The sequence below is a fragment of the Arvicanthis niloticus genome, chromosome 11 (assembly GCF_011762505.2).
Source record: "Arvicanthis niloticus isolate mArvNil1 chromosome 11, mArvNil1.pat.X, whole genome shotgun sequence".
In the NCBI taxonomy this organism is placed as follows: Eukaryota; Metazoa; Chordata; class Mammalia; order Rodentia; family Muridae; genus Arvicanthis; species Arvicanthis niloticus.
Window position 1 is genome coordinate 63,425,952 of NC_047668.1, and position 144,179 is coordinate 63,570,130.

Genomic DNA, 144,179 nt, shown 5'->3' on the forward strand with positions numbered 1-144,179 from the left:
TTCTAACTCTACTTTGGTGGTAAAAGTCTCTCCTTGAAAGCAATATATCTCCAAAGCTAATCAACTTAGCATTAGCCCCACCTCCAAATCATGAGGGCCTGGGTTCAAGTAAACACTGGTATTAACACATATCATCCTATATTTTTTTTGACCAGTTTCTTAGCTCCAAACTTAATTTTTTTGTTAACACAATATAAATAGCAGTTGTTCTTTTCCAAGAGGCTATGTGGGAAGACTTAATGACTAACCCAAGTGCAATTCCTATTACAGTAAGTACCTATAATCATTACTATAATCAAATTGTTGAAGATAGCAAAGACTTCTAGTAACACCATGTTTGTGAGTCCCCAAATCATGTTCGGCCATATATTTATGGATCTTTGGATTTAGTTACCAGTTCATCTCATGCTGATGGCCTTATTCCAAATCTTAATGGTCTTTTGACTAGGCTTTATTATTTTATTAAAGAATAATGTCTTTATCACTGCTCTTAATTCTTTCACTCTGATTAATGACTTTTCCTTTTTTTTTTTCCTTTTAAAGAAGTTTTTTTTTCCCCCAATCTGCTTTTATACCACTTTAATTACATGCAAGTATTCAGGTTAGTTCTGGGTTGAGAAACTAGCAATAGATAAATGAAAATTATCAAGGAACAAGCAAGACCATAAACATAAACAGTCTAAGAACAAGCAAGGCAATAAACAAAGTCCCATGTTCACTCCCATGGTCACTGTTTCTAAGGGCTTATCAGGATGACCAAAATATCTGAGCCTAATTCCCTGTCCTGGCTCAAAGTCATTTTCATGTCTGAATCTTACTTCTTTGTTCTAGCTTAAGATTTAGATTCCTGCTTGTAATTACTTCTTTTCTAGCCTAAGATTTAGATTCCTGGTTGAAATTACTTCTTTTTTTTCTAGCCTAAGATTCCTGCCTGAGATCACTTCTTTATTCTAGCCTAATATTTAGATTCCTGCCTGAGATTACTTCTTTGTTCTAGCCTAATGTCAGATTTTAGCCTGAAGCCCATTTCCTTGTCCTTGGCCAGTGTCAGATTCCTGCCAAGCAACCTCAAAATGTCTCTACATCTCCCTCATTTTTATTTTATAAACAAGACTGAGCCTGTCTTAGGTCATTCTGACAAGAATGTCTTCCTTACCTATCATGGAATATGCATTATGAAAGGCAATACACTTCTGTCTTAGGTTGGTAAGGCTCTGTGCAGAATCTTACTAGTCCTTGGCTTGCCAGCCTATTAAATTAATAACTATGTCCGGGGGTCAATTGTCAGTTTCAAACCATGTACTTTTGCTACTAACATGTTGATCTTGTTAAAAATAAGCTTTAATATGGTGGGCAAGAATAAAAGTATTCCCAGGACAAAAAGAGCTAGCATGATCCAGCTATATATGCCATTCTTGAAGTTTGAACAAAATGGAAATACTGACCTCAGGCCATGGATAATTTTATCAGCAGTATCTGTAGCATCAAAGCTCAGCAAATCAGCATTCTTTAAATTCATAATCTACTATGCAAAGTTAAAACATCCAGAGAAGTGTTAGAATTATGACAAGTACCCTGCAATCGTCTTTAAACTTTTTCCTAATTACAATGACAATCATTGTAAATATTAGAAGTAACACAGTTCCATGGGTATTTGGCAGGACACTCGAGATAGCTCCTTACTCTTAAACTCTGAGCTTCCTTCCAATAATTTGAATATGATAAAGAGCATCAATCCATTGTTTCAAACCCCTATCTAAATCCTCTTGCATATTCAACACATTAGTAACATTTTTTTTGCTAAATGATTAATAAAAGTAGCTGCCTTAACTTCTTGTGCCAATCAATTGCAGAAGCAGTGGTGCTAGCAATTAATGTAATTAAAGCTGTTGTACTAATAATAATCAACCCACTACCCTCTTGCTTTTGCTTAAAGCCTGACTCACTTCTTTCAGTACTTGCAAGCTTTTTCAGAATACCAAGTTCCTGTAATACTCAGGGCAATAAAAACAAAAGCTGATTGATAGGCCCCCCCACCCCCATAAAAGACATGCCAGGTTTCAACACATTAACACAATTAGAAAGTGTACAATTAATGCAACTTACATTAAATACCATAGAAGAAACAAAAGTAATTTTAACATGACAATTTAAAGAGCCTTAACACATGCACTAACACTTGTTTGAAATCCAGATCCTGCCCCAACTTCATCTCTTGCTAATGTAACATTACAGAGAACTACAGCTAACTTCCAAATATGTCTCTGAAAATGTCCAGAACCAGCCTTCAAATGAAGACTGTTATTTCCAATATTGGTTTGATTTCCCGACCACTCCATGATTGAATCCAAATAACTGGTCACATTTAAGAAAAACACAAGAGTCATCATAACTTCTCTTTTTGATTTTCTGTCCCATAAGGTCTAAAAGCTTGATGCAAGGCAGCTTGTCCCACCTGGGATATAGGCAAGCAATGATGAGTCCGGAACATATGTCCAATACTGCTTCCCAATCACCATTGTCAGGGCACTCAGCAAGCTCACAGGTCAGCATCATTCTTTGTCCCAGCATCAGCGTGTCTCACCAGTCACTCTGGCAGCCACCATGTTACTACAGCATCCTGCAGAAAAAACACAAACATGCCCTTTTCCCCATATTAAAATACCTGATTGGAATCATGTCATATGCCAGTAAGTTGATCCTTCCATTTCACCTAGGCATAAGTATGCCTAGTTGTAGAGTGCCATAGACACTCAGCAGAGATTTCCTTGGCATCCAAATTTTTTAAAAATTAAAATAAAAAGAACATGATTTAAATAAATTTGTAGTGTATTGGGATATAACTCCCCCTTTTTTATGTTATAAAGATATTGTTTTAAAGTTCCATTGTCCGGTTCCACAGTACCTTGTTTTTGATTGTAAGGAATTCCAGTAATGTGGATAATATTAAATTGTTGACAAAAAGTCTCAAATGCTCAACTGCAATAGCCAGTTCCATTATCTGTTTTAATCTGATTTGGAACAGCCAGCATAGAAAAACAATGTAGGCAATAACTAATTACATTTTTAGTTGCTTCTTCTGTTAAAGCAGTTGCAACTAGAAAGCCTGAGAGGGTGTCAGTAGTCACATGTACATATTTTAATTGTCCAAAATAAAAAAAAACTATTAGTAACATTCATTTTCTATAATTGATTAGGTATGAGTTCTTGAGGATTAACACCATAATGTGGTACAGATAGAAACTGAGGACATTCAGGACAAGTCTTTACAACTTGATGTGCACATTCTCTAGAAATACCAAATTGTTGTCTCAAGCTATTACTACTTTGGTGATGTAAATAATGAGATTGTTTGGCTAACTGTTCCTGTATAATCTGCCTGGTATACAAAACTGCTGTGGCATTGCCCTAAGAGGTCGAAGCAATCCAGTATGAGCTCTTAAATGTTATATAAAGTTAAGGAACAGTACACTCTCTTAAATAGGGTTATATTTGCATAAGTAATTGCAAAATTTGAGAATTAGCAGTATCTTTTTAAAGATACTGTTTAGGAACAGTTTCAAATAATTGTAAACCATGAGCTGTACATTGGCTATCAGTATACAAATTAAAGGCTTGATTTTTCAGCATTTCTTTTTTTTTTTTTTTTTTTTTGGATATTTTATTTACTTACATTTCAGATGTTATCCCCTTTCCTCATTTCCCCCTACAGAAACCCCCATCCCATCTCGCCTCCTCCTGCTTCTATGAGAGTGTACCCCACCCACCCACCCACTTCTGCTTTCCTGCCCTCACATTCCCTAACACTAGGGCATCTAGCCTTCATGGAACCAAGGGCCTCCTCTTCAACTGATGCCTGACAAGGCCATCCTCCTCTACTGCTGGAGCCATGAGTCTCTCCATGTGTGTTCCCAGGGTGGCTGTTTAGAGTCTGGGAGCTCTGCTCCTTCATTTCTTTCAGTTTTCTCTAACTCCTCCATTGGGGACCCTGTGATCAGTTCAATGGTTAGCTGTGACCATCCACTTCTCTATATGTCAGGCTCTGGCAGAGCCTCTCAGGAGACAGATATATCAGGCTCCTGTCAGTATGCACTTCCTGGAATCCAGAACAGTGTCTGAATTTGGTGACTGCACGTGGGATGGATCCCCAGGTGGGGCAGTCTCCAGATGGCCCCTCCTCCAATTTCTGCTCCACACTTTGTCTCCATGTTTGCTCCCTTGAGTGTTTTGTTACTCTTTCTAAGGACCAAAGCACCCACACTTTGGTCTACCTTCTTCTTGAACTTCATGTGATCTGTGAGTTGTATTTTGGGTATTGTGAGGTTTTGGGCTAATATTCACTTATCAGTGAGTGAATACTATCTGTATTTTTTTGTGATTGGGTTACCTCACTCAGGATAATATTTTCTAGTTCCATCCATTTGCCTAAAAATTTCATGAATTTATTGTTTTTAAAAGCTGAGTAGTACTCCATTACGTAAATGTACCACATTTTTTTTTTTGTATCCATTCCTCTGTTGAAGGACATCTGAGTTCTTTCCAGCTTCTGGATGTTATAAATAAGACTGCTATGAACATAGTGCCCTTATTATATGTTGGAGCATTTTTTGGGGTATATGCCCAGGATGTATTATGCCAGGGTATAACTGGGTCCTAGGGTAATATTATGTCCAATTTTCTGACGAACCACCAGACTGATTTCCAGAGTGGTTTTACAGGGTTGCAATCCCAGCAACAATGAAGGAGTGTTCCTCTTTCTCCTCATTCTTGCCAGCATCTGCTATCACCTGTGGGTTTTTTTTTTTTTTTTTTTTTTTTTTTTTTTGTCTTAGCCATTCTGACATGTGTAAGGTGGAATATCAGGGTTGTTTTGATTTGAATTTTCCTAATAACTAAGGATGTTGAATATTTCTTTAGGTGCTTTTTGACCATTTGACCATTTGACCATCCAAGAGGAATGGTAGTTGGGAGGTTGGGAGTTTGGTGGGTGATGGGTCCCTAGTGCACTGGGCTCCCAGCTACAGCGTTGGGACTTCGGGCTGTGGGCAAGGGCTCTTACCCACTACTCTGAGTACAGAGGATCCTCTGGGATGGGTCAGAATATGGTGTCTTCTGGAGAACAAACCAGCTAGGAGTCTGCCCCAGCAGAAAGAATTAATGACTTTTCTTCCCTAATCTTTAGTCTGTTTTCCACTGGCACTATTTCTCAGCTTATTAAAACAATTAACTATGGATATGAATATAGCTCAGTTGGCAGAGTTCTCCTCTGTTATACATGAAAACCTGGGTTCAATCCCAGTCCCATATTAAAATGGTGTGGTAGTGGACTCTTATAATCCTAACATTTGGGATGTCTAAGAAGAAGAATTAAAAGCTCCAAGTCATCCTGACTTATATAAAATGTTTGAGTCTACCCTGGGATACAATGGGCTCTGTCTCATAACACAAACAAAAATATGAACTGAGTGTGTACTTTTTAAAAGTTTCCTTCACTCTGAGATCCCACTTAGCAACTATCCTTCTGAGCTCACCCTGTGTAGCAAGGCTTCTTGGAAAGACTAGTCTTATCTTACATATCCAATTAACTCCAGATTGTCATTAAATTTGTAATCCCTAAAATTTTATATATCATTCTAGTTTGCTTTCATATTACTGTTTACAAAATCATAACCAAAAGCAAGTTAGGTAATGAAAGAGGGTTCTGTTGTTTGTTTGTTCATCTGTTGTTTTGTGCTTTTTTATTTATTTTTTTTATTTTACAGGTTATAGTTCATCATGGAAGGAATTCAGATCAGGAACTCAAAACACTAACCTGGACAATAAACCATGAAGGAACACTGCTTTTTGGCTTTATCTCTCTGTCCTGCTTAGTTTGCTTTGTCATAAAGCCCACGACTGCTTTCCTAGGCATATTACTAAGCCTTCTTATTTTAATCGTCAATCAAGACAATTCCCATAGACATAAGCCCATAGACCAATCTGATGGGGTAAATTTGATTCCTCTTCTCAATTGAATCTAATTTATGTTGAGTTAACAATAAAAATGTTTTTGCAACTAGGGTGATATTTTTAAGCATTAGCTGATATTTTAAACATCTGCAGCTTAACTTTGTTAACAATAATATTAATGTATTGAAATAGAAGAAAACATTTTTCTTTAAAATTAAAAATATTGTTTTGCAATTTTTCTTCTCATTGAAATCTTTTCTCACACAATATATCCTGATTACAGGTTCCCCACATTCTGCTCCTCAAAATTCCTCTCCATCTCCACTCTCTTCCTGATCTACCCCTTTTCTGACTCTGATTAAAAAACAAGCAAGCTTCTAAAGGATAATAATAAGATAAAAAGAAAACAGGATGTAATAAAATATAATATAATGTATAACAGAAAATCTCACACATCAGAATTGGACAAACCAGGGGGGCAAAGAGATCAAGAGAATGCACAGGAAACAGACCCACTCATTCGCACACTTAGGAATCCCCGGAAAACACTAAAATGGAAGGCCCTGTGCATGCTACCTCAGTCTTTGAGTTCATATGAACTTAGATTATGTTGATTTAGAGAGCCTTACTTTCTGTTTCCTCCATCCCCTCTGGTTCTTATATTCTTTTTGATTCCTCTTCCACAGGGTTTCCTGAGCTTTGAGGAGAAGGGCTTGTTAGAGATATCAAGTTTAAGATTAAGTATAAGATTAAGTTAGAGATATCCTGTTTAAGATTGAGTATGTCAAGGTCTCTCACTCTCTAAATAATGTAAAGCTGTGGATCTCTGTATTTTTCCCATCTGGCACAGGAGGAATCTTCTCTGATGACAGCTGAACAAGGCACTGATGTATAACTACAGCAAAATGTGGTTAGGAGTCATTTTATTGCTACTTTTTTTTTAAACATCTGTAGTATTTGGTTTGACCCTATATTCCTGGGCTATCTGGTCTCATATTCCCAACAGTGTCAGGAAAGAATTCCATCTCCTGGAGCGGGTCTTAAGTCAAGTCAGATATTGGTTGGTTATTCCCACAAGCTTTATGCCACCATTGCACTAGCATAGCAATTTGATTTACACAGGACACCAGTGTAAATCAAAGAGCTTGTGGCTGGGTTAGAGTTCATGTTTCTATTAGTAGCATACAGAGTACCTTACTGTACCAAAGACACTAGAATTTAGGAGAGAACTTCTATGTAGGCACAGCCTTGAATTCTCCATGTTCAATGAGCTGTATAGATGTTGTCTTCAGTAATGCAGCTTTGCTGAATTAGAGTCTAGGGAGCAGTCTATATTGCAATAGTTGTTTAGGGATTCCCATGTACCTCTTTGGCCAACAACTCAAGTAAATGCAACCCAATCCTGGTCCTAGAAGCTTCATTTGATGATGAGAGATGACCAGTTGGGACTTTGTCTCCACCATTATTTGATAATTTCATATATATATATATATATATATATATATATATATATATATATATATATATATATATAATGTATATTTTTCTCATAATATATAAATTTTTCTCAAATACATATAAATATATATATTTCTCATATATATATATGAGAAAATAGAGAGAGATAAAGAGAGAATTTTACTGTATTATTTTTTCATACTAATGGCCATTAGTTTTAGCTATCTCTCCATGTTTCCTCCCTTCTTCCCTCTATCTCTTCCTACTTAATCCTCCTGCTCTAGCCCCCATTCATCTATCCATTAGTTTCTATTATATTTCCCTTTGCTAGAAATAGCTACCTTTGCTCCCCACCTTAATCCCTTACTCTATGCTTAACCTCTAATACTCTACAGATAAACAAGGTACTTTATTTACTTGTTTATTACTAACTTAAAACAAATATCCACACATAAGCAAATACATGTCATATTTAATATATCTATTTATCTCTCTGGTTCTGGAATACCTCATTCAGAATGATTGTTTATCTAGTTCTAGTTATTTACTTGCTAAGGTCATGATTTTATTTTTTTTAATGGCTGACTAATATCCCATTCTGTAAATATGCCACTTTTTTAAAAATCCATTCATCTATTGATGAATATCTAGACTGTTTCCAATTTCTAGCTGTTATTAATAGAACGGGAATGAACATGATGGAGCAAGTGTCTCTGTGGTACATGAAATGTCCTTTGAGTATATGCCTAAATATGGTAGAGCTGGTTCTTAAGGTAGAGTGATTCCCATTTTCTTGAGGAACTGCCATATTGATTTCCATCATGGCTTGTATAAATTTCTTGTCCCACCAGCAATGGATAAGTGTTGCCCTTACTAAACATTCTCACCAGCATGAGCTGTCATTTGTTTTATTGATCTTAGACATTCTGACAGGTGTAAGATAAAATCTCAAGGTAGCTTTGATTTTGCATTTCCCTATTGACTGTGGATGTTGAACATTTGAGTATTTCTCAGCCATTTGAATGTCCTCTTTTGAAAAGCCTCTGTTTATATCTGTAACTCATTTAAAAAACTTGCTAATTTCTGTGGACAAAAACTAAACAGCATATACTTTGATTATTTTGCTTAAATAAACATCACATAATTTTAAAATTATTGTTTACCACAATAGAAATATGTATGTATGAAAAATTACTTATAAGGACAATAGAGATAATTACTGCAATTTTTCTAGATCCATTTTTATAGTGTTATTGTTAACTGAAAATTTTACTTTTACTTTTATTTTCAATAAAAATAAAGACAAATTTTTTATCTTCAGTATTTGGTATTTTTGTCACAATGGTATTCCTATACTCTTTAAATTATTCATTGGCTATTTGTTAAATTGATAAATAAATAATAAGTCTACTTAGTTACATGAATAGACTTAATGACTATTTGTGACTACTCTTAATGCACTTAATTTTTGTTTATTTGCAATGTTGTTTTATGAATTTATGCATCATTAAACAAAAGAGCACAAAGCTATTCTGAAGATTCATTTCTGTGCAACCATAGAATCATTCTGTTCATTAAAGTAAAACTTCACAAGTATTCAGTTGGCCCAATAAATAAAAAGATTGATTAATTTGCTACCTTTTTAAATAAACTAATGTCACTTTGTAAAGACATCTTTAGAAGAACAGTTTCTGGTGCTTTTACTGGCCTCACACTGCTTGCCATTCTACAGCTTCTAAGCTCTAAGCATAGACTGCTAGAAACCTGATTGGCAGAAAGGGGAATTCTGTGGAGGGGTAGAGAGTGCCAGTCAATTTGTCAGGTGCTTTCTCATTAAGAACCTTTCGAGATAAGGGTCAGGCTTTGTGCTTGAAACAGATTCTAAACAGAAAGATACACTTTCCTATTAAATGGTTTTGCAAAGAGCCAAATTCCAAACTGTTTGGAGCTTTGAAGATAAGAAGAAACACTGCCAAGTTCCTATCAACTGAGTTGCCATTGTTATTAATTATTGTAATAATGGCTCACACACAGGAGGTATTACCCAACATGCATTAACCACAAACAGAGAGACCACAATAATAGCAGATATGGCGAAACACACCATTTCTTTTCAGCAAGTGACTTCTGTGACAAATAACTTTACTTTTCTTTTTACTTTAGTCCAATTAACATAAATTTAAGTTTTCTCTTAACTGAGAAATGACTGTCCAATTTGATAACGTTAATTCAATCAACATTTTATAAAGACTTCAGAGAAAACCAAACAGGAACACAAAGATGAGCACACCATAGTCCCACCCCCAGAGTATTCAGCACCCAATGGGGAGGTTACAGAGTGACTTTGGTTTGTAAGTCAGAGAAAGAGGGACCTTGTCCATCAAGAAAAGGAAAAAGAATTCTTGGATCATGAGTAGAATTTCAGGATGGGTGTTTGGGAAAGCACATATGTGTGTAACTGGAGCATAAGGCCTTTGTATGCATTTGGCAGACAGTGAAAAAAGCAGTTTGCATGGAGGACAGGCTTGTTTAATTGACAAATAAGACCTGAAGGATGATACTGAAATAGACAAAGTTAGAAGAAGACCTATTGAGACTACTTTCTTCTTCTTTTCTTTATTCACTTTACATCCTGCTTATTGTCCCTCCTCCTGGCCACCCCCTCCCACAATCCTTCCCCCTCTTCTCTTCCCTTCTCCTCTGAGAAGATGGATCCTCTGTGGGTAAACCCCCACCCGAGCACATAATGTCTCTGAGGGACTAGGTGCAACCTCTCCCACTGAGGCCAGGAAAGCAGATCCCACAGACAGGCAACAACTTTTGGAATAGCCCCCGTTCCAGTTGTTTAGGACCCACATGAAGACCAAGCTGCACATCTATTACATATGTGTAGTGGGGCCTAGGTCCTGCCCATGTGGTTCAGTCCAGGTCAGTTGAGTCTGTTAGTGACTATTTTCTTGAGGCAGCGAAAGACCTAACTGCATTTTAAATCCTTATCTCTATACCCACAGATAAATGTAGATCTCAACCTTCATCAAAGAAAGTTCTTTTTGCAGCACACAGATCATTACAGAAAATCAAACTAGTCAAAATACAGAGAACAACTGACAATGGATTCCTAATAGATACATCTGCATACAGTACAATTCATGAACCCAAGGCTCAAGGAACATCATGGAAGGGGAAATTGTAAGACCCAGGACCAGGAAGTGTTGAGTGATCTGCTGTGACAGTGTGCCTCTAGCTGTAATAGGGAGGCTACATCCTTGCAATCTCAACAACATGGCTGCCTAAAGAAGATCTGAGCAATTCCAACAACAGATGACAGCCCAAGTAGATGGGAGAAATCTCAGGGTGAGGTACCTCTAAATAAGAAGCAACAGGCAATTCACAACAGCAAGAGTGGGAGAATCAGTCTTCCCCAGGGCTAAGCTTCCTGACTGGTTATCCAATATGGAGGGGTCAACTTTCAAAATATGCATGTTACACATGAAGGCAACATGAATGGACTCAGCAGGCTGTAGATATATGTTGATTCATTAAAATGTATATATAACAGCAATGCTAAAAAGGGGGGCTCTTGAATTTGGGAAATGAGTAATATTAAAGGAGTTGAAGAGAGGGAAGAAAATTTTTTTAAAAAAACTATGACACTCATTTTATTCTATTTTATTTTATTTGGATATCTAGTGTCATATTTTTCAATAATTTATTTTTATTCACTTTGCATTCCAATTGCAGCCCCACTCCCTTCTTTCTACCCAGTCCCTCTGTTACAAATTTCTATGTACATTACCCCATCTCCTTCTCCTCAGAGAAGAAGGCCCCCTTGTGTACCACCATTTCCTAAGATGCCTAGTCCCAGCAGGACTATGCACATCCTCTCAAGCAGAGGCCCAACCAACCAGTCGAGGTAGAGAATAAGATCCATGGCAGGCAACAGAGTCAGAGACACCTTAATACCTCCCGCCCCAAGTGTTAGAATATTACATGAAGAGACTCACATTCGTTATAAATGTGTAGGGGGCCCAGGTCTAGCCTCGCATGCTCTTTAGTTGGTGGTTCAGTCTCTGTGAGCCTTCATGGGCCCAAGTTAGTTGACTCTGACCTTGACCTCTCTGGCTTGCTCACTTCTGTCCTCAAATCTTCCACAAGACTCCCAAGCCCTGCTTGATGTTTGGATGTGGGTCTATGCATCTGTTTCCATCAGCTGCTGGATAAAGCCTCTCAGGAGACAGAATTGCTAGGTTCCTGTCTGATCATTAATAGTGTGAGCAGTTGGCTCTCTCACATAGGATGGGTCTAAAGTTGGGGCAGTCATATGAGCTGTTCCCTCAATCTCTACTCCATCTTTATCCCTGAAGATCTTGTAGGCAAGACAACTTTTAAGTTGAATATATTGTGGGCGAATTAGTGTCCCCCTCACTCTATTGCAGTTCTGTCTGGCTATAGGAGGTGGTAACCTCATAAGTTTCCTGTATCTTCCCCATTCACAGACCTCCAGCTAGTCCCAGAGATGCTCTCCATTGATTTCCATTCTCACTCCTAGTCCTCTCCAGCCACCCCTCCCCATGTCTGATTGCCATCCCCAATAACAGTTCCCCTTCTCAGTTTCTCTTCTACCCAATTTCCTGTCTCCAAACACCTCTGATGACTATTTTGTTTCCTCTTCTGGGTGAGATTCACACATCCTCCCCTATTTTCCGGTTTCTTTGGGTCTATGGATTGTAATATGGTTATCCTACACTTTATAGCTAATGTCCACATATAAGTGAGTACATACCATACTGTGACTTTCTGGCTCTGGGTTGCCTTACTCAGGTTCCATCTGTTTGCCTGAAATTTTCATGATGTCTTTGTTTTTAATAGCTGAATAGTAACTACTTCATTGTGTAGATACATACCAGATTTTCTTTATCCATTCTTTAGTTAAGGGACATCTAGGTTGTTTCTAGTTTCTAGTTATTACTAGTAAAGCTGCTATGAACATAATTGAGCAAGGTGAAACTTATTTTAAACATGATGGAAATGAGATATTAGTAGTAAGTCAAAATGGAGTGACTTCAAACTTCAATGCTATAAAACAACCTCTCTCCTCCCCCTCTTTTTATTCTCTACTCATAAAAGGAAATGACTAATAAGTAATGAAGTAAAATGTTAGAAAAGTATAAAAATAAAATAAAGCAATAAAATTAATGCCCTACACCCGAACACACAATTATTTTCAATCCAAACCTGCATAGACAGGGTTTCGAGAAATGCAATCCTGCTGCCTCATAAGCATGATAAGACATGTGTGGCATCTTCTGCTTCATGTCTCTATCCAAGTCTCTTCTTTGGTGAGGTGATTAATCCTGGCATCTGTTCATTTTTATTGGATTATCTTGTTCAAGTTCAAAGACATTTTTTTATTCTAGAAATACAATCTAGATACTGTTTGTATCTTCAGCTTGTGTGCTTTGGAATTACAACTATATTCTTGGGCTATATGTTCTCCTTGTATGTTGCCATTTTCTTAACAGTCTGTCTTAATGTAATTGTTTTAAGAACTTGGAATTTAATCAGTATTAGACACTATTGTACTAATTTAAGTATGAATTTTCATGTTCTTATATCTTCCAAACTCAATTTTTTTAAGAATTGATGTAGATAGAGTTAGTCTCCCAGTAACACTCCATACTCGGTGTAACTCAAATTCGAGGATCTCAGAGTGTCCTCCATCACAGGAGACCACATCATGTGGTCCCTGACAAAGGTTCCCCTCGCCTTGCTCACACTGTTCAATTGCTGCAAGTGTGTCAAAGAAGAAAGCTTGCCTTTTCTGGGGAAACATTTCAAGCTACAAATTTCTTCAACAAAAAACAAACCAGTAAACTGAAAGGAAAACAGCTTCTATACCATTTTAAATGATTGCTCTAATTTTATGTAGCAGTAAACATCAATTTATTCAGCAGTAGATTTCAATTATGTTTCTAATTTGTGAATGTTGCCCTCCAGTAGATCTCGAATTAGAGGGCTAAGCACTAAGGAAAGGCAATACAATGACATTGCAATTAGAAATTCCTTTAAAATATTCAATTAACTACTGGGAAAAGTAGTTAACAGTTCACCTTTTTACTGATAAAGGGTATATGTGAAATTTTATTTAGATTGAATTCATGACCACTTCTCTGCCTGGTCACCTTCTAATTTCTATTTGGAGGATATCAGTATTTTTGAATTTTCTCTAGAATGGTTGGGGATTTGACCAAGCATGAAGATTACTGTGAAAATAACAATTGGAGTTTCCTAAGAAATACTAACAAAAGTTGTCTAATTTCTATTACAATGTCTAATGGGGGGGGGTAGGAAACAGCCCTGGAAATAAGAAAGCCATTTTATCATTTTCTAAGAATTATAAGAAGACACTTAAAACAGATCCTTATCTTTTTAATCCCCACCCCCACTATGTTTTATAATATTCTAATCTCAAAGAAATGAGAGTGAGAAAGACAAGCACTGGAAATCATGTTGGCTTGGATGTCCTGGGAACCTTTCACGAGGCATCACTTCCTACAGCTGAGACAAAAATGAGGAAACCTCCTTTTATGGTGACTGTGTAGCCTAATGAAAATGTTGAAGATGAAATTTTCAAAGGGCAATGTTAACTTCCCCTTCTTTGAGTGGAGAACATTTTTTCCTTTGAAATATAGTCAACACAAGTTTTTATAGCTAATAGAGATGTCACTCATGAACTAACTGTTCTATTTACTTTCCTAGGTAAAAATACTGAAGCTGGTATACAGGAAATGACTAGCTGCCTGCATGGTCAATGTGCCAAATCTCTCTCTTTAGCCTGGGGCTCTGACCCCAAGAGTCCCACCCCGCCACTGCCTCGCCAGGTGGCTTCAAATGAGAACATTTTACATTCATATATAATTTAAATATTTATTACACTGAAATTAACTGTGTCTTTATACTTCAGCCTACCTAACATCTATAAAGAAAGTTTTCTGAAAATGTTTATAGTGGATAACATGAATGGAAGAGAGAAGGAAAATGAGGAAGGGTGGGGGAAGTTGGAATAGAAGGCATGCAGTTGAAGGCAAAGATGGAGAGCAGTTCACCCCTTTACTCACTTTAGCCTTATCAGTAGAGATTTAGGAAATCTTCAACACGTTGGTGTACAGAATGTTGTGTTTAGAAGTCTTCTAGAAATAAATACCTCCTCCTGGCCTGTCTTATAGTCCCTCTCTGTACTTACAGGAAAATGTGGACAAGATTTTGAAGACTACAGATTTTCTAAGCCTTCAAATTCTGCTGCTTTTTTAATGATTCCAAATCCTCCAGTTTACTTTATGCCCTGTAAATGGTGTGTGGACACTCTTCATGTGTGAGCCTGCAATGAAAGCTAAGCCGTCCCCGCCCCAACTCAGGCAGCTTCTTCAGCCAGATCATTAATATCGTCCTACTAGGTAAAGCTTCAAGGTAAGAGTTTGGAAACTTAAAGACGGGTTAGGAAGCATTTTGAAACCTTCCCATGTCTCTGAGAACTTTTCTCAAGATAGTACTAAAGTTTACTTGTCTTGGAGAATAATGGAAGAGTGGGAACCTCAAAACTGGCCTTTTGTTTCAGAAAGTGCTACTAGACTTTGAAGATGGCTTCTTGGGGTGAGGAGGAGCCACAGCCAGGGCTGGAACATCTTGGGATCATTTAGCTCCACAACATAAAGTTCTTGGAGATAACACCAACTTAAAGTTTCAAAAATCCTTCCCATCTCAGCCAGTCTCTTGTGCATGTGATTTCTGTCTCTTTCAGTGCATAAAGGAATCTGCTATGAGAAAATCCACCTGAATTAAAAAAAAACCATTAATAAAGGTTGCTGGGGTCAGTGGACTGTTAAATTTATAAAAGAGGTCACGAAGGTGAAAGGCTAAAGAGGTGGGGTGAGTATGGCCAGAGATAAGAGGAGAAGTTGGGACTGGATTATAGGAAATTCTCAAAGAATAAAAATACTTAATTTTTAAAAAGTTTTTGGAGTACAGATTGTTCATTAAGAAAGTAGTTTTGAATATTCACTAATACTAGGCACTATGAAAAGTTTTAAAGTATTTTGAGAGAAAAGTTTCATTTTAACAGGAAGGGTGATGTGTAGGAGGAGCTAAGGTAGGAGGAGTACTGAGAGCAAGAAAAGGAGTAAGAAGAGGAGGAGGAGAAGGATAGGAGAAGCTAGGTGATGAAAGAGAGAAAGAGGGGGGAGACAGGGAGGCAGATATTCATGTATCTCCACCAGTCAAAAATAGTTGTTATAGCTAGGTCGGTCAGTGGGTTACACCTCTGATTGAACAATTCCAAACTTATAATGCTTATCATTAACATTATTTAAAAAAATGTATAAATGCGAAAAGGAAAAGGGGGCATGTGATAGGGGTTTTCTAAGGGGGGGGGGAATGGGGAAAGGGGATGGCATCTGAAGTGTAAATAAAGTATCTAATAAAAAAATACATAAAAAAAAAAAGAAAAGTTTTAAAAAAAACAAAACATGATTTCTGTCCTAACATGCTTATAAATGATCTTACAGTTCAGGGAAGTTTTTTTTTCTTTTTGTTTTTTGTTTTGTTTTGTTTTTTCCTGAATTACTTTATTACTCTCTCAGTATAAACACTTCCTATTTCTGGTGTGCTATGATGTATGCGTTGCAGCCAAGCAAGATTTTCTGTTTCCTGGATCTTTAAACCAATTTTTTTTTTTTTTAATTAAAGCTGGTGTAAATGTCATTTCAGTTAAATCACAATCTGCCTGTAGAAAGTAGGACTGTCATGTCAAAGTTGTTATATTAGTTTGGAAGTTAGTAAATACATTCAAAGAAATTTTCGAATAAAATTACAGCAAACTCAGCTTCATTTTATCTTTCTGCTTCTAAGAAAACATACATCTTCCAGCAGAGATCTCTGTTTCTTTCCACTTTCTTTTTCTTACGAGTTCTATGGGCTGCTTTGTTTATTTCTCTCGCCCCCACATACAAACAGAGATATATGTCAAAGACAATTGCTGAAGCCTTGGCTGGATTCAGGAGCAATCCAGTGTAAAGCTTTGCTACTGAAACCTCCTGGTCCAGGACTGTTTTGTCTTCTTCCTGTTTAGCAATGGTAAATGATCTGTAGCGATACGGACTGTCAGGTCCCCGAAACTGGAAAACTCATGAGCAACGTAATAATCACATGTGTATTAGTAGATGAGGTTTTTCTTAACCTAAATTATTTCTAAAATATTGTGACAAGGGAGGAGACTAATAGTAGGCTACACTTTTCTCCAGTATTGATGGACTTCAAATGACTATTGATACAGCTGCAAAACCTACATAATCCTTCTCACTAGAATCCTCTCTAACCCACCGTTTATATATTACAGATTATAGGTTAGTTATGTGGATCTGGTGTGTAAATATAAGAAGCTCTGAAAACAAGCCTCTAATCTGTGAACCTGGATTGTATTTACAATAAAACTTAAAAGTTGAGTTCGCCAGATTGTTACTGAATTGGCTAACACTATCCAAAATAAATATTTTGGATTTTTTTTGTCAAATTTTCAGCAAATTTTCAAAACCAAATAGGATTTGCAGGGAGCTCTATGCTGTGTGCAAATATAGTGTTATTTATTCTCCAAAGAAAACTGCTTCCTGAGGGGAAAAAAAAGGTAAAACCAAGTTATTATTTTGTCAACCCATTTTTCCAAGTTCTCTCAAGGTCTGTAAAATGTTGCAGGGCACATTTTGTTCCTGGAAGGATGATGGCGATTCTTTTCAGCCAATGAGGTGGAAGTAATATAGCCTGATCTATAGAACCACAAGGAAACTTAAAACACTGCTAGACTCTTGCTGGCCACCTCTAACTCAAATCAATATTGCAACTATAACCAAACGTAATCAAATCATTTGGAGTGTTAAGATTTAGAAGACTTCCAAAGGCTCAGCAGGGAACAGAGGGGCTCTTTTGATTCTCTCAGACTGACTGGGGAGCTGCCTCATCTTAATGCCTCTTAATTCAACCTGAAACCTCGACAAAGGGAGAGGAGAGAGACATTAAGAAAGAAGCAGATGACCTTTGAATCCATTTACACCTCACGGCAGAAAACAGCAGTAAGGCTGCGAGCAGGCACACTGACTATTCTTTAATAGAAATCTTGTGCTGCCTGCACCTGCTCAAAAGATGCCAAGAACCACAGGGAGGTTTTTCATAAGGCTGGTCTCCATCATTCAGGCAACCGCTGCCTCCAAAGGAGTAGGAAAGTATTTTATTTTGTTTTGTTCCATTCCATTTCTCAAGAATAAAACCATTCTCTCATCTTAACTCTTTTATTTTCTCCCATAATTAGGCTTAATATCTGGGACCCACAGAAAGCACTCTAAGTCAAGTCACCTTGATTAAATCGATAAATACAGCAGTAAACATAGTTTATGGTTTATTAAAAGTGCAATTGATTACATGCTGAAATATTCAGAGACCTCTGAATAAATCAACTAGTTAGAAAATTCAATATTTTTCAGACAGGAAGAATTTATCCTATGAGTACAATGCAAAAATGAAAGCTGTCTCCTGTAATTTTATTTGTTCAACCTCATGGAATAAAAGTCAAAGGCTGAAAGGGGGATTTCAGAGCATTCTTCATTCATGTGAGACTAATCTGTGCCATCCAAAAGGTCTACATATTTAGTCCTGAAACTCTCCCAAATGAGATTCAAAAAAAAAAACTCTGCTGCTTCTTTTTATGTCTCATAAGAACAATGAAGATAGTTGTCTTATTTATTTAGCTTGACCTTTTTCTCGTGTAACTGTCTTTAAATGTGGGAAATAACAAGACCTTGAGCTGAAGAAAACCTTACTAAAGATTCCATATGTGCATCTAGCCTCCTCTCTCTCTAGAGTTAGCTCTTTTGCCCTTCCATCTGCTCTGTAGGAAAGGCACTTACTAAGGTCACCCTTGATCCATGATGGCCTCTAAGAGTTTTTGTTGTTGGTCCTCATTGAAGAATTTCAGGCCACTCACTGTCCTCTCCCAGGCTCCTCACACCACTCCATTGTAGAGTTTCTGTTTCTTATTAGTTCCCTTTGCTTCTGTTGTCCTCTACTCCAAATGAGCTCAGATATCCTATCTTTCTGTTTTTCTAAGGGGACATCACTTCCTCTAATGGCTTCATCAACTACCTTGACATTAACTCTTAGATTAATGCCTTCGGCTTTAACTTCTTTTAAGTTCCACACATGTATCTCTTGCTGCCTACTGGGAGCACTAAAAACCCAGTAATTATCTAACATCTACCAGTATGTTTTCTCTTCTAAACATGCATGTCTTTTCTTTAATTAATTTTTTATTGAATATTTTAATTACATTTCAGGTGTTATCCCCTTTCCCAATTTTCCCCAGAAACCCCCATCCCATCACCTCTCCTCCTGCTTCTATGAGGATGTGACCACACCCATCCACTCCCACCTCCCCACCTTTGAATTCCCCCACACTGGGGCATCCAGCCTTCACAGAACCAAGGACCTCCTTTCCCTATGTCCTATGTCCTATAAGGCCCCCTTCCCCTACATATACAGCTAGAACCATGGGTCCCTCCCTATGTGCTGCCAGGTGGGTGATTTAGACCCTTGGAGCTCTGGTTGGTTGGTATTGTTGCTCTCCCCATGAGGCCACAAACACCTTCTGCTCCTTCAGTCTTCTAACTCCTCCATTGGGAACCCCTTGATCAGTTCAATGGTTAGCTGTGAGTGAGCATCTCCCTCTGTATATGTCAGGATCTGACAGACCTCTAAGGAGACAGCTATATTAGGCTCCTGTCAGCATGTACTTCCTGGAATTCACATCAATGTCTGCCTTTGGTGACTGACTGCACATGGTATGAATACCCAAGTGGAACAGTTTCCAGACGGCCCCTTCTTCAGTTTCTGTCTCACACTTTGTCTTCATATTTGCTCCCATGAGTATTTTGTGACTCCTTCTAAGAAGGACCGAAGCACCCACACTATGGTCTTCCTTCTTCATGAGCTTCATGTGGTCTGTGAGTTGTATCTTGGGTATTGTGAGCTTTTGGGCTAATATTGAAGACCCCCAAACTCGGGAGACCCTTACTCAAGTCTCAGGAAATCACAGCCAACCAAAAACTCGCAAGACACGGTACCTAGATGCAATCAACAGAGGTTTATTAGGGAAGACAGCTGGTATCCAGCGGTCAAACTGCTCACCCATGTACGAGTAGTTTGACCCCGGCCAGCAAGCTGAGGGGCTTTTTTATAGCACGGGGTGGGGAAAGGGAAGAATTTTCTCACGGTAATACATGATTGGTTGCATTTTCATGTGGTTACACATAATTGGTTGTTTTACAAATTTTGAACATCAGCAGGCGGTAACACTGGGAAGACCTCAAGGGGGAGGAGAGGTAACCAAGAGCAGTGGAAAAAAGCTAGTTCTTGAAACCACCCAGATGACTTGCCTCTTTCTCTGTGGTCAGGAATGTGTCTTCCTGCTTTGGGCCTTCCTCACCCACAGGTGGGTTTTCTTCCCTGAGGCTTGAGGAATGTTGCTTTTCCCCCGAATATATCCTGAGGCAGTGAAGGCCTGAAATCTTACATTCAGTTCTGCTTTCTGGAACCTGCATTCTTTTTGCTCAGGTCTAGGGGTAGAGAAAAAGCCTATATATATTTTATAAAATGGTCTTTATAATTTTTCACTCTACAATATCTACTTATCAGTGACTGCATACCATGTGTGTTCTTTTGTGATTGGGTTACCTCACTGAGGATGATAGAGGGCCAATATCCAATATATACAAAGAACTCAAGAAATTAGACTCCAGACAACCAAATAACCCTATTTAAAAATGGGGTACAGAGCTAAACAAAGAATTTCCAACTAAGGAATATTGAATGGCAGAGAAGCACCTAAAGAAATGTTCAACATCCTTAGTTATCAGAAATGCAAATCAAAACAACCTGAGATTCCACCTCACACCAGTCAGAATGGCTAAGTTAAAAATCGCAGGTGATAACAGATGCCAACAAGGATGTGGAGAAAGAGGAACACTCCTCCATTGTTGCTAGGATTGCAAGCTGATACAACCACTCTGGAAACCAGTCTAGTGGTTCCTCAGAAAATTGGACATATTATAACCTGGTGATCCAGCTATACCACTCCTGGGCATATATCCAAAAAAAAAAATGCTCCATCATATAACAAGGACACATGTTCCACTATGTTCATAGCAGTCTTACTTATAACAGCCAGAAGCTGGAAAGAACTCAGATGTCCTTCAACAGAGGCATGGATACAGAAAATGTGATACATTTACACAATGGAGTATTACTCAGCTATTAAAAACAATAAATTCATAAAATTCTTTGGCAAATGGATGGAACTAAACATGCATGACTTGGCCAGCAATGCCACCTTTCATCTAATTGCCGCAGCCAGAACCTTAGAGTCACCTCCAGCGTCTCCTACTTTCACATCCTACATTGTTTGGTGATCAGACAATACTGGTTATGTTTCTTCATGGCTCCCCATATGTTTGCCACTGTCTTTCCACGGTCATTGGCTTAAATACACTTTCAGAGACTTTCTATTGACTTAGTTCATTGGTCATCTTGTCATTCTTACCTAATCCATTCGTCTGCACTAATGCCTCAGAGATCTTTTACATGCCACTTTGCAAAGCAGATGCAGGTTCTGCATTTTCCTGAACACAGTAGAATCCTCTAATGACCCACTTTCTCCAATAGACAAAGATTCATTGAACACAGTGGACTTACTGATACTGTGGTCCGTCATCTCATATAGAGCATTCAAAGGGCATCTCATTCTACCGTATGTCTATAAATTTCCTTTTCCATCCTAAATTTTACTGTCTGTAAATTAAAATCTTGAATTCAATTACCCATAAAAGGTTTTTCAGCCTCTCATCTATTTTTCAATAGGGCATTGAAATACAAAATAATGCCAAAAGAAAATTTATTTATTCAGTATTAATATAATGTCATAATAATGCCATTAATTTAGTGGTAGGTATATGTGTTTCCATATTATCCTTGAAATTCATTGTAAATACGAAATTATTCTAAAATAAAACATTATTTTTCAAAACATGTATTGTTTTATTCATCATTTAAATGCTCTTATTGTTATATACACTCTGCCATGCACAGAAGAAAAAATATGAATTCTACCCACAAAGTTTACTAGAAATATTTAATTACCAAGTATGATAGTAATTAGGAGGAAGGCAAAGTAAGTCACTTATAGCTGAGAGTTACAGAAGAATGATGGAAAAGACAGAGTTGAGAGTAGGCTGTATCTCCCTTATAATAGATGGCTGCACTTTCCTTATATCTATAAAGATAAATGTTTCTTATATCTATAAAGATAGATGTCAGTAAATGTTGCTTACTGAAAAATTCTACTTATTGCAAAACTATTGCTCTTTAGGATCACTAATAATCATAAGAGAATAAACATAACAAACTCAGTATAGAACAGGTGAGTGAGAAAACAATGTTGAGTATCCTCATACAAATGCCAAGCCATTGGGACAGGACTTGGCTGACAAGTGATGGAGATCACTGTTGGGATCTCAAGACTGTTTCTTTCCTCAGAAGTCATGTGCTAAATATATCACTCTCCATATACTCCCAATGTAACAACATTTGTGTTTAGAACCTTTGAGAAGTTCTTAGGTTTAGATGACAGCATGAAAATGAAGCTCCCAGGATATACTTATATACTTCTAAGAGACCAGATGTCTCCTTCTCTGTGAAAGACAACTGTATAAAGAACAAGAGGCCACCACCAAGAAGCTGATCATTCTGGCACTTTAGGTCTTTCAATTATCTAAACATGTAAGAAAATAATATCTTCTTGTCAAGCCCACTCAGTAGATGGTGTTTAAAAGACTAAGATAGTTGATTATTTACCTACAGTATCAATAAGAAGCCCCTGTGATCTGAGTGATTTGGTTGGAATGTCCATTTGTAGAGCATTGGAAGTGTTATTGCCCCTGCCCCAGTAGAAGCCTTAAAGTGAATAACTCTGTTACATTATCACCTGAATAGTACCACAGACCACAATTATCTTGTAGCTCAGTGATCATTACCTATGAAGGATTTGAAGTAGTTGCAGAGGAGTCTTGATGGCTACTTATAAAAGCCATCCTAAAGGTAGGAAACCCACTATTACAAGTCTACTATCCCTAGTTAGCAAGTATAAAATTGGATAAAACTGAGATGGACTCTACTTTTCTTAACACCACTATACTTTGGATAAATTGATTTCCTGTCTATTCCCATTTCCTTCATTAATATCATTTGATTTGCCAGCGATCCCTTCCCAGACTTTGGGAAAAGATAAAAAAAAAAATGATTTAAGATTTAGTAATGCAACTAGGATGAAGCTGTTCACTATATTGGAATATCAGAGTTCACGAAAGGGTGAAGAGTCGATGTTGTGTGGTTAGCAAGGGTATCTGTGATGAGTCTGTGAAGTGGACTTGATAAAAATTGTCATCAAAATCGAAGCCAGCTCAAGGACTCCACTGAGCTGAAAGGCATAAATGTAGCAGCATTTGCATACAATTGGGATCCCATCCTTGTCATTTCGTTGAGGTCCAAATTGGATGATCCTGGGTACTGCCAAGGCTTCTCAGAAAGAAAACCAACCGAGTCCAAAGACAACCAGAGCTCCAACTCAGCAAATGAGAAGTGACCTGTGCTTTCAGTTCCCACTGGAAGACTTAAATACTAAACTAGAATATGAATGGAAAAAATAAAGAAACAAGGGTTGAGAAATGCTTCCAAAGATACAGCTCTGCGTTTACTCCATCACATTAACAGACTACATGAACATATCAAGTTCTGGGCCCTGTCTATTGATGGTGAAAAAAAAAATCCGCATGTGTTTCATGTGAACCAAAGGCTTTATCTGTGCTGGAATAGGGAAGATGAAAATGTCCTATGACTGTAGCCACTCAAGGGAAGGATAAGCCTCCAAACAGGCGGTGGGGTGAGTTGCTGAAAGAGCAGTGCTTTCAGCAATATAGTCTTTCAAAATGGGGTGCAAAGAAAGAGACGAGACAAATTGAAATCTTTCATTAAGCAAAGGAAACTGCAGATATTGGGAGAGAACACATGGGCATACTTTAATTTTGGCCAAACTGAGCCTAGTTGTTTAGAATACCTGTTTAAAAATTACCCTCAAGGAAAAAAGGACTTTATACAACTATACAGCTAGTATATTGTACCCTGCACTAGAATATCAAATAAAGTCAAACATTCTATGTACTCACTCCTCTCTTTTAAAATCAAGCCAGTCAAACACCATTATGTTTCAGGGTCTCACTGTGATTTATCCAGGAGGAATATTCCCTTGGATGAAAGTAAAATGTTCACCCTGAGTATCTAATTATATTTTCCAATGTACCCAGCAGACAGTGGCCACCACCATGCTGTGAAAGTGAAATTAAGAGTCAGATCATTTTCCATCAGTTGAGAAGTGTATCCAGCCAATGTTGAGAGTACCTTTCTTCCCACAAGTTCTCAACATTTCAGCAGAAAACCTCCATTTTATTTCCTAGAAACAAATTCCATAAATAACAGAGTTATGTGTGATTAGAGAGCTAATGAGTGCCAAGGGAGACTAAAGGTGGGGCAAGGCCAGAGCTGAGTGAGACCTTGTCTCAATGATGCCACTTAGAAAGAACAATTCAGGCTTTTGTCAAATCACATCTATCTGATGGAAAATAGATAGATCACAGTAGGCTCTTCTTTAGAGTCTGTCCCTAAGATGCCATATACCACTTTAGCCTCTCAAGGACTTCATTTTGTTTTTATCATTGTGAATAATGCTTTTGATTGGTTTATTTCAGAGAACAAAGCTGTGGTTAGATCTGAAGATAATGCTGGAGAATCAGGACAACATGTCCCTCCAGTGCCCACTTGCCACCTTCTCCAGTACAAAGCATTTAACCTTTCCAGAAGAACTGTTCACAGGAAATGGAATAGTAGTATAATTTGATGAGGAAGACAAAATAATTCCAGGCACATGGATTCAGAACAAAACATCTGTTCTACAGACCCTCAACACAGTATATATGAATAGAATGCTGGAGAGCTTTGAAAAGAAGGTCAAAAGATCTCAATTTGATCATGAAGACCATGACAGTCAAGCAACTGTAGGTTGGTTGGGTTTAGTTTTCTGCCTCCTAGGGAACTTCGAAGTGAAAAGGAAGGTTAACCTATTCAATAAAAGAAACATTCACCAATCTGTCTACTCCACAAACATGGTTTTCAGCTCTTAAGGTACCTGTGAATGTGATGTATTAATTTTTATTCCCTGTTCTTCGGGTCAAACAGCTTTCTGTAGAGAAAACAGAGCTATTTCTGGTCCTGAGGAATATATGCCAGCTCCCCAAGTAGAAGCTCTAAAAGAACACAGTAAACATTTGCTCATTTACAGCCTACTGCTCAATAATTATTCACTCTTCCAGAAACACAGAACTAAGATGGAGTCATGAGCACACCTTGTGTTTCATAACTTCGTCTTAGGATTCGATGGTCTAGTAAAACCAATTATTATTTCCAAAAGCATATTCAATTTCAATATTCATGTTGGCATAAATAGGAATAATTTATAGTAGATTATGTGTAATATTTATATCTGTAAATTTATATTACAACTTAATTTCCTCTTAAATGTATTTTTATATTCTTGTTTCATTAACAGTTTACCCTAGAGAGATCAATGAGCAAATCCCATCTCCTAAAATTAAATTTAGTTTCCATTTCCTTAAATGGGATGAATAATATAGATATTAATTTTCAAATTTGTTGATCCTATGTAGAATGAAGTACAAAGAGAACTCAATTTTTCACATAATTGACTTTTAAACAACTCATTTCTACAGATAATTCTTGTGGGAAAAATTCATCAAAATTAAATGGAAATAATACTGACTCATCAGCATATAAATAAGAAACATACAATATTTTGTACTCTCAGGTAAGAATTATTCTCTCCAAGACAAAAATCTCACAATAAGTTCCCTACAGGATTGCAGAATCAAGTTACTGTTGATCCCAATGAACATGAGCACAGGGCGTTGGGAGCATCAGGTTACAGATCTCAGTGAGGCTTGCCTCCAAGTCTGAATTATGGAAACAGGATTAGAAAGGAACTATGCTATCTTATATTTTATTTGCTTATTATTATAGCATATGTATGGCAGGGGTCAGGCAGTAGGTGAGTACCTCGTTATGCATGTAAGATCAGATTACATCCATGTGGAGGTCAGAGGATAGCACTGTGGTATTTGTTCTCTCTCCAGCTTCACATGGGTTATAGGGATTCAAATCAGGACATCTATCTGTCCAGCACTTGCTTTACCCACTGAACCAACTCATCAAGCCACAGGGTATCTTCTTGTATGACAAATGGGATGCCCCTTGAATTATCATTTTTTATTCTAAGAGAGGGTTTTGCATTTGTCGATGTGTGACAAAGAAGCAGAAAAGTAGCTCAAACTGGAATTCAGATAAAATAACAATGAGTTAAAGTGAGGGCAATATATATTATCCATTTTGGGATTCTATGGCAATTTTCAGCTTATTATAGCAAACAATTGAATAAATATTACTATTTTCTCCAACACACACACACACGACCTATCAACAAACTTTAAAAATATATGCATTTAATTTTATAAGTGTTGGTGGGAGAATATCTGTGCACAGATTGCTTGGGAAATGTAATATATTTCCCTAAATGCTAGAGGATAAAGAAAGGGGGCTCTAGGAAAGAGACAAAAGTATGACATCTTCTCCTTGATTGCTGCAGGACTCACTTTTCTTTAAAGTCAGAAGGCTCTACGTGTTTCTTAGATACTTGGTAGTGTCTGTTTCAAAATTAATAACATCTAAGCCTGTCACTCTCTGTAGTTCCTCAAACTTGAAAATAGTACCCCTTTCCAATCTACCACTTCCAACACACATACATACAAGGTACTATTGTAGATTTCCAATGTTGCAATTCTGAATCTTTTCCCACTAAGTGCTCTGGATTAGTGTTTCAGTTCCTCAGTGTTGACTAGTCTTTATACATATGTACACGAAGATTTCTCAACAAGTACAAAGAGTGAGGCATACCTGTTAGCGGGTGTCAATCTGTGGGTCACAACCCCTTTGGAGTTGAATTGACACTTTCATGAGGATCACATATCAAATTTTTACATTAAAAATTCATAACAGTAGCAAATTACAGTTATGAAGTAGCAACAAAATTATTTTTTGGTTGGGGGTCACCACAGCATGAGGAACTATAGTAAAGGGTCACAACATCAGAAAGGTTGAGAACCATTGGTCTCTGTGGAATTGACCAAGAAACAAACAAACAAACAAATGGAGTTTCAAGAGAATTGAGTTCCTTTTGATGTTTCTTTTCTACCTCAAATAATAAAATTGTCTAATTCATTTACACCCAATATGAATCCTCAACATCATCCTGCTGAGACCCTGGGACAAAAATGGCCCCAAACTTAACTGTATTTTTATGGCACTCTTATATCAACTGCTAACTATTGATTTCTAAGGCTCATTATTCATGGACAGCTAGCTATGGAAGATACAGGACAGAGTACTGATCTCACCATCTGAATATGAATTGTTTTATTACCAATGTGAAACTCACTAAAATCTCTAAGTTCCAAGATGTCTTCTTGTGAAATTCTTAAAAATAATACCTATCCCATGGGCTATTTGTTATCATAGCACCTTTACAACAGTATGTAACCAGGGACATGGTCAAAAGCAGAGGGGAGAAAAATCAACTTTACTTAAAGAGATATTTTAGTGACTATATATATTACTTAGAAGAACTGTGAGCCTTACCCTTCTTAAACAGAAAGGAGTACTGTGGCTAATGAGTGACATCGGTCATGGGAGCTGAAAACACCGGAGTGGCACTCTTAAGTGGCACATAAATGCCACCCGTTCCATAGGGGGTTCTATTTAACTTTCTAAGGACCATCTGTGGTATCATCTTCCTCCAGCAGCCATGGATGACTGAACCTCATCTGTGTACTCACTTTGGGGGTTCAGAGAAGTCAGAGCTGTAATTGCACTTAATGAGAAAAGCTGCTCAGATAAAAACATCAATAAATGCCAACAGTGCCGTGTCATCATTTTTTCTTCAAACACAAACCGTCTGTTGCTAAACTGCATCACAGCCATCCCATAAAACTCTATACTTAAATCCATAAATCCAAAAAAAATCAAATGAAACTAATTTGATATTTTAATTATGGTTGATACTACTTATGGACAAAGGCACCATTTGATGGTTTTTCTGTAACTGCTTGATCTGAAAATTTTAAGTGCGGGACAATAAAGAGGCTAGAAAAGGAAAGAAGGGTGCTTTGAATTAAGGAATAGTGGAGGGGGGCACTGTGAGGAAGTGCAGATCAAAGTGAGGGGCAAGGCAGGGAAACAAGACAAAAGCAACAGCAGACAGAAGCAGCAAAAGCCAACAGCTGCAGTAGAAGCGGAGGGAAGCGGAAAGAAAATGTGCTTTCACTTACATGACTCCGGAAGGATATTTTAAAATTCCATGATGTCACTTCCATGTCAATATAACAAAAAAGATTTCATAAAGCATGGCCGCATTCCTTTCCTCTATCAGGATAAGGTTACTGCACACTGCGGACTTATTTTCTATTGTATACGTGTGAGAGCGCCATGTTCAGTAGACATTTTACAACAACTATCCTAAAATGATCTAGATTTTTTTTATTTTAAAAATCATGGTTTACCAGAGCACACTTAACAATGTCCCTCCAATGAAGATTAATTTTTTTTCTTTTCTAGTGTATATCCTATGGAGCTATTTTCTTTCATACTTAAAGCCAATCTTGAAAATGTACATGTCACATAAAAAAGTAGAATCAACTTCTAAAAACTGCATTTTTAATTTTAAATGGACACTCAAGCAACAACGACATTCCTGTCAAAAAGGAAAATACCCTTAGAATATTATTTTCCTGCACAAGATCTAAGCATAACATTATGGATCTCATTAGACATTTAAAAGGAGTTCCAGGTACTTTTACCTGTTTCTGTTTTCATTTGATTATCTACAGTTTATGTATAGGAAAGTTATGATAGGTGTTTCCCCTGTACCAAAGTATGGCTACCCGGTTACTTGTGAGAGCACATCCACAGATGAATCCTTTCAGAAGAAAACCTTTAGAACTCCATGCATACCATCAGGTGTCCAGCAGGCAGCTAAGTGTGTGATCTTCTCAGTCACCCAATTGCCTCTCAAGGGATGATCTAAATTATGCATATTTAATTCTAACTCTGAGATTACATAGCAATATATATATATATATATATATATATATATATATATATATATATATATAGAGAGAGAGAGAGAGAGAGAGAGAGAGAGAGAGAAAATACATAGAAAGAAAAGTATAAATGAAAAGTTCAGTCCATGAGAAAATATTGTTTGTACCCAATACCAAAGCTGAGATGTCCATGAATTAAAAAAATATTTGGCTTTCTGTGTATCATTGAGTAGTTGACAATGGCTCTCTCTCCTTGTCTTCTCATTCTGATGTTGCCTAGGCATTATTCAGATGAAACCTGGGCAAGATTGCCCCTACAACCTTTACTCCACCCTCCACAGTCCCTGAACATTTTAACATTTAATTGAGAAGTTTTAAGTGCCAGTGAACCAGGATCAAATGCAGGTGCTCAGACCTCAAAACTCTATGCATTCTAACATATATGCTCAATGTTATCTTTAGAATGTCATACGAACTGAGGAGGTGGCAGGAGGCAGGCAGCAAAGAGTCCTCACTGCCGACTCTCCATCTGGACCATGGTGCACATCACCTGTCCTTCTCTGTCCATCATGATATTGTCCTAGAGCTCAGTAGCTGTGATTCCATCAATACTAAATCAGCTGAAAGTCCCAGCCATTACCTTTGCCAGAGCCAAAGTAATGGTTGGCTTCCTACTGGCATCAAAAACACCACCTACAAATCAAAAAAGAAGGTAAAATGGCAGCTGTGTGCACATATTTCAATAAAGGCTCAGGGCCTCTGCTTTTAAGCAAGGTAATTTCTTTACACAAAATTAGTGTAGATTTCCTAAAGATCGTAGATAAACAGGTTAACAATCAGACTCTCCAATCAGCAATAATATTTTATTCTCTAGGTCCTAACTGAACTAATAAAAAAGATGTTGCCTGTGAAAGGTAAGTTTATAACTAAATTATTAAAATCTGATATAGTTACTAGTTTTTATTGTCCATAACAAGAACTCATGCAAGAAGCCCAACATGGAATTATGCCTTTTAAGAAACTATAAACAGAATACTGTGGAAGAAAGTCTAGGACTCCCAAATTCCAAGTGCCACTTCATCAAAGACTTGTGAATTGTAAGCCAATTCCTGCCTAATATTTACTTTATTTTAATTCCTTACTTGACAGTCCAGTTGCCTAACACAGTTGGAAACTGGATTGCAGATGAAGCGATGCCTGGGTCCACTGCTATTTGATTCGGAGACAATGTTAACAGTGATTATAGCAGATCCTTTGAAGACTACAGCTGGGGAGAATTAACATGCAGAACTCATCCCAGCAAAAGATCTCAAAAAATGCCTATAAGCACAAACATAGAGTTTCCCCCTCCTTAAAGAGGCAGATGAACACTATTGGGACAATTTCTCCACCAGCTTCTAAGTGATAAGTTATGAAGCAAATAAGATACCTAGCTTGCAAACTCACATTTTTGCAGCATTTTTCATAGCTGATAGACATAAAGTTGTTCCATGTGTCATAAGAACATGCCATTTGAGAGTTTAATGATTTCATAAGTGGATGCAAAGGGACAACTATGCACTGGAGACCAGTTGACCAGAAAAGTAAATATGTACCAGACTTCTGATTGTGTTCATGCCATACTACAGTAAGCACTTACAACAAATGACTTGAGTGATTTGAAAAGTGCTTAGATGCTGTAGATACCAGTACTGTCATCACAGAGAAAGGTTTATTACTAAACTCTGCTGGGCTTAAAATTATGCAGAAAAGAATTCAAATATGTATGAGACCCATAAAGATGAATTAAGAAAATACTCCAATGTAAAACTGAATACCAAGCATGACAAATGTTGGGTCCTGGGTGTGCCCAAAAACATAAATCATAATAGACAGAAGAGAATGCAACATTAGGTGGTACAACATAGCCAAAATGCACAAAATACTCTCCACTCTAACCATTCTTAACACCTACTCAACATGGATAATGAATTCAATAAGATTGTATAGGATTATTTAACTCTGCGACAAAAACTCAGAGTTTGTCGAGGGGAACATTCACTTTCTTAAAATATAAATAATGCTAGGGAGAATGGAAGGCAAGACAGGGTAAATGACATTAAATAAAAACAAAGAAGAAATTCTCTTAATAGATGATGCACTTGATATAGTCTAGAAACACAAAGCCTCCCTCCAGACATTTAGTATTTTTTTTTTCATTCTGAAACACCCACCCCAATATTCCAATACATAGTCTGAGCTCTCTTTTTCTCTTATCATCCAGCTATTTTGAAAAAGCATACACTCAGAGTTAAACTGAAGCTCTAAATTACATTTCTCACACACACACACACACACACACACACACACACACACACACACACACACACAAACACACATCTTGTCTCCAGGATCTAAGCTCATCAAAGTGAGAAACTTCACTCTGAGTATGTCATTCCCTCAAAAGGGAGAATGCAATGACAATTTTAGCATCATCTATGGTTTCATGCTTGAAACAGCACCTAAGGTATATTCATGAACCAGAATAGGCCTTATGACTGTTATACAATTCCATTTTGGCATCTAGTCAGCCATGAAAGCAGTTTCATTTTTATGTGAAATATGCCAGATGGCATATGCCCTGCATGGTTAAAGAAACACTCAGAGCTTAATTCTGCAGCAAGCACGTTACTAGAGAGAACATTTGATCACATGGTTATGTGAGCCCCACGTGATGTTTTAAGAGCAGCCCGATGACTGTTCTCATTTAGTACTTTTACATTTTAATTGTTGGGGCAAGGAAGGGGTGTGTCTTGTGTGCATTTATGGGCACTGTTGAACTATCTATTTGTTGTTGATGGCCACTAAGCTTATAAAGAACCCAGGTTTACTGTGAAAGAAAGTAAATCAGTCTGGAGAGATGACCCAGTGAGTTTGAATTCCTAGTACTCAGGTAAAACCAAATGCAGTCTTGCCCATCTGTAAGCCTAGTGCTTCTAAAAAGAAGATGTTTACTCAAAAGCCACCAAGCCTGGCACATACATACTGTAACACTATATGTATATGTATGTTACTGTAAGAAATCCTATGACAGGTAATAAAAAAGAACTAGCTGAGAAAGTTATACATCTGGTCTGACAGTCTCGGAAGAGAGAATGAAGGCTCTCAATCACTGAACTGTAGAATTCAAGAGCAAGAAGAAAAGAAAATTCAATGCTATTTTATTTATATGTGAACTTACTAATTATTGCTCCAAGAAAGAACCAAATTCACAGACTACAAGAGAGGCATACATGTATGTGAGAGACCCTGACACGATAAACTTTAATTAAAGCAATGACTACTTGCCACATGCTACATTCCTAGCATTGTGCAGGGTGATATGAAGATGTCCAACCTCACATCTTGGTTGTATAAAAACAAAGCTTAAATATGTAAGGCAGGGTCTGCAAGGAAACTCACTGTCATCAATGTATGGATAATCTTGGAAGCTTTAATCACATATAAGTAGTTGTGAATCTCTATGGAGATAAGATTTTCAGTGGGGTCTCTGACTACAAGCTTCACTTTGACTATACTTGACATAGAGTAAGAGGGATCTAGTGTTTGCATTTGGGTCAAAGGGCATCCTGCTTCTGAGATGAACTATGACTACTCCTATCCTGCTCACCTGGATCAAATCAGTGACCAAACTGCCCATTGACCGACTAGTTAACACTTACTCGTATCTTTCTAGTTGTTCCTTCTTCATAGAAGATTGTAAATTTCAATTGTCACTAGTCCTTTCTACATAGATTGAAACAGAATTCAGGTCTCTGGATCTGAGGGAAGAAGAGCTGAAAAAGCCACTGGGAACCTTCTTTGGCTCTTTGTTTTCCTGTTCATTTGTTTGTTTTGTCTTATTCAGGTTTTTTTGTTTTTGTTTTGTTTTGTTTTGTTTTGTTTTACTTTACTTCTTTTTCAGATGTCTGTTTGTTTTCTAATGAGAGAGAGCAAGAGAGGATGTGGAAATGAAGAGGTGTGGAAGTGGAGAAGACCTGGAAGGATTTGGGGGAGGAGAACCATAATCAGAATATATTGTAAGACAAAACTGTTTTCAATTTTTAAAAAGTTGAAAAAAATTTGATGGGGGAGGCGAGAGCGAAATAGCACATGTGGAACTTAAAAGAACTGAAACACAAGAGCCTCCAACAGGAATAGTGGGTAAAGCAGGGTAAAGACAGATCAACAAAAGACGAAGTTGCCAGCATGACTGCCCATGGCAGTTCTTTACCCTACCCCAGCAACAAAATAGCCTACTGAGTAATTAGCATTATGGAAGTAGTTATGGAGCTGGAGAAATAGCTCAATGATTAAGAGAACTGATGACTCTTCCAGAGGATCTGGGTTCCTTTCCTAGCACCTACCTTGTAGCCCACAACCATCTATAACTCCAATCCCAGCAAATCTAATGCCACCTTTTGGCCTCACAGGGCATTACATGTATGCAATGCACATCTACTCATTCACACACATAAAATACTGTTTTTAAACTAAGTAATTTATGCACAGAACTAACTGGCTAAAGAGGATCTTCAGGATTCTCTGCAGATACAAACTAGAGAATCAGAATCAGGAGGAATTCAACCAATGATATGAGCTTGAATTCAACACTCTTCCTGCTCCTAGACAATGGCTCTGGGGCAAACCTGTATGTCACCTCTGTGACAACCTTACCATAGTAGGGTCACTATGTGAACCTTACTGTAGTAACCCTACTATGTGACGAAAAGGAGGTCAGGCAGGCAGTTCTACTTAACAACTCTGATACTATTAATGATTATTCTTGATCCTTGATTTACTGCATATAATATGCTACTTGTTTTAATTTTACAGATGGGTATCCCTTAAACCAGCTTATAGCACAGTAGCAATAATGTCAAAGTTGAAGCAATGCTAATGCTTTGCAGGGTTCTTATTCTTACTTATTGAGGAGTCAGCCCTGCATTTCCGCTGGTCAAATACTTGTGACTGGCTCATGGTTTATTTATAATACTGGTCAAAGTAGAAATTGGTGATCCTGTCATTCACATAATTAGGCAATATTGGATGTATATAAAATGCATCTCTAACTGAATTTATCACCCTTTCCTACATCATTATTATAGTAGAAAAACACATAAGAATGGCTCAGACTAAGATATGGAAAAATGCATATCTAACTTGAGCATGTTAAAGGATCCTAAACTCAAAATAATTGCATCTCCAGAAGACTTGTTTTTGAAACTTCCAAAATTCTGTGCCTACCCTGTGGTTTTAAATATAATTTGAAAGTCTATGTGTCATCTCAATTATAGAATGGTGTGATTGCCTTTAAAAGAGTAAAACTCCTCAGTAAGTTTGTCATATGACAAATAGAGGAGAATAGAAAGGTAAGGGGTAACTGGAAGAAAGCGTAAATGCATGTCTCACACATGACCAGTTTCTCAAACATGTCATCTGGGTATTTTAGGAATATGTTAAGACTAGAATTAAGATGAGCATCTGTTTTATATAAACAATGCTGTTTGAATCAGGTATCTAACTCTGGTGGAGGAGAAAGTCTTGATGACTAATAATGTATAACTCATGCAGTCAAATGTAGGCTGGGCTAAGATGGGTAGATCTCATGTTAGCAGAAAGAGGAGCACATCCCACATCACAGACAAGTATTGATCTCTCTAGAGTCTGAATGCATGCAAATGATGGATAAATGAGATCGGAGAGTGAACATGACAAATCAGGATTCATTTTGCTCCAATGTTAGAATCTAAATGCAAGTACAACCCAGTCTAAAGATCCAATGGTTTGCCCAGGGAATGCAAAGTATAGTTGGATCACAAAACAAACAACAACAAAACTACTAACAAAATACAACCATAAAAGTCAAAGTTAACTCATCATTAGCTTCTTCAAGCTGATTATGGGCATTGAGATATTAGAAGAGGAGTGGGGGGGGCGGGGAGAGCAAATTGACAATCCTCTGATGCTGTGTCTTCGCTGCCTCCAGATGGAATTCCCGGACCTCAGAGGTTTGAGCAGGTCTGCCCAGCTTGCTTGTTGAGTAGATACACCAAGGCTGATCATTCTGCAATATACAATTCTCAAAACAAATTTTAGTATCAAGATAGTTTTTTTTTAAAGAGGGCTGACATTTTATTAAGAATGTTGGTTCTAACCACTTTTCTATTTTTTCCCCTCTTTTATTGGATATAATATTTACATTTCAAATTTTATCCCCTTACCATATTTCCCCCACCACCCAGGAACCCCTTATCCCATCCCCCCTCCTCCTGCTTCTATGAAGGTGTTTACCCACCTACCCCCAGCCCCCCTCCCCACTCTCAGATTCCCCCCCCCCTCAGTGCTCAGCCTTCAGGGTACCAATGACCTTGTCTCCCACCTATGCCCAACAAGGCCATCCTCCCCTACATATACAGCTGGAGTCATGTGTCTCTCCATATGTGCTCCTAGGCTGGTGGTTTAGACCCTGGGGAGCTCTGGCTGGTTGGTATTGTTGCTCTCTTCATGAGTCCACCAACTCTTTAGGCTCCTTCAATTTAATCTCTAACTCCTCCATTGGGAACCTTTGATCAGATTAATGGATAGCTGTGGGTATCTGTCTCTGGGTATGTCCGACTCTGGGGGACCTCTATGGAGACAGCCTTATCAGGCTGCTGTCAGCTTTCCCATCCTGACATCCCTATAAGCGTCTATTTTTGGTGACTGCCCATGGAATGAATACCCAGATGGAATGCGGCACCCCTATTCCCTGGGCTTGGGGACTACGGTGGTAAATGTTGGGCTATCTCTCTAGGGAAAAGTAGTGGTTTTGTCGGAATAGAGAGGATTAGCTAGGGTTTATCGCATAGCCATAACCTATTAGTAAAAATCTGTATAATTAATATCAAGATGAAGATATAAATTCTTAAATGGCACCAATTTACTTTGTTTACAAATTTTAAGGTTTTCATTGGCATGAGCTTCTTAGTGATATAAGAGTGAGATGAATATTGTTACTCTCATAGGCATTGTACCTATGTATAACACATTTAGGAATACAAAGCTTAGACCCAGTCCTTCTTTAACTTTTTTTTAACTGATTTGAGATGGTCAGCCTGTGAGTTAAGGGACTATAGCAAATTCATGACTTGGAGTTTATTATAAGGGTGTTCTCTATGTTTTATTTAGAAATAGCTGAGTGGAGTTAACAGGCAACAGTCCAGATTACCTTACATGGATAGCTGGTTTTCAAAACATCAGGAATCCTTAAAATAGACATGACAAACATTTCAGTATTAATGTTCATTTTCATTAGAGACCTGTCTGCTCCGGACATCTTCCTATATTGAATTCTAAGAAGAAATTGAGCATCCTTGGAGTTACCCCAGTTGTGGTGAGACAGCCACTAGGCAAGAATTGTCACTTCCCTTCTACAGACAAATTACTGTCCAGAAAAGGACACACTTGCAGAATAGTCGACTGATTATATCTGCCTAGACAGAGTAATCAGCTCTTAATAATTCTGCAGCACTAAGGTCTGTCAGATGATCCTGGGCCAGAAGGCAGAAGAACAGATACTCCAATGTTTTGAAGTAGAGCGAGTGTCCAGGTGTTCAGAGGTCTCTATAAATTGGCTAAGTTTTAGAAACTATGATTTGTGCTTCCCACAATTATAGTTAACTAAGTCATTCTGGATTTCTGATGGGGTTGAAAACATATAGCTATTGACCTTAAGAGAAAAGATTTGAGTGGATGCTCGTCAGCTGACATTCATCCTAAAGCCAGGTTCAGAACTAAATGTTTTAGTTAGAATAGATGACAGAGGAGCTGGTTAGTCAACAAAAGGATGGACTGGGTATTAGGACTATCCTGTACCTCACTGATACAAATTGGCATAATTATGCTCTAATTGTATTTTGAGAGAAAAGTTTCATTTTAACAGGAAGGGTGATGTGTACGAGGAGCTAAGGTAGGAGGAGTACTGAGAGGAAGAAAAGGAGTAAGAAGAGGAGAAGAAGAAAGAGAGGAGAAGCTAGGTGATGAAAGAGAGAAAGAGGGGGGAGACAGGGAGGCAGATATTCATGTATCTCCACCAGTCAAAGATAGTTGATATATCTAGGTCGGTCAGTGGGTTACACCTCTGATTGAACAATTCCAAACTTATAAAGCCTATGATTAACATTATTTTAAAAAAAAAAAAAAACTGTATAAATGAGAAAAGGAAAAGGGGGCATGGGATAGGGGTTTCCTAAGGGGGGGGGGAATGGGGATAGGGGATGCCATCTGAAGTGTAAATAAAATATCTAATAAAAAAAAAGTCAAAGTTATAGTACAGGGAGGTGGGGGTAGGGTTCAGGAAAATCTGGGGACAGATCATGGCTCACAAATGCCATGAATACTTTTCTTTCTCTTATTCTTTTTCCCTTGGGGTTTGTATTTTATTCATTTAGATTTCTTTATTCTTGGTTTTAGAAAAGTTAGTACAAGAAAATGGTACCCACTGAAACAGTTATATGAAAATTTCAAAAATAAGGAAGAGGGTCATAAAGGGTAGCCAAAAGGACACTCCATAGATGTTCTCCTAGCATTTAACCTCAATGCTACATTATAATAAAGATTGATTTACTCTGCATACAAGAAGACAACGGATATATCAAGAGCAAAACATTTCTTATTCTTTGTCACTTAAGATCTAGAAAAAAGAAAATGAGCACTTTTTAATTTGCTTTAAGGACACAAAAATATTTACCTTTGTCTCTCTTTTCTCCTTTTATGACTATAACATTGTCTTATGAGTTAGGAAAATTAAAGAAAAGGAATGAATGGGACCCTGATATTCTTGTCTAGGTAACAGTTTCAGAAATACAAATGAAGACATATAGCGTAAACCTCACTTCATCACCTCACATAGACAAGCATCAACTATGACTCCAGTGGTATACAGGAAGCATCATTTGAAGCAGTCATACTACTATTTTTAAATTTTGGTTTATTTTGAATAGAGAGCTAAAAAGCCCCATTATTGTAAATCTCAGTGTAATAAAATTATCTAGTACAACGCATAGCAGATATTTCTTCTCTGCTCGGATAGTATTATCTCTCTCATCAGACAAGGTTTGTAACAGTAAGCAGTCTTTGAAAGGATAAAAGAAAAATGTTAACTCTATTTTTCCATCCTAACAATAACAATAATTCTCACCACATAGCAGAATCAGCAATACATATTGTTGCTTTTAAATAAAAATAGCTAATATCCATTGACAGCTTGTATACACATATACTCCTCCAAAAGTTTTATGTGTATGGCTCATCTTTATTTCTTACAAAATAATGAGTATACACTTGGCAAAGAAAGTATATATTCCTAGGGCCCTCAAGATCTATATTTATTAAAGCAAAGATGCATTGGTTAAGTTAGTCAGTCTATTTGTTGCAAAGAGAAGTTTCTTTGATGAGGAGTGATGGATTATGATGTCTCAACATGGCAGCCAAAAGAAGACTTGAACAAAGATGACATCAATAGAGCTAAGGAAACTCAGGGAAGTTTGAGGGAGGAAAACTCATGGGGTCAAAGACCAGACCAAGAACTACAGGCAAAGAAATATAGAAATGGTCTTCCCCAGTTAGTTATCCAAGACTGAGTGGTCAACCCTGAAACCATGTACATGCAGAGAATATACAAGCAAGGAGCCTGTATTTGTTTATTTAGGAACATATGCATATACAAATACATATATAAAAGAAAACAAAAAAAATTATGAATTTGAGAAAGAACTGGGGGATGGATACATGGGAAGGGTTGGAGGGTAGAGACAGAAAGGGCAAAAGATGTATATTCACTTCAGAAATGTTTAATAATTAAAAAAAAAATCTTGTCCACTAAATTAACCCAATATTGAGAGAACAAAAGAATCCTTTAAAATCCAGTAATGAAAAGCTAGAGATTCCAACTCAAGATTTTAGTATCCATAAACTTTGTTATTAAACATTATCAATAGAAAGAATAAACTCATTCTTCTCTGCTTTCTATAGTACCCTGGGAATTTTGCATGTGATCGACTGCTTGAAAACCAAACAGATTCAAAAAGTTCATCATGGGCTAGACCCCCCCAAAATGTAATACTTTGTAAACTAACATTCTACTGATACATACACACATACACACACAGGGTGGGAGGGAGACAGAGAGAGAGAGAGAGATGGACAGAGATAGACAGACAGACACACAGAGAAACAGAGAGACAGAGTTAGTTACATCCTCATAGACACCACTTTCTGAGGCCAGTGTTAGTTTATCCAACTGAGGAAAATGGGTCTGACTTTTTGGACTCCTTATAGACTTAAGAATTTAATTTAACAATATTTATATTGCACCTATAAAGCCACATTCCTTGAATGACTCAAGAAATAAATGTTTCAGTTAAATTTGAATGTGATTTGCCTGTAGCTCTTAAGATACTTTTTTTTTCTTCCTGAATTAATAAAACATATGAAATTGAGATGGAAACATATGGTGGCTTCCATGGGAACATTTTATTTAAATTATTGAGAATTCTCCAATTCGATTGCACTTTAATAAACACATGAAAAGCCCTCTCACATTATAAATGTGTAAGTAGCTATATTGAGTATTTTTACTTGCTTTGCTGTTCTTTCCAATACCTTCGGGAGTTAGAATAAATGTTTTATATTTCATCAAACAGTTTGATGCATGTTACTTGTTGTCTATTAAGAACCTTTTAAACTATTTTGAAAATATCAAGGGAAATGACAATCTGTATACAGCCATAACCAACATCTCAGCTCTGATGGTTCATTCCTGGGCAAGTGCCAAGCACAGAACATATTAATAGATTCATTAAGTGATTATCTCTGAAATTTTAATATTAACACACACATGGGAAATGAAAACATGTAAACTCTTAAAACCTTTTAGGGCATAATTTGAAAATACTCATTACCATCAATAAACTTGTTTTCAATGTTTTGACCTGGAAATCCCACTTCTTTAAATTCATTCTAGAGAAACAAATAAATACTCAAAGTAATGTATGGTTGTGACAGTAGTATTTATACCACTGTGGCAAGCATGGCCCAGCCTGTGATTTACAAAACAGTAATATTTTTAGAACTGAGTTTGTACTTTATCTTTGCCTGACACCATCTGCAAACACACAAGCTTGTTTCCAAAGATGTTCCTTGAACCTTCTTCATTTATAAACAATTTTTATCCTGGGAAGTCTTATCTTCCCTTTATCACCACTTCCTGTGACCCTCAGCTATCGGCAAGCCCAGGTCTAGTTCCATCTTTATCCCATGCCTGTCTCCTCTCATTCCTTCCCTGAAACCCTCACACATAGCCATCTCCATATTCATAGCCTAGGCCCAAATCAATCACATTCAAACTTGCTTTCATCAAAAGCCATCATTGAATGGAGAGATGCCCCTTTCCTCTCCCATTCCTTCATCTACAAGAGCCATCTCAGCATTGACAAAATCAGTTATATACCTCTGGTTTGGGTACCATCTTCTACTGGTTTAGTTAAACAGATCATCCACCAATTTTACCTGGTCTATCTCAGGTCATAAATCTATTCCACTGACCCAATCTAAGTAAGGCCAGATTTTTACATCAGACAAATCAATTAAGTCCACTTGCCAAGTTTAAATTATAAAAACAAAAACAATATGAATCACCAAGACAGAATATTCCCCACTAGTCCTATAGAAGTAGACTCTAATGAGAACTACCTAGATGAACCCTAGGACACAGAATTTCAAAGGACAACCATAAACTCTACCAATAAATTCAGGAATTTAAAGAAGGAGGAAACTAATATTTTCTTGAACTTCAAGAAGATAACAATAAATGCTCAAGCAATAACTAAGGAAATACAAGTACACAACAGAATAAAAGGACAAATGTAATTCAAGATTTGAAAAGTTAATGAAATAAAGAAATAGGAACATTGAAGAGAAAACAAGCTCAGATAAAAAATAAAAGTAACATCTTAATATCCTAATTAGAATACCCACAGGAAGCCTTAAAATAGACTGATTGAAGCAGAAGATACAATATTTCATGTTCAAAGATGAAGTAGAAGATCAAGATGAAATAAAGAATGTGAGTTTTTGTTTTTTTTAAAAAAACAGAAAAGGGCTATACAAGAAATATAAGACACCATCAAATACCAAATCTTTAAATTATATACATAGAGAGAGAAGAATTTCAAGTCAATGTCCTAGGTCAGATCTTACAGAAAATCATAGAAGAAAATGTCTACAAACTAAGGAAAGATTCTCCCATATAGGTAAGAAGCACAGAGAACCCTAGAAAAGTCTAAAAACAAAGAAATATTACACAGCCTATGACAACTAAAACAATAAATACATAGAACAAATAAAATTTATTGAAAGCTGCAAGAGAAAAAAAATGTCACACTAACAAATAAAATCTAATCCAGGTAAAGAAACAACAAAAATCCCAATACTATGGACCAATACTCCTGATCAATATAGATCAAAAAAGTCTTTAATAAAATACTATCAACCCAAATATACACACATATCAAGAAGATCATCTACCAAGAACAACTTGGCTTTATGCAGAAAATGCAGGGTTGGTTCAATATTCATAAGTCAATAATTATAATAAATCACATAAATAGACTTAAAAACAAAAATCACATGCTCATCTCAATTTATACAGAAAAAACTTTTGACAAAAATCCAACATGCTTTCATAATACAAGTCATAGAGAGACTATGGATAAAGAAAGGATACCTCAATATAATCATAGCTATACATGACAACCCCATATATTCTATTTTTTTGTTTTTTTTTTTCCTTTTTTTTCTTTTTTTTAATTGGGTATTATATTTACATTTCAGATTTTATCCCCTTACCCTACTTCCCCACACCACCCAGAAACCTCCTATCCCCCTCCCCCACTCCGCATGCTTCTATGAGGCTGTGCCCCCACCAACTACCCACCTCCACTGCCCCCTCCCCACACTCACATCCCCCCCCCACTCTGTGTTCGTCCTTTATGGGACCAAGAATTTCCTCTGCCACCTATGCCCGAAAAGGCCATCCTCCCCTACATATACAGCTGGAGTCATGGGTCCCTTTCTATGTGCTCCCAGGCTGGTGGTTTAGACCCTGGAGAGCTCTGGTTGGTTGGTATTGTTGCTCTCCTCATGGGGTCACAAACCCTTTCTGCTCCTTCAGTCTTCTCTCTAACTTCTCCATTGGGAAACCCTTGATCATATCAGTGGTTAGCTGTGAGCATCATCCTCTGAATGTGTCAGTTTCTGGCAGACCTCTAAGGAGACAGCTATATCATGCTCTTGTCAGCATGTACTTCCAGCCATCCATATCAGTGTCTAGCTTAGGTGACTGTGCATGGGATGGATACCCAGGTGGAATGGTCTTCAGATGGCCCCTCCTTCAGTTTCTGTCTCACGTTTTGTTTCCATATTTGCTCCCTTGAGTATTTTTGTTACTCCTTCTAAGTAGGACTGAGGCATCCCCACTTGGTCTTCCTTCTTCATGAGCTTCATGTGGTCTGTGAGTTGAGTCTTGGCTATTCCAAGCTTTTGGGCTAACATCCACTTATCAGTGAGTAAATACCATGTGTGTTCTTTTGTGATTGGGTTAACTCACTCAGGATGATAATTTCTAGTTCCATCCATTTACCTAAGGATTTCTCAAATTCATTATTTTTAATAGCTGAGTAATACTCCATTGTGTAAATGTACCACATTTTTTGTATCCATTCCTCTGTTGAGGGACATCTGGGTTCTTTCTGGCTTCTGGCTATTATAAATAAGGCTGCTATGAACATAGTGGAGCATATGTACTTGTTATACGTTGGAGCATCTTCTGGGTATATGCCCAGGAGTGGTATAGCTGGATCCTCAGGTAATGCTATGTCCAGTTTTCTGAGGAACTGCCAGACTGATCAATATTCTAAATGGAGAAAAACATAAAGCAAGCCCATTAAATAGTGCACAAGAAGGGTTGTCCACCATCCTCACTCCCTTCAATATAGTCCTGGAATCACTAGCTGAAACAATAAGGCAAAAGAAAAAAATCAAAGAGATACAAAGAAGATTAGAAATCAAGTTACAGATAATATTATATATGAGAGATCCCAAAAATTCCACCAGAAAACTATTAGAAACAATTTCCCCCAAGTTGCAGAGTATAAGTAACCTTTTTATACACTGGCAACAAGAACACTGAGAAATGGATCATGAGCATTCCCCATTTATGATAGCATCAAAGATAATAAAACATCTTTTAATAAATGCAACCAAGAAGAAGAAAGATCTTTACAATGCAAATTTCAAATGTCTGAAGCAATAAATTGAGAAAGACACTAGAAAATTCAGACATGACATCCTCTAAGATCAGTAGAATTAATATTGTGAAAATGATCATCCTACCAAAAGCAATGAATAAACTCACTAAAATTTTCTTTAAAATACTCACAATATTCTTTACAGAAATAGAAAAAAAAGCTATTTTGAAATTCACATGGAACTAGAAAAGGCCATGACTAACCAAAGAAATCTTTGGCAAAAAGAATAAAAAATTGAAGAGATTACTGTTCCAGACTCCAAGATATATTGAGGTGCCATACTAATAGGAAAATATCATTCTGAAACAAAACTATGCATGTCGATCAGTGCAATAAAGCAGGAAAGCAACATAACTTACACAACTGCAGCCATCTGATATTTGACAAAGGCAATAAATAAATAAATAAATCACTGGAGAAAACAGACTCTTCAACAACCAATGCTGGGAAATTAGACATCCACATGGAGAAAATAAAATCAGACCCATAACTATCTGAACAAAAATTCGATGCAAGTGGATCAAAGGCTTCAATTTGAGACTGGAAATGCTAAATTGCTAGAGGAAGACACAGGTAGTACTATACAAAACAGAGATGTGGGAGAAGATTCTCTGAACAAGACTTGAGTTGCTGATGAATTAAGGCCAAGAGATGACAACTAAAGTTTCTTTCTAGGAATTAATCAGTTGAATGAAGATGAAACCTACACAATGGAAGGGAATATTTGCCAGCCACATGTCTGACACAGCATTTATACCCAGAATCTACAAAGAACTAACAAAAACAGTTACAACAAAACCAAAACAAAACAAATAATCCTCAAAAAAACCCCCAAAAAACAAAAAACAAATGACCCATCTATAAAATGGGCTACAGGTCTAAACAGAATTTAAATAGAAAATATAAAAGAAAAATCTAAGCAAGTTGTCAAAAAATGCTCACTATCCTTAACAACTAAATAAGTAAAAATTAAAACAACTTTGAGAGTTCATCTTACCATCAGAATGGCTAATATCAACGACTGACAATAAATGCTGTTGAGGGTGTGAAGAAGGTGTTCTCTCTCACCGTTTGTTGGACCACAAAGTGTCACAGTGACTCTGGAAACCATCATGAAGAATCCTCAAACAGCTAAAACTAAATTTATTATATCGTTCAGCTATATCAGATCTTGGCATAGACACAAAGCACTCACCATACTCCACAGATAGACGCTTTGCTGTGTTCATTGTCACCCAACATATAATAGGCAAGGCATGGAAACAACATTTATGTACTTCAATAGATGAACGGATAATGGAAATATGTTCATATACATAAATGAATAGTATTCAGCTGTAAACACTGAATTCATGATAAAGGATTATATCAAATGAGATAACCCACATCCAGAAAGATAAACACTGCCATGTTTTCTCTCAACTGTAGTTTTCAGCTACATTTTTTTTTTCAGATAAAAGTATAGGTACTGCCTCCTCATCAAAGAATCATCTCTTATAGCAAATGGAGGCCATCACAGGAAGCACAGTCATCTTGTCACAAATGCAAACTAAGTGTGTATCATTAGCTCATTGAGGTAACACACCAAAATCTGCATATACCATCCTTGTTAGAACAGAAATCTCCACAAAAGACCAATAGAGACCCCCTACCAAAGAAAAATGTTTACTCTTATTGCCAATCAAATAAATACAATTAAACACTAGGACAAGATTCCATCTTACTTCAACCAGAATGGCAATCATCAAATGATAAATCTTAGTAGAGATATGAACAAAAATGGAATTCTTACACACTGTTGGTGGTGATGTAAACTAGTGCAGCCACGGTGGAAATCAGTATGGAGATTCTTTAAAAAATAAAATCCTAAAACCAGATATACCATATGAACAGCTACATCACTCCATAGTATTTACCAAAAAGACTGTAGGTCAACATATCACAAGGATACTTGTACATTAATCTTTATTAGAGAACTGTACAAAATGCTTAAGTTGTGAGAACAGCATAGGTGTCTACCAACAAATATCTGAATAAAGAAATATATACTATACTATATATAAATATAGTTTATATAGTATATACATATTATATATTTTTATAGTATATACATATGCTAATATACTATATACATATATTAATATATGTTATATATATATACTTACCTATAATATAATATGATATCTATAATAGGTTTTTGAGCTGCAAAATGAAGCTATGTCATATGCAGAAAGATGGATGGATCCTGGTGGAACTGATCAGAGTAAGTGAATTATTAAGTCTCTGAGTGTGCTCTCATTTTTGGGCCCCAGATTTTGTGCATTATCTAGGTATGATGGTATCAAAGAAGAATCCAAACACTCTGGGGAGCAGAGGGAATTAATGGGATTGGGAGCAGGTAGAGGGAAGAGTAGGTTAATGAGTGGGAAAGTATTCAAGGTACATGATATTCTTGCATAAAAATAGCCTTGTTAACTGGTATAATAATTTTAAAAACTAATAAATATCACATCTAGGATTCTCTACATTTCATGTTGAAGAGAGCTCGGTCCAGGACAAATATACCTAGCATATTACTCAACATTCTTTTTGTTGTATAGACATATACCATCTCAAAACTAAAACCCACAATGGAATCATATTCAGTTTCTTTCCCATTCAACACCACTTCTGGCAATACTGCTTAAAATTTACATATAGATGAAGAGATGGCAAATGATAGATAGATAAATAGATAGATAGATAGATAGATAGATAGATAGATAGATAGATAGATAGATGATAGATGATAGAAGTTAGATAAAGATATAAATTCTCGTTTACTCATACTTTTAAACTTACCCCAATTATAACATCCATTTTTTTTGCAGATTTGTACATTTGTTTACATTGTTTCAACTACCTTAAATTCTCTACTCCATAAGGATCATATCCACCCACTATATTTTGTGGCTTGCTTTTCCCTGCATCTACATGAGACTTTAATCTAGTTTTACTTATGCTGAAGTCAAGACTAGGGAAGACAATATGGTGCCTCAGTTCTTTCTAAACTTCAATACATGTCTTCCCACTTGCTAGAAAAGTGATTCCTACATAATAATGCTGACACAATCATAATAAAACTTGAACTTGTGCATGTAAATTATGCTATTCAGTCAACAAGATTTCAAGACAGAAAATAAGATTTAAGAAAGAAGAATGGGCAAACAAATTCTTATATCTACTTAATTATAGCACACTCATAAGATTTCCTTTGCCTGACTTCATCAGTAGAGCAATGACTTCCATACTGCTGTGACAGGACAATTTTTTCTCCATGGCAAAGCAAAAGACATAACAGCATCATCAATCCCTCTGATTGCATTTTTTCTCCTTTATTTTCTGCTTATTAGATTGTATGTATTTCTAAGAGCCATTGACATATAACTGGATTAAAAAACATGAAAGCATCAGATGAAGGCAGATCAGGGACTAGTGACATGTGACTTTTATGCCAGGCTATTAAATTTGATTTTGCTCTGTAGGCAAAGAGGGCCCTCACACAGGCATTACAGGTAGAACACCAAATGGATTAGATTTGTTTCTCAGGTGGTGACCTGGTTTGAAATTGGAAGATGGACTATTATTGATAGAGCAGTGATTTGTGCAGAAATATGTTAACAGTAAAGTAATCCATGAATGAAGATATTAGCCCTGGGCAGAAAAGATTTGAGACGAAGATGAGAGATTCAATTGTTTTTAGAAGAAAGCATATTAATTCCTTGACTGCAGGGAATGTTATCTTTATATGTTGTAGAAGACTGGCTTTTAAAGAATCTTTTTAAAAACAAACACTTATTAAGACTTTTAAAGCTGTACATCATTTGTGTGTTCTGTTTTGTATGGAAAAGGGGACATAAAAACCACAGCTAGCTACATTCTAGTGCCAAAAATGAAAGTGAACACTACAGATCGTCCCCTTGACTCTAATCCTCCCATCTGTGAATTTGAAATAACAAAAGGAACCAAAAAAAGTTTGATAAAAACTGGTTTTTCTTATAAAAGCAACATCAGTACAACAAAAGGATGCTCTGGAGAGCACAGGGCCAAGTTCCCAGTTCCCAGCAAATGCTGAATGTTGAATTGCTACCAGACAAGTGTTGCTGGGGAGGGGGAGACTGAAGTGAAGTGTTTAGAGTGCTTGTCAGTTCTCCAAAAAGCAGTTGTTCACAAAATGAGTTGACAGATCACACTTTGTGTTTTGTTTTGTTTTACTGTTGGTTGGTTGGTTGGTTGGTTTCTAAGTATTAGCTTATCCACAGACCCATACTCAGATGCTGCAGTAAGCTCAAAGTCTGTGGGTCTTGGAAACAGGTTCACTGCCCCAGATTTCCTAGCTTTGGAGATGAACCCCCAGGACTTTGATTCATTTTTGAGATGTGGGAAGGAGATGACTTTTGGTTTCTTGGTGAAAGAAACTAAAAGCTATCAGTGGAAAAATGCCTCCACAGTTAAGAGGATTGGTTGCTCTTCCAACATACCCTGGTTCCATTTTCAGCACCCACACAGGAGCTTACAACTATCCATAACTCCAGTCCTAGAGGATCTATTACCTTCTTCTGGTTTCTGCAAGCACAAGGCATACAAGTGCTATGCAGACATACATGCAGGCAAAATGCCTGTATACATAAAAGGATATTTTTTAAGTTGGAAGTTGGGCATTTTAATTTCCTACAGTCTATAATCATATATAAACTATGTTCAAAACAAAAATTAGGCCAAGGTCCTGGGACTTCTGATACGTCATGTCTTATACCATTCTTTTGGACTATGAATCTGGAGAAAATGCGCTACTTGCAACAAGGGTGTATTCAGTTATATGATGCAAAAATACAGTTTAAAAAAAAAACAAGGTCTCACTGCAAACTAAGTACATGATACAAACAGAAGCACAGATTATAATGAAGAGCTACACAGCAATTTTCAAACCAGAATGAGCCATCTTTGAATGCTGGCTGAAAGTAGAGAGATGCTTGGCAAACTAACGGTTCTACAGGAGCTCCTTAGGATCTGCATAGCTGCTATCTGAGACTGTCCAATGAAACCATACTTCAAAGTTATAAATCTAAAATGAGCTCTCAAAATATTTAAAAGTATGTGAAATTTTTATAGGAAAATAAGTCAGTAGACCTATAAATATATAATAAAGTTCAAGTTTGTATGTGTCAACAAGATTAGGAGAAACATAGTCCTACTTAAATGTTTAATAATGAATGAAGCTGGCATTCTGAGTCACACATAAACACGAAAAGTACATACATACATACATACATACATACATACATGCATACATGCATACATACACACAACAGATAATAACTATTCTAGGCTTGAACTGGGACTGTAAAACTACTTGCCTTGTGACATAGTTACAGCAACTATTTAATGAAGACATTTGAAGCACCTGCTGTTCAGTGAACCAGCAAACAGCTGCAGTCGAGTGAATACAGCCTTACACAGCATCAGTGGATTGGAATCTCATCCAGGCGGTAGCAACAGGACTTCACCACTTGTAATTATTTTGATCAACTCTGTAGGCTTTATTGCTAGAGTTGGAAGACACCAGTACAATTCATGACAACACTTACCTCCCTCCTTCATTTTCCCTGTGAAGTCAGGCCTTTCAGTTTTCCAAAGGGATCAATTATGGCAATGGTTGGTCCTGAAGAAGCCAATGTTAGAAGACGCCCTACACATTTCCTTCAGTTCAGTTCATTCAGGCCACTTTAATGTCAGCTTCCTTCTATTTTTGACCATAGAGATGGACCTATGCTTGCACCTGGAATACAAATTTCTCAAGTTGTTCCTATTTCCAGTGCTGACAGTGAAGTCTTACAGATAAGTTGGTTGTATCCGTGTGTCAAACAAGCACAGTGACAACAAACTTCTTCAATCGACTTGATTTTTACCACTTTTGAAATTTTACTTTAAAGGTTTCCTACTCTGACTATGTTTCTAATAAAACAAACTTTTGCTTTCATGAAACAAACCTTTTGCTAGTCCCATAATCCATAATAGTAAGAAAAGCACCTAAATTAATTTCCTGTGGATGCTAGCTCATGAAATAAGCCAGACATGACAGAAATATTGAAGATAACTTGGCAAGACAGACCATTTATATTCTTTAATTTTTACTACACTAAACTATTGTGTCTGATTTTTAAAAAGGAACACACACACTCATACATAACTCGGTAGAAGAACCCCTGCCCGACACCTTTTCTAATATAGTCTCAACCCTTAGAGGGCCTGTGAAATAGATAGACTCAAACTATTCTTACACGTACAGTTCCTTGGGACACCACCAGTGTTTGGACTTCCACTTGTGTAGAAAGAAGAACACAGAATGAAGCCTTTAGCGCAATCTTAGTATCTAAATATTAACAAAGACACAGAACAATGAGTTAATCATCTCTTAGATTAATGCCTGACTAGAGCATCATTAATTACACAAGGTGAGTATGCTTGTACTTTGTTCCAAGATGGCTTTACCACCTACATTTTGAACATGGGCACAGAATCTTGGTCGGGAGCTTTCTATGTGGTGAAAGATGGCTAATCCCCCACCTTTCCCCTCACAGGTGCTGAGACTATAGGCATCCACCACCATACACAGTTTATAGAGTGCCAGGTGATGAGACATGCAGCTTTGCATACGGAAAGCACTCTACCAACTGAACTGTATCTCAAGCCTCAAAATTGAAATTTTACAATAAAAATGTTCTTCATGGGCAGTGAAGAAATACAGGTGAGGGGAAGACAGTAGGAAATGCAACATTCCAGTGCATATAAATGATCAAAAATGTTAGCTATTTGGTCTGTCATAAATACCATGGATAAATATTAGAGGAGTTGGCACATAGAAATAAAATGAATGAAGAAGATAAATAGACAAATATGAGGGAAATTTTTAGAAAAATACATAGAGAAAGGAAAGAAAGCAGCACAGAAATAGTCCATAACTAGGAATATTTCACTTCTCTTTATCACCTAGGTAAACAGAGAACAATGCCATCTATTGTCTTCTACAATAGCCACTGAACACATAAGAAGATATTTCCTTAAGGGACAGAACACAGAAGTTTACAAAGTGTGCAAAGATCCATTCTGCCATTGTAAATGGATCTCTCCCTGTGTCTGTTTCTCATTTCATTCTGGGTTGTGTAGAACATATTTAAGCACAAGACTCCCTCATGTTGACTCATTTTTAAGCATCTGTGGGAACTGTGGACAATGAGAAACAGGGCCTGGGCACTTCTGATTTCTCAACACTATTCCCTTCACTTACGGTCATGAACAGACAGTACCCATTCCTCCCATGCTGTCTTCATGATCCATATCCACTAACATGAACAAGGCTCTGTAGAATCTCTAAGCATAACATTTTTCAGAATCAACTTGGGCTTCATGGAGTTTATTTATAGTTGTCTGTGCTTAGTATTTTTGTACATTTTTCTTAGATTTTTACACCTTTATTTTTGAGACTTTCAGATATGCATACAATGTAATATGATTGTACCTAACCTTATTTCCATCATTGAATTCTGTTTATAATCTTTCAACATGCCCCTCCCAATTTTATCTCTTTATCATTTTTAATAATCTGTAATATCCAGTTAGAGCTGCCTATATACATACGTGGGTGTGGAGCAATCCACTGGATCATGGGGAACCTAGGAGTGCCCATATTCTCAATAAAAAAAGATTCTTGCCCCTCACCATCTACATCATGGCCCCAAGGTCATGAGAGCAGGAGAGCATGTCCTGTCTCTTGCCAGCTGCAGTGTTAGGTGAGGTGGCTGGGGCAGTAATGGAGAGCTCGCCTTGGTGGTGTAGGTTCAGGAAAGATGGCAGGCTGAGTAGCTCAGCTATCACCTAGAGTTAGCCCACCCTAACATCTACCTCATCCATTTACTGCTGGAGTAAGTGAAGGGGCCAGTCCTACAAATCCTAAGCTATAGTGTCTCCATGACACAAGACAACAGCAAGCTATTACAGAGGAGTCAATGTGAATCTAGTATTGATAGTGTAGCAGTAGCCAGAGGTCTTGGACCAGACCAATGATTCATGGTAATGAACAAACATTTGCAAGTAAAGAAGTGTAGACAGAAGTGTATACTGCAGGACATACCCTCATACAGTACAACTTCGACAGAGATTCCCCCCCCCCCCCACCCTTTGGGGAGGTATTGCAAGGGCAAAGGGTGGGTATGAAGGGATGGGGAAATTGGTATGATTGGAAGGATAGGATGTGAAATTCACATCAAAAAATCAATAAAAGGTTAAAAGAAAGAAAGGTACTCCCTCCTCCAGCAACTCTCCACTGACAATAGCTCCTTAGCAACCCATGGTATCTAAAGATCATCTACTCCCTCTAGCTTTATCTTGTACATGTTACCACAACTACTGTAAGTTCATGAGTTCAATGCTCAAGACATGACCCAAAGACAGCATTTCATAGCATTCCTTCTACCCTCTGACACTTGCATTCTTTCCATCTCACCAAACACAAGGAGTCCTCGTAGTGGTAGGCTTAATAGAGCTGTCTGTGTAAGGCTGACACCAAGACTCTTATCCTGAACACTTTGACCAATGACTCATCTTTCCAATGACTGTTGTCCACTTAAAAAAAATGTTTCTCTGGCCAAGGTTGATAGCAGCCCAAGTTTATGGCTATAAATACAGAATGCAATTTGACAGAATGAGGCATTATCAGAGTAACTGGGTCCGCTTGAATTTTATGGCTGTGAGTAAGCATCATGACCAAATGTAAGTCGTGGGGAAAATATTTATTTCATCTTATAGTTCCCCGGTCACAATCCATTATTGGGGGAAGTCAGAGTAGGAACTCAAGGCAGGAACCTGGAGTCAGGAACTGAACCAGAGACCACAGGCAAATGCTGCTTATTGCCTGGCTTCTCTCTGGTTTGCTCTGCTAGATTTCTTACACAGGTCAGGGTTACTTTCTCATTGGTGGGACACACACAATGGGCTGGGCCTCTACACCAATTAGCAATTAAGAAATACCTCACAAACATGGCTTTAGACCCATCTGGTCTATATAATTGTCCAATTGAGGTTCCCTCTTCTCAGTTTTGGGTCAACTGACATCTGATGCTCACTATTGCAATAAGCACACAAGATTCTCTCCTAGGGTCTGTGACTTTCTCAGCCTTTGACCAAGAGTAATAGGTATGTCATGAAAAGCAGATCTCAAATCCAATCAGAAAGCAGTTAATTGCCCATAACAGCTGTGCCATCACTGCATGAGTAGGCATGTCTTATTTAGTATGCTGGTATTATAGTAAATAAGACCCAGTTCTGAGTATGACAATTGATGCCTTTTTTCTACCAGTGGCTGGAACAGAACCTTCCTTTAGCACTATCAAAGTTGTCCAGCAGAGAGGAAGTGTCCTTCTTGGTTTAATATTGATTGTTCTATGTCCTACAAAGTCTGTGGTATCTTCAACAATAAGGTTACCATGAACTTATGGTGGATAACCAAGGGCAATGACAATATTCTGTGTTGTTTTAGAGACTCCTGGGGCCTCCTTGACAAATACCTCATTGATAGGTATCCTACTCCTTGCACTGTGTTTCTGTTCAATAATCCACATAAGAGTCATTGTCTACCCATGCAAAGCAAAGGCGTATTTTGAAAATGGCTAACTTGTGGGTTCTATAGAACATTTTCAGTTTTAGGGAATCCACCTATTACCTCCTTCTTCCCGGACCCCTGCCTCCAGGCCCACTTCATCCTCAAACTCTCAATATACCCACTCTTCTTTCATATTTCATGTATTCTATTATCTATAATTTAAAAAAAAAAAAACCCGGGATGCGAGATTGTAGACTTTACTTTGACTTTTTATAGTCTTTCCTTTGGGTTAGCTCTTTTCCTTACTCCAATTTCTCCCATATACCCATGTATCTCCCAACTTAAGCCTTTCCACCCCCTATTCCTTCCTGTTTTATCGGAATTATTTTCTCTCCTTCAATGAGCTCCCACCTCCAAAAGTTCCTTTAAGTTTCCAAGATTCTACTTGTACCCTACTGTAAATAGGAAAAACAAGAGTTGAAACATTTACCAGAGAAAACATATAAAAAAAAATTTTTCTTCTAGGACTGTGTTACCTCACTTTGTATAATTTTTCCAGCTCAATTTATTTATCTGCAAGCTTCATATTTCTTTACAGCTGGGTAACATTCCACTGTATATGTGTAACTTAGTTTCTCTTATGTTGATTTTATTAATTCCAGTATTAATAAAAATGTGTTTGTAAATGTGATTTTTGAATCGTCATTTTTTTTCATTTGCACAACTATCAGATCAGTCCTGTATTTTCCTCTATCAGATGCATTTCCATGTAGCAGTTAGATTTATATTTGTAGAGGCCAAAATTGTAATACATATTATATAGGTACATCCTTAAATACTGTATAAGCTTGTTCAAGGTGGACTCTGAGAGAGAGAGGAAGACTTCTCTTGACTTCTCTACAATGTCTCTAATCACACCAGTAGATATAGATAGCTCTTTAAGCACAGATGAATAATTCATTCTACCTTAGCTTCAGGACTGCAAAATTATAAATAAAAAGTAGCATTTATTTCAAGTCCAGCATTCAGAGTAATTTGTTATAGTGAAAATAAGTGAAACACATGCCCACATATGATTATAATTTCATATTAGAATGTAAATTATTGACTAGAAGCAAAATGAAGAATTGAAAGTCTTATACAAAAAAATGTAATTTTAACAAAAAAAATCAAGGTAATTGAGAAAAATATATTAACTGTAATTATCTGGGAAGATTCTTAAATTACTTCATTCATTTAAAATATGTAGATATAGCTACCTAACTCCAGTTCTGCTGTCAAAACTGCATACACTATACATTTAAAATTCTCACATTGTTTATAAAAAAGGGTTCTTGATTCCTTTCATTTAATTGTATCTTTCCCCTTATCTCTAGAGCAACTCAGAATTCTGCAGAAGCAACGTGATATGAGATACAAAGATCCCTTTCTTGTGCCTGATTCATCTGTTCAGAGATAAAAGTCAGTCTGGGTTATTAAAAGGATTTGTGTGTGCTTCGTCTCAAGAGTGCTGCATGGGGACACAAAGGCTTCATTATCATAAGCTCCCAGATGAACACAAATACAGAGTGAAATTTAGCAAACTTTTAACTCGCATAAGCAATTGTTAAGTTTTCAGTATTAATGTATCTCTGCATTGGAGCTGTGATGGCATTATATCCTCTTAACCTCATGCTTGGACTCTGCACTGAAAACCCCGCTTTGATCATTAAAATAGATGCACATACCAAATCATTGGATACCTACCCACACTCATCTCCATCTGTTGGGGAGGCATGGTGCCACGCAGGGGTACCTCGCCAGGACTGTTGAGGCATAGCAATCAACTGAAGATGGGATCAGACATAAACCATGCTGATTGCAACAACTGTTCTGCCCAGTTACACTTTCTGTTTAGCTCTGGGCAATGGAAAACATTATGGTTGTCATGTGTGGCCATAATCAATTACAAAGGCTTAGTGTTTGGGTCAGCAAAATGGAAGTTGCATCTAAAGTTTGCAAATCTCTTGCCACTCAGTGTCAACTTTCTTGTTTGCTGTCAGTCCTACCTTGCCACAGACAGCTGAACTATAAAGGCTTTTTCCATAACTAAACTGAAACTCTGCCTTATACTAGCCGCAAATGCTATTAGTTTTCTTAGACTTATTTCTTACATTTCTGCAGAATCTGTGCCGACAGGGCTCACATCCCTCAAATCTCCATTCTGTTTTCCATACCACTCCCTCCTCTAGTCCCTTGGGTCAGCTAGTTTATGGCCAGTCATTTGCCTCCATCAGCGCACACTCAAATGCCCAGACATTTATAGGCTCCCTCAATATGAATGCCTCCCAAAATGAATTTACTCTCTTCAATTCAGTTTCCCATTTCAGTGACGAGGAATATGATCCACCAAGAACCCACAAATTTCATCCCTCACTTTGCACATCAATGAGCCTTCAAGTCCCATCAAGCTTGAGTTCCTCAGAAGTCCTACATTTAGACCTTCCTTAGAATCTCCTTATCACAACTGTAATCCCAATGTCCATCACATTTCCTGATGAACTTTGAGATTATTGAAAAGAGCTCTTTGAAAATTAGGTCATCAAAAATAATAATAATAATTAAAATTAATACTAATACTAATAATAATAATAATAATAAAAGCAATTATTCTGTGACATATTTCAGATACTTCCCAGATTGATACATTTTAATTGTTTTAATAGAATGAAGGGGCTTTTACAATCTCCCATCTTAAAGATGAAGTCATAACAGAACAAACATTGCATTAGTTGCCCAATATTCCAGCTGAATATGACGGGGTCAGAGTGGTAATCTGGCCTTTAGTCCATGATCCAAAGCACTCTGCTCTGTCATCTGATGATGGCTTCCACCTGTTTAAGGTGGTTGCCAATCACTAAAAGACATAAAACCACACTCCCAGGAAAAGATTACAAGCCCACTGCTGACCCTCACTTCCTTTGTGCAGAACAACTGAGGACTCTTCCATTCTTTAACAACAACAACAAAGAAAACCACCACCATTCCATATTCCATATCCGTCTCTCATAATCACTTTCTCCTACTGTCCATCGCCCTTCAGTTTGCCATCGCTTTCCTGTAGAATTCTTTTTTAAACTTGGTTTTTAAGAATCACTAAAACCTTGTGACTAACAAACCACACATATGAAGTAAAATAAGACCCTTTGAGTCAGGCTCAAAACCAGTTATAACTCTGTGAACATGGGAAATTATTCAGCTCCTCGGTGATGTCAAGAATATTCCTTTCCATCAATTCCTTTCTGAAGCTTATCAACTACAGCTATTCTGATGATAAACCCATCTTCATCCCATCTCCCCACATACTTTTATTCTGGTTTTTTTTCAGAGTAAGATACTCATGTATCCCAAGCTAGCTTCAAACTCACCATGTAACTGAGGGTGATGCTGAACTTCTTGCATAGATATCTAATGGATAATTTTTAAAGCTGACTTGATTTGGGAATGGTTTGATGTGCGTGTGTGTGTATGTATGTGTACATAAATGTATATGTATATACCTATCATCTATTATCTATATTTGTCTATATAATGATTATCTATCTGTCTATCAATCATCCATATATCTCCTTGCTAACTGGTGGCTTGGTTTGGGTCTGGGCAGCATGTTTTCAGGTTATTTGTCTACCATTGAAAAGGAAAAAAAAAAAAAACAGAAAATAAGTGCTCACCCAGATATGTAAAAGATGCAAAGTGACTTTATTTGGACCAAAGTGATAATACAGATGGTAGATGGGGATCATTCAAGACTGAAAATATGTTTCATGAGTGAGAGTACTCAAGGGCCCCATGTTACTGTGGTCTTTTTTCACTGAGGTTAAAATAAAGAAGGGCTGGTGATATAGGAATGGACTTTAGATGTTTTTTATTTTATTAATACTTAGTCTTTTCTTCTACTAACCCTGTTGCCTCCCACAATGTATTTGGTTTTAATCACATGTTCACCCAATTATTTCTAGACATAAGATGATAAATAGAGTATTCCCTATTATATAGGATTACTAAAAGAAAGAGTTTTCCTTACTGCACATCCACCCAAAACTGGTTCAACCCAGAACTATTTTCCTATTTTCACACTAGGATATGCAGGTCAAGAAGCAAGGTTATCAAGTGCATTATAACCTAAAAGAAATTGGGATCCCAAACTACCTCCTATGCTTGCTTGACTCAACTTGATATATATTCTTCCACTTAGATATGCCATATACCTAATAAACTCTCTCATTCCAAAAAAACATGGTTATTATTTTCCAGATTGCACATAATAGAAATGGTATATAACTTTGAATCAACTTCAAACTCAGTGAATTTTCTTAAAGGAGCATGTTACTTTTCTGCCTTAATTTTCTCCTAATATGTTAGTAGATGTTTTCTACAAACAAAAACACTGCTTAACATAACAGCAGGACCAACAAAATCCAAGAATTAACATGGATATATTACTAATGTACAATCCTGAGACCCTCTAAGAATCTTCAGATGTCTCTAGAATTTGTTCCATTTAGTTGCCATGTCTTTTTAATCTCCCCTTATTCTGGAACAGTACCTCAGCTTTTCTCCTATTTATATGACACTGATATTTGAAGACTAAAAGACAGTCCTTTTATAAAGGACCCATAAATTGTTCTCTGTTGCTTTATGTGACTAGATCTCAGCTGAGTTTCAATAGAACATTCACAGAAGCGATGTTACATTCTTCTCTTGGGTGGTCCATAATTTGCTCATTGTTACTTGAGATACTAACTCTGATACCAGGTGAAGGAGGTGTGTGCCAACAGACTTTTCCACTGTGAATGTAATACATCTATCATTCATATGTATCCTGTTGGAAACAATCCTTTGTGGAAAAGCATTCTGAAACTAGAACTATTTCTCTTTCTCACAGAGGTTTCACATGATATGTCTGTATAATCTTATCAATTCTTCCCTGTTGTGGCTCATTTATTTTGAGGCTCAAGTAGATCAAGATTTGACCAATAAAAGCCAAACCATCATTTTAATATACTTCATTATAATACAAAAGCTGTTCCAGACTCATGAGACTTTGTCTTGTCCAAGCTTTAAGATCAGCCATTTCTCCAGAGACCTGGGTTCGGTTCTTTAAATGTTTATGTGCAGAATAATATTTGGAAGTCATAGCTGTGGCCTCTAGGACAAGTTTTTGCTAATGTAGAATATCTATTCAAGATCTTGTTACTTTAAAGAGATGAGGCAAACACGTGCACACATAAGTATGGATATCTTGTAAGACAATGTTTGGAGCAAATGAAAGAAGAAATAAGATAAACAGCTAAATGTTTTCTTTGTTTTTGAATAACTTAATGCTAAAGCCACTCAATGGGCAAACCAAGAGAACCACCTTCAGGAGAACTGATTGTCTATATGAACTGGTGAATCAACCTTCATGGACAGGGCATCAATGCATGAAGAAAGTATGAAATACTGTCATAATATTTACTTATCAAGAATAGTATTATACTGATAAGTGACTTTATGTAGGTGTCTGATCCCTTGCAGAATGAGTAGTGTCCACTTGAAAAATAATAGGCAGGAGACATAGGAACATATGGTAAAAAGGGAGTCACTGTGTACAAATGGTATATCAGATTTTGAGCATAGCCAGCATGGAGTATCAGAATCTGTGATGGGTGTAAGGATACATGTGTGAGGACATTTCCTAGAGTAGGATATTGCCAGGACATCTGCAGAGAGGAGGAGACAGTAGTCATAGTGGATAACTGGTAACACACAGAGGGGACTAGCTAAATTTGTATCAGATGCAGCCTTTGTTGTACTTGAGCTCCAACATCATATGCCATCTAGTCCTTTGTCTAGACATTTCCCTAATCCCATCCCATGGTTTTAGAACTAAATTATTCAGAAAAGAAAAAAATTCTGTTCTTCATGTTTATCTTATTCTTTGTTTTTTTTTTCTTCCATCTCATCGGTATTTCCTTGTAAGTTATGTGTCTATAAATGTCATTTCCATTGTCCCAAACACTATTATGTACATAACCCACTCCCATTTGACTGAAGCCCTCATCACTTTCCAGAATCTCCAATATATTTATGAGAGCGCCGTCCCTAATACAGAAAAGAAAATATCACTTCAATCCTTATGCTTCATCTGGTTGAGGTATTTGACAGTTTGGCCTCTGAAAATAAACTATCCCTTGGCTTTCACAGCACAGCAATTCTGTACTCCTCCCACATTCCTGGCAATATCATCTCTGTCTCTTGTGCAGCCTCCTCTTCCTCTGCCCACTTTTTGAACACTGGCAGTGCTCAGTCATGAGCCTTCTGGGCTGCTCACTCTTCAAATACCGACATCCCCAGCACCAGTTCCCAATTGCCTTGGTTCAAGTTCTTAACTCTATGCTACAATTCTGAAAATCCATCTGCATCTCTGGAAGCCTGCCTCTGAATATCTACCATATATTCATGTAGCTCATCAATATTTACTAAGTGCTTGCTATGAACTATGCAATGTTTTCTACTCTTAGTAATTTAATTAAATGCTTAAGAGGCACCACAGCTCAACATAAGATAATATCATTGTCAGCATCTTTTCCCCATACCTATGCGCAGTTCCAGGCTTGTCCATCTTGGTAAATGTCAGGTCCCTCCTTCCCACTAATAGGGAGAAAGATACCCTTCAAGTACTCATTTTCAGAGCTAACTAGCCAATATGTCCCACTGGCTGTGCTTATTAAATATCTAGCAATAAAGGATATAGAACCTGAAAGGGCCATCTCTGGTAATCAGAAAAATAGTTCCAATGGAGGGACTGGGACATTAACCCAGCCACAAAACCTTTGACTCATAATTTGTCCTGCCTCCAAGATGGGCAAAGATAAAGATGGAGCAGAAATTGAAGAAATAGCCATCCAATGACTGGCCCATCTTGAGACCCATGTCATGAAAAAGAGCCTACCTCTGACACTATTCATTATATTCTGCCATACTTGCAGATAGGAGCCTAGTGTAACTACCAACTGAGAGGCTTCACCTAGCAACTGACAGAAACAGATGCAGAGACCCACAGATGGAAATTAGGCAGAGATTTGAGAAATCCTGTGGAAGAGGGGAGGAATAATTGAAGGAGCCAGAGAGATCAAAGACACCAAGAAAACCCACAAAATCAGCTAACCCACAGAGGGGACCCACATACACTGAACCACTAACCAGAGAGCATGCAAGAGACAGACCTTGACCTTCTGCACATATTTAACTGTTGTGCAGCTTGGTCTTCATGTCGGTCTCCCAACAGCATGAGCAGGGGCTGCCCCTGACTCTGTTGCATGCCTTTAGATCCCTTTCCCCTAACTGGGCTGCCTTGTCTAGCCTCAAGAAAGGAGATGTGCCTGCTGCAACTTGATATGCCAAGGCGGGTTGATAATCATGGATGTCTCCCTTTTTGTGAGGAGAAATGGAGGAGGTAGGGGATGGAAGAAGAGGAGAGGAAAAGGAGAAGAGAGGGAGGAACTGGGAGGAGAGGAGGGAGGGGAAGCTGTGATTGAAATGTAAAGTAAATAAATTAGTTAATAAGAAGTATATCTTAAATCTGTCCACTTGCCTTTATTTCCACTCACAGTCTGGATCTGGCCACCAGCACCTCGGCCTCTTAAATATTCTCCCCCACCTCCAGACTTGTCTTTTCAAAACATAAACTTCCAGTCCAGTCTCTGCATAACAGCCAAAATGTTCTTTCTAAAATGAGAACCTAGTCATGTCATTGCCCAGATTTAAATCAACCATGTGGATTCTTTTGGCCCTCTGGATACAGGAAAAATCTCCATCACTTCCATAGCTATGGCTGTCCATAATCAGTCTGTTTGCTCTTTAGCCTCACTACTGTCCATCTGCACACTCAGCCCATTTTACCAGGATCTGGATGGTCCTCTCTACTACCTGCCCATCTCTTGGTATCCACACCTTAAAGCTTCTCTACTTATCCTGTTTACCTAATAGACCTGTCTTTACTCTTGAGGCTTCCATGGGATGTTACTCAACAAAGCCCTTCTTTACACACACACACAGTTATAGGAGGTAGATAGTCTGAACTCATTGTGTCATAAATTGTGTGTATTCCCCTAAAATTATTCATCTGTAGATCTGCATTCCAAACAGACTGAGTTGTCTATAAAATCATAGATTCTATCTATTTTATACCATCTATACACACAGAGACAAGCACATGACAGGAACTCAATAAAAAGGGGATAAATGGTTGAATGAATTACTGCTGTTGTAATAATAAAGCAGATCTTATTAGTTTTATTCTAGTACAATCAGAAACACCATGACTTGAATTTAATGCATTCAGTTGGTACCAATAGAATCATACGTAATGCTACATGGTGGAATCCTTGAGAACAGATTCAGAGAAATCTCATACTCTCAAAGCCAACCCAACCTCTCTTGCCTCACTTCGTTGGCCATCCATAACTTTCTCTGTTTCTCTTTTTCCTCATTTGCATAGGTGATGTTGCGTATTAAGTAGAACAACCTGTGTAAATCACCAAGCATTGTTGCATTAACATGAATTGAGAGCTTTTGCTATTACTGCAATATTATCATTTAAAGCAAACTTTGTCAAGACAATCTGTGTTAAGTCACTAAAAATAAATTTGAAATATAACAAACGTATGAATGATGAAGAAATAGGGAACAATCCTGTGATTGATGAATTTCCCTCCCCATTTCACCGAATATGGAATTACCTACAAATATGACTGCACATTTTGAGGGAATTTCTAGAGAGATTTAATGGAACAAGGATTACCTACCCTAAATGTTAATGGCACTAACCCCAGAGGTGGGGTTCTAGACTGAAGAAAAATGGCAAAGAAAGAAATCCAGATCCATGCAATCCCTACATTTTCTCTATTTCCTTGTCTATCAGAGTTGGGGAGTCTCAGCCTCATGCTTCTACAACCATACTCCAGCATGCCTCTTCCACCATGACTGACATCTTTCCAGCCCTCATCACTCTACAGAATGGTCACAGAAATGAAAACATTAGCTAACACAAGACTATTTGGGGCCAAGTCTCCAAGACCACCAGCCTGAACTTCTGTCTGAGTATGTTACAGGCAGTGCCTCCATGTGCTTCCAGTAGGGACTCAGTGGTATCTATCTCAAAATTGCCTGTCATGTAGGATAATTTACATTAGCCAGTCTATAAAAGGGCAACTCCAGGGCCCCTCCCTATTACATGCATGATTTCTGCTTTAGCCATGAAGCCAGAAACAAAATCTAGCTATCTATCTATCTATTTTCAGGGATTAAGATAGACAATACTTTATAAACTAAAAATAAACAAAATATTTAACTCCTCACTGTGACTACACCACATTGTCAGTCAATTTGGGTGGGAAACATTCTTGATTATTCCCAGAAGACATGGGATTGATAAACCTAGATGATAAACCAGACAGCAAGCCCTTTAGACTAGATCAACATACAGTTTTTATGAGAGCCTCCAAGTGAGGTCCAAAATCAGAACCAGTCAAGAAAAGCAGCAAGAACAAAATGACTAGAAAGAGTATCACTACATCTTCCTGGGAGGACAAAGGATGCCTTCAGCCATATGGAAAGAGATGTGACTGCCCTAGAGGCGAAGTGTGGTAACCAACTTAATCTTCTACATCTTAGCTTTCTTATCTATAACGTAAGTTCAAAACACTTACACCAAGGGTTTTTGGCAAAGTTTGTAAAATAAAAAAAAAATGCTTCCTAATGCTTAACACATAATAAGCTCTTGCTAAATGCTCAACTATTACCACATTTACAATTTCCACCAGACCCCAATTTAACCCTCTCTTATGTGTGGCCAAGATTTACTTGCATTACATTGTGCAGATTTAGGGTTAGCAAAGTCCATAATAGAGTCCATCTTCTTCTTTTGCAGGGAGTAGAGCTTTAGGTCAGGAGTTCAACTTTCTTGACTTTAGTTTCCTCATCTTTAGTATGGCATAATAACCTCAAGTTATTTTTTAAAATGGTAACAGAAATAATCTGTGTAAAGTCCCAAAATCACAAAAAGTGACATAAGCAGCAAAAGACTTAGAGAAACTAGAACAACATATCAGTGTTCCATGACACTTCACTGGGGTTCTTTAAAATAGAAACTCAAGCAAAGAAAAAACCATTTCAATTTGATGCCAGTTTAATCACACAGATGAAAATCCCGGGTGAAATGACTTCATGTTGCTATTTTTGGTGATTGAGAGAGTCTGGTGTAAATTATAAAATATTTTAATCTTTAATAAAAAGTGTGCACTTCAGTAGCATAGAAAATAAACCATACTTGGTGTGATTTACCGAGAGATATATTTAGCAGAAGCAGCTTACACTGTTAAAGAATGCTTTTTGAGGTCATTAACCTGCAGAAATGATAGGAAAGTCAAACAAAAGCATTCAGGCTATGAGAAGCACTGGGCTTGCCTTTGCTCCCAGGGACCTTGTTGATGACTGCTGCAAACCATAGTCCTCTGGGATTCAGAAAGTAAATAGTCACACAGCACTTGAAACCAAGTCAACAGTTTGTTCAAAGTTAAAAGCTAAGCTCAATTACACTGTCCACATCAACAACAACGACCAAAAGACACTGAGTAATTAATACTGAGAGTTTCTACAAAACTATAAAATTCACAAATCTAAAATCGTAAGTGATGTCATAAGTCATGTGCTCCTAGTTCTCTGGAGAATATAATTGGAGATTAATAGGAAAGGTAATGGACTTGCATTCTAAACTCCCAAGTTTAAAACTCAACGCCTGTTTACAATGCAGAGATGCTGTCAATTACCAACCTGTTCAAAACTGTGCCCCACCCTCAGAAGATGGCCATACATTGACCTTCCCACTGTATGATGATAGTTGAATAATGTATATTCACCAACGAGGCCTCAACTATACTAACTTCACAGATTATGGAACACTAGTTTTAGCCGAGTGTTAGTTTTAGCATCAATAAATAACTACAGTGGTTAATGTTTATTATTTATTTACTATGTACCAGATGGCAGATTAAATACTTTATATTAATTATCTCACTTCCTCTTCACAACAAATCTCAAAGGTAAATCCATTATCTTTTATACTCATTTAAAGAAAAGAAGTCTAAAAGAGGCTAAGTTAATCAGCCAAGAATGTAAATACTCAAACTGGGGGACACAGATTTTAATCACACCAAAACCTACATTTTCCAAAATATGCTTTTTAAGTGACTTAACAATAGAATATTTTCTATGGGCAAAGTCTTTTGTGAAACCTAAATACATAGCACAGATACAAGCAAAGGCTGCTGCATCCCAAAGGGGACAGACTTTACTCTCTGTCCTTAGAGGATCCCTGGGGATCAATAGTGCTGTGCAGAACTCAGGAGCACTGAGGGGATCACTTCTCCTTTCTGTTTCCAATGTTGACAGTTTAAGCCCCACTGAGAAGGTCGGAGACAAGGAATTATTTGTCAGGATTCTAACCCATCAGCTTGAATTCTGCATTGCAAAACTATGAGTTTCAGAACATCTGCAAATTTCTTTTAAAAATTATAGAAATTATTACAAGGTGTTGTCTTTTAGATACATGTAATAACATTTTTCTCATTATCAAGTCATCTTTATATTGCTGAAATACATTACTAGGTCATGTATTAAATAAATAAACAAAATGTATTTTAAAAAATTATTGGAAGTCACTGCTTAGTTGATGAGTGTTTAAAAAGTATAAAATATGGACAGGCCATATGCAATCTATGACACACATGTGATTTGAAAAGGATGGAAGCCTAAGCTGACAAATTAGTACATATCTAAAGAGGTCAGTATGCATTACTAACACATATTTAAATCCTAAAACCCATGGTTACTGAAAACTAGCAAAACATGTCTTTCAGTGTTTGGTAATGAGTAAGAATGAAGTCAGATTATTCCACAGAGATTCAACATTTCCTAGAGTTACCAGATTTAGCAAATAAAAACATAAGGCAGCCAGATAAATTTGAATTTCAAATAAGCAATATTTTCATTGTATAAATGTCTATGATATTACAAGATGTGAACCTTTAATAACATTTTTTCTTTGTTTTCATTTCTTTAATTTTTTTTAGGTTTTGCACTCTAGTTTAGTTAAACAGGTTAATAGCAAGTAGGGAATAGTGACTGCCTCATTTCAGATACACAGACTTGTGGAAAAAAATCAGTTCAAATAAATTACAAAACAAACTAAAAGTCAAGTCACAAATAGCTCAGCTGAATTAATAAAGATAACAACTAAAATTTTTTAAAGTGAGGACAGAGGGAACTCATGAGCCAAAAGATGTGTACTGAGAAATTAGACAAGCACAAATAGATAGAAAATGTAGAAGAGAAGTTTAAAATGTAGGTATAGATGAGCCGTTACTATTATTCATTTAATCTTAGTTATAAATGGAGCCAAAATAAATAATATAAAATTAACACGGGATAAGACAATAATAGGCAAGTATTCATTTGACAAAAGAAACCTATAAGTCAATGAGTTAACTCACATAATCAAAAAAGGACAAGTCAAAAAAATTTATGGAATTTATTGAATCAAAATGTCAGAATGACTGGGGTACTATAGCTGATTTGTAGTAAAGAGAATATGACAGTTATATGCAAGCCACTAAAAGAGAGAAGCAATCAATAGCCATACCAAGCTATGATGTCTACGAACCACAGCGATGACTAGCATGGAGTGATGCCCCTTCTGGTGCATTAGATGCAGTTATATCTTGAGAGTAACCAATAGATGTCAAACTGAAGTGAAGGCCTGCTTAACCGGAGAGAAATCATGCCTGGCATTTTAACCCAGACAGCTACATATGGCTAGTGGTGCCATTCGTCTTAGAGGAGAACCCAATACAACAACTTTCTTAAACCACTACAATTCCCAACTGCATTGTAAATACTTATCTATATACTCAGAGATGTACAGTTGAACCCCCAGCCTTACTTATGGTTTCAACTGTTGTGATAAGACACTATGACCAAAAACAACTTGAGGAAGAAGGGGTTAATTCACTTTACAGACTTAAATGAAAGGAAGCCAGGGCAGAAACCTGAATAGAGGAACTGGAGCAGAGACCATGAAGGAACTCTGCTTACTGGATTGTACACCATGGCTCCCTCAGACTACCTTCTTATACCACCCAGGGGTAGAACTGTCCCTCAGTGAGCTGTGTTCCTTTCATATCAAATATTGATCAAGAAAATGTTCTACCAACAGGCAATCTGATTGATATATATATATATATATATATATATATATATATATATATATATTTACCAACTGAGATTCCACTTCCTGTATGATTCTAGCTTCTATCAATTTGACAATATGTAGCCAGGATACCCTTTGTCAAAGCTTTCTTTTTTTGCAGAATTCCCTGATAAAATTGGAACTTTAAGCAATGTGTTCAAAATTATAGTTTGCATTAAGTCAATAGACCAACTGTAAAATAATTTCTACTCATCCACATATTCAACTTATACAGTGTGCAAATATTGATTTTTCTTCTGGTTTTGAAGAGAGAGGTGGGAGAACCTAGTTTGTTGGCCATATTATTTTCTCTATTACTAATTAAATTCTATTCTTTGCTGGATATAGCTTCTTTTTTTCTTCCCTAACACAAGGGTGTTGTTGTGTTTCCTTTGCTGTATGTGAACACTGTTTCTTAGCATCATGTGACTGACATCAAGGTTTAGAAACTGGTTCTAAATGGTAGATTTTTCTCCATAGTAAAACAAGCATGTGGCTGGAATAGTGAGGAAGGCAGAAGCTTGGAACCGACAACATATACTTGTTGGGCTTTGGTTATGCATTGGATTCAGTGTTAAATACTGAAAGGCACACAGACATAGAATAGCATCTCTCCGACAGTAGCAGATCATTGGTAGACTATAGCATGGGTTTACATTGTCGGGTTCAATCTGCAGCTCATAGAGATGGTGAATCTTTCACTTAAGGCTTCCCATTCTTTTAGCTTTATTGTCCTGGTTCTAATATTCAGATTACAGCTTCTTTGTGTTTTTATTCCACACTAGCAAACACGTAAAAGATTTACATCTGTTTATTTGGTTTTTAAGCTTTGTGTGCTCATGTTTCTGTGTCCATGCTTTCCCAGTGCTTATGGGGAGCCCAGAGGATAGTCTACAGCCTCAGTCTTCATCTCCCTCTTTGTTTGAGACAGGGTCTCCTTTCATTCATCACTCTGGATGCCAGAGCTGGCCTGGGCTTCTAGGAACTTTCCTGTCCCCAACTCCCATCTCTCTACAGGAGTACAGGGATTACATGTGTAGACTACCATATCCAACCTCCTGGGTTCTGGGAATCCAAATTCAGTTCCTCATGCTGTCACAGCAAACTCTTTACCCACTAAGCCATCTCCCTTGAAACAGTTATTATACTTCCATCATTGCAATGACAAGTTATCAAGTCTGTGCTCCTCATTTTTTTCAAGAAGGAGATATATTTAATAATAGTGCTAACAGAAACTGGTTCCTTCTGCAGACTAAAGTGATGTTTGCTCCGAGTTACTCTCCAGCACACAAGAATGATACTTTTTGTCTAAATCATTTGTTTTGTAGCTTTCTCTGATGTCAGCATTCTAGATTCTAGGCAGCTGTTTAGGGGAGTTAGTGATCAGCAATATCTACCCTGTCATTTGTTTTGGTCAGAGGAATAAGAGTAAAATAGATGTCTTGTGGGAAAGAAAAAATTCTTTATACAGCTGTCAAATGCTTCTCAACACCCCTAGATACAATGCGATTGAGTAGTTTGTGACCACACAGCTGTATAGACATCACTTGTTTAAAACAATGAAGTTGCTGTTCTGATGAAGCAAGATCCTGGAAATCATCACCCTTATGAGACTAGGTAGAACTTGAAAAATGTATCGTTGTTGGGTATTCCAAGCTTTTTGGCTAATATCCACTTATCAGTAAGTGCATACCATGTGTGTTCTTTTGTGATTGGGTTACCTCACTCAGGATGACATTTTCTAGTTCCATCTATTTGCCAAAGAATTTCATGAATTCATTGTTTTTAATAGCTGAGTAATAGTCCATTGTGTAAATGTACCACATTTTCTGTATCCATTCCCCTGTTGAAGGACATCTTGATTCTTTCCAGCTTCTGGCTATTATAAATAATGCTGCTATAAACATAGTGGAGAATGTGTCCTTGTTATATGTTGGAGCATCTTCTGGGTATATGCACAGAAATGGTATTGCTGGGTCCTCAGGTAGGACTATGTCCAATTTTCTGAGGAACTGCCAGACTGATTTCAGAGTGGTTGTAACTGCTTGCAATTCCACCAACAATGGAGGAGTGTTCTTCTTTCTCCACATCCTCACCAGCATCTGCTATCACCTGATTTTTTTGCTCTTAGCCATTCTGACTGGTATGAGGTGGAATCTCAGGGTTGTTTTGATTTGCATTTCCCTGATGACTAAGGATGTTGAACATTTCTTTAGGTGCTTCTCTGTCATTTGATATTCCTCAGTTGAGAATTCTTTGTTTAGCTCTGTACCCTATTTTTAATAGGGTTATTTGATTCTCTGGAGTCTAATTTCTTGAGTTCTTTGTATATATTGGATATTAGCCCTCTATCAGATATAGGATTGGTAAAGATCTTTTCCCAATCTGTTGGTTGCTATTCAGACCACATGAAGCTTTGGTCCTTCTTAGAAGGGGGGAACAAAATATTCACGGGAGCAAATATGGTGACAAAGTGTGAAGCAGAGACTGAAGGAAGGGCCATCCAGAGACTGCCCCACCTGGGGATCCATCCCATATACAGTTACCAAGTGCAGACACTATTGTGGATGCCAAGAAGTGCATGCTGACAGGAGCCTGATATAGCTGTCTGCTGAGAGGCTCTCTCATATACAGAGACAGATGCTCATAGCCAACCATTGGACTGAGCACAGGGTCCCCAATGGAGGAGTTAGAGAATGGACTGAAGGAACTGTAGATGTTTGCAACCCCATAGGAAGAACAACAATATGAACCATCCAGACCCCAACCCCCAGAGCTCCCAGGGACTAAACCACCAAGCAAGGAGTACACATGGAGGGACTCATGGCTCCAGCTGCATATGTAACAGAGGATTGCCTTGTCAGACATCAATAGGAGAAGAGTCCCTTGGTCCTGTGAAGGTGCTATGCTCCAGTGTAGGGGAATGCCAGGGAAGGGAGGCAGGAGTGGGTGGGTGGGGGAACACCTTCATAGATACAGATAGAGGGGGAATGGGATAGGGGCTTTCCAGGGAGAGGGGAAACCAGGACTAGGAATAACATTTTAAATGCAAATAAAGAAAATATCCAAACATTATAGATAGATAGATAGATAGATAGATAGATATAGATATAGATATAGATATAGATATAGATATAGATATAGATATAGATATAGATATAGATATAGACAGATATCTATATCTATCTATCTGGTGGAACTGTTTTTATTCTTAGTCATGCTAGGTGTTTGTTTGTTTTTTGGCTTCTTGGTTGATTTGGTTTTGGTTTTTATCTGTTTTATTTATTTATTTATTTATTTATTTATTTATTGCCATGGCAAAATGCTAAGAAAAATACATTTTGGTTAAGTCCTCTACAGTAATGTTTTTCGAGATCCATGGCAGGTGATATCTAAACATTGCTGAGTTCTGAAATCAATGGAATAGTTTATAGCCTACATTTTCTTTCTAGGTTTATGCAGTAGAGAAGAAAGGAGAATCGGGAAAGCATGAAAATTAATGCGTAAAGTCGCCGTTCTTTCATGAAGATTTAGACTCGGTTATAAGGAATAGACAAATGCTTCATTCTTCCATTCAATATTTTAAATAACACCCTAGACAGTTTAATGCACACAGAGATGTAGATAGATGGCAACCAAAGCCAGAGGCTTTCTGCTTCTCCCTTCCTCAAGGCATCTCTCCTGTGGATGCTGTAGGATTCAAAAAGCCCTGCAAGATCCTATTGTACCACACAGTTCAAGCTAAACATCAGGTCAAGTTATGCAAGGGGGTTAAATTACTGGACAGCTGCCCAGCTCAGGACTGGAAGTTTATGAACAGAAGAAGAAAAATGCAGATGCTAGTTAAAAAGAAATGGCAACTGCATATAATATCACACTATAAAAATAATTTTCATTTGTTGGAGAAGCCTTTTGGTTTCTCCTATAAACCAGAACATGGAACTGGAAGGGAAGCACAAAGCTGGATGTTAGGAGAAAGTGAAGGAGCTGAAGAGGAAAAAGGAGAGGGGGGAATGAACGGGGTGGGGGTAGAAGATGACTTGGCATGGGGGAGATGGGAAGATAGAGAAAGAGAGAGTAAAAGAAAGAAAGGGCAAGGGGGGAGGTAAAGGAAAATCAGTAAGAGGAGGGGGGAGGGAGCAGGGAGATGTGAGAAAGGGAGGAGAAGCAGAGGAGAGGAGGAAGGAAGCAAGGAAAGTTGGGATCCAGACAAGAAGAGGCCAACAAGGAACAGAAGGGAACTGGAGGGAGGTAGGGAAAAGGGGGGGGGGGTGAAAATTCCAAGTGAGCCAAGACTACATTTTAAGGAGTGCAAGAGAATGACAATTCTGGAAACTGGCAAAGAAGTGTGTAGACCCCTAAACAAAAGAACAAAGCAGCTTGTAACTCATTCTGACTCCTGGCCAACAGCAGAGCCAGACTCCGATAACATAAGATAAACAGAAGGGGCCAGGAACCCCATTGCAGAAACAAAGCAGAAGTGGTAACTGTAGCCGGGACCCTCAGTGCCTACAAGATTTAAATCCAGTTTGGGGAGCTGGATGGTCATAAAGTGACTCTTCTGTTACAAAGAAAGTGCTAATTTTGGACCTCCATGATATCAAGGAGCCTGTGGTCATCTTAGAAAGTATCAATCCAATGGTTGTCCTTGAAAGAAACGCAGGATCTGCCAGTGTCTTATTAGACAGAAGACAACTTTCTCACACCCATGCAGCTTCAAAAGCAGGGCCACTGTGACCACAACCATGAACTCTGCCTGTCTTACCTCATGGAAATTAGAGAAAATCTCTTTTCATGACTTTCAGACAGTTAATACTCCCATAATGCCCTGCCTTCTTGTGACTTTCTGTGTCTTGTTCCATATGTAGAAAATATTCTATCACAACCCACAAGTCTTGGAACATTCCAACAGCCGCAGGCCAAATCATTGCCTATGCACCACTGGCATAATCTAGGGACCATCTCTTGGGATTCCCTTGAGATTATAGATGTTACTATAGATTCCTTTTTTTAAAAAAATCTGTTTTTTATGTCACTGAACAGTTGGAGAGGGTTCTTGGCAGAGCCTCACAGATCCTGGGATATGGTAATAGTGGCCACAATCCAAACAAACATGTATACGTGACTGGCAGTCTACCAAAGGTCTCTAGGACTTTTGAACTACATCTACTGTTGCAACAAGTTTTGCCATCTTCAAGTTTGTTCCTAGAGACCAAGAGAAGGATACATTACTTGTTGATAGATTATCGATAGATTATCAGTATCAAAATCCCTTTCCTCAGCAGAGATCTCCCTGTTGGAACTAAGGGCATTCCCACCTATGACCTGAAATTCCCCAGCCACAATGCAAACAGGCCCTTATTTAACCTTCCAGGTGAAAATCTAGTACATTCTTCTCCAGGCCTTCACCTCAGAAATCATAAGTATCTGTATCACTAACCCAAATGTTACCTCTACCTGTCCCAAGGCAATTAAGAAAATAGTGATTATTTAGCTCACTTTGGAACACAGATGCCAGTCTTAAAAGTCCTAACACTATTTGTGCTTGTCCTTTAAAGACCTGATGGAGGTACCATACCTGTCTCACAGCAGATAATTGTGTTATGGGCCTCACAGCCAACTGTAACCACTCCACAGGACAGTTGTAAAAATCCAACAATTATTAGTGTCACAGACATCAGTACCACATGTGAAAGTGGGACATAGAAAAGACTATTCTGACAATGCCATAACCCGAGAGCCCCATCCAGTTACCCTGTAAGTCCTGTTTAAAATTTCTTTCACATTACATGACTTTAAATCCATAGCTTCTGTGGACATAACCCTGAACATCACCTGAGCTTTGCATGGCAGAGCTGGGTGTAGTCCTATCCGAGTCACATACCACTGAGACTGGAAATGACTGTCAGGAGCCCCAATGGCATAAAGGCTTAACTTGCTCTGAAAAAGACACTCTCCTTCGAAAGTCTCTGCCTATTGAACGTCATACAAGCCCTTTCATGACCTGCTACAGCCTACTATGGAGGTGCTCATAGACACTGCTGACATTAAGGAGAAACCAATCACTTTTCTCTGAAATCCTTCTTACCAAACCCAGAGCTTCCCTTACAACTGATATCATACATCTCATATAATGAAAAAATATTTTCCTACAGAAGCAACTTGTTACAATTAGAGAGGTGAACACAATACTATATGGACAGATACCAATTTAAGGACATAGGAAGTACAAAAGGAAACATATCTCCAAAGAAGAAAAATAATTCTCCAAAAATAGATTGAAGAAAACTTATTAACTACCTAACAGATGATGTAGAATAGTGATTCTCAACTGTATACAGAAGAAGTGTAAGTAAAGGTTTGGGGATTTATCTCAGTGGTGAGCACTTGCCTAGCAAGCACAAGGCACTGAGTCCAGTCCTCAGCTCTTCAGAGGGAAAAACAATAGAAAGAAATTAGGGGAGGTTGTTAAATTGTTTTGTTAATTGAGTATATAATCAAGTCCTTAAGCAAACAGACAGCATAAAAAGGACCAATCACAGGCCCTGAAATGAAAATCTTCCATCAGATGAAGGTGACAGTAGAGAGTTCCTTTAACTCATAACTGGCTGGAACAAGTAGAAGAAAGAAGTCTGGAATAGGTAAGTCTTCTGAATCGATCTACTCAGAAAGGGAAGGAACAAATGAAGGAAGATATGAAGGGAATGTGTAAGAAAAGAAGAGAAGAAGGCAGGAAGGAAAGGAGAGAGGGAGGAAGGAGGGAAAGGAAGGAGAAGGGAAGAGAGGGAGGGAAGGATGAAAGAAGGAAGAAAAGGAGGGAAGGAGGGAAGGAGGGAAGGAGGGAGGAAGGAAGACAGGGAGGGAGAGAGGAAAGAGGTTTTAAAAGCCTTCAAGACTTACAGGATACAGATCATTAACAAAACTTTCACATTATTATTACAAGTGAAGAAGACTGAAAACATTAAAAAGACCATTTTCACGCAATAAAGTCAAAATATTTCCCAAATCTTTAAAGATACATGAACACCCATGTCTGAGAACTCTACCCCAAACACATCACTCCTCCCTGGCTGCTAACTCTCACTCATCATTAAGGTCTTATGTCATTCTCTTCCTTGAGATTTCACTGCTGTCTCTTGCCTGTGTCCTCTGTGTCCTCTGTGTCCTCTGTATCCTGTGCCCTAAAGAACACTGTCATTTGGGATCATAACCCTTCCAAAATAATATTTTAGTCATCTGACTCTTCTATGACTTCGGCCCATCTCTGCCAGGGTACAAACACATCAGTCACATTTCTGTCCACTGTATCCCTTGGTTGCTCTCTGAGGTTTATCTCTAACACCTAACTCAGTGATGGACAGTAACATTGTGTGCCCTCTGTTAGTACCAGTAGATACACATTGAACTCTGGGTCTCAACTGGGCTGTCCCCATGAATAGCACAGTGGTTAGAATCATATAAAACAATGAGCATAAACCCTTCAGAGCAGGTCCTGGCACACAAGCATTCAATTTGTGGTAATTGTTTTATCTAATTTTTTTTCCCTGAATTCCTGTGAAGTGACACCTGGCCCTCCTCAATTCCAACATTCCCTTGCCCATCCCCTCCACCTGTCTTTGGAGAGTAACTGGGCACTGAGGACCAAAGTCTCCATCTCATGTTCTTCCCATTTGTACTGTTTACTAGCTAAGGCAAAATTCAAGAAGTCTACTTACCAAGGTATTGGAAATCTTTCCAAGAAATATATGTATTTCTAGATTTTCTCTAACCACCAACATCGTTACACATTTCACATCTATGAGTCCCTTCATAGATCTGCCAATATCCTGACTTGAACCTTTTGTAAACATGAAAAACAGCACTGCTTGTCAGCAATTGTGGTTAGATTATCTGGAATTCAAACCTTCAGTGGGTATCTTCTTGTGATCTCATGATGTGCTATGGAAGACTCTGTCTCGAGAATGTATTCAGGAGTCTGGGGTAAAGTTTTTACTCCATATGGCCCTGGGTTCAGTCACCAAGGAGAGAGACAGAGAGAGAGAGAGAGAGAGAGAGAGAGAGAGAGAGAGAGAGAGAGAGAGAGAGAGAGAGAAAACAAATGAAAATTGAAAAAAAAAAAGCAGAACTGGATTCTAGTTCCCAACTTGTCATATGAATAAAAAAAAAAAAAAAACACCTAGTGTCTGGTCACCTCAGTTCCTTCATCAATTAAATGAAGATGGACAGAATTCTCCACATTCCACTGCAGCAAGGTGTTTTCTGATTCTATGAGCCTGGGCTTAGGGGACATTTCAGCCTATGTCCGAGTAGGAAACAGATAGAAACATCAAGGAGATTAATGGAGAATAATTTAATACAAGGAATTCATGCAGGATGTGTGGAAAACACAAGAAATTACACAGAAAATTTGGGTTGATAATAAAAAAAAAAAACATATCTACCCATAAAGTTTCCACAACCCAGAGAGACATGTGTGAAGCTGGTCACCTAACAACAGCATCTAGACTTAGCCAGTCTTCGAAGCTCACTTCTATACCTGTACAGGTCGCGGGGTTGGGGGTGGAATGTGAAAGGAAGCTGGTTCTCAGTCAAGCTAAAAGCTTGGACCACGGAGATCCTGAAAAGAAAGTAGGAGCTGAAAGGGTTTGTGGCCCCATGAGGAGAGCAACAATACCAAACAACCAGATCTCCCCAGGGTCTAAACCACCAGCCTGGGAGCACATAGGGAGGGACTCATGACTCCAGCTGTATATGTAGGGGAGAATGGCCTTGTCGGGCATAGGTGGGAGAGGAGATCCTTGGTCCCATGAAGGCTGAACACCAAGTGGGGGGGGGATTTGAAGGTGGGGAGGTGGGAGGTGGGGGCACAGCCTCATAGAAGCATGAGAAGGGGGGATGAGATGGAAGGTTCCTGGGTGGTGGGGGGAATGGGGTAAGGGGATAAAATCTGAAATGTAAATATAATATCCAATAAAAAATTTAAAAAATTTAAAAAGAAAAAGAAAGAAAGTAGGAGCTTCGCCTGCTCCCAATACCAGGCCTCTGTTACATAGCCGCAGGCCCTGATAAATTTGTGGTGTCAGTCATGAAAGGGCAAAGCCTTAAGCTCTTCCTGTAGATGAGGCATCCCTAACATCTCAGACCAATAGGAAAGGAGATGTGATCTGTGGTCGCATGGGCTCAAGACAAAGATCTCCATTCTAATGGGTACCTAGAGGCCCAGAGGGCAACGCCAATAAGATTCCCTTCCCAGACATTCCTCTCTGCAAAAGGTATCTCAGGCCCAACCTGAGAAGTGGGGTATGGTTTCCACTATGACAATAAATGGTTTGGAACGGTAGACTGTCTCTTTTCATTGGGATCCACTGTGAGGAGACATGAAGAAGGCTCTCGCCTACAGAGCCGCTGTTTAGTCTCCCGTAGAAGGCCTCTCTGCACTCTCAGCCACAACTGCCACCAAGCCTGCTGCTGCTATCAAGCCAAGGACTCACCCCATGGAACCAGCCTGAGCTACCTCCCAACCTCCCACTGCCCTGGGCTAGATCCAGCCTAGTAGCCCAACTCCACTCTCTGCTCTCTCCTGACTCACAGTGGTGTCTGGATGTCCAAGAACCTGAGAACTCCATGGCCCCAGTCTCATTGCAGGACCACCAAGACAGCTCTGGCTTTCCCACACCTCAGACTGCACTCTGCCACCCCTATGCTTCCGTGCTTCCCCTGTGGCCCAGCATCCCTGCCCGGTGATGGCATGGGGCATAGAATAAGAGTAGTCAAACTCTCTGAGTCCTCCCTTCCCTGTGGCAGAGCAGATGTGGGCCCACAACCCTACATGTGTGGAGAATAATACAGGTGGAGAAGAAGAGAGGCAGGATTCAGAGAGAATATTATAAGACAACTAGTACATTGGGATGCTGACTTCAGTTTTGTAGAATCTGTGCTCAGAGCCTGTTTGTATTATACATGATGAGCTGTGGTGATGCAGACAAAAACATTTTTAGTGTCTCACAGAGCTTGGTTAATCCCCTGACATTCTTGCTAAAAGTAAATCATCTATAGTCCCTTAAAGAGCTGACACTGTTACCACTGTCTATTTCAAATAAGCCACAGGTTAGCAAATTACAAAGTGGTTTACCCTACTAGGGAGTCCTTTTGGAAAATAACTTATGGCAATAGAAAGTGTTTAACGTCATCTAATCACCTTTGCATCTTATTTTAAAAATTCTTTTTATTAGACGATCTGCACAGTGTTCTTTTGAGAGCAGTCAAAATTATTATTATCCAATTCTGATGTAGATTTATAATTAATCTAACAACTATGATTTGACCATGAATATGCCTTTGCCATCTGTTATCTTTACCCTGAGTTTGGTCATGAATAATACATAACCATCTGACAGTTGAACCCACTCCATAACGTAGCCATACAGAATGCAGTAACATCCATAGAGTGTTCATTTGTATTCTCCGTCGTTTGGGTCTAATTCCCACTCAGAGTTTTTTCATTGAGTTTCAAGCACCAGGAGAACAATCCACCTACAGATTTGACCATATGGGATGCAGTGCATATTCTCCAGTGTCCTGGGTCTCATCCTAATTGTCACCAGCATAGCCAAAATGTGTCACTCCAAACATGGGCAGGGGTACTCTTGGGCATTCATAAAATGCTTAATGGAGCATTCGGGAGGCTGCTGCTGACAGCGTGTGTTTTAATTAGACTTCTAAGTGCACATCTATTTGTCCCACTAGACCAGCCCTAAAGTCAGGTGAAAGAGAGTCCCCATGGCTGGAGGTGTCAAACAGTGCCTAGGAAGCATGACCATCTTAACAGACATGTAGGGTAAGTATTTAAAAGCACAATTCAAAGAAAATTGCCCACCTGACAGTGATGTCATCACCCTGTTCTTTCCCACTATTACCCCTACACCTTTTCTCTTGGGAACTGGTAACCATCTTCAGTTAGGCTCTTCTGATTGGTGGAGTGTCAGTTTCCATACTGAATGTGTTCCATCTCTCTATGTATATACTATAATTCAAACGTTTACAAAATGCAAAGCTTGCCAAAACAAAAAGCATTTCTGTGCCCAATTTGGCTGACAGACTAGCAGGCTATAAACTTTGTCTTATATGAGTTATTGATATATTTCTCTTCATCAAACAAGACCCTAGGTCATTATAAAAAGGGAAGCCATTTGAAGCCACAATGTCTTTACTTAGCAATTAATTCCCAGAAAGGTTCTTACTATGAATTAAAACGGAGCAGATTGGAGAGTGACTCAGACTGGGGAGATATCGGAATGAGGTTTTGTAGTTACTGAATTATAAGTGAGAGTAAAGCCATTGAACTTTATCTTTGAAAATAATGGTCTCTGAAATTACAAGTGAGCACAGGCCTGTGTATAAATGTGAAGAAAAGAGTTTGAAACAGAAAACAGTCTCTTCCTTGCAGTGTGTGCAATAAAATTGGCTTCAAATTTTTTTTTAACTGTGGTTCTGAGAGGAAGATCTTAAAATTCTACTTCAATTAAATCTCCTCAGTTTAGTCTACATGGTCACTATTGAAAAGCTACTGCTTTTGTTGGTTGTGTAGCCAGTTTTGTTTGTTAACAAGTTGGGTTGGGTCGTTCGTTTGTTTGTTTTGCATAGTTTCACCTACTCTGTGCTTTAGCTACATCACTTTATGCAGATCTAACTATGTGGGATCAAACTTACCCAAGAAAAGCCTAGCGTCCAGAAGCTTACTGCTTTGGACAGGGTGCCCGTGAGTCAAACTGTGCAGATACACAATCCTGAGCACTCTCAATATGAAATGCAGATAGTTAAGTTAGAGATGAGGGAAGAAGCTGAGATGCTTGTTGCCTGTAATTGCAACTTAGCTCTGAGATCAACAGCCGCCAGCCCCACTTCGGGGTCTCTCTCTCTCTCTCTCTCTCTCTCTCTCTCTCTCTCTCTCTCTCTCTCTCTCTCTCTCTCCCTTTTTCCCTCCCTCCCTCCCTCTCCCTCCCTCCCTCTCTCCCTCCCTTCCTCCCTCCCTCCCTCTCTCCCTCCCTTCCTCCCTCCCTTCCTCTCTCCCTCCCTTTTTGCCTCCCTCCCTCCCCCTCATCTTTGCTCCACAGATGAAAAAACACTCAGACATCTTTACTACTTTAGAATTTGCCTACAAGCACAATTACTGGGCAAAGAATCTCCTGCCCTAAACTTATAAGCTACCATGTATCAGCTAGGCCATATCAGCTAGCCTCCGCAGACACAGCAGACGCAGACCTCCTTGGCTATACACTGGTGGCAGAGGCCACTGGTTCTAGATCTTACATAATTGTTTCCTGCTGTAACTTCCAAAGCCTGGCCGGAAAGCCCCTTCTTTTTCCCTGTGTCTCCTCTTCTTCCCAAAACCCGAAATTCCCACCAGTCCCTTCTGCCCAGCAATTGGCTCCTAGCCTCTTTTATTGAGCAAATCAAGAACCAATTTGGGAACCAGACCTTACTATCAGCACCTCCCCCTATAGATTCTCAGAGAGGGAAGCAAACTAAAACGAATAGCAGACGAAGCTATGGGTACCAAGAATAGAAGCAACTAGGGCTAACAGAATCCTCCTGTCTTAGTTGAGGTTTTACTGCTATTAACAGACACCATGACCATGGCAACTCTTAAAAAGAAAAATATCTAATCTGCTTACACTTCAGAAGTTTAGTTCATTATCATCATAAGGAAAATTGGCAGCCTGCAGGATGATATGTGCTGGGGAAGTACATGGAGTTCAAGTAGCTTAAAGAGCTATATTCTGATTCTCTGGAAACAGGAAGAGGGAGTGACAACTGGGCTTGGCTTGAGCTTCTGAAACCTCAAAGTCCACTTCCTGACACACACTTCCTCCAACAACGACATACGTACTCCAACAGGGCCATGCCTACTCCAACAAGGACACACCTACAATAATGCTACTCCATATGAGTCTATGGGGGCCATTTTCAATCAAAATCAACACACACTCCAAAGTGGGTGTTCAAAAGAATAGATGATGAATTCTGCCCCTTGGGACAACAAGATGGCCACGGCTCAGTCAGCCCATGCCTGAAATGGCTACAGCCTTAAGCTCCGGTTAAAAGACAATTTGCATACTCATATTCTGTGTCTAACCCTTAACAGTATTAAGGACTGTGATTTTGTATAAAACAACCACTTAATCATGTAATTTCTAGGGGAAAAAGAATGTTAATGTCTTTTAAAGGAATGAAATCTATTTTTGCAATAAACTTAATCTTGTTATCGACTAAGAGTTATGTAGCTATAATCCTCATATTTGCTTTGTTCTCACCTTCCTGGAATCTACTCTTTGACCTCTGCTTACCTAGTTAGCAATCTCCTCCTACTCCTCCTCTAACTTCCTCACTATAGTGATGAAAGTTAAATCGAGTTCCTTCTATTTTCTAGCAAACAACACAATTTCATGTTTCTCTGTAGTTGAATAAATCTCGATTCACCCATTGGTGACACATAAGCATGATTCTGTGGCAAGATTTTCCCTGTCCAATCTATTTAAATATTAGTGTAGCAGAAGGCCTCTGATTGGACAGGGAAAATGCATGCATACATACATACATACATACATACATACATACATACATACATACATACACACATACATACATACATACGTGTGTGTGTGTATATATATATATATATATATATATATGTTTGGTTAACTATATAAAAAAACCTATTGTGGAAAATATTGAAATAAACCCACAGACTTCCTGTGCCACTTCCCCACTGGACTATTCTCTGCCCGCCAACTCTCCAGCAGAGCAGAAGCTCCCTTGTTCCCTTCACTGCCATACCAGCCCCACACAACAACCATCCACCTGTAGAAACAACACTCTTAATCTTATAGTTAACCAAACAGATTTATATATAAACAATTCTCGAATCAGAAGATGCCAATACTATGATTTTAGAACAAATTGATAATGATAAAGCTGTCCAACCAGATTAAACAAGTTATACCAATTATTCTAACCTTAATATCATAACTACCTGTGGCTAGTTAAAGCCACACTGGTTCACATCTGCCTCCATCTTGGCCTTCCTCTCCCTCTCCTCCTCATCCCTCTCTCTGCAACTCTTAGCTCTACCTTCCTTTTCCTTGTCCAATCACAGATCTCCTACTGCACAATATTTAAAAAGATTGGACAGGGAAAATCTTGCCACAGATTCTATAACTTAACTATTGTGAAGAACATTGCAATAGATATTGATGTGCATGTATATAGTGCTATATTTACTTACAGTCCTTGGGCTATGTGCTCAGAAGGTATGTGTCTTTGTTAGGATTTTCATTGCTGCAATGAAACACCTCAAAAGACAAGTTATAAATGAAAGAGTGTATTTAGCTTACACTTCCACAACTCTGTTCATCATAGAAGAAAGTCAGGACAGAAACTCAAACAGGATAGGAACCTAGAAGTAGAAACTGATGCAGAGGGTGTGGGGAGTGCTGCTTAATAGCTTGCTTCCCATGGCTTCACCCTGCTTTCTTATAGAACCCCAGTATCACCAGTCCAGGGGTGACAATACCCACAATGGGCAGGGCTCTGCTCAACTAATTACTAATTAAGAAAATGCCCTACAGCTAGGTCTTATGGAGGCATTTTCTCAATTAAAGTTTCTTCCTTTCAGATAACTCTAGTCTTTATGTCAAGATGACATAAGCCAGCACAGCATGTATCTGGCTGTAATGGGAACTCTGACTTTAGTGTCTTAAAGAACCTCCATATTGATTTATTTACATTCCTAACCAACAAGTCATATGCAGAAAGACAAATCTATCATATTTTTCTCATTTGTATGTCTTATAATTCTCTATAAATGCGTAAGACAATATATATATATATATATATATATATATATATATATATATATGATTGACAGGTGATAGATAAATGAAGGAGAGATAGTGATAGATAGATGATAGATAGATAGATAGATAGATAGATAGATAGATGATAGATAGATAGATAGATATGAGTAGATAATAGATAGATAGATAATAAATAAATAGATGATAGAACATAAGAATAGAGAGTCCTCGAGTAAATATAAGACTAATGAGAGGGGAAAAAAGAGGAAGGATAGAATAAGAGGGACATAGGGAGACACAAATGTAGTCAAGTGACATGTCATAATGGAAATAAGCTGTTTATATAGAAAACGATACTTCATATACACTATTTCTAAACACACACACACACACACACACACACACACACACACACACACACACACACACATTATAATCTCTATATGCCCACTAGGGGGTAGGACTCATTCCACCTGAGAACTATTGATCCAGGCCTCTGCTTTGTTCAAGGACCAGCTCAACTCCTTTGGTTTCATTCTTTTATTATTGCAGATTATATTGATTTCTGAACCTTATTTGAATTCAAAGTGTACTTCAAACCAATAGCATAGCACTGGCTTCATAAACACATGTTAATTTCTTTGTCTGTATTGGTTTTCTTTCTCAGCTTCAGCTTGCTCATAAATGTTTAAGAGCAGTAACAGTCTATGAAGTCTCCTGCTCCACACTTCACATCTAACATAATGCTGGGAACTTAATGCATTCTAATGGGCTCTTGTCAATCTACTGCCTGCTTCATTGTTTGGCAATGTTTCTTACCTTTTCTCCATCATCATTCTTGACAAGCGTCCCTGCGGCAACTAGTAAAAGCTCCTTAGAGTTCTCTGAACATGCACTATTGCTTCATTTTTTTATACTTAAACTGATCCTGTACATTTTTTAAGACATAACACACGTCAAATGACTTCCTTGCAGGTAAAAATCCTGTCTGTTCTTCAAAGTCCACTCTCTCCAGCGAATTGCTTCCATCTTTCTAGTATGCTTAACTTTTTATTGGTGTAGATTTGCTTTTTACTTTGTTCTTGCTTCTAAAAGAAGAAGAATGGTGCCTAAGACATTACCTTAAATTTGGACATGAGGATCAATTCTAAGGATACAGTGAACAAATACTGTTTGATTACACTATAGTCTCAATATTTATAATTATATACCACACCAAGAAAAAATGGAGAAAATGCCCATTATAGAGGGACAACCATTTTCTTTTCCTTTGTGTTTTCTTCTCATTTTTACTAAAAATTCCAGGAAATTGGATGTATATGGCTCACTGAGAGCTTGGTTCTAATTTATGTATTTTACAGTCTCATTGAAGAGCCTAAAACCATAAAGTTTGTTTTATTTCATCATTTTTGACCCCTCTTATAGTAATGCTTATGAAATATTTGATCAGTTGTTAACAGAAAGATATTAACTCAAGATGCACACTCAGATGAGAGGCAAAAGAAAAATATTGTCTATGTTTTGTTGGAAGAGATTGTTTTCACTTATACCTAGCACAAGACTTTTCTGTTAAATCCTCTGATAAAAAGTATTCATATCCATACTAATGATGAAATAATAATTTAATGTAATAAAATAACTGAAAACAGGTGCAGAACAGAAACAGTGATAGGCAGTTTTATTCCCAGCAATTAAGAGGGAGACACAGGAAGATCTGCATAGCTAGTTTCAGTGGGCTACACATGGTGACCCTGTTTTTTCAAAGTTGTATGTGAGAAACCCTGTCAAATAACAGAAACATAAACTCTTACACGTAAATTTACAAGACATTTATTGACCAATTGAGGTCTGATAACAATAGCTTAAGGATCATCTGCGGCCTATGTCAGTTCCACAATGAATAATGGAGTCTTGATTGGTAAAGGAAAGGTCATACTTAGTACAGATGGATCAAAGACTTGATTCCAGCTAAGTGCTCTAGAGATGCCCAGGAGGAGAAACAGCACTGTTTACTGTTCACTAAGGTCACAGTACCAAGGACTCTAAAGCACAGTACCAAGGGGCTGGTAAGCATGAAAGTGAACTCCTATGTATTCTAAGAAACCAAGAAGTCACAGCCTTAGCCTGAAGAGGAATTGAGTAAGAGAGGAAAACATAAATCCATCTGACAAGATGGACTGTTGTCAATTTCACTTCTACTGTTTTCTTCTATTTTCACCTATGATAATGAAGGTGTCATCAATCAAATTCAATGTTAAGTATACCACTAACATCATACCTGTTTCACTATATAATATCTACAAATGGCTACATAAATTCACTGAATTGATTAGTAATAAAAATCTACTAGAAAACATAAGTCTATCAACGCCCATAATCAGCTTGAAGAAGCTAATGAAGAGTCAGTGCCCCTATTCCCTGGGCATGGGGACTAAGGTGGTAAATGTTGGGCTGTCTTTCTAGGGAAAAGTAGTGGTTTTGTGGGAATAGAGAGGATTAGCTAGGGTTTATTGCATAGCCATAACCTATTAGTAGAAATCTGTACAATTATTATCAAGATGAAGATATAAATTCTTAAATGGCACCAATTTACTTTGTTTACAAATTTTAAGGTTTTCATTGGCATGAGCTTCTTAGTGATATAAGAGTGAGATGAATATTGTTACTCTCATAGGCATTGTACCAGTATAACACATTTAGGAATACAAAGCTTAGACCCAGTCCTTCTTTAACTTTTTTAACTGATTTGAGATGGTCAGCCTGTGAGTTAAGGGACTATAGCAAATTCATGACTTGGAGTTTATTATAAGGGTGTTCTCTATGTTTTATTTAGAAATAGCTGAGTGAAGTTAACAGGCAACAGTACAGGTTACCTTACATGGATAGCTGGTTTTCAAAACATCAGGAATCCTTAGAATAGACATGACAAACATTTCAGTATTAATGTTCATTTTCATTAGAGACCTGTCTGCTCCGGACAGCTTCCTATATTGAATTCTAAGAAGAAATTGAGCATCCTTGGAGTTACCCCAGTTGTGGTGAGACAGCCACTAGGCAAGAATTGCCACTTCCCTTCTACAGACAAATTACTGTCCAGAAAAGTACACACTTGCAGAATAGTCGACTGATTATATCTGCCTAGACAGAGTAATCAGCCCTTAATAATTCTGCAGCACTAAGGTCTGTCAGATGATCCTGGGCCAGAAGGCAGAAGAACAGATACTCCAACGTTTTGAAGTAGAGCGAGTGTCCAGGTGTTCAGAGGTCTCTATAAATTGGCTAAGTTTTAGAAACTATGATTTGTGCTTCCCACAATTATAGTTAACTCAGTCATTCTGGATTTCTGATGGAGTTGAAAACATATAGCTATTGACCTTAAGAGAAAAGATTTGAGTGGATGGTCATCAGCTGACATTCATCCTAAAACCAGGTTCAGAACTAAATGTTTTAGTTAGAATAGATGACAGAGGAGCTGGTTAGTCAACAAAAGGATGGACTGGGTATTAGGACTATCCTGTACCTCACTGATACAAATTGGCATAATTATGCTCTATTTGTATTTTGAGAGAAAAGTTTCATTTTAACAGGAAGGGTGATGTGTAGGAGGAGCTAAGGTAGGAGGAGTACTGAGAGGAAGAAAAGGAGTAAGAAGAGGAGAAGAAGAAAGAGAGGAGAAGCTAGGTGATGAAAGAGAGAAAGAGGGAGACAGGGAGCCAGATGTTCAAGTATCTCCACCAGTCAAAGATAGTTGTTATATCTAGGTTGGTCAGTGGGTTACACCTCTGATTGAACAATTCCAAACTTATAAAGCCTATGATTAACATTATTTTTAAAAAATGTATAAATGCAAAAAGGAAAAGGGGGCATGGGATAGGGGTTTCCTAAGGGGGGTAAGGGGGGAATGGGGAAAGGGGATGCCATCTGAAGTATAAATAAAATATCTAATAAAAAAATAATATGCAAATGCATGCCAAAATGTATCTCTATGCCTACACCTAAATAGAAAAACAAACTGAGAAAATGTATTGGACACTTCTGTGATTTTAAAATATCTAGCTGAAATAAATAAAAGAACACAGAGTTTAGATAAAAAAAAAACATAAGTCTATATTTGACAATCTTCTTTAATGGATATTTTTCCTTTTTAAATTAAATCTTTAAGACCTGATACACTGTATTTGATCATATCCATCTATTCTCTCTAATTCCTCCCAGATCCACCTCCCCTTCCTGGCTGTCCTCAGGTTTTAAGCCCATCAAGACTAATTTTTATTGTCCATATACTCTTGGATAAACATGTGACCACCCATTGGAGAGTGGTTGACATACCAGCAGCCAAACTCTTCAAGAGAACTAACTCTGCCTCTCCCTGCAGCTATCAGTTGGCAATAGATCTTTTACTTATCATGCCCACCTCACCTCTCCGTGGTTTGACTTTGTGTAAGTCTTGTACATGCTGTCACAACCACTGTGAGTTTATCAGTGCAACTGCCCTGTTGCTATTCAAAAACTCTGCTTTGCTGTAATCATCTACCACCTTGACCTCCCACAATCTTTCTGTTCCTTCTATGTAGTACCTGAGCCTTTGGAGGAAGAGATATGATAAAACTCAGCAAACTGCAATCTCTTATTTTCGCCTTGACCAGTTGTGTGTCTTTGTGTTAACTGCCATCTACTGAAGGAAAAAGTTTTTCCAATGAGGGTTGACAGATGTTTTAATCTCTGTCAAACTTTATCTTAACTTATTTGTGTAAACTGCTTTATATATAGGATAGGGGAAGGGATTAAGTGATGAGGCCTTTTTATTTTTTGAAAAATGAAAATAATATTTTGCAGCATCCAAAATGCTTACTGATGCCAGGGTCAACCAGGTTAGATTCCCCAAGCCCCAAACGCCTGCCTGCTGGGTCCTGGGCAAGCCCAGAAGCTGGGAGGTCTTCCTTGTCCCCCTCTGCACTCCATCTTCTGGTCCATACCTCAAACCAAAATCCAAGATGCCTATAGCCATCAGCAACTACCAAGTGAGACCTTCTATCCCAAGTCTGTTCCTGCTTGCCCCTCTGGACAAATCTACCAGTGTCAAGCTCTACCCTGTCCCCTCTGTACTCCATTTCCTATGCCACAACTCTATCTGCATCCCTGCAAGTCTGATGCTACCCAGGACAAAGAGAGGCCTGCAATCATCAGGGACCACCAGCTCTACATGTATCCCTGGAAGCCTGCCACCACCCAGGACAACCAGCTGTTTGCTGCCCCCAGGGACAACCAGCTCTACCTGCAGTCTCCGAGGCCTGCTGAGATCAGGGACTACCAGCTTTATCTGCAGCCCCAGAGGCCTGCTCCAATTAGGGACTACCAGGTCTGCCAACACTAGGAACAACTAGATGGCTAAAGGCCAGCATGCGAACATAATAAATAAAAGCCAGGGCAATGTGGTACCACCAGAACCCAGCTACCTTACAACAGCAAGCCCCGAATATCCTAACATATCTGAGTCATAAGAAAACTACCTTAAATCTAATCTTATGAGGATGATAAAGTCCTTTACAGTGGAAAAATAAAGCCCTTAAAGAAATACAAGAAATAAAACCAAACAGGTAAAGGACTTTAAAGAGGAAACAGATAAATTCTTTAGAGAAACACAAGAAAATACAATTAATAAACAGGTGAAGAAAATAAATAAAACTGTTCAATATCTGATAATGGAAATAGAAACAATAAAAAAAAAAACAAACTGAGGGAATCCTAGAGATGGAAAACCTGAGTAAGAGAACAGAACAATAGACACAGCATCACCAACAGATACAAGTGATGGAACAGTATCTCAGAAGATATGATAGAAGAAACTTATACATTGGCCAAAGAAAATGTTAAAGAAAAAATGTTTCTAGCACAAAACATCCTGGAAATTTGGGACAGTATAAAAAGATCAAACCTATGAATACTGGGAATAGAAGAAAGAGAAGACTATTAATAAAAGACCCAGAAAATATCTTCAACAAAATCATAGAAGAAAATTTCCCTAGCATAAAGAAAGAGAGGACTATAAATATACAAGAACCTACAGGACTCCAAATAGAGTGGACCTCCTGCCATAAAATAATCAAAACACTAATTGTTCACAAAAAAGGAAAAATATTAAAAGCCACAAGGGATAAAAGCCAAGTAAAGTATAAATACAGACCTATTATAATTACACCAGATTTCCCAACAGAGACTTTAAAAGCAAAAAGGACCTGAGAAGATGTCATAAAGTCTCTAAGAAACCACAGAGGCTACCTCAAACTACTTTACTCAACAAAACTGTCAATCATAATGGGTGAAGAAAACAAAATAGTCTGTGACAAAACCAAATTAACTATCTTTCCACTAATCCAGACATGTACAAGTGGATATTAGCCATTAAGTTATAGGATAACCGTGCTAGAATCCACAGAACCAAAAAAGCCAAATAACATGGAAGTCCCAAGAGAGGATGCTTGAATCTTTCTCAGAAGTGGAAATAAAATAAATATTGAAGGTGGATAGAGGAAGGTAAGTGTGTAGGGGAGCAGATAGGAGAAGGAAGGAATGAGACAGGAGGAATCCATCATTGAGTGAGCAGGGAAGTGAGAACAAAAGTCAGTGTTGGGCTGCGGTAGGAAGGCATCTTCAAGACATGCCAGAGACCTGGGAGGAGCTTATGCCCCTGGGAGTCTATGGATTCGATTCTAGCTGAGCCTCTTTTCAGTGGGGTTTATGGTACTGGAAGTGGCAATTCCTGTAGCTAGGAAGGACTGATAGTGGAGGGGTAGGTACAGCAACCCACCCACAAAACTTGTAACCCAAAATGTGTCCTGCCTACAAGTAGTGCAGGAACAAAGATGGAGCAGAGACACGGGGAATGGCCAACTAGTGACTGACCCAAATTGAGACTAAACTCATGGGCAAGAAGAGACTGGTCTCATGGGAAAAAAACAGTCCATGATGCTATTAATGAAACTCTGTTATACTTGCAAGACAGGAGCCTAGCATAACTACCTCTGTGAGCTTCCACCCAGCAGCCAACAGAAACAGATTCAGAGACCCACAACTAAACATTACATGGAGCTCAGGGACTCCTGTGGAAAAGTTAGGGGAAAGATCAAAAGACATGAAGAGGAAAGGGACTCCACAGGAAGACCAACAGAGTCAACTAACCTGGACCCTTGGGGACTCCCAGAGACTGAACTACCAACCAAAGAGAGAGCATTGGCTGGATTTATGCTCCCTACACATATGTACCAGATGTGTAGTTTGGTCTTCATACCACCGGTCTCCCAACAACTGGAGCAAGGACTGCCCTTGAACCTATTCCCTGCCCGTGGATCCTATTCCACTAACTGGGCTGCCTTGTCAAGTCAGTGGTAGAGAATGTACTAAATCCTGTAGTGACATGATAATCCAAGGTTGAGGTGATACCCAGGGAGAGGCCCTCCCCCTTCTCAGCAGAGAAAGGGAGAATGGGGTGAGGAGATGTGTGAGGGGGACAGGGAGTCGGGGAGCTGATATTGGGATGTAAAGCAAATTAAAAAATAAATTAATTAGTAAATAAACAAACAAATAAAATTTCATTCCAATGTTGTGATATGAATAGAAGTAATAAAACAATATATCACAGCATCACAAAGATGAAAATATTTTTAAATGGTCACTAATTTTATTATACACATCAATATGTAAAGGTTTGGCTATCACAGCCTTTCAAATCCTTTCCCCAAGACAGCTCACCTAAAATTACGGACAACCAGTGCATTTTTGCCTTGGGCACTCTTCTGCTCTTATGGTCTGCACATTTTCAGAAATTTAAGGGCATAACCTATAGTTCTGGCTCCCAGGGATATTTTTAAGTGAACTATTGCCATCCACTTACCTAGCTACTTTAAATACCCTTTCCCAGGCTAGTGAGATAGATGGTTTAGCAGATAAAGGTACTTGTTGTTAAACAGAAAGAATTGATGATCCCACAGAATTAACCACACTATAGATACAGATAGATGATAGATGACAGACAGATAGATAGATAGATAGATAGATAGATAGATAGATGATACATAGATAGATAGATAGATAGATCATAGATAGATAAACAGACATAGATACATACATATGTATGTATATATATATACATATATATACATACATATGTATGTATATATATGTATAGATATATATGTATAGATACATACATATGTATAGATATATATGTATAGATATATATGTATATAGATATGTATATGTATATAGATATATATGTATAGATACATACATATGTATGTATATACATAGATACATAGATAGGTGTGTGTGTGTGTGTGTGTACGCTTGTCCCATAGCATATGGAACATAAATGATGGTTTTGCTTCCAGCATCTGCACCAGCATGAGTTGAAGGTTATAAGTCACTCATTTTGAAGCAAGTGTTATTAATTGCCTTTAAAAACTTTAGCTGATTTCTCTGTCCAGGTCTTATTTTCTTCTTTTTCAAGGTAAGTTGGCAAATTTGATGGTATATAATATCTTTATTACCTTTGTGTCCTGGTCTACTTGCTTTCCTCCCTTGGGCTAAGTGTAACTTCATTTACATTTCTGCTTTTTTTTTTTGATTGGGGCTATTAACACTGAAAGATAATTAGTCATACATATGAGTTTTGAAAATTAGACATTCTATATATCCTTCCCCGATATTCCTCTCATGTTAACATTTTACACTGGCATAACATAATTATCAAAAGCCATAAATTAACAATGGTTCAATGCTATTACAAATCTATGGGTTTTATTCAATATCACAGTTAATTTTGTATGCCAATTTGATTGATGAAGAGACACTGAGGTAGCTGATAAAGCATTGGTTCAGAATCAGGAGACAGAGTGAAGGCTACCTAGCAGCATGAGCAGGCAACACCCACCACATTGAGGGCCTGGACAACACAAGCAATAGGAAAAGGATTTTGGCTTCTGTCTCAGATGGCACTCCTGCCTCCCTCAATTTCTTTTACTTACCAGGAATTTGTACTCAGATTAGGGAGGTTCATGATATAAAGCTTGGGCCGGGACTTATCCATCCACTCTCCATGGTTCACAGGCTTTAATCATTTGAACAAATTACACCAACAGTTTTTCTTGTTCCAAAGCTTATATAATAATAGTTTATAGGGACCTCTTGCCCCCAAAATTACATGAGTCAATTTCTATTCTAAATATCCAAATATTATACTGATTTTGTTTTTCTGGAAAATCTTGATTAATACATCCAGATTGGTCCATTTTTTCCACTATAGTTGCTCTGTCCCAGGATGCCATGCAGGAGATGAAATAACATTTAACTACCACGATTTCCTTCCTCTCCTCCAATCTCTGAGAGTTCCTAACTTTCACAATGTTGCTATGTTTCACAAAGTTATGTTTTGTAGAATGTCCCACTTTTGCAGATTATCTCATATTTATTAAGATTTCTTTGACTGGTATTGTGAGTTTAGAGGACAAATTAGATCCCTGGAGTCACGCCCTCCAAGAAGACTGTAGACCCTAATCTCTCCCATTTGATCATTAATTTTTTTGGCTTAGAGTTGAGCCATTGCTTCTGCCATACTTTCCTTCCCGGGATATGCTACTGAGTTACAGTCCCAAAGCAATGACCAAAGGATGGCAATCATGAGTCAAAATAAACCTTATCTCTTTAAAAATTTATATACTTCAGGTATTTGTGGCATTAACACAAAACTGAGTAGCCCACAGCACCAACCTTAATCTCTACAATTAAACACTTAAAAAACAGAGAAAAAGCAGTACTGTGGAGTAGCTTAGTGTTCAAGGTAAAATTGTGTCTCTGATAGTTTCTAATGTACGTGTTCACAGAACTCTGTTTAACTGTTTGGCTTTCCTTCTTGACTCACATGGACATTAAATTTGCCAGCCCATTACTGTTGGAAGGGACTATAATTTTAAGATAATCCCTGCAGGAAAAGCCTATGGACAATTGGCCTGTTGTTTCCCTTCTTCTGCCTAGAGTTAGGAGTTAGATGGAGACCTCTGAGTGCTTGGACCACAGGTACATACAGCACAGCCCCCTGCTACTCCTTGTTGAATTATGAAATGAAAAAGAAACTGATGTCTCATGTTAACTCACTAATGTTGGATGTTTGCTTATTACAAGCACCAGACTCTCCTGACCAGAATAGATAGCAATTGAAAAAGTGCTAAAAGTCCTTAGTGTTAAGTTGCTCATGTAGGACTCAGCACAGCTCTATGGATGTCATGTATGCAGATAGATAGAACCCAAATGCCCTTGTGGCTGGAGAGAGGATGATAAATACGGGGTAGTTGCAGAAAGGTGTCTAACAGGAAAATAGTAAAACTCTCACCTGCCTTTTTGCAAAGTCATCCTAGTTTATGTTCACCTCAACAAAACAGGGAGAGAAGAAACATTTCCAGTTAGAATGACAGGAGAAGTAATAGACTTGAAAATACCAGAGACCAAGTCAAACTTTCTGCCTCACAATTTTAAACCAATATAAGGGCAATTATTTCAAGTATGCTAGAGTTTGGTGTACATTAGCAGCACAGAAGCGCTTTCACCTCACCTCCGTCTCTATCAGTGGAAAGTTAGATAGCAAATAAAACAGAACCAACCAGTGAGAAATAAATAGGAGTACTTGACCATGTTTCTAGAGTTTTCTAACTAATCTCCTAGCTGGTAATTTTAAAAGAATGAGTTCTAACAGACTAGTCACTTAGCAAGAGTCAGTGCCTTCCCACGCCAATATAAACCCATAAAAACCCCATTCTGCTATTTTAACACTCAGAACCCAATTTGGGGGCTCAGCCTCAGTGCTTTCTACTTCACTGAGTATATTATTTTTCATCCTTTCATTATATACTGAGACGGATTTATGGAAAATCTATTTGGGTGACATTTCATGTGCAGAGAACACCCAAGGTTGGCCCTCACCTCTCTGTCTTCTAGTCTTTTCTGTGCTGTAGAAAAGACACAAGCTTCCTGCTCTGGCTTAAAGACCCCATGACCACTTTGTTTATTAAAGAGCTTGAATTCACCAAAACAATAAAAGTAATGAACAATAATTTATAGTTCCACATTTAGTATTGCTACCTCTTACAAACACTGAAAGATTAATTTCCTGTAAGATTGAAAACATGCTGCCACATACATACTCTGGAGAGGTAACATGGAAGTTTGTGGCTTCCTGGTGCCTCTGGTCTAACCTCCAGGTCAGTGCATTAATTAGGCTTAGTATATCTGTGTCTATAGTCTTAGATAATTAGAAAACAAGGCAAAAGAATCATTCAATCCCTGGAGTTTGAGCCCATACTAGAAAGCACAGCATAGCAAACACCATCTCAGAAAATGAAACAACAAAAACCTATTTTATTCAGCAATACAGATGACTTATTAAAATGATATAGAATGGAGAAATACAGTTGTATAAGACTGCATACAATGTCAAAAAACTGACTCTGTGACATTAAAGCAATTCTCTGTACTCAAGAATGTCCTTGTGTTATGTATGTATGTATATATGTATGTATGTACGTTTATGTATATATGTATGTATGTGTGTGTATGTATGTATGTATGAATGTATTTGTGTATTTATGCATATATGTATGTATGTATATGTGTATGTATGTATGTTGTATGTATGTAGGTATGTATTTGGGGTTTTGTGAGATAAACTCTCATGTAGCCAAGGCTGGCTTTGAACTTCAGATGTCCCTCTAATCTCCTCTTGAATGCTAGAATTCCATGCGCTCATATACCTAGCTCTCACAATTGTTTTAAGTAAAAGAAAAAAACATATATTTCATGAAAAACTATTACATTTCATGACATAACTAAGGAAGAACCCCTGAGAGGTAATCTGATCACCACTTCACTAATAACTGCCAGTCACTCATTCATGTGTGACCAACCACACATGGGAACTCCCTGTGATCATTAACATTGATTTTGGCAGCTGGCTCACTGTTCACAATAAGCTGTGAGCAGATTCTAATGAATTAACTCCACTCATGTCCTCCAACTCCTAATATTGCGGTTTGAGTTGTAACACCTGGATGGATACTAAAACAATCCCAATGTGTGTGAAATTCACCTCAGATTTTCTCTTAGGAAATCAGTTTTTATCGTCTCTGCAACTGTGGTGGAGAAAGCTCAATTAATACGAACTTTGTAGCAGTTTTTACACAAGCAAATTGTGCCCTTGTTCACGGAATCTGATGTTTTGTATTCTGTCTTCCATTTGTTTTGGATTTTGCATGGTGCCTTGTTCCTACTTCCGGATAAGCTTCCTCATTCCCACCCATATAGAAAGCCATTAATTCAGCGCTATGAGGGCTTTAAGGTATGTTTGGTGTTACCCAGGGTTAGCCATGTGGCTGTCTATGTAAGGTGGCAATACACTTTATCTTTCAAATTGGGACACTTTTCAGTGCAGCATTATTGATCACACCTTGACAGCATGCATAAACTTGAACTGTCTTGAACAAAACAGAGCATATTGGGGATTGAGAATACGACTATGTGTTACTCGGGTCTTATAAAAATCTACCACAAGATATTCATGTCTGTCAAGGGGCTTATAGAATGGGTTCGTTTGCATTATATTAACCAAAGACAATACGGGATAGCAGTTGAGCACAAAGGCTCAGCCTTGATTCTTCCACGCACTGCTCCTTGGCTTTGAATGATGGCTTACCATTTCCCAGCTACAGAACCAAATCTCAGAGATATAATTCCAAGACTTGTGCATTTAGAAACTTACTTAACCTTTTGTTTCTCAACTCCTCAACTACACATGATAATAGTTTTAAATGGATCATAAAGGCCATAGTATAGCAGAGTTAATATCTGTAAAGGAATCATCAGAGAGTCTGGCACATCACAGGCAGTGTGTCATATATCCACCATTCTAGCAACTGCCTTTTTCTCCTTGAGCGGGTCATTAGAACTTCTAGAGTTCAGTCTTGCCTATTTGTCAGTTTGTGGCCATCCAGTCCATCTTGTCACATGCTTTCCTAAGTAGTCTGTATTTATGTGGCTGCTTACTTTGGGCTTCTGAGAATGCCTAGGCATTTGGCCAACCCATTATTCTTCATATGCTGATTTCTTTGCAGCACTTTCATCAGTAGCCTCCAGCCAAAATCATCCAGTTCCCTTTCAGTATTCAGAGTCACTTCCACGAAATAGAGAGCTAAGGAGCATTCCATAATGAATGTACAGCTTCACTCTAGCTGACACGTTGCTCTGTCTCCATCTCTTTTTGGGGACTTTCATGCCAGGTACTGGTTTTGACACTATTAGAGCCTGAAGGTTACAAGGAAATCCATCGTTAGAATCATCATTAGTATCTTCTGCTAGAATATGCACAGCTCTCTCGCTCTCTGATGATTTAATAAATTTTGCACAAAAAAATGCCACGGAACCACCTTTATGTCAAGAAAATGATTGAGGGGAAAAGGTGTGTTCTGTGTCTCATAAAAATTATGACCTTTAATCTTCCACTGTATTGTATACTTGCATGAGGTATATCATTTTATTTAAGCATAAAGGATATCTGATCTAGTCTCTTAGCTGAGTGAAGTTGAAACTGCTTATAGGAATCCTGATTAGAGAGACAAAAGAAACAAACATTTTACATCATGTTCGTAAGCATTTGATCTATTCATATTGCTTAACTGAGACACTTAGTCTTAATTTTAATTATTAATATTAATTGTAAAACTATTTTATATTTAGCTTTGCATATATAGGAAGGAAGAAAAAGTGTTCTGTAGCCATAAACTTTATTTTGGACCCACCTCATGACCATTGTGGTTACTGTCATCATCATCATCACCATCACCATCATCATCATTGCCATCAACATTTAAACTTACTGAGTATGTAATTTGCTCCTAATATTTTATGTGCCTAATTTTGTGTAATGCTCAGAATAACTTAATGAGATATGTTCTGCCAATATGTCATAGAGTAGGACATAGTACGAGGAAATAAAGAGATATTAAAGTCAAATAAATTGGCCAGTCGGTATCCTGAGACATAAAACCAGGTTAAGCCACATTAACTACAATGTTAACTACTAGTTTACACAGTGTGATTTCACACAGGATTAACCACTTCTGTGAAGCATGAGTTTGCTCATGGTGAGTCAACAGAAACATCTATCCACAAAGAGCAACATGAAACTAAGCCTGCATGCACAAAGCTGTCCCATCAAAGGAAGAAGGCACAGAGCACTCAGCATGATACTGTTAGTAAGTAAGCAATCAGACCTGGTAGACTTTGTGAATAAATGAGCAGTCGATAAGCACCTTTGTGAGGCTGGTTCATTCTTCTATCCAACAAAGACCATGCTAAACTTCAAGATCAAGAATAATTCTGCACATGGAGAGAATATTCGGGTTCTTTTTAAATTAATGACTTCCATGTCAGAAAATGTTCAATTCGTTCTTGTCTTTACATGTGTTAAGATTTACTACCTTTGTATTGTAACCACATTGGAGATTTTCTAAGGAGCAGACAGTGTACACTGGAGGCCATGGTCTAAGATGAAGCATTAAAATCATTGTAGCAGTTAACAGTCACAGTGTTTTGTGGGTCTCAAAAACTTCACAAGTACTTAATGTCGAATGGAATGAAATAGTGGCACATAGGCCATGTTACATGAAGTGATTTAAAAAATAAACTTATCAACAATCTCAGTGTCTTTAGTCCCAAAGGCAGAGTAGGGCTAGGTAACACCAGGAGCGTGAGCCTAAGCTGAATCATACTTTATTTGTTGAGTACTTACCATTATATTTCCTGGTATTAAATTAAGCCCAAAACAGAAAGCATCGTATCTCACACTTACTTAATTCCTTCAAGCTATACATTGTTATTCTAGTCCCTCAAATATAAGTCCAAGGTTCATCAATGGTGTTATCACACAGTGATGATTGCCACATCAGACTTTGGCCTCAGGAATATTGATCACAAAAATTGTGTTTTAAACCCCCATGGTACAAAGCAAACTCCTATTTAGGTAAAAATTATCTTCTGTCATTTGAATGGAATTTTTTCCCTTTTTATCCTGGAGACTATTTCTAATTCACTAATACCTGTCATCTCCTCTTCCCTTATCTGTGTTTAAATGTATTAAACATGATTTTCCCTTTACCCCTGCTTTAGTGGTCTCATCTGGAATGCTAATTCTTGATTATTAAGATTATAGTGCTTTTTAGGCCAATGCCCTTTTCTTACATCAATAAAATTAATTAACTTCTTTGTAAAAGCTTATTTTTCCTATCATTTCTCCCTCCATAACTGAGCGCCCTAGATTGAATGTATCCTTTAAAATCTAGAAGTTAAAATTCTTATCACCATGGTGATAGCATTAGGAGCATTTGGAAAGTAACCTTATCATGAGTGTGGAGCCTCCATGAACATTATTAGTGTTCTGATGAACAGGCTCCAAAGTTGGCTAACTCCTTCCAACACAAGACTATAGCAGGCTGTGTCCCAGAAGACCCTCACTTCAACCTGATCATGCTGACACCTGTGTCTAAGACTGCCAACCTAACTATAAGAAGTGTGTGGAGGAGGTAGCAGTGGCAGCAACAGCTGTTACTGCTGCTGCTGCTGCTGCTGCTGCTGCTGCTGCTGCTGCTGCTGCTGCTGCTGCTGCTGCTCATGAACCATCTACCAATGGTAGTTGGCAACAGAAGCTTGAAAACATTAAGACATTGACCTTTTCTGGCAAAGCACATTTCCCAGGAGTATTTCAAACAGAATTTTTTTAGTAGGAAACTTTTTAAATTGTATTCTGAGAATATCTTTATGAAAACGATAATTTATCTAGATATGAAATGCTGATATCTAAATTATTTTCCTTCAAAACTTGTAAGAAATTACCCATTGTTACTGTTAAAAGGCCTGATATAAATGTGGCATTATTTTAAGTCCTTTACGTTACTTAGAAACGTCTAAATTTTCTTAGTCTCTATGCTCTTAAATTTCATTATTATCCATCCAGATATTCATCTCCCTTTTATCTGTCCAGTGAGTACTCAAGTTGATTTTTTTATTCTGAGTTCTCTACCTTTCTTTGATCCTTAAAACTTCTAATGAATATTTTGTTTGCTTCCATCTCACTTTCTGAGAATTCTAATTTCTAGACTGAGCTTCGACACAACTATTTCTCTTCATGGCTAAGCATTTTACATTCAAGATATCTTCCTGTCACTCTGCCCTCCTCACCACCTTCAGGAAGTATTTGGACCAGATTCTTACTTTATTCATTTGTGTTGAAGACGTGTGTGTTCTGCTATTCCTACCAACATGGCCCTTGTTACAGTTTTTTAATCTCAAACTTGCCTTTTTGCTCCACAGTTTTACACCAGTCTTTCTTGTTTCTGCTGCAGAGTTGGAAAGATTGTCTTATTGCATAAAATCATTTTGCATGCATATTCTGTTTCATTAGCTCTACTTCTGCCAAAAAAGTTTATAATTTCAGTCCTGATTTTGAGTTTATGTCCCACAAATATTTAATGTTTTCTTCTCAGGAGCACATCATGTATTCGTTTGGAGCAGAGGTCTTGTCCCTATCTGAAGTTCCCTTAAAGAGTAGAAGTGCTGGAGGAAAAGCCAGCAGGGCAACACATTGCAATTTGAATTCACATTTTCTGCCCCTACCCAGCATTCCCTACTGCTCTGTATCCTACTTCTGGAGCCTATTCTGTAGACACAGGATCAGGAGCACATCATCTGTTCTTTCATGGTTGTCTGCTGCAAGAGGGTGGCTCGCTCTCCCACCTTTGCCATTAGGTCTGGAAAGTCACCTGCAGGGTCCTAGTCCCTTGAGCACTGTGTCACAGATTGATTGCATTCTGAGATTCCCCAGATTTGACTCCAGTTTCAGCCCCTCTAAGCACAATAGGAAGGAAAGAGTAGAAACCATCCTTACAAATAGGACTGCATAAGTTGCCAGATCCATTCTTCTGTTCCTGGCTTCTGAGAGAGCCGTCCACCAATACAAACAGTGTCTCTCCCATTCTCTTTGGGAAAGTTTCTGTTTTGTTGAGCCTCTGAGACTCTCAATGACTCTGTCTGGGTATCAACTCAAGTGTGGCTGGCTTAGGCAGCTTCCCGCGACACCAGAGCCCACACAGTGTTAAATAATCTGTTACTGCAACCAGATTTTATATTTCCTGAAAGCCTCACAATTTGATAATCAATGCTCAGGGCCTATGACATCTCCAGGTTTGCTCACAAAAGCTTATGGTGATTCACCAAATTATCCAAAACTAAGTGACAGTTCTAGAGAGTTCATTTCTCCCTACATGATCAAGTACTAACACTATCTTTAAATTTAACAAACCTTCAGTAAATTATTTTGGGGGAAAAAAGAATGGTACAAAACAATATCTCATGATTTTTATGGGAACTATAAGAAGCAGTTTTTGGATACACCTTCCTGAAACAGCTAGAGCATCTTGTATCTCATCTGATGACTGGTCATATCATACCCTTTTTTTGAAATTTTATTTTTAGATTATTTGAACTTAAGTAAATAAAATTATATACTTATAATTATTATTATTATAATAATTATAATAATAATATAATATTATAATATAATATATAATATATAATATTATAATTATATTATTATAATTATTATTGTATCTTAAACTTAAGTAAATAAAATTATATACTATCTTTTAACTTCAAATAGTCTATAGATGCTTGCAAAATTGCACACATATAACTAGATCTTTGTAGAAATATTTTTCCTATGGAAATGAAAGCTCTTTTTTCAACAAAACTACCCAGAGCAGCCAGACAGGGCAAATGCTAGAAGCTGCTAAGTTGCTCCTACTTGGGTCCTACAAGCAAGAAGATTTAGTCCTACCTACACACACGCACTCAAACACACACACACACACAACTATACAAGATACTATATTTTTCTACCCCAAATGTGTGAATTATGAGTGATTTTTTATTATGATTAGGAATATTTGAAGTTAGAATATGTTGCATATTTCTTGGTTTCAGTATAATTGGGTTAAAAATGGCACAATTCTTGTTAACTTTATCAGAGGGTTTTTTTTTTTTTTTTTCATGTTGCACAACCCTTATTTGTTCACGTAGGGTAGGGACAGTGATAATTCAGTTCAAGGATTTTCACTTATACAGATTTTGGGTGCCTTACTTTAAAGACTTTACATAATCTTTAAAGTAAGCACAGACAATCCCCTATCTGTTTTCCTGACTCCACATCTGCTCACATTCTCTTCTGTGGCCCTGACAAGCCATACGTCTTCCACCTGAGCAGTGTGAGATCCAGCCACTATGACTGGCTAGCTGCTATCCAAAACAAGAAAGAATACCCATTTCTCTCATTCACCCGGATTATTAGAGTTGACAGAAATGCACAGTGATTGACAAACCGATACATGATATAGCATTAGAGTCAGACCTTAGGAAAAGCTTGTAGAAGAGAGGAATGAAGTAAAAACACCTCACTAACAATAGCTGACACTTACAGTAGGTTATTCTCCCTAAAATGTTACTACTATACAAATATTTTCAAGCAACCTATACCCAAAGCAGTATTGTCATCGTATGTATATATATATAAGAAAAATGAGGACAAAAATAAAATTATTTTAACATGATCAAAGGATGAGTTAGCAAGAAGCCAGGACTTGGCTGTGAATTTTGATTCTAGAAGTCAATGTTATAATATACATTATACCAAACCTGTGGGGCATCATGAGAACCCTAGAGCTACCACAGGTCTTGTATCTTAGTCAGGTTGGGCTGCTATGAAGGGATACTATAGAAAAACTAGGTTCAACAAATACAAGTTCTCTGAGTTCTGGAGTTCAGTGCAAGGGACTGGAATAGTCAGTATCTAGTAATAGTTGACTATCTGACTCAGATAAAGCTGCCTTCTGCCTCTTCATATGGCACAGAAATGGAGAAAAGAAATATTCCTGTGACTCTTCTAACAAGATCACTAATCTCATTCATGAGAGTTCTGCTTTCAGGTCATAATTACCTACAGAAGGTCTCAGTTCCCCAAATACCATCACATTGGAGAATATAGCATCAAAATAAGAATGCTGGGATGCTGGAATTCTGGAGCAGAGCATAATACGAAGGCTATCGGTCCCAATTAACAAGATTCTAAGGAGTAGGAAGCACACGTGAGTATGCAGTTAGCCAACGAAAATTTATCCTGGGCAAATAGGAACAGCCCCATATAAAGAGCTACAGAAATAATGAAGATATTCTAAAATACCCTGTGAGGGCTGCACATGCTATACAGCTAGTTCAAAATTAGCAGGCTTGAAGGTCATGCAGGATAGATCTTTCCTTAGGATAGATAATTAGCTTTGAACTCCACTCTTCTGCCGCTGCTAGAATACTGATCCCAAGAAAGAAGAAAGGGAAGAAGCCATAGAATACAGGGCTTGATTGAAACCCATTAAGGAAAGGCCATTTCCTCCTGGTAAAGGGGGCAATTTTATAGATATTTTTAAGATTTATTTTTATTTTATGTGTATGAGTGTTTTGTTGGATTCTCCAGAAAGAGAGTTACAGATGGTTGTGAGCTGCCATTTTAGTGATTAAAATTAAAACCTGGGTCTTCCAAAAGAGCCACAAGCACTCTCAACCACTGAGTCATCTCTCTAGTTCCTCAGAGTTTATTTTTGTTTATTCTTTAATTGCTTTTAATTCTATTATGTTACATAATTTTTGTCTAAAGAATAATATCTATGCTATACCTTTGTGCCTTGGTAGACACATGATAAACTTTCCAAAGAATCCTAAGATTACCATCTAGAAGACATGCTTCCTGGTTAAAAAATGAGAGCACACTATTTCACCTTCTCTTAAGAGTTCATCCATTTGTGTCTGTCCATTCACTGAACTGCCCCTCTGGAAATCTGTCTGCCCAGAAACACTAAGAAATAGTATTAAACCCACCTCAGCATAAAAATGAACACAACAATCTCTGCACTGTTTCTGCATTGATTCTGTCTCCATGAGAATCCTGTTCTCTGACAATGTCCATAAACACCCATCCGGTGTATGCTCTCCACCATGGCCCTTTGAGTAATGTACACCCTCATACTGTGGCTTTCCCTGAAGTGGTCCCTTGGGTATAGTCCACTCTCATATCTTATTACTCCATAATAAAGTGCCTATTTTTCTCTACTATATTCTATGTGTTTCATCGAAATTCAATCAACAAAGAACAGAGAATTTCAGAATTGAAGGTAATCTGGAGAAAGATCCTAGGTTGCCACCATTTAGTGCTCTGCCCAGTTGTCATAGAGTCATCCTCATTTTCACTGTGTTAAGCAAAGGACTCCACTCTTTTGGATTGAGACCATGAGAACTACTACCTCTCTGTCTATACCTTCACTCCACGTATGTACTTCTCCTCCATGCTGCAGGATAGTTCCACTTTCCTATTTTCACGAATACATTTCTCCAAGGGGACTTCTGTCTCCAGCTATGTCTGGACTAACCTAACTTAGGTCTTTTTGTTGTTTTCTAAAACCAGTGGTTATGCTGATTTAATGTGTTCTTTTGCCATTTGACAAGACAATGTTTCCTATATTGCATTAATAAGGTAATACTGGGCCTCGAATGTTGGGCTCCTCTGTCTTTAGAAAGCTTCTTTAAAAAAAATAGTGTGTGTGTGTGTGTGTGTGTGTGTGTGTGTGTGTGTACATAGATTCCAAGAAATGTCATTAGTCCCCTTGGAGTTGAAGTTGTAGACATTTGAAGGACACTCGGGCTGCTATATGGATGCTAGGATCCAAACTCCAGTCCTCATGATTGTGCAGCAAGCACTCATAACAACTGAGTCACTTATTTTAAGGCAAATTTTGCATATTATATCAACTAAGTCCTGGGGAATACTTAATATTATCCTAAGGTCATGAGCCTCTCAATATGCTGTGCCCATGACTGGCAGAGAAAGAGAGAGAGAGAGAGAGAGAGAGAGAGAGAGAGAGAGACAGAGACAGAGACAGAGACAGAGACAGAGACAGAGACAGAGACAGAGACAGAGAGATTTTGGGGGTGAAGGAGAGAGTGGTAGATATAGATTTGTTGGTTGGTTTGGGTTTTGTTTTTACTTGTTTGCTGTTTTGGGATTTTTTGGTTTTTCTTTCTGCTCTCCCTAGACTCTTTTAGAAAGAAAATGTATACTGTATCTGAAAGAGGAAATTCTAGAATTGATCTTTATTCTTGGTAAGTGTATGAAATTTTCCTCACCAATGACCCTATCACTCAAAACATACCAGCAATTGAACAAATCATGTTATTCCTAATCTAAAAAATAATAATAACAAGTGTGGATTTTCACCTCTGTTAGCCAAGAACAAGGGAGCTCACTGATAAAAGAATTTTCAGATTCAGTCAAATATATGTCAGTACCTAGGATCTTGAGTAAAAGAAGTTCATACCAATCATTCTTTTTTTTTCCACTTTCTTTGTTGTCTAGGTAATTTTTTTTTATTCCTTCTGATTTACTTCCCATATATGTACAAATTTGATTCTCTCCCAAAAAGGCAAAGAAGTTATCCTGGCCTTATGAAAACAAGATTCTGTACAGTTGAAGTTAATATAAAGGACAGAGCAAATGACCAATAACTGTCAACTGTTGACCAGGGATCTAGTGGAAACCCAGTTGACTTTTTAGAGCCCATTAAGTAGTTCAAAAGTGCATTCAAACTGATCCTTCCACCCCAGAAGGCAAAAATCCTTCCCCAGGACCAATTTCTTATTTAATATGCTTCTACTATCAGAAGGAAGTTACAAAAATTGTCACTGAGACTCAATGTCCCCATTGATGGCAAATTAATTTAGCAATTTTTTCTATAATAGAAAAAAAATAGAGGGGCTGAAGAACCTAAATCTCCCAGAGAATGAAGAGCAGAGAACATACAGAATTCCTTGGAGCCTATGGTGCAACTTGAGATTTCCTACTCATTCCTTTCTTATGGGAAATAGATTAGCAAATCACTGCTTTCTATCTGAACAGAAAAGTCACTGAAAGGAAAACTGCCCAAATATTGAAGATCCTATAAAACTCCTTGGTCCCCTAAACACACACACACACACACACACACACACACACACACACACACACACACACACACTTCCAATGTAGCCAGGTAGAGCACAAGAGGGCTCACTACCGTAAGAAAGAAATGATCCCAGAGTCGAATGTTCAGTGTAGTCCCTGGAATGAGCAAACCTTCTGCTCCATCTGACAGCCAAGTCACATTATTGCTGATGAGATAAAGGCTTGGGTAAAACTTAATACTGCAGATAGGACTATAATATTTCTCCTGTGTCATCAAGAGCAAAGGATATGTTTTGCCAGTTCTTAGTAGCATAAATTTAAAATATTTAAAAACAGACTCAGAAGGGAAGTTTTGGACAGTTTTGTTGAAGTTTAAGAGGGAAAATGGGGGGCAAACAAGTTGGAGATTGCAGTGGCTGCCAAGAAGAGGGATACTGTAAGAAATAGGGAAAGCTATGATTATGAGGTAAAGATAGATAGATAGATAGATAGATAGATAGATAGATAGATAGACAGACAGACAGATAAAAGCAGGCTTGGCAATGGAATCCTGCAAGGAAGGTGCAAGTTTGAAAGACTAAAAGAATCCATAGGGTATTAAGACAAGAGGATGGGATTGGGACCAGTGTCCATAAAATAGATAGGAAGTTAAAAGAGAAAGAAGTCACCAGTCAAAGATAGTTGATATATCTAGGTTGGGTATTGGGTTACACTTCTGATTGAGCATTACCAAACTTATAAAGCCTTTGATTAACATTTTTTTTAAAAAATTGTATAAAAGCAAAAAGGAAAAAGGGGCAATGGGATAGGGGTTTTCTAAGGAGGGGAATTGGGGAGAGGGGATGGCATCTGAAATGTAAATAAAATATCCAATAAAAAGAAAAAGAAAATGAAAAAAGGGAAAGAAGTCATGCTTCCTGAGTTAGAACAAGGAAAATAGGCAGGGTTAGCAGTGAGGGTGTGTGAGCCACTGAGACAGAGAAGTTTTTAGAGAAGAAAGCCCACACCTCATTAGGAACATGTCTGTTACTCCAATCTCATGGCTTCTGTTGAATCATGAATCTTGAGACTTCTGGTACAGATCCTTTTCCTGAAGGTTAATTTATAATCAGATGATTGACAGTCTAAATGGAAATAACTCTTAAAGATAGGGATGGGAGTGTGTCTTTGTAATCTGATCATCTTAAAGATAGTCCAGAATATAGTACCTCTACCCAGGCTTAATAGTACAGAATAGATTAAAAAATTTTAAAGAAAAATGTAAAAGTCTGCTAAGTAGTCATGTTTTACCAGGGAGAAATAGCCTACACCATCACCCTCCTCACACCCCCTGCTGTTTTAAATCTCATGATGATACAATTGTGATGCTCTACCCTGCAATGATCACTATGTACTGTTGCCTTGATGAGTTTTAGAAGACCTTGAAACAATGCTCTGGGGATGTCTGTGCAACAGTTTTAATTGAGATGGAAGACCCACCCTAAAGGTGATGTACTATTCCATTGGGGTCCTGGCTGAATAACAAGAAATAAGGAAGTTGAATACCAGCACTCATTTTCTCTGCTTCATGACTGCATATATAATATAACCAGCTGCCTCATGCTTGGGTCACCATGCCTTTCATGCTAAGAGAGACTAGAGCCTAAACTGTGAGCCAAAGTAAACTCTTCCTGGCTGCTATCAGCTGTTTTGATACAGGAAAAGCTACTAAATACCTTTCACATGGTATTTCAAATTATTTTTCTCTCTTTTGTTATTTAAATTTTTTCATATGATATTTTTGTTATGTCTCCTCTGTCCCCTAAATCCTCCCAACCTCCTTACCCAACCAAATTTATTTTCTGTCCCCAAAAAAAACCAACAAAGAAAATAAACCAAAAGCCATAAAACAATAACAAAAAATAAGACCAAAAAGAATAACAAAAAACTCACAAAACAAATCAAAAAACCAAAAGAAACAAAGAAACAAACAAAAACATGAAAACTAAAGTAACTGTCAAGCATCTCCAAAAGACAAGAGAAGCTGTATAGACTCTAAGAGAGCTATCTGTGATAAGGGTCCTGTAGGTGAGATGAGACCCCTGACAAAGCTTCTTAATAATTAACTATGGGGCATGATGAATACATCCCACTTTTCTTAAATGTTGATGTCTCCAAGAGGAGTGAAAATAATATCTAACTCCCAGTTACTCTGTAACAGATTGAGTGATCTGGAAAATACAAGTAGGTCTTTTACCAGGTGGGAGTATTGGAGGCCCTTTGGAGATGTGATGTCCAAGTTCCATGTGTCTTTAACAAAGAACTGAACAAGAAACAGAATAATAGTCACAAAGTATGGGTTTGTTATTCTTGTTATTGCTGTTGTTTAAGTCTAAGTATACTCCACAGGGCAGGAACAAGTTCAAATAAGCACATGGCTCAAGCACGTCATTTTGGAGAGTTCTCGAGATTTTGAGGAGTTCTCCGAAAAGCTAGGGCATCCTCTGAATGGATGGATCCTTCTTTAATTCTGGAGATAGATTCTTTGTTTTTTAAAATGGTTCATACAATCCTCAGGGCAGTCTATGGCATTCAAAGAGACTGTATTTCTCAGTTGCTGCAATCCAAAAATAACCTTACAACTCAGCTAATCCTCTCTTCCTGTCTCAGGACCATTATAGCTGTGAAGAGATCTGAGGAGGTCAAATCAAGAGACAAATGTAATGGTCACCACTGCAGTAGTTCAGGGTTACTGGCAGAAAGATCAAAACCTGTAACATAGAAACTCACTGATGAGAGGTATTTTGAGAACATTCTGTCAGAAGCATAGATGGACGTGTGTAAATCTTTCAGCAATGACAGAATTTATTGAATAACAATGAATATACAAGCTGTATTCATTTCATTGACTGAAATTGTTCCTATGATAGATGGCCGGTACATGTAGTTTTTTTTTTAATTCAAATTCTAATTACTAGTAGTACTTACCTTTCAAGTAATATATTACACTTTGAACAGTAAATATCTCTACATTGGTATATATGTAGATTACAGAATGGCTATAAGGGGGTTAAAGATGTTACAGCTGAACTCCAGGAGTTAAAGATGTCCTTCTGAAGGGAAGAGACAGAGTGCTGATACAGGTGTAAAAGGAGTTCCATCGGGGATTTGGAGCCTAAATGGAGAGCTACTGGCATTGCAAAGCCAAACTGTAGGTCCCTGGGTTGAATTGGGTTTCACAGTTGAGTTAGGTTGCAGAGGCAGAGTATGAGATCATGTCTTGACTAAAGAAGGATGAGCACATGACAGACAGCATCTTGAGAAAGATGTGTCTGCAATGTGTTCTGAGTTGAACTGAGTCCTATTGGCTCCATCCATGAGGCACAAACTAGGTGTTCAGATGACTGGTCAAGAGACACTATCTCCGTGTTAGGTGCCCTGTTCCTTGTGGGGTCCATGTGAGCATGCTTTGCCCTGTGTCAGCCTCATGTGTTCTATATGTTTTCAGGTCTAGTTTTTCTGATATGATTTAATGTGTCCATATGTTCATTTTGTCTTGATTGTCACTTGTCTCATTGTTGTGACAAAATACAAAATAAATTTAATGAAGAAATGGCTTCCTTTGGCTCATAAAATCAGGGTACAGTCCACCATGAAAGAGGTCAGGGCAGCAAGGGCTAGAGGGCTGTTCATACTACATCCACAGTCAGGAAGGAAAGAAAACAGTGCTCATATAAGCTGCCTTTGTCATTTGATTCAGTCCAGGACCCCAGTTCATGGAATGGTGGCATCCACAACTGGGTTTCTCTAATCTAGGAACTCCGTCACAGATACGCCAAGATAGGCATTTTCATGGTGATTCAAAATCCCTCCAAGCTGACAGCTATCCTCATCAGCTGTGTATTAACTGCCTAAGATTAGAAGGAAATCTCAACTGAGGCAGATAATCATGTCTATGGGAAATTGTCTTGATCTTTAATTGATATAGGAGGGCCGATCTCTATATGGGCACCACCATTCCTTAGTCAGGTGGTCCTGGGCTGTATAAGAAACCTTGATAATATTAGTAAGAGACACAATCTCAAAGCAAACTCGTGGACTGGATTCTCTGATATTACAATCTGTCCACCCACCTCTTCCGCAATGTTCCCTGAACCTTATATGCAGGAGAGTGTTTCATAGAAGTTTATGTAGAAGTGAGACTGAGATCTACAACTGCATTTTAATTGATTGTGATTTCTGTAGTGGTGTCTGTTGAGAAAGAATTTGAAAGAGAGCAGGAAAGGGTGTAAGAGAGGCTTTGGAAGGAGGAAGGGGAAGGAAGAAATGTTTCTTCATTATAATCTCAAAAATAAAATTAAAAAGCAGAAAGCTAGCTAATAGTCCCTTTGTCATTAAGCACATGATTGTTTCCTTCTTCAGTATCTCCTGCCTTTGATTGTTGCCCACGCTGATCTCATGTTACTCTATAATAAACTCTGTTGTCTTCCATACCACACTCTGGGTGTCTAATCTGTATTTATTCAACAGAAAAAGCAAAGACCAGGAACTAAGAGGAGGCCAGAACAAGATCCCAGTAACACAAGAACTTCAAGAAACACCAAGACAGAGACGCCCATATACATCTATTCCATTTCAAACAAGCAATTGGCCCATCGCTATCCCCTTAAGCTCCTAGCCCATTTCCACCTTTGAGTTGGTATTAAACATGCATTTGCTGGCTAAAACTAAGTTAAATGCAACCTTGCACTTGTCTAAAAGTGAGTTTCTCTCCCTACGAGATGAAGGATACTTTGTACATCAGTTGATTTTAGTCCGGGCTGATATGAGATTCCTTTGGGGAGCTCAGGAATGAGAGCTGCTACTGTAGCTCTATGCTACACACTACAGGCTGAAGTACATTCTGACTTCATTCCTCACTTCCATTGAAATCTTCTGGTGATCCAAATGGAGATATGATTAGGCAAGGAATAGTTCCCAAAGAACATAGCCTAATTAATTAGCTATATTAAATTCCTCACAAACCTCTAGACACATATGTTCCTGTCAATTCAATAGATGCACTCTCCTGGAAACCCCTGATCTAATTTCCCAAAGCTCTCACCACCCACCACAACCAAGTCTCCTGAGAGGAAGGGGCTCCATCTGCTTGAGCTGTGCCTCCCTTGTTACATTTCCCTTCCCCTCCTTCGCTTGATAGGAACGAGCTCTGTATTGCTGCTATTGAAGCAAAGAAATTTCCAAAAGGGAGCTTAAAGTTGAAGTAAATGAAGAAAGGCTTAATTTCCCTCTCATTTGATTACATACTAAGATTGGGAGATCTATAAATGGTTGCAGGTCTGCATGCTCTAAAATACTTCTTACAGGTCATTTACATAATCCTATCGAGAATGCTATGTGGGTAGTGGATCAAAGACATGGCCTTTCCTCCTGCAACTTTCATCCCATCTGGAGAAGAGCTGTCTTGGCATGTTCTGAGAGCAAAGAGATACTTTATGGTAAACCTAAACCAGTCCTGAAAATGTCTTCCTTTGTAGACTCGGGGTTCTAATTCAAAGACTATGCAGCCACTTTTTCTCAGAAGCAATTTATTTGTAGGATAAACTACCCTGTCCTGAGCTAAGTCATTCTCTGTGCATCTATTTTGCCAGCAAAGATGCATAAATCAGAAGATGGGGAGATGGCTCACTGCTTAAGAATACTGCCTGCTCTTTCAGAAGTCTTATATTCAATTCCCATCACCCACAAAATAGTTGACAACTGTCTGTAACTCAAGGTCCAGGGGATCTATTAACCTCTTCTGTCTTCTACAGGCACCAGGAACACAAGTGGTACACAAGTATACACATAGACAAACACCCATACACATAAAAACAATCATAATTTAAAAAAAAAAAAGGTCTAAAACTCTTAAAGAACAAAAGTGTGTTTCTTCATGGCATTTCTGGTGATTGTTGACTCAGGTGGCATCCTCAGTCTCATTTCTGAAATAGTCTTTAGGGAATTTTTTAACATATATCCAAGAATAAGCAAGTCTCATGTGGTATTCACATCTTTCACACCTCTGCACTCTGTGAAGAGATAAACAAGTACCATGATCAAAGAAAAAAAGATAATTTAAAATCTTAAATATGCAAAAGCATAAATATGACCATGGTACTTTATATACTGCATGCCAAGGATCTTTCTGGTACTGCCCTGGCCAGGGCTTTTCGGGAAGAAGTAGAAAGGAAAGGGTGTTGAACCAGTGGTCCAGTGACGCAGGATGGCATCTTGGACTACAGTTGCTATATGGAAATGTTGAAAAGTTCTTGAGCTCAAGATTGGTTTGAGGAGTATTATGAGGACTTTTTACAGACTGAATATGGATACTTAGAGGAAAGGAAGAATCAGAGAAATTTAGAATAACTTCTAGATCTAAGGCCTTTTAGATCTGAGCCTCTTATTGTTTTGCCATCTTTAAAAAAAAATTGAATGTTGTTCCTATAAGCCACGGACTAGTTAGGAACAGACAGAAAGATCCTAGAAGCTAGCAGAAGTAGTCTAGCCAAATCAGCAAGGTCTGCTTCAGTAAGAAGCTATCTCAAAGTAAAAGGCAGAGAGTAGTTGAGAAAGCCACCTGGTATCAACACTTGGTTTCCATATACATGCTCATACACTTTCATATGTTTCCTATATACATGTACACACACACACACACATATATGCAAATAAATAAATAAATAAATAAATATAATAAACATATTAGCAGAGAGAAAGGGAGGGAGAGAAAGACAGAGAGAGAGAGAAGGAGAGAGAGAAAGAGAGAGATCATGGACACAATGCAGAGAGGAGAGGAGGGGAGGGGACGGAAGAGGAGGGGAGGGGAGGGGAGGGGAGGGGAGGAGAGGAGAGGAGAGGAGAGGAGAGGAGAGGAGAGGAGAAGAGAAGAGACGAGAAGAGACGAGAAGAGAAGAGACGAGACGAGAAGAGAAGCGAAGAGAAGAGAAGAGAAGAGAAGAGAAGAGAAGAGAAATCAATTACCAGGAACCTATTCATCATACAAAAGATGTTGCTGGAAACATAGCAAAGTAAGTTTTCTTTTTTTAATTATACATTATCTTTTAGCTTCTCAGCTTTTCTATTTTCTCTTTTTTTTTTTAACATGTGTAAAACAGAACAAGAGTCTATGCATGCTGAAGTCCTAAGGACTAGAAGGCTCATCTTCAGTCAAGTACTCTCGCTACCACTGAGTTCAATTTCAAATGGCTGGGGAATTGTAGAGCAGCCCATACAGTGACTGTGGCCATGCCTAGCTCCCGCCTGCTGGAAAGACCACCTGGCACCTCGACTCTCCTTTTCCTATGCTGGGAAGAGATGGAACAGTAATGAGTGATGTGTGGAACTTCATCCAGACATGACAGTCATCACTTGGCATGCATGATTGATTGCTTGGTTTGAAGTCAATTCAGTCTTGGCTAATATTTCAATAAAAGAAGTTTTCCTAAATAAGTTTAAGATTATCACAATACACTAAATATAATGAGGATAAAGTTTTGAGGAAATTTATGTGAGTGCTATATATAAATGTGTATGATATACTATAAAATATTCATATATGCATACATACATATGTTCATTGAGTCGTGATGTGAAATGTATTTCTTACCATGAGTCACAGTCAACAAGATTTAAAAGCAACTGCCTGTCCATTCTAACAACCACTAAACTCCAGCTTCTAAAAAGAAACGGAATCTGGACATGACTCTTCATTCCCTTTCCTATCTGTCTGTGTCCCCATCTGCCTACTGAACATCTAACCAACTCCCAAATTCAACCTGCTTAAAGCATCTACCACCTTCACTCCAACCCTGCACCTCCCCCCACCACGTCCAAGTCTCAGAAAATCCCTCCAGACACTTACACACAAGCCTTCAGAGTTAGTCAGCTGTCAGCAGGTCTCTGTGATCCCTCTCACCCACACTGGTTTCTACGTAGCTCATCTAAATGTTACCACTCTAAGTCACTCCAGCACAGCTGCCAACCTGTGTCAAGAACACAGACAGTGCTCTTAATAAAAACTCACTCCTCACTTATGAGTCTTCACCGAAGACATCCAATGGGTAATGAAGAGCATGGTAAGAACGTGGCCTCTCTGCCTCCATTTTGTCTCTGTTTACTATCCCTGCAGTCACCTTGGATTCTGGGAACAACAGGTCTGATGGATAAACATCATGAGACAAGCATCCAGTTTATCCCTCGGGTAACAATTTCCATATGGCAAAGTCTTGACTGACAACCCCTGAGATAATGATTACCTAGAGCACAGTTCCCTGAAGACTGGTTAATGATGCATGCATCTTCTCTCCCCAGCTCATGTCAGCCAGCACCCAAGGAACAGAATAGGTGATTTTAGCTTACTGATATTCCCAGTCGAGCTGTACTCAGTAAAGTTCTTTTTGTTTTGCACCATTAATTTTTCCATTTGTTTTGGAGAGCAAGTGACTGAACTTAATTGCTTGGGACCCCCAGAGTTGGACCTCAGGCCTAAAACTGTAGGTGTACACTGGCACCGGGTATCACAACCTATAGTCTTCTAAACCATATAGCTCATATACCACAGTCAACTAATACTCTATCCCACCTTTATATGAGATATGCTGAACAAATGCATTCATTACGTTCTCAAAATGTATCAAATAATGACCAAACAAAGCTTCTATTTAGTTCAGAATTGTTCATATCTAGGGCTCCCACACCTTGTACTATGTTTCAGTGACATTGCAGACAAGTAAAAAAAATTTGAGAATCAATAACAAACAAAAAACACTGTTATTAAATAAGAAGTGTATAAAATGAAAATAGGGAATCCTCTTTATGAATTAATAATTATATTAGTTATTATTTCTTCGTGTGATTCAGAACTCCAAACTTTAAGATAGCTATAAAAGGTCAGATGATATTATATTCCTAGCCACCTAGATGAATGCCAGTCAGTCAGTGCAATATAAATAGCAGCATGGCATTAAAAATAAATGAGCAGATTCATCTGTATAAACAAATAAAATGACTTTTGGTCCACAACATTAGCATTATATAGATTTTCATTAAATGATTTAACTTAAATCATGGCCAGTTCTAATGAAGGATGCAAAACCAGGGAGTTTATGTAGCCAGAGAAATTAGAGTAAAACAGCTGGCTTTAGCAGCATCCTCTGCATTTCTCATATGTATGTCCAAATGATTAGGAAATGATTGACAGGATGGCCAGAAATTATTTCTACTAGCTCAGAAAAGGCACATGTTAAACAATAATGGGAAAATAATCTCAGTGCACCAACTCTACATGAAAAGTAAGCTGAAATCAAAACTGACGGCTCAGTCCCCAAAATGCACATTCGATCTAATGGGAAGCAATGTCAACAGAAAATAATTACCCATTACTCTCACCCTGACTTCAGCGAAATTAACATGAAAATGTTTCAGGTTGTTGTTAGAGGAAATTTCAACACACAGGTTAATCTTATCTTTAATTATAAAAAGGCAGCACACACATTCTGAATGTGCACATTCAATTGAACATTAGTGTGGGAAGCATTTTCCATCATAGGGGGAAATATCTGCTTTTCAGAACAATGGCACCGGGTACTAACAAATGAAGTTCTTATTCTACTTGGAATTTAATTCTGCCCTCAAAAGAATGTGCATGACAGACACACAGATAAAAGTACATCAGAATTTTCAGTTGTGGCCTACGAATGTACATGTGAATATGTGTATAAAAAGAATTCTAATTTTAAAAAAATACGTTCTAAAAGGATGTTTAATGTTTACATAGCGTTTTCCAGTTTGGGAAGCATTTTAAAGGCTTTGCCAACCCTTTTAGTTAGAGCTTCTATTGCTGTGACAAAACGCCAATGACCAAGAGCTGTTTGGAGAGGAAAGAGTTTATTCAGCTTATAACACTCAGATCACTCCATCATGGAGGAAGTCAGGGAAGGAACTCAAGGCAGGAACCTGGAGGCAGGGAAACGATTGCCTCGGAGGAAAGCTGCTTACTTGCTTTTTGTTCATCCTGCTTTCTTATACACCCCAGGGAACTTGCCCAAGGATTGCATGACCCACAGTGGAATGAATGATAGAGATAAGTCACTAAGAAAATGCCTGGCAGGCTTGCATAAGAAGGGCAATCAGATGGGGGCATTTTCTCCTGTCTAAGTCTCTCTGAAAGACTCTTGACCCTGTCAAGCTGACATAAAAACTAGCCAGCACAGTCCCATTATCTCCCTACTCTTTTGGTTGATTGGTTGGTTGGTTGGTTGGATGGATGGTTGGTTGGTTGGTTGGTTGGTTGGTTGGATGGTTGTTTTGTTGGTTGGATGGTTGGTTGGTTGGTTTTTGTAGACGGATTGGGTTTCACTTTTGACATCTGAAAGTCTGTTATACTGAAGAGTTATAACATTACAATGCCAGGAGGAAACATGATGCTGTAGAAAAAGATTTGGGGTAAACATTAAAATAATATAAGTCATAAATGAGTTTAATATTAAATAAACTAGGAGTAACACATTAGAGAGGCAGGGAACTTTTAGTTTTATCTTCCTTGTACTTCCTACCTTACGTAAATAAGCCCTTCTATGTACAATAACAGTGGACACAGGCAGATGGAGAAGGATGCTGTTCTTTAATAGTAACTCATTAACACAGGACCAGTTCGTGACCAGCCCTTAGGAGACAGCACAGGACAATGCTCAAATGACCTGGCTAGACGGAGGCTGCAAGGGTTGAAACTGAATTCTGCCACTTAGTATCTGTGGGTCTTCACTCAAATTACTTAACCTCTCCCTATAGGAGTAAAGCCTGGGATAAGAACACCCCCTGCCTTCCAGGATTGCTTTGGGGGGCTTAATAAGACAATGCACATAACAACATTTAGTAGCTGGCAGGTAGTGCATAATCTCTGGGGTTTTTCTTTTTCTTTCAAAGTTCATTGCGAAATCTACTAGCACCATAAATCAAGCCTTCTAAAACTCTCTCTCTCTCTCTCTCTCTCTCTCTCTCTCTCTCTCTCTCTCTCTCTCTCTCGCATTTTTCTCTTGTAAAGGTCAATCACATGGAATTCAGTTGAATAACCCAGGTTGAATTCCCCATTTTAAAGTCAATTATTTATTTAGAATCTTAATTTGTGTTAGCATGTAAAGCAACATAGTCATTTTTAGTGTGCATAGAGGAATGAGAAAGAGGATAGAGGAGAGTCTGCCTATTACAAATGTGATGACATGAACAATAGGTATTTATAGCTTACATAAAAACATCATCTAACCAGTAACAAGTTTTGTTCCAAAATTTTCAACAAATTGCTTTTCCTCAAGAGCTTTTATTTTGATAGAATAAAATGATACGATTAAAATAATACCTTACTGATTTAGATGCAAGAAGACATTATTAAATAATATATATCATATAAAATGAATGGGTTAATCCACAATGACTATTCCATCTTGTAGATGGAATTCTACAAGAGTGGTACCCAGTCACACCATATCAGCTGCTAAAGTAGTACAGGAAGATGCGTGTGTGTAAATGGATCTATACATTGGGCTCATGTAAAGCATTTTTTACACATTCACTTATTTTAATATTTTCAATATCCTTGTAGTTGAGGGTTAATGTTCTACATAATTTAAATAGAATTTCAAGTAATTTCTTTAATGTTATACAGCTAATTGACAGAAATGGAACTATTAACAAAATAAAAACAAATTATAAGAAATGTTAACAATGACAGCAATATATAAATGAAAAACCTGCAATGTTTATGGTAATGAAAGATGATGCAGTTGGTAGATGAAATGATGTGTAATGGCTCTTCAAGACCTAAAAAGGAAGCTACAATGTGACATACTATCGCTACTTCTTAGGATTTAAAAGTCAGAATATCTGTACTATATCTGCACTCTTAAATTCACAGAAATTTATTCACTATAGCTGAGATATGGAAACAACACGAATGTGCACTAATTATCCAGATGAATATATAAAGATCCATACAAATGGATACCAACAGTGTTGAAAGGGAACTTAGTCAGCAACATGATTAGAGAACCTGAGTTTGATCCCCAGAAACCATGTTTGAACAACAAGAAACCTGGTATGTGACATGAGCTTGTTATCGTGACTTGTCATCATCATGTTAGGGAAGCAGAGACAGACTGATCTTTAGCTAACCGAGTGGCCAGCCTAACTGACCTGGTGAGCCTTTGGTGGGCTCTTTGCTTAAACAAGGTGGATAATGCCCAAGGTTGATCTGTGAGTCACGTACCCATATAAATGTATAGTGTACAAACTTTAAAAAGCAGAGAATATAACAGTAACTATCAAAGCAAGATGTCATTCAATTAGCACAAATTTTCAGTATTGCAGGATAAATCCATTCTTATGTCTGTCACACAACATACTGCCTTTCCCAATACTTTACATTGTGCTGAAAAAATTGTATCTCCCATTGTTGGTACACAGCATTTCGTGGTGCTATGTGGTAGTGCATAAGTTTTTTTTTTTTATATAATTAAAAAAGTAAATGCACAACAAGGAACAAAAGAAACCTTTTGGAGATTTTGATGTCACTGTCATTATTGCCAACTTAACTGGATTTCCCATCACCTAGGAGACACTGTTAGTGTCAATTCTATTGCTGTGCTAAAACACTATGACCCAAACCACCTTAGGGGAGGAACAGGTTAGTTCAGCTTACAGTTCCTGGTTATAGTCTGTCATTGAGGAGCAAGGAAGTCAGGAACTCGGGCAGCTAAGCACATCACATCCACAGTCGCAGAAAGAAACAAATGCACCCACGCTGCTTGTTTAAACAAACACATTTGACACTGCATTACCTCTAACCAAGAAACTCACTCCACAGCCAAGGAGATGTGTCAGTAACCATAGAGGATACCACGTGCTGGCTTGCAGGTAATCTTCTGTTGAGCAGGTTTTAGCATACAGTTTAAAACCATTTGCATAAGGAATTGTGCTGCCCACAATGGAATGGGCCCTCCTATATCAACGAACAGCCAAGACATTCCTTCACAGATATGCCCAATGGCCCACCTGATGTAAGCAATTCTTCAACTGAGATTCTCTTTTCAGATTCTAGGTTGTACGAAGTTGATAGTCAAAGGTAACCAGGACTCAGACTTTTGGATGTGTCTCTAAGAAGGTTTTAATTTAGGTGGAAGAACCCACTCTAGATATGGACAGCAAATGTCATGGCCTGAGGTCCCAGACTGCATTAAAAAAAAAAAAAGATAAAAGGAGAAAGGGAGTTCAGGACTACTGCTTCCTGGCTGTGGCTGTGAAGTGAGCCACCTCACCTCCTCACTGCACTCTCAACTGAAAGACAAAGTAAATGCTTCCTTCCACAGATTGCTGTTTGACAAGCCTTTTGTTATAGCAATGAGGAAAATAATTATACGTCTTACATTGATTATGGTCGTTTGTGCCTTGATGAGCAAAAGCACATGCCCAAACTCAATAAGCTGTATACATTAAATAAAATCAACTTTTAAATATCAACTCTACCCACCCCCATGAAAGCATCTTTACAAAATACAATAGGTCTGATTCCAGAAACTCCCTACTACAATGGATCCCACATCCACTGACCTATGATCCCCCCAAAACAAAAAGGGAAAGTAGACACTGGGCTCAATATAAAAAGTAGGAATAAAGATTCAGAAGTTCCTAAAATTTCCATTAAATAAAGGGCCACAAAGTGCACCTTCTCTCACTACTTCATTCTACTGCTACACAATATATATTGTGTACAATATATATATATTGCTACAAAATATATTGGAATATATTTTAAACATTTAGTATTTTTTTCTATTACACTTATAGTACAACTATATTTTTTAACAATATTCTAGTGATAAATGGAAGTAGATGAGAGATTCTAAAACTAGAGTTGTTTGGTAAAAGAAGAAATATAAAGGTTAGAAATGCATTCTTTAAAAGAAGAAATCAATCTTAAAATGAGCTCCAGAAAATAGTTCAGTGTTGATTCTTAATAATTCACATAAATTAGGACAACATTTTTACAATGTGTTTTAAAATAAGATCAAAGCTGGGGTTTTTCTAATAGCTCTCAGTGTTTGGAACTGTTACCGTAAAACTGAGACACACTCATTTAGTGCTGGTATCCTTGGAAATCAGTACACACCAAAAAATAGCAAATTGTCATGAATTTTGATCCAGAAAAAAAAATGTCAGGATTTAAGATAAACAAATAATCCAATAGTATCAAAAATGACAGGCCCAAGATATTCATTGCCAAAGACCTAGAAATTCCTTAAACATGCAACAGCAAAATAATTTATAAATTACAAAACATCAAGTTGATAGAAAATTGTTACTGCCATTAAAATGGCAATTATGAAGTCAATATGGAATATGAGAACTGTTTATGTTTTACAGTCTAAACGAAAATAAAAATAGCTTCATTGCCTATGACTGCAACTAAAATATGCATTGCTATAGAAATACATCATACTTGCTTGATTCTAAAAGGTATATATTTGGCATCTCAACAGCTATGAAGTCAGGATATATGTTACAGTCAGTTATAGCCTCAGATTTTAATTGGAAGCACGCTTTTCTTAGTGCTAAATAAAAGTGATGTCTCTTAGTTCAATTAATATATGGTACTAGCTGGAATAAGCAAATGTAAAATTTAAGGGATCCTGTTTCATTTTAGCTGTGTTCAAAAATCACACTTCTTCCAGTAATAACTATAAACGGATAACAAATGACTAGAGTTAAACGCCACTGACAGGTGATGGAAAATTCTAGCGTTCTATGCATCTGTAAAGAATTGTTATGTTCAGCAAGCAAGCTGGTTTTCAAGATGAGGAAGAAAGAGGAAAGGATTCCAAAGAAGAGAATCTATTTTTAGCATTGCAGAGAAACTAAGCAGAGAGACCCCCCAAAACGTTTTTTAATCTACCCTGTGACTTGCAGGATACGATTTTCTTTCATGTTTAACTTCAGAAGCATCAGGGATCTGGCATCTTGGGATAAGAATTTTAAGGCAGAAAATAACTGTGATTCTGCCTTTCTTCTCATCTTTCACGAAAGAGAAGAAAGAAGGTCCGTGTGAAGGCATAGTTGTGTTTGGCACAAAATGTTTTAGAGGTTTAACTTTATATAAAAATCATACCAAACAACAACAGAAAGCAATGCTGTAACTTCATATGTGGCTGGGAAAAAAAAAACCTGAGTTTAAACGAATAAGAGGGTTAAGTCTACCAAGGAGGTGGGGAGCAGGTTAATATCAGATAAAGGATGCTGGAGTGTTTAAATTGTATTATAAGCACTCTGAGAATTTTTGATGAAGTACAGAAATAAAATAAATGAGATATTCATAGATTTTTTTCTTTTAGGTTTCCTACAAAAACTGAAAAAAAAATGAGATTTATTTTTATCTAAATCAGGTCAAGAGTGGCCCCATCACACAACGAATGGACTATGTGGGAAAACTCTTGAAACTGGATGGAAAAAAAAACGTATCGCCCAAGGCTGTAATCAAGGAAAACTACAAATCCTGAATAAACCCAGTATCCTTTGCAAAAGGATGACTCTTTGTAAGCTAACCTCTTCACTCTTCCTTTTTTCTCAGTAACAAAGCCCTGACTTCTTTAGTAGAGGCTGTCAAGCCCAGGAGCAATACTGCGTTTTCAGTGTCCTCTGCTGCCTTGGAAAATAAGCTCAGATTTTCATCAATTAATTAATGTATTTACTTTACATCCTAATCAGAGCTTCCCCTCTGTCCTCTCTTACCAGTCCCTCCCTCTCTCCATCCTTCTCCTTTTGCCCCCTCCCTTTCTCCCGAAAGAAGGGAAGGACTTCCATGGATATCAACCCACCTTGGCATACTAAGTTGTAGTAGGACTGGGTGCACCGCCTTCTATTGAAGCTAGACAAGGCTGTCCAGTTGGGGAAAAGTGATCCAAGGACAGGCAACAGAGTCAGAGATACCTCCTGCATCTGTCCCACATGAGGTCCCACATGAGGACCAATCTGTACATCTGTTACATATGTGTAGAGGGCCTAGGTCTGTCCATGCATGCTCTCTGGTTGGTGGTTCAGTCTCTGTGAGCACCTAGGGGGCCAGGTTAGTTGATTCTGTTGGGATTTTTTTGTTTTGTTTGTTTGTTTATGATGTCCTTGACCTCTCTTGCTTTTTCAACCCATCCCCTGCCTCCAGAAGATTCCCTGAGCTCTTCCTAATGTGTGTCTGTGGGTCTCTTCATCTGTTTCCATAGGCTGCTGGGTGAAGCCTCTCAAAGAATTATTATGCTAGTCTCCAGCCTACAAGTATACCAGAATATTTTTAATAGTGTCCGGGGTGGGCTCTGTCTCATGGCATAGGGCTCAAGATGGGCCAGTCATTGGTTGGCCATTCTCTCTCTTTCTGTTCCATATTTATCCCTACCCCTTTTATAGGCAGGAAAAATTGTAGGTCGAAGGTTTTGTGATTAGGTTAGTATCCCCATTCCTCCATTGGAAATCTTGTCTGCTTTTTCAGTACTAGAAAATCCACCTAAGGTCACTCTCAACCCAAGTGTCAACACTGAGTCACATTCCAGCCCAGTGTGATCAAAATCAGAAATGTAACCACTGGATCTTTTATTCACCCTTACCCACTAAAAAAGATGTGGATACCCTATTTAGAGGTAATGACAGGTAACCAGAAGCCTGTTATTAACAGAGGTGACTCCTAGCTGTCAGAATTAATCTAATGAACATAAAAAAAAAAAAATCCAAGCCCTTGGCCTGGCCTTGATTCTGCTCTGTCAGCTTAGAATAGCTTACCTTAGATATTCACGGCAGAGGAGAGAGAATTAACTGGTTTAAGTAAACCTAAAATTATTTCTACTAGTTGGTACTTCAGGTGCATCCAATTCCAAGCTTATCTATGAGGTGAAAGTTGATTTGCTCTTACTTGAAGAGGAACTCTTTGTTGGATACTATTTTTCTTACCTAACTTCATAAATTTCAAACTCATTTTGTGTGTACCAACACTGACTGGATATTGTACCCTCTGCTCTGATTTTTTTTTTGTTTGTCTCTGCTTGATTGATTGATTGATTGATTTGGTTTGGTTTTTAGTTTTTTGTGGGTTTTTGTGGGTTGTGTTGTTGTTTTTGGAAAGATAAGAAGGATATGGAAATTAAGGGGAGGGTGGCTGGGTATAGCAGCAAAGAGCAAGGTATAACAGGTATAACGTATAGAATTCTCTCTTCCTGGTCTGGTTTTCATCAGGTTTAAAGTGTGTCTTCATTGGATTTGAGACACAGATAGGAAACCTCTGAGCACTTTGCATATGACTGAGAAAACATGCATCCCTGTTCTTGTGACCCTGGCTGTCTCTGGATTTTCACAGGGTCTCTTGCTACATATGATCATATTTCTGCTGGGAGGGACAGATTCAGGATAAGACAAAATAATGTTTAAAGAGATGTCTACTTTTATCATTTTTGTAGATCTGGGATTTCTGAATTAAAATTAGAAAAAAAAATCTCATAAAAATTTTCTTAAACATTTTTCTCGATGTAGAATGCATTGTTTATCGCCACCTTATCTTCTCATCTAGCAGTGTCTAAAATCTCACTTTGCAGGTCCAGTTCAAAGAACCATCTGCCCCTTCAGCTTGGAACATAGTACTCCATTTCCATTTCAAAGAAAGGGGTTCTCATTTTCTCTAGATACATCCTTAGTGATTGCCAAATGATCTCTTCTAAAGAGTAATGAACTTGGGTTTCATTGTCAACTGCTGATTAAATTTATGTGGCAGAAATTAGAACACTACTCTCTGAGAGTCAGGTGAGGGTGTGGTGGTGATGAAGAAAAGGATAATTCAATATGATGTGAATTGATTAGTAATAATGTATCCTAAGGTAATGAGGATAACCATGGAGGGCTTGTGAAAGATACAGGCATGAACTAGGATTTTCTCAGTTTCAAAGTTTGTGAAACAACTTGGTGAAAATGGGGGGTGGGGGTGCAGATAGTTGTTCTTCTTAGTTTTGTAAACTTGATCTCAAATCAAGTTGATCCCTAAGAAAAGTATAAAGTTGCCCTTCACTGTGCTAGCCCTAGATATGGGGTTATGTAGAATAATGCCCCTGTCTCTCCGAGGGAATGAAGCTGAAGTCTCTTAGCTGCATGCATGTACATCGTCTGCAGTCATAGAGGAACTTTTATGTGAAAAATTTAGCTTAGACTTTAACCAAGTGAAGCTTTTGTTTCTCACCAAAATTGCTATGATTATTCTCTCTAGATATTAAAACTACATCCCAAACCAATTTTTGTTTTCATGCTAGCTGCCAGGAATCATGGAGGCCTATTTCTTGATCATTTCTAATAACTGTGAAGACCCACGCAATGTGAAAATGTGTGCTTCTCATATTCCTGTCATCACCATCTTAACTTCCCTCTACTAAAACCTACAGCTGTATGTGCAGAGCACTACAGGAAAAAATAAAGAAATAGATGAATACATTGATAATAGTCCAATTTATGGGGCTGGCAACATAGCTCAGTGGAGATGCACTTGCTGCTGAGATTGCCAATCTGAATTTGAAATCCCAAACCCACACAGTAAAAGAAGAAAACTGATTCCTGCAAGCCATTCTCTGGATTCCACACAATTACTCCAGAACTATAACACACACACACACACACACACACACACACACACACACACCAGAGAAATAATGTCCTAGTTTGCTTTCTGTTTCTGTGATAAAACACAGACTAAAAAGTAACTTAGAGGGAAATGATTAGTTTTTTTGTCTTACAACTTCCAGGTTACAATGTATCACTGAAGGAAGGAGGAGAGTAGGGGCAGGAACTGAAGGCAAGAAATTGGAGGCAGGAACAGAAGAAACCACAAAGGAACACTTAACTGCTTTTCTCTCATCTGTTTGCTGATTTTGTTTCCTTATACAACTCAGTAACACCTGTCTAAGAGTGGCACCACCCACAGTGGGCTTCCACCTCCCCACATAAGTCATTAATCAAACAAACACCATGTAGACATTCCCACAGGCCAATCTCATGAAGGGAGGCAATTCTTCAGTTGAGCTTTCTTCTTCCAGATTAACTTTCTAGTTAGAGTCAAGTTAGCAAACCTAATTAATAAAATTAATTAATAATAATCAATTAATTAACATGTAATAAAAATTAAAGAATCTAATTTATAAGTAGTTCAGAAAATAGAGGTGGTCTTGGATTACCCTGAAGATAAGACTTTGAGTGAGACTTTCATCCTGGCAATCCTGATGCCCTAACATTTTCTCAGACCTGCCTCCATAAAAGAAAGAAAGAAAGAAAGAAAGAGAGAGACAGAGAAAGAGAGAGAGAGAGAGAGAGAGAGAGAGAGAGAGAGAGAGAGAGAGAGAGAGAGATTGGATCTTTTACAGAAATACTTCATACTTCATAGAGGAAAAATCATAGAGAGAAAATTGTATGAAATTTTCAAAGAATTAATAGCAGAAGATATTTTAAGTAATAATATTCTTAAAATAAAATTCAGAAAATTCTCAACAGAAGAATCTTTAATTGTCTAGAAACACTTAAAGTAATGTTCTGAATCCTTAGTCCTCAGGGAAATACAAATGAAAACAACTTTGAGATTTTGTCTTATAGCAGTTATAATAGCTAAGATGAAAAACTCAAGCAACAGCACATGCTGGCCAGAAGTGGAGCAGGGTGAACACCCCTCTGTTGCTGATGGGAGTGCAAATTTGTACAACCACTTTGGAAATCAATTTGGCAGTTTTGCAAAAAATTGAAAATAGTTCTACCTGAAGACCCAGCTTTATCATTCCTGGGCATATACCCAAAAGGTGTTCCACCATATCACAAGGACACTTGCTCAACTATCCTCACAGAAGCATTAATTGTAATTGCTAGAAACTGGAAATAACCTAAATTTAATTCAACTAAAGAATGGATAAAGAAAATATGGTACATTTACAAAACGGAATATTACATAGCTATTAAAATCAGTGACATATTGAAATTTGCAGGCAAATGGATGGAACCAGAAAAGATCATCCTGAGTGATATAATTCAGACCCAGAAAGACAAACATGATATATACTCACTCATGAGTGGATATTAGCCTTAAAGTGCAGGACAATCATGCTACCATCTATAAATAAAAAGAAGCTAATTAACAAGGAATGGTCATGGGGGGGGATGTTTGAATCTCACTCAAAAGAGGAAACAAAGAGGGAGCAGAGTGTGAGGGGTTGCCCAACCAATGACTGGCCCAACTTGAGTCCCACACTATGAGAAGGAGCCCACCCATGACACTATATTCTTCTAACCTTGAAGACAGGAGGCTGCATAACTGTCATATAAGTGGCTTGATCCAGAAGCTAATGAAAACAAATGCAGAGACCTATAGCCAAATATTAAGTGGAGCTTGAGCAATCTTATAGAAGGGAGGAAGGATTGAAAGAGCCAGAGAGGTCAAGAACACCACAAAGAATAGCTACAGAATCAACTAACCTGGGCCCATAGGGGCTCATGGCGACTGAATCATCTACCAGAGAGCATGCATGGGACTGACCTAGGCCCTGATATATATATATATATATCAGATGTAGAGGTTGGTCCTCATTTGGGCCTCTAACAGCAAGAGCAGGAGCTGTCTCTGACTGTTGCCTGCCTTTGGATCCCTTTCCCCTAACTGGAAAGACATGCCTCAGGGGAAGATGTGCCCAGTCCTGCTACAACTTGGTATGCCAAAGGGGGCTGATATCCATGGAAGTTCTTGCCTTCTCTGAGACGAAAGGAAGGGGGGCTATGCAAAAGGAAGGGGGAGGAGAAATTGGGAGGAGAGGAGGGAAGGGAAGCTACAGTCAGTATGTAAAGTAACTTCAATTGATTAATTAATGGAAATAAAAGAAATTTAAATAAAAAGATGCTGCTATTAAAAAATGAAATCATGAAATTCACAGGTAAATAAAAGAAACTAAAAAATAAATATTCTGAGTTAGGTAACCCACATACAGAAAGACAAATTTGGTATGCATTCATTTACATGTGAATATTAGCTGTTAGGTCACGAAAATCAATCTCCAGTTCATAGAAGCACAGATGTTAGGAATAAAGTAAAAGGCTAGTGGAGAGAGATAGAGAGATTTCCATAAGAAGGAGAAATAGAATCGAGTTATGGATGGATGAGGGGGCAACTGGAACAGCAGGATCTAGTGGGTAGGTAAAACGAAGTAATAGACTAGGGAGAAAATGGGAAGATGGAGAGAGACAGCTAACATTAGTGGGCATTTGAGAAGTAGTTTGGAAATCTAAATACAGTAGAAGCTTCCCAAAATATACACAAATATAAAGTTGTTCTAATAGAAATCAACAAATAGCTAGGGAAACAGAGCTCCAACTGGACATTTCTTGTCACCAAATGAGGTTTTCAGTACAAGGACTGGTTTGATGTCTAATTGAATTGATGGCTAGAGGGATCCCATGACAACCACTAAGCAACTCAGGCTCTTACCAAGACTGAAGGTTGCTTTCCACAAACTGACAAGACTTATTGTTGGAGATTATACCTACTGAGCTCACTGAACATAGAGAAGCCAAGCTGGCGTCTACTGAGAACCTTCGCCCCTACATTCTACTGTCTTTAGAACAGGAAGGTCCTCTGCATGTCACCAAAGAAGAATCATAAAAACCGACCCAGCCACAAACCCTATGATCTATAATGATGTCTTGCCTGCAAGATATGCTGCTGTACTGGTGGCATAAAGTTTTGGGAGTAACCAATTAATATTGATTTGACTTAAGACCCCACTACACAAGGTGGCACCAATACCCAACTCTACTTGAGTTACTAAGGACCTGAGACTAGATACTCTAGGGACTTCAGGTGAAGCCAAATACTACTGTTCTACAAAACACAACAACAGAAAAATGAGGCAATAAAATGTCTCCTAATGACATTCTGCTAAACACATAGATCAGTATCTTGCTTAGCCTTCATCAGAGAAGCTTTCTTCTTCAGCATATGGGATCAAAGAGTGACAGAAACTGGGTGGCTATGGGTGAGATGGGAAGGGAGGAAGGTAGTAACTGGGAGGCGTAGAGGGGGGAACTGTAATTGGGATATATGTGTGAGCAAAAATGCCTATTTTCAATAAAACAAAAAAAATCATCTTAACAGTAACTTTTTGTGTCAACTGCACATTGAAATGAGAATATTGCAAAATAAATATGTACTTAAGTTCCCCAAAAGAAGACTGTAATATTTAGAATGAAAGACAGACCAAAGAAAGAAAGAAAGAAAGAAAGAAAGAAAGAAAGAAAGAAAGAAAGAAAGAAAGAAAGAAAGAAAAGATGGATGGGAGGGAGGGAGGGAGGAAGGGAGGGAAGGAGGGACGGAGGGACGGAGGGACGGAGGGACGGAGGGAGGGAAGAGAAGGAAGGAGAGAGGAAGGAGTGTGGGGAGGGAGAAAGTGAATAAAGTTAGTCTTCAGAGTTGGCAAATATTGCCAGGGGAACTCTGTAGGGCATTTGTATCTCTAAAATGGAAAACTGGCCACCAAAAGAAATCTTTTTCTTATAAGAAAAAAAGGCAGAATTCTATACAGTGAGGTTCTTAGAGGTATTCATCTCTGATCTCACCATTAACATATAACCTGTGCTGGCAAAAGCACTAGAATACTTTTGAATCTGAGCCTATTCCAGGACAGTTCTCTCCTGGAACATACATCTTAGATTATAAAGTCATGTGCTTAGTTTTATAAGACAACTGAAAAGCTAAGGATTAACTTGAGGTCTGTTAATAACTGACTGGTGCCAATTTCTCCATAACAATTCAAATGATAATAATTTATTAAATATTAATCAGTTAATTAATTGCTGTACTTGAGCTAATATATGAGACATTATGATTGAGTTGTGAATCTGACACCTGAGGAACTTATAACAAAATGAGGAAAGTGAATGTAATTCTTAACAGGTGTGATGGCTTGTATATACTCAGTCCGGGGAGTGGCACTATAGAAGGCGTGGCCTTGTTGGAGTAGGTGTGTTACTGTGGGTGTGGGCTTTAAGACCTTCATCCTAGCTGCCTGGAAGTCAGTCTTTTGCTAGCAGCCTTCAGATGAAGATGTAGAACTCTCAGCTCCTCCTGCACCATGCCTGCCTGGGTGTTGCTGTATTCCAGCTTTGATGATAACGGACTGAATGTTTGAACCTGTAAGCCAGCCCCAATTAAATGTCATCCTTAGAAGACTTGCCTTCATCATGAAGTCTGTTCACAGCAGACTAACAAACTAAGACAACAGGAATGCTGAGATTGAGAGAAATATCTTCCCCTGCAAGAGCACTCCAATTGGTATCCAGTACCAAATGGTCTGCCCTAAAAATATACATGCATGCAACAGGTTGAGCAAGGGGTGTTTATGCACATTGGAATATATATGTAACAACAATCAATTTAGAAGGGCCAGACATTTGAAAAAGAAGCAGGAAGAGATATATGAGAGGTTTTGAAGGGAGAGAAGGGAAGGAAGAAATTATGGAATTATATTATAATCTCAAAACTAAAAGAAATAATTATCAAAATATTATGCAAAGAGGTCATTCTTCAAATGTTATTCACTAAGTACAAAATCTTTCAAGAAGTTTAAACAGAAACAACTCTGAGATAATCCTTGCAATGGTTAGCAAGACATAATGCCAGGCACTTGAATATGAGAAGTGCTGGAGTTAAGGTGGTTAAAGGAAAGCCTTGATCATAAATATCTTTGCTCAATATCCTGTAAATGGTGGGAAATTGTTTTAGAGGAGATTACTGTCTCAGGGTGATAAAATCTGATGTTATCTGAGGGGTGTTAGATAGTCTTGAAGGTTTCTACAAAACACAGAACTGGCAATAGGATTAGAAATTCCTTCGGTCTCCTTTGAAAGAAAATGAGATGATTTGGGACAGAAAGAATTCCTCGGAAGATGATTGAGACACTGGGTAAGTTTCCAATGTGGGAAGCATTCATTTAATGATTTACTGTACTGCAAATGTTGATTTGGAGAGAATCATGTGTACTGTGTGCACCATCACAAGCAAAAGTAAAACTAATAACCCTTGAAATAATTTACAGACGAAATGGAGCTCTGATGATGCTCACCCACGGCCTTCCAAAGTGCAGAAATCTACACGCAAACTATAGTTTATCTCAAGCACTTCATGTTTTACAGAAATCAAAGTCTATTTCTAAGGGGCTTTTTGCTTTTTGTTTTGTTTTGTTTTGTTTTTTGTTTGTTTTTTTGTTTTTTGGGTTATTTTTTTTTTTTTTTTTGCTCTGGCAATCAAAGCAGCAAGGAGTCCAGCCTTCTGAGCAATATTGAATGGAAATGTTTCCTTCTAAAAATGCCAACCACTTTCAAAGCTATAGATGTATTGTGTCCTCTCTAACGCATTAAGTGTATTTGCCCCATGGCTGCACACCTGAACATCAGAAAATCTTTCACAAAGTAGGCTTCCATAACAAGCAGAACAATCCGAAATTCAGACAAAAAGTTGAAAAAGAATCTATTTCTGGATTTTTCTAGGACACCAAAAATTACATTCTATTAAAAATAGACTTAGTTGCATTGTTGCGTGTTTCAAATTTGATGAGTTCTTCCTTAACTCTTAACTCTTGATTTAAAGTACTTTCCAGAGCCAAAATCACCAAGATTGTGTGGAAAGGGATTAATTCTAGATGTTATTGCCTGTTTACAGTCCCAAATTGTGCACTTTTGCCTGTTCCTAAATTATAGTCACATAATTGTGCCAGACATGCTTTACCCTAATTTCTGTTAAAATTTAGGTCAGGCTGCCCCCTCATCATTTCATATACAAGGAGAAAGGTTCACATTTAAATGGCTTCAGTTGGTAAGTAAAGGAAATTTACTTTATTATTGATCTGCTAAAAACTTAAAGTATCAAGAGTAAAATTAAAATTTCCTTTTGTCCTCCTCCTCTTCTCTCTTCCCTTTCCCCTCTTGTCTCCTCTCTGTCTCCCTTCCCTCTCCTATCTTCCCTCCCCCTTTTATCTCTCCTTTCATCTCTTTCCTTGGAAACAATTATCACTTGTGTTACCTAAACTTCTAGTCTACTTTGATACTTGTATACAAAAATGTGTGTGTGTGTGTGTGTGTGTGTGTGTGTGTGTGTGTGTGTGTCCAGAAGTAGTAGATTCCATTGTTTCTCTTTTGCTTTTCAACATTAAATAAATTGCTCTCTAAATCCTCACTGTTCCTCACCATTATCACTAACTACTCTGCCTTGGGGTCCATCCATTTGTGTAAAAGGCTAAATTTGTTTCTCTTTGTCCCTGAGTCATGTTTCTCTGGATTTTTACCATAAGATTTCTGCAATGTGCATTTCTCTCTTTTTTTTCCATTTAAATTGTTTCAAAGATTTTTACTTTCACAAATAATACTGTATGAGAGACAGCTTTGTGTTGATCTGCTTTCTCTGTTTCTTTGGAAATTAACAGAATAAAATCAAAACAAAATACAAATCCAAAGTTTCTTTGGGTCATGCATGTAAAAGTAAATGCTGTGAGCTTTCTTGAAGATTTTGATGCACACAGCATGCTTCCTACAGTGGCTGCATCACACATCCATTCTTTTGCTTTGTCTGGCGCCCAGTCAGTTGGGATTTGTAGCTAACTCCTGATCAGTGAGCAACCCCAGGACTACTTGAGAGAAATCCAATATGGATCTTTCCCCCTCTGTGACTTGCTGAGGGCCACCTTGACCACAATGATGGCAGCACTCTGTTGCTATTCTTGTCTTGGCAGGAACTTTCCTCTGGGGTTATACTTCAGCTCTCATGGGCTAAGAGATACCAGCACCCTAAAGACCTACACAGCACAGCACATTTAACAAACCTTTATGTGTTTCATGATCACATGAAACAGATATGGAGTGTGTCCTGAAGGGCTATCTGAACAAAACTGTCATCTACCTAAGAGTCTTGGTCAATGAACAAAATAGTGGTTGGAGAGATAGCTCAGCCAGTGAAGTGCTCTATTTGCAAGCACAACAACCCAAATTTTATCCTTAGAACCCATGTTAAAATTAGAAAATAAATAAGCATGGTAGTGTAAATTTGTAATCCCAGCACTGGGGAGATACAGACAGGCCAGCACTGTTTTTTGCTGCCCGGCCAGCCTAGCCTATTTGGCAAGTATCTTCCTAGTGAGAGACACTGTCTCAAAAAAACAAGGTGGACAATGCCTGAAGAATGGCATCTGAGGTTGGCCTTCTAGTATTATATACATATACACACACAAGAAAATAGATAATCTCTGTTCAAATCAGAGAGCTACAGTATTTCAAGGAAGTAAATACACTAAACAGCCTTAGTTTATCATGAGGAGTCTTGTTATGACTCCTGTTCATCTTTCCCATCATTTCTTACAGTACCACTTGGCCCAACAATCTACAGCAAGGAGTCAAAACTAACTGAAGAGCATATCAGTCCCAAGTCTAGCCTTTCTTGAAAACTAGCTACCAAGATATCTGGGTAAACTCTATTCTTGAATCTTTACTCAAGGGTCAAAACCAATGCCAAAGGAATATTTTATGATCTTCTGCCTCCACTGTTTTTGTTCTCCTTTCCTGCTGTTTTGATTTGGATCTAAAATGTCCCTCACACATTAAATCTGCAGTGCATTTGTGTTCAGAGAAGGGGCCGTTTTGAAGGGGATAGGATCATTATGACCTCATTAATGGATCAATCCATTGGTAGATGTATAATCTGATGGCATTATTGAAAGACCAATCCCAGTCCACAATGGAAACAAAGGATTCGGTGACAGTTAATGGAACTAGAGCCACAGAGTATACATTTGTGCAAGTCACACCAGAGGGTTCAGCACCAGAGACCAAGTATCAATAATGCCACAGGCCTTTAGAGAGCATCCTAATAAAGGAATGTGGCCTTAGATTTGCTCCATGTAATCCAAGATTTAGAACATGAAAAAATAATTCTATTCCTTGAGCCATTCCTACTAGACAGAAAAAAAGGTGAATTCACACAGCAAAATAGAATGCTGAAGATTACTTTTTTCAATGAGCACACTTTGAAGAATCAAACTGACACCCAGGAAAACACTCTAGCCATCTCCTACAGTATCACTCAAAATGCCACTTCCTTGTCATGTCTTCATCTTTCCTGCCATTTCTTACAGTAACACTTGGCCCAACAATCTGCAGCAAAGAGTCAAAACTAACTGAATCTAGTAACTATGTACTAGTACTAGTAATAACTAGTATTGAATTTAGTAGTTCTAGTAACTATGATAGTACATTTCTTTACTTACTAAAAGTAACCAGTAACAATCATTTTCCCCCTCAATTCATCAAAGAGAAATAAGCATTCTTCTACACAAAAATCTTCATACAAACTTGCATGTACCATGATTTATAATGTTTACAAACTGCAAACTTCCCACTATTTAATAAAAAGCTAATAGTGTTCTCTTCATAAAATGATATACTACTTGGCAATCAATGGGAATGAAATATTGAGATGTATAACAAATTAGATAGGTCACAGGAGCATTGTGCTATGTGAGGGTGACAAGCTGGACTCAGATCAGTGTGTGTGTGTGTGTGTGTGTGTGTGTGTGTGTGTGTCTGATGTACATGTCATATATATGACATTTGGACACGACAAATTATACTGCTGTCTGATTGGGACAAACACTAAAGTAGAAGTGTTGCTCCCACTGATGGAGAGAGTAGTGAATTTGTCAGATTGACCATTGCAAGGCATGTCATGGCAGAACAAAGTGAAGAGATGTGAGATGTTGCACAGCTAATGCTTGGGAAAAGCAAACGGATCAAAGACACTTGCCTTAGGACATGGAATTAAGCAAATTGTAGCTTTTGTTGTGAGGAGACTCAATATACAACCAGACTGAAAAATGCAAGGATGCTCACAAAAGTGAGGGCTGCAAAGACAACCTATGCCAGAAGAGAAGCAGAAGGTGTAGAACTGGATACATCCTACACTAAGGACCCTCACACGCTGCTGACCTTTAAATCTGCACCTGAGCAGCCAAAGTATGTTTCATAGTGTCCCTGGCACAAGTCTGACTGTAGGCATTCCTTGAACATGTGCCTGCCATCTTAGAAAGTATGGCATTCAGGACTACAATCCCTGTCTCCTGGTATTCATGGCAGACAAATATAGCACACCCTGTGAGTGGAGGCATAAAAATATACCATAAATTATAGAATTTCCACATGATAAAAGGCTCTAGCTGATCAATATGCTGTAATGTTTGCTTTCCTTGCTGGCTTCCTAACTCTTAGAGCTGAAAGAAATCTAAGTGTCCTAGCATCCTGAGTGAGCTACAAAGTGACCCTTTGAGCCTCCAGATGAGAACACAGCCCTACACCTTCATGGAAACCTCACAGGAGACATAATTCAACCTTGGACAGACTTCTGACCACAAAAAGCTGTGCAATAGTGAACATGTGTTTTGTAAAGTTGCTGAATACATCTTAATTTTGCACACAGTAGAGAAACCTAATGCAGATGTACAAATCCCAACATTTCTGAATCTTGTATGTGGAAAGAGAATGGTCTACCTTAGGCCTGGTTTTCAGCCCTATAACAAACAGTACACCACTTCACTCTCTGCTTATTTTGTAGAGAAGAAATAAGATTCTGTAGTTTAAAAAGAGATTAGCCAACACTGGTCCAAACACGAGTTTCTTAGAATCTAATCTATCCAGAAGAATGAATCAAACAAACTAAGGAAAATTGAAAGCACTGGAGGACTGAGCCTGAGTCCATCTTCCAAGCAAGAAAGGACCAAACTACTAGTTTTTCCCTGTTCTGATTCTTCTACATCCAAGATGAGTTGAGTTCCTGCAGGAGAGGCTATCTTTACTGTAAAGGTCATAGACAGTTTAACTAGAACTTTTCACTATGTGCTACAGGGGTCCCAGTAACCAGATTTATGGTCTTATCTTATTCAATTTCTACATTCCCTCCTGTATTCCTATTTTGCTGATATTCATTTTGCTTCCTCTTGCCATGGGGGAGTGTTTAACAGGCTGGTCTGTGTTATGAGATTTCATCTAGGATTCACAGTTCAAAGTTTTTCAGTTCTCAGCCCAGGTAACCTTGATTTAAACAAGTCTGCTGTTCCTCTAAAACTAAACCTAATGCCCAATGGCAGCCATTTTGAGTAGGGTAGATCTTACTGGCTCAGCATTCCAGGTGGCTTCACAGTTCCTCAGCTGCCTATGTAACTTTGTTTAATGTAAGCTTCTTCCAGTAGCTTCTCTTTGAACCATTTATGCCTCATCTATCCTGTAATGACTTGCTCTGCACGCATGCGTACATGTAAGCATGCACACATGGATATGCGCAGGCACACATGCTCGAGTACCCATGCATGCTGACATGATAAAGAGACCCAAAATCTACATTTGTCTAGAGTAACCAAAGAAAGCACATGAGCATGAGCTGTGACCTAAAAGGCAGGAGAACAAGATGTGACCCAGGTTTCCACTCAGGCTGAGTAGGACAGAGAGTAAGGCATCCAAACCTCTAGCCTTCAGTAATGTTAGTAGCTTGAGAGTCCTTTTTAAAATTCTAACATAAATGTCATTTTAATTTACATACCTATAGGATATGGTATGATAATTTGATACACAGGTACAAATCAACATAATTAATAGTTGTGGGTTAAGCATGTTTTTAACTCAGGGATCACATATTTAAACTGGCTTCAAAGTTGATACATAGTCAAGGCTGAATTGAAATTTCCATTTTTCTACCTCCTTCTCCTCCTCCAAGTGCTAGGATTATAGGTGTTTACTATCATGCCCAGTGTATGTGGCTCTGAGGTCAAACGAAGGGCCTCATACATACAAGTCAAGCATTCTGTCAAGTGAGCAATGCCCCCTGGCCTCCTTGTAACAATTTTTATTAATGTGAAATAGTTATGCATCACTTATTGCATAGTAGTATTTCAATACATACACACACACACACATTTTAGGGCCCTATCCTCTGAGCATAACAAGCATCATCTTCACTAGCTCCACTACAAGTGAATTCTTACAACAAAGGAGGTGCTGAACTGTGTCATTGAGCCCCCTATCTGGGAGTCTAGCTATTCACTCCCGCACTTCCCATCCAGGTGTCTGTGGCTTTTGTCTTCGCACGTGGCCTCGTAATCTCAGGAAATAGTACAGTACATAGTATGTGGAAAGTTAGCTGAAGATGAGTGGCTCGTCCATGCAGGAATGAGTGAAACTTTCCAGTGGTGTGGTTGCTTCCAAGTTACCAAAGCTCCCATAAGGAACTTCTGCCCAGGCTTCAAAAGTAAGCTCAATAAAATCATCCATTCAACAGAAGCAATGTGAGTAAAATTGTACTTTGGTTTGTCATTGGTTCTCTATATGGAGTGGGTAACCATTTGTTGACATCTTTCCAATGAAAAAGTTAAGACAAAATGGGCACACACAGACACACACACACACACACACACACAGGCTGACAGAGTGACTACTTTATCCCTCTTTTTGTCATTACATTGTGATCGGAGCCTTCAAGATTCATCAGTATGTAAAAGGTAATTGTGAACTAGTCATCTTACTGTATAGAAAAAGACTAGAACTTTCTACAGCCAACCTCGTGACTCTCTAATATACTGATAGTATTATCAGCACAATTAGCTTCTTCACCTGACTTTTTTAAGGAAGCAATGGTGAGAAGACTTTTGAAGAGTTGCTTCAATTCCTCAGATCTCCACAATTTTCAACAATTTTTTTTCAAAAGAACTATAGGCTGTGTGTAACCCACTTGAGAGCCCATCGGGGCTTAAAGCTAAAAGGTCATACTGTGTACAATGGCCTTCATAGTCATCTGGGAACAATAACTAAAATATATAAATTACAAAACTGTGATGGCCAGCTGCTGTCTCCATGGAAACAGATGTTGGCTTGGCCAAAGTGCTTTATAATGATTATGATTAATCACCCTTGAAATCACTGTTATTTATTGGTGTATGACTGATGGAAGCATGTTGGAATGGCTATATTGTACAGCTTTACAAATTTCAGTTGTTAGAGCCTAGCACTCTGACTACAAAATGGCAAAAATGTTCTTTCAAATGTACTTATTAAATATCAGTCAAAGAGAACAGAAGATTATAAAAGCCATATCTTAGAATAAGAGTCAATAAAAACATTGTACCAACACAAGTCACTGTGTTGAAAGTAAATTTCTTTCCATCTTCATATAAATTTGACTAAAAGAATACTTAAGCCAAGGGGAGCCCATCCTTATGACGTGTTTCTCAATCTTTTCCACAAGTCTACTTCTGTGTATTTAATACAACACCATGGGTCAGGAAACGCTATGAATTCACTGAGCATGGACCCTTCTTTTAACCAATCTTCCTACAACTAATACTTTTCTACCATCCTGAAGTTGTGGATACTTTTTGTATCATTCATATTTATACAGTATAGATAAGTAAATTCAGGGCTTTGTGTATGCTAGAATATACTCTACAGGCTGAACTACAACCCTAGCCCCCCTTTAAAACATTTTATTCACACATAATAGTTGTACATTGTGTGGTAATATCTCATAGGTGTGATTTATTTTTATTTAACTTCATGTATAATTGAAATACATCACATTGAGGAAGAATCTCTATTCCAATTTGATTTAAATCTCTACTCAAATTCAAATGAGTTGGGCAGGGAGAGCTGAAAAAAATTAGGTCAGCCAGTAAATTCCTTGCCTTGTGAGCACAAGGACCCAAGTAGTCTTCCCAGAATCCACGTTGCTTGGTAGTGCACACTTGAAATTGGTGGAGGCAGAAAGAGACAGATCACAAGGACTTCCTGCCCAGTCAGTGAGCCCAAACTACTTAGCAAGTTCCATCGAGTAAGAGACTCTGTCTCAAAAGATAGTGGGATATATGTGAGGGATAAACCCCAAGTTGTCTTCTGGCTGTCCCCTGTACACACACACACACACACACACACACACACACACACACACACCAGAGAGAGAAAGAGAAAAAGAGAGAGAGATAGAGAAAGAAAGAAAGAGAGAGAGTGAGAGAGAGAGTTTTTGAATGAAGCAAGGGGGCTAACTTATAGAATAAAATGGTATCTTTTCTTTTCTTCCTCATATTCTTCCCTGACTCTCCAACTTTACTTTCACCAATAGGTCCAATGCACAGCTAGAAAAACCTACACCACATCAAATCTTCCTCCCTGGTGTTGTTTGCCTGAAACAATAATACTAAGACATATGCCAACAGGTGGAATGGCCACTGTGGGCTTGTGTGCATTCCTCATGCATGTTACCCCAGAACATGTCTACACTTCTCAAATATATGCAGCATTGTTTTCAGTGAGAGCAGAATACTGTGGGGAAGGGTGAGGCCCTTGGGTGCTGTTGACACAAGTTTTAACTAAACAAATCCATAAAGTGGTTGCCATATCATTCCTGATCTTTTGCCATACATAAACAGCAGCTCTTGGGCCCTGGGCTATCCTCTTCTAAGACCTCTGGGATTGTTCTGCACAATGTGCTGATTGTCGAAGTAGGTGCTGACAATGGGCTACAGCAGCCCTGCTAGGATATGTTCCAAGCTCTGTATGTAACACCTGCTGCTGATGTGCAAAGAGGCCCTGGGACATGAAAACAGCCACAGCAACCACACAGCCCTGATCCTATTATTCTCAGACCATCTTGAAAAGGAGAAAGAGTGATTTGTACGGCTTGATGGACAAGAGAAACTCCGTGTGTTGGAAACTGATAAAAAACCAAAACTGTCTTAAAGGATGCAAGATTCATGACTATTTCTCAGTAATCAAAACCAGAAAACCCATATGTAAGGCATTATAAGAAGGCAAAACATAGCCTGCATTATATCATGAAGGCAAAGAAGAGGCAACCCCAGTGAGAATATGGGATGTCAATCCAGAGAAAAAAAGAGAGATCTCAAAGAGTGATTTGGTCTGTCTCTGAATCATACAGAACTGGAAATTACTGGTCTTGTTTTAAATTGATCCAGAAAGAAGATTCCATAATTTAATTTCAAAACATGCTCTAAGGATTCATCGTATGATGTAGTGAAAAGAGGGGACAATTTGACACTATCACTCCAGTGCTTCTCAACCAGGGAGGTATGAGGTTGCTCAGCTGGCAATATCCAGGAAATAGCTGACAGTTTCCAGAGATGGATTTTCTTTGTCATTACAATTGGTGGAGTAGATATTTGCTACTGCCATCTGATTGAAGAAACCAAGGACACTGCTCAGTTCTCTACGATGCAGAAGACAAACTCATAGAGTAAAGCATTATCCACCCCCCAGAATGCCTGTGCTGCCAAGGTTAAAACACACTGATCTAGACAACCAGTGGAGCTTAATCATTCCTTTTTGGGGCCCTGAAGCAAGGGCAAAAGCGCCACTGTTTGAATAATTGGCTTAATCATTAAAAGCATCTGTGTATGTCATGCCTTGGTCCCAGAATAATACATTAATTTCATTGAAGGATGTTGTTGGCAATCATTCAGGTAAAATTATTCATATTTAAAGTGCTTACAGGGTAACTAGACATCAACTTTATAAGAGCTAATATTTGAGAGGTGGTTGTTATAGCATCCTCAAAAGGTGTTTTAGAGGAAAAGCAATCTACTCAGCTTGGGTATCAGAAAATTGTTTACATGAAAACATGACTTTGGACCCTAAGGGTAGTTGTACTTGACACAAATAATAAAACTCAGTCTTGTTTTGGAAACCTGGTTTAAATAGTCACCAATGTTATGCTAGATTGTTTACCTCTATTATTTCATCATATTATTCAAATAACCCTATGAGGTTATTAGCCTCATCTTATATATGAGCCATACTTCTAGCAAAAACTAGAAGACTCCAGGGTGAATTTCTCTGATAGAAATTGTTCTGGTGATTTTTGTGAGTAGATATCATCTCTTCATCATTGGAAATGCTTGTCTTTAAATCTCCCCAACAACACAATCCATTATCTTAAAACCAAAAGGAAAAATGATTGGTTCACATTGGTAAAGGCTCCACACTGTGGAGAACAAGTGGATTTTCAAATTATCTATAAAATAACATTCCACTGTTTTGTGAGATTTTGAGTCTACAAAGCATTTTTATCTTAGCCTGTACTTTCCAGTTGGGAAATATGTCAAATGGTCGTCCTTGTTTCTCCAAGATCAAATCAATTTCATCTTAATTGCAGATATCTAGAGCATACATCATGTGTATTCTATTCACAGGGTCATTTAACATAGTTCTCTGGTTCTCTTCTGTATGAGGAACAATAAGCTGAAGAGTCAGGATAGAGTCCTGATCTAAGGGCCTTCACAAAAATGAATCCTGGAGACTTAGAAATTTCCAGGTGAGTAATGGAGACAGAATGCTTACCTTTGACTTAACTAATTTCTGTAATTACTCAGCTGAATTTCCAATATATACATAATCTCACAAAATAATACTGTTTTCTTGTATCTGTCCCACATATGGCCTGTAAAAACATACATAATTGAAACAATGCTATTGTGTGTTCACCTATTACTGAAGTATTAAAATAAATGTATTAAACACCAATGTACTGGTATGATTTTCTCTTTTAAAATTTATTAATTTATTCACATTACATCTCAATATCAGCCCTTTAGAGCCCCATCGTACAAGTTCTCCCCCATTCCATCTTCCCATTTTCTTTGTCACCCTGCTACACTAATACTTTCCCTAATACTTTCACTAATACTTTTCAATACTTCTTGAATATAATAATATTCAAATGTACAGCATTGAAAATATTTTTACATAAAATAAAAATAAATCATGCTGAAAGACATTAAAAAGCAGTTTTATTTTTAACCAACGTATCTTCTGCCATGCTCTAGTTTAGTGATCTCAGCTGGGGAAGTGTGCTACACGTTGACCTGACTGTCATAAGAAAGTTGGGTCTTTTAAAAATCTGATCCTCTGTCAAAACTATGCTTGTGACCCCTTTCTGTTTGTTTGTATTGTCCTCTGCATCCAGAATCCTCATTATCTCTTCACTAGTTCAAGCAGTACTCCATGCAGACCCCATTTGGAATTGTTCAATTTCAGTATACATATTTGTTTGTATAGTTTTGTCTACTCCTGGGAAGATATGAGGCAGTTTATGATAAGATACATAGAAGGTAACACAACAATGACAGTTAAAATGGAGCAATAAGAAAAAGTAAAACAAGACTGGAGATGATATGCACCCAAGCATAGTCTAATGATGCAAACACAGCGCCTCACATGAGAACAGATGAGCTACAAAACTGCCCCTACATGTTCTTGCTGCCAACATGGGAAGTAAAGTCTTATCAGTTAGACAATTCTGTGTCTATAAAACCCTAACATTTTCTATTTCCTGAGAAATTTTAGTTATTCTTGGTACCCAGACTATACAGGAACATTCCCCGGGATCTTCATAAATAGGTGATGTGATGAGCCATAGTTTCTTCATTCTTCACTATTGATACTGGCTACTGGCACATTCATCGACACCAATTAGGAGAAGATTCCCTTTGGAAAGACAAGAGGAGGTAGCAGAAATGGCCAACATAGCAACAACAAATGTTCCAGCCACAATTGATCAGCTGTCCTCAGACAAACCCCTTAAAATAGCTGAATAAAATTTAAAAACAACAGAAGCACCTCTCCAAATATTGTTTCAGCTAGCTTTTAACAAACATTGTATAATGACAAGCTTCTGGGTCAACATGAGAGTTGCTCAAAGAACACCGGTGTGCTGTGCCATTGAGTTCATCCTTCAATGCCTAGGTGGATCCCAGAGATTGGATGCAGTTCAAGATATTTTCAAAAAGCTGGAAAGTATAGAAAAGCACATATCTAATGAACAGCTAAGCAACTACCATGCCTTCCTTGAATAAAGAAAATACTTTCAAGAAATGCTAGGATTTATTTTTTTTTATTAAAAACTTTTTTTTCATACACTGTATTCTGATTATGGTTTTCTCTCTACCAACTTCACTCTGATCTCCCCCACCTACCCAAATCTACATCCTTTTTTGAACTTTCTTATAAATAACCACCTAAAGAATAGTAAAATAATTATTTTGAACTCATATACTCAAGGTCCCAAAATTCTACTCCACATTTTACATGCCAAAATAGTACTAGCCTTCATCCATAAAAGTAACTAGTTACCTCTGTTGTCCAAAATGAATATCAACACGGCACTGGCATCTTTATATTTCAGAATGATCTTAGTGCATATTGCAAGAAAATATTCCAAAAGCAGGAGAAGGCAGTTCACCCAACAAAGTGTTTTCTGTGCAAGTATGAGTACCCAAGTTCAATCAAGAATGCCCATGCAAAAAGCCAAGCATAGTATGCCCAAGTGGAGCGCTAGGAGACAGAAAGATCCTGGGACTTGCTTGGCAGTCATTTTAGCCTACAAACGGAAGCCTCACGCTCAAGTACAAGACCCTGTATAAATAAATAAATAAATAAATAAATAAATAAATAAATAAATAAATAAATAAGAAAAAATAGATAAATAGATAAATAAGTAATTAAATAAATAAGAGAGAGGGAAAGAGAAAGAAAATGAAAAAAAGGAAAGAAGCTCTTGGGGAATGACACCAAGGATTGACCTTTTACATACACAAGCATGCACGTATACATACATGCCTGAGCACATACCAACGTACAAAAGCACACATATGCACATATGTACACACACAATAATTAGCACATGTGAAATTCACTTTAAGGAACTAGCAGGGAGTTTATGAGATTGTTCGTTATTTATCAGCCAACTAAAAATGATAATATCTATGACAAACACTAACTTGTTAGAAAACAGAAAGAATAAAGACAAAAAGGCTACAGGCAATTTTTTTGTGCAATAATTGGCCATTGGGGTCAGAGGCCTTTTAAAGCTACTTCTTATCTGAAAAACACTGCGGTAATATTCATGTTAGAAAGAATGGTTATGTTATTCTCCATGCCAGCAGTAGGAGGGGTTGAAGGCAGCTCAAGGAGATCATTAAGAGCCAAGTTTTAGAAAACACAGTCCTTTGTAACCCCAAAGGCAACAGAGTGCCATGGCAAAAAAAAAAAAAAAAAAAAAAAAAAAAGTTCCAATTGGCTCTGATCCAAGCAAAATTACAACAGGGTCACTTCTGTATAAAAATCTCTACCTGCGGCTCTAGCTAACTTCAGCTTACTCTTTTAAAGCAGCCAAACTTTGAAGGAAACAAAGATGAAGGGATTGTCAATAAATACAGCTGCAATGTGTTATTTTACCCACGTTTTTTTCTAAACCACCACAGAGCAAGCTGGGGGAGGGGACAGGGGATGACTCCGTTTTTCATATACAGTGTTTGCCTGTGATATTAAGTCTGTGACTTGGAAGTCAGATACCTGACATATAGTTTAAGGTCACTGTTCAATAAAGAAAGTGTGCTGCCTCTGCTATGTGTGATTATTTTTCCTTTTAGAATATGGAGTAATTTATATTATTCACCCAGCATGGTGGCGTTCTGACTGTAGTATCAATAAGAGTGGGAAATTGAGTTGGGAAGAAGTGTTTCCACAGGAGAAGAAAGGGGATAGGAGGGAAATGGGAAGTAAAAAATGACAAAGATTCATCATAATAAATGTATGAAGCTGTCAAATAGTAAAATAAAAACTTAAATCATTAAAATATAAAGAGTAAGAGAGATGGTGAGATCTTTGAATGGGTTTGGATAGCAAAAGGTATAAACTCTAATCACATTTTCTGATACAGTGGCCTCATTCAGACTTTGGCACAGATGTGTAAAAGTAACTTTCTTGAAATGTCAAATTTTAAGTAATTTTTAACTGTGCATATTTTCAAGTAGTCACGTGATGATTTTTACTTGATGTGCTCCCTCGTTAACCTCACTGTAAATGTTTAAAGTTTTCCCCACTCTCTAAGGATGTGTGAAGAAGAGGTAGCCTGTTCTTAATTTAGTCATTGGCTGGTGAGGCCATCGCAGCCACTTGAAAACCACTTTAAACTGGCATGAATTCTCCAGGGATGATCAACAGAAGCAACCTGATCATCTCTCTGGAGATTATTTATAAGTGAGGTCATCTTCTGGGATGCAGAGTCTAGAACCTCTAGGTATCTCTCTTTGAGGTTGCAGTTCAGTCTATAACATAGCATTCTCTTGGCTTCCTCTGCTGGGCTGAGAAAAATTCTTCAGACCAGGCTGTGTAAACTATCTACGCTTCACCCACCCAAGAGTCAGCATTCCCAAGCTATAGAACAAGAGCAAGGATGCTCTGCTTCTCGCCCCAACAAAGGCGGCTTTCTCACTCCTTATCTGTCTGGTCCCTACAGAAAGGAGGCCATGTGGGCCTTGTGATTGACAGCACAGAACCTGAATCCATGAAGTCTGATTATAAACTCCACCACCATTGCCTATGCTCTGGATCACAGGGTTGTCATCACTACCTGTGTCCTAGATCACCAGGTCAGCACAACTACGTAACAGAGTGTTTCTCCATCTTCCAAATGTTGTGACCCTTTAATAGACTTCCTAGTGTTTGGTTGACCCCCAACCACAAAATCATTTTCGTTGATACTTTATAACTGTAATTTGCTACCGTTGAGAATTCTGATGTAAATGTTTGTGCTTTCCAGTGGTCTTAGGCAACTTCTGTGAGAGGATCATTTGACACCAAAGGGATTATGACCCATAAATTGAGAATCACTAACAGTTGGATTATAAAGATAGCATCACCACCTAGAGGCTGGATCTTTGGACAAGAACCACCTCAAGCCAGATTATGGGACCAGCACCAAAATTTAGGTTCTGAGTCATAGACTCAGTACAAATTCCCACACCACTGCCTATGAGCACAGAATACTCAACAGGTTTTTTTTTTTTTTTTTTTTTTATCATCTCTCTAATCTTCAATTAACTCATCTGTAAAATGAGGATTATAAAGGAGTTTACTTCATGGGGGTGTTTCAGGATTTAAATGACTCAGATTCGTAAGCACTTATATCAGGGCTAGTACTATATTTTAAGTAAAGATTTCATTTGTGACAGTGAAGAATCATTTTCACTCTCTCAACAGGAGACTGATGAACAGAAAACAAGAAACCTTCTCCCAGATAATCCCTTAATGGCTCTTATTTCATATTCTCTCAAATCTATTATGATTCCTTTATTCTAATATCCTTCAGAATCACAGCTAAGAAGGCATGCAGGCTAATTCTGACCATCAGCTCCTCTTGTCCAATGGTATCAACAGATCAACATTAGGAGATTGCTTCATTATTGGCATCTTCATCTCAAGATAGCTTGTTTGTCCTGGTTACCATGAGCAAGTACTTCAAAGCATGAGCAATGAATTCCATTTCTTTCACTTTTTACAGCATTTAAAGCAGTGTGATACACATGAGTAGGTACTGGATAAATCCCAAGTAATTGAAAGCTAGCTACAAACTAAACTTTGAGCATTAAGAAAGGCGTCTTTTGTTGTAAACAAATTTGCATATCTATGGTTCATTTCTTTTTCTGAACCATTGTTCTTCACAAATGTTCAGAAAACACAAGGAGAGGCACAGAGCATAAAACCCAAAGAAAGATTATGGCATGGAAGGATTGGCTTTGAGCCTAACATTGCTTTATCATGGTCCTGGCAAGTAATCAATAGGAAATTCTGTTGCATAGACATAAATCATAATTGAGTTTTCATCAGGCCTGTGCCAGATCTGTGCCTGTACAAATTCCAGGATCCTGATGCCAAGGTGCCTTATCAGCCCATATGCAAATGCGTCTTTTGATGAAATCAAAGAATAGTGGAATTAAGAAGAGAACAAAGACTTGTGCAGCCAAAGCCATGTAGGCATTTAACTCTTCCAGTGGGCAGGGAGTGAGGAGTAATCATAAGGAGGTGTGGCTAGTGAGACACTGCTCTGCTGATGCTCAAGAGGATGAGGTTCAGTGGTGAGTGAGTCTTCTTAGCAAGCTATGTTCAAAGACCATTCCCTGCATCCTTGAAAACTTCATCTAAACTACATTCCAAGGGCATCAGGCAGTTAATGGCATACTGAATGTGCATTGTTTTTCTTAGGCAGAGGTGGAAAATGTCATTAAAGACTATCTTCTGGGAATGTTCACAGAGAGGACAAAATTTTAAGGCTTTGATCTTTTCCTCAAAGAAAACACATCAGAAGTCCAGTTGCTTCAGATTGAATAATTTAGTTCTATGCTTACTTATTCTGAGGCACATAATTAGATTTAGATGCAGAACTCTACTGGTAAGTTTATAAGGATGTGGACACTTAAAGTGCTTTGAATATTTATTAAACTGCTTCAATTTTTAAAGATCAACCAACAGAAGAGATTTTTAGTCTGCTGGGGACTGGACTATTAGGAAGAAAATTTTATCTAAATAATTTTCTCAACATTTCAGGCCTCTTTTGCCATACAAGAGATAGAGAGAGACAGAGACAGAAACGGAGACAGAGACGACAGAGAATTCAGATAAGAATGAAGGCTTGTACTGCCAAGACCAGGTAGACATTTAGCAATTCCATTGGTCAGTGAGTGAGGGGTGACTGCAAAGACAAGCATCTCTCTCTCTCTCTCTCTCTCTCTCTCTCTCTCTCTCTCTCTCTCTCTCCAGAAAAAGATTCTCTTTGCCTGTGTTATCCAATTACAATAATTTAGATTGAAAGTATTCTGCAAAAAACTAAATTTTCACTGTTTAGTATATGAAGAGGTGCTCTTACAGACCATTGGAACTTTTAGCCGTGAGGCCTTTAGGTGATTGGGATTGTACCAGGGTTGGTTGCATGAATGTGCCTGTGTGTGTGCACATATAATCTTGCAAGTGTGTGCATGTGCTTATGCATACAAGCACACGTTGTAAACAAATGCAGGTAAAAAAAGAAGTGAAGTCTCAGATGCCATTCCTCTGGTACCTTCACCTTAGACTCACCTTGTATTCTGAGACATGCTCTCTCATTG

At 38.0% G+C, this 144,179-nt stretch overlaps 1 long non-coding RNA gene across 1 annotated transcript; it reads right to left on the reverse strand.

Annotated features, from left to right (window-relative positions):
- Positions 1–41,816: 41,816 nt before the first annotated feature.
- On the reverse strand, positions 41,817–111,208 carry LOC143443979 (uncharacterized). The gene is made up of 3 exons (XR_013113439.1): positions 110,975–111,208; positions 48,769–48,959; positions 41,817–42,747 (listed from the first exon to the last, which is right to left on the reverse strand). It is a non-coding gene; the product is annotated as an uncharacterized LOC143443979 (long non-coding RNA).
- Positions 111,209–144,179: the final 32,971 nt, after the last annotated feature.